This window comes from Aquarana catesbeiana, linkage group LG01 (genome assembly GCF_042186555.1).
Source record: "Aquarana catesbeiana isolate 2022-GZ linkage group LG01, ASM4218655v1, whole genome shotgun sequence".
Lineage (NCBI taxonomy): Eukaryota > Metazoa > Chordata > Amphibia > Anura > Ranidae > Aquarana > Aquarana catesbeiana.
The window spans coordinates 626,715,138-626,859,316 of NC_133324.1; the positions used below are offsets into that span (position 1 = coordinate 626,715,138).

General features: G+C 42.9%; 1 protein-coding gene across 1 annotated transcript; it reads right to left on the reverse strand.

The window, feature by feature from the left end:
- Window positions 1-302: 302 nt before the first annotated feature.
- SPARCL1 (SPARC like 1) lies at window positions 303-74,653 on the reverse strand. The gene is made up of 11 exons (XM_073600787.1): window positions 74,520-74,653; window positions 73,843-73,907; window positions 63,634-63,678; window positions 53,899-54,819; window positions 51,157-51,220; window positions 47,382-47,500; window positions 37,287-37,407; window positions 20,612-20,748; window positions 18,796-18,944; window positions 8,264-8,412; window positions 303-3,600 (listed from the first exon to the last, which is right to left on the reverse strand). Exons 2-11 carry the CDS (start codon window positions 73,894-73,896, stop codon window positions 3,572-3,574), a joined length of 1,788 nt encoding a protein of 595 aa, XP_073456888.1. The 5' UTR covers window positions 73,897-73,907; window positions 74,520-74,653; the 3' UTR covers window positions 303-3,571.
- Window positions 74,654-144,179: the final 69,526 nt, after the last annotated feature.

Here is a 144,179-nt window from a genome sequence, read left to right on the forward strand (position 1 = left end):
GTACATAGGTAGAAAGACTGCACACATCAGTATTTTAATAACAGTCATAACACATGAATTTGTGTAGATTTTTAATAACATTGGTATGATGTAATAAACACAAAGACTCAACTGTCTGAGACCTGGATAGGAGAATAATTATATAGTTACAGGTCTGAATCAAGCACATATTATTACAATTAAAACAGATTTAAAAAGAGTATAGTTTGGTTTCTTTATCACATGTGTCACCATAATATGTTTTTTCTGTAGTCAATGGATAATAACATTTTCTTTTTAATGAAATGTCCAATCTTCTGGCCAATAGATACAATAAATTCAAGTATCACCTGTCATGATCTGGTTATGCAGCAGTTAACAATCAAGCGATTACGAGGAAATGCAGGTTATTGCACACACAAACCCTAAAATAATCTCTGTGCAATTGACCAGCCAAATAAAGTGTTGGCTGAGTCAGGGAGAACAGAGAAAACTATGGCAGCGTCTGATTTGGATGAGGACATATAAATGTAGTAGTCCAGGTAATCTGGTGTTGGATTCAAAACTTGTATATAGCTGAAGAGAAAAAGTTTGCAATGCACAGAATGTCCACATGAATAGCTCCTAAAATATAATCTGGTCGTTATCTAAGTTATAGAAAGGAATACATATGGTCTTCAACACAATTTAAATTGCTATATTATTATAAAACACATGGTTTAAATAGTCAAGACTAATGATGGAAAAGGTGGGTAAACACTTATTTCTGATGATGAGTAGTAACTCTTTTGCAAATAACATTATGATGTTATGCAATATGTTTTTTTTTTGTTTTTTTTAGTAACCTCTTATGAACACAGCCCTTGCTAATGCTCTCCTTATGGTAGATTCATAAACATAGACGCTATCAAAGACGAAAGATGCATTCAGATTCTTTTCTGTCATCTTAGAATTCTTTCTGACCTGTTTTGGGATTTTGTGGTGTGTTCTTGCACTGATCTTTGAAGGATTGGGCAGGCAGCATTGGAACAGAATTTTTGCTTTTTGACTGATGGAGGTCAAAGTCTTTGAAAATGCTTTCACCATTTTTATTGGCTCAAAAGATCTTCTTTGGAGTTTATAGAATTTTTTTTGTAATTTTAGATAATTTTATACTTTCTCAGAATGTCATTGTGAAGAAAAGGTAAACAACGCTATATCTTTTTTTATATGACAGGGTGTAGGTCAAACCCACAACTAAAATGACAATAACACAAAACTCTTCTACAGGTCACATCATCCTAGAGTTTCATATTTTTTGCTATTAATGAATGTAGCTAACCACATTCACTGGACTTGTTCTGTAAATGAAAATGTGAAAGTCCAGTTGAATGTGACTAACTACTGCTTGGATATACAATGACCTGAATAAATAAAAACATTCACACACACATCCATGTTTTTTAAACATTATATAGTAAAAAATATGGTAATTCAAAATGTTGTTTTTTAAATTTTTAGATTCATATTGCTGGTTGGTTGCTTATTATATTTTTAATAATAACAGGAACATCAAGTTGGATTCTAAAGTTAACTACCGTATTTATCGGCGTATAACACGCACCCCAAGTTAAGGAGGGAAGTTTAAGGAAAAGAACTTTTAGGAGGGAAGTTTAAGGAATAAACGTACATTTTAAATGCCCATCATTGCAGCCTTATCAGTGTCCATCTGCAGCCTTGTCCATCATTGCAGAATGATCAGTGTCCATATGCAGCCTTGCCCATCATTGCAGAATGATCAGTGTCCATATGCAGCCTTGCCCATCATTGCAGAATGAACAGTGTCCATCTGCAGCCTTGCCCATCATTGCAGAATGAACAGTGTCCATCTGCAGCCATGCCCATTAGTGTCCATCTGCAGCCTTTTACAAAATTGCAGCATGATCGTTTTTTTAAATTGCGCTGCTGAGATAGACAGAGTCCTCCTGTGTCCTCAGCTCCTCTTGGCTCATCTCACATCCCCGCCCATTCCCGCCCCTTGGCCCAGCTCCTATGATCGACACAGAACCGGTCCAATGGTGGGACGTAAATGCTAGGAGGCAGGACTGGGCATGACTGCGAGCGGAGCCGAGCCTAGCCGAGTACACAGTACACTCGGCTCTGTGTATTTCGGTGGCGCTCGGTCCCTCCCTCCCCTCTGAGGCAACGGTTCAGCGTATAACACGCACCCACGATTTTCCCCTGGTTTTAAGGGGAAAAAAGTGCGCGTTATACGCCGATAAATACGGTATTTGTTACAATGCTATGTTACTGTGGACATCTAGGTGGAAAAGCAAGCGGTTGATAGAACATGTAATTTTATTTATGAGTTCATCCATCTGCTCACTCTGCTCTTTCCTCCTGTCAGATTTTTCTTTTTCAGTATTACATGCAGCTTTCAATGATTGGACTATAAGACACCAAAATTAAATCATTGCTTAGGAAAACATATATAATGATGTATCAATGAATACAGACCTACATTAATGTGTGCTTTTTGTAACTGCCTGAAGTTCAGCTTTAACCACCTGCCAACCACTCACAGTAAATATACTGCAAGCAGGCGGCAGGTATAAGCACAATACCTGTACATCAGACCTTTCTTCCGGGTTCTAGGCGCATATGTACGCACCCCCTTCCTGACCCATGCTGTGATTGGACAGCACAAATTGCCAGCAGATTTCAGCCAATGATTTTGGCTGAGATCAGCTGTGTCCAATCACACACAGTTCTGTGTTTACAATCACACAGAGCTCTGTGTGCATAGGAACATCAATCTGGCTGTTTCTTCTCTGTGAAATCACCACCATTACAGTATAACGTCATAGCTGTGTAAATTCCAGTATATATACCATAGTTTGTAGATGCTTCAACTTTCATATAAACCAATTAATATGCAATTGTTGTTTTTTTTAATTGTTCGTTTATAAGATAAAAATTAAAAATCCAGTGGTGATCAAATGCCACCAAAAGAAAGCTCTAATTGTGTGAAAAAATCATAAAAAGTAAATTTGCGTACTGTTATATGACCGCAATTGCTAGTTAAATAGCACAATGCTGAATAAAAATAAATGCCATAGTCATGAAGAGGGCAAAACGTTCTGGAGGTCAAGTGGTTAAAAAAATGATAATGAGTGAACCATTTAGTTGAATATGGCTTCTGAAAATATCAGTTACCTAGCTCTCTGTAGCTTTGATTCTCTCTGAGACAGAACAAACTCAGAATTCCTGATGTGAACACTTGTTCCAGGCTATAACTTAGCCTGAAGCAATTAGATTAGCATGACAGACAATTAACATTTCCAAAAGTAGAGATCGCCAGTGGCACCCTACATATTTTTATCAGTAGTGATTTCTTGGCTTCAATAATAGAAAAAAATGTATGTTAACATTAGTAAGCACGCAGATATGTCAGTATTAGAATATTAATTGCTATTTTCTAAGATACTCCAGGATTGTGTCAAAGAATCAAATGAAACTTTTGTCCCTAGTTTGTTGTAGATATTATGTTTCTGTTCCATATCTTGTCAAGGAAGTCACATTCTTAGACTGAGCATGGAATAATAGGCTTCATTCAGAACAAAAGGTTTTCATCAATATCACCTATAAAGCAAAATAAAATTATGTAAGTTAAATATTTTAAATGGAAACTAGAAAAAGTTCCCTAAAACAGGTGGTACTCCAGATCATCACCACAGTGTCTACAATGTGTATTTTCCAACCTCAAATGTATGGCCACATATGTATATAGAATAATTGTGCATGTTCTGTCAAAAAGAAGCAGAGAAGGACACTGCCTGTACAAATGTTGCTGCAGCTAACAAATCCAAAAAAAGAGGGGGGCTTGTTTTGGAAACATGTAATAAACATTTTGAACTCCTATAGTGCGCTGTCCTACTGGTAGGACCACCCAGCAAAGGGTAACCTTGGAACTTCAGTTTGGGTTTAAGCTTTGGAATAACAATCCTAGTATGCAAAAAAAACTGTTGTGAATGCCTAAACCAGGAGGGCAAGGTTCTTCATGGGCTGTGATGCTGTGTAGTAAGCAGGGGCGTTGCTAGGTCTACAAAAGATCTGGGGCTAGAGCCCATAGCAGCGTAGTAAAGAAAGTCATATGCTTGGGCAGGCATACACATGTATATACAGTAATATACGTGTGTGTATGTATATTCCCAGAGAGCCCCCCAGTTACATCAGGGTCCCCAGAGAGCCCCCCCTTACATCAGGGTCCCCAGAGAGCCCCCCCTTACATCAGGATCCCCAGAGAGCCTCCTCCTTACATCAGAGTCCCCAGAGAGCCTCCTCCTTACATCAGAGTCCCCAGAGAGCCTCCCCCTTACATCAGGGTCCCCAGAGAGCCCCCCACTTACATAAGGGTCCCCAGAGAGCCCCCCTTACATTAGGGTCCACAGAGAGTCTCCCCCTTAAATCAGAGTCTCAAGAGCCTCCCTCTTAAAATCAGGGTCCCCAGAGAGCCTCCCCCTTGCATCAAGGTCCCCAGAGAACCTCCCCTCCCCTTGGTGACCCCTGCAGAGACTCGGGGCTATGGGCCCCAGATTCGGGGCTATAGCCCCAAAAGCCACCCCCTAGCAACGCCTCTGGTAGTAAGTAAGATTTAGTGTTGTAGCATGGGAACTGGGTTTGTGGATTCTGGTAAAATCATGGGAAGTAATGTCACTCATGCTGATGATGCCGTCCTCAATGCAGCCAGTGGGAAGGGGCAACATTTTGTAGGTAATAGAGACACAAATACAGAGTGCAGGTAGGAGTCAATAAAATAAACACAATAGCAACTTACACAGTATTCTGACGTTATTGGCATAACAACATGAGATAATCAAAAAACACACAGTTCCAGGGAAGGCAGTAGAGTAAAGCCCAGCAGAGATCTGGAGCTTGGCACCAACCAGCTGTCACAGGCAAAGCCAGCACTGGTGTACTTGAATCATTTCACACCCGCAGGAGTGCAAGCCTACACAGGATTTTAAATACCCCCACTATCATTGCAAAACCAGGCTTGAGAAAAGGGCAAATTGATGGGAATGAGTTGCCTGATTATTTTCAGCATCCACGTGTGCTCCTGTGTAGTCTTGTGTAGTGCTCCTGTAGGTGTGTGCTGATCCTAGTATACCATTATCTGTAAAAGCTGAATCTTCTCCCAATATCTGTGATCATGATGCTGTGGTTGATGTGCTGTGTGACCCTGGATGGATGATATTCCCTAGCCAATTGTTTCCTTATACTCCTGTCTACAGATTGCCATTTAGTTTTTATTTTATTTTTATCTTTTTTTATTTATTTACTTTAAATTTACGGCCTGTCTCCTTTACACTTAGTGTGGTTTATTGAGGCTGTGGGGAATGGTTCACTTTTTTATTTGTTTCAGCTTATTGGAGGTACCTTGCAAGATCTTCATGCAGGCAGACCTAGTGGCACTTGGATGCTGGATCCCCCACCTGTTGTAAAGAAGACCTATACACTGCTTAGCTCTACGGTAGGTGATAAGCGAGCAACATTTTTTATAATGCCCTTAACAGCCTCCAGGTTTGTAATATCCAAGTGATGTTGGACAGAGAACACCTCCATCACACTCATCATGGACTTCTGGACATGCACAGGGAATATATGTTTCCCTTCAGCAGCTTAGCAAGAGCACACCTGAAGAGGCAGAGGTGGCAGGGCATGTGATCTGCAGCCAGATGTACAGATTACTTCTCCTATTGCTACCAGAGTACTGCTGTCTGAGCATCATTGTTATCAGTCTTGATATCCTTCCAGCTTTTCACCCATGTCACTCATCCTAACCTGAACTTCACTGTGAAGGACACTGTCTGTGAGGATAACAAAAACAGCTGTTTCTGTACCTTACTCTTTATTGGAATAGTGATTTTTCTCTAGTGTCTATTACTGTGGTGACTGTATGGCTAAAATCCTAGTGGAGAGGAGAATGTGGATTTACCTTGTACCACATAACATCAATAAAACTCATTCTTGGATTTAATAAGGTGAGTGGCTCTTCTTTTGTTTCTGGTGCTATAATTGCCAGTGGGTCATGGACAGCTTAGAACCAGCAACCAATGGGGATGGAAAGCTTGGTGAGGAGTGGTTGAAACTATCGGCAGCTTATAGAGACTATGCTTGTGCTGCCACCGATGCAAAATGAGCAGGAGGAAAACCATGGTGGTCAGTCCCTGCTAAGAGAAAAACAAAACTAGGGGCTTGTTGCTCTTTCACATGTTTTATACAGTAGGTAGCATATATATATATATATATATATATATATATATATATATATACAGTGGGGACGGAAAGTATTCAGACCCCCTTAAATTCTTCACTATTTGGTATATTGCAGCCATTTGCTAAAATCATTTAAGTTGTTTTTTTTTTTCCTCATTAATGTACACACAACATCCCATATTGGCAGAAAAACACAGAATTGTTGACATGTTTGCAGATTTATTAAAAATAAAAACTGGAATATCACATGGTCCTAAGTATTCAGACCCTTTGCTCAGTGTTTAGTAGAAGCACCCTTTTGATCTAATACAGCCATGAGTCTTTTTGGGAAAGATGGAACAAGTTTTTCATACCTGGATTTAGGGATCCTCTGCCATTCCTCCTTGCAGATCCTCTACAGTTCTGTCAGGTTGGATGGTAAACGTTGGTGGACAGCCATTTTTAGGTCTCTCCAGAGATGCTCAATTGGGTTTAAGTCAGGGCTCTGGCTGGGCCATTCAAGAACAGTCACAGAGTTGTTGTGAAGCCACTCCTTCGTTATTTTAGCTGTGTGCTTAGGGTCATTGTCTTGTTGGAAGGTGAACCTTCGGCCCAGTCTGAGGTCCTGAGCACTCTGGAGAAGGTTTTCGTCCAGGATATCCCTGTACTTGGTTGCATTTATCTTTCCCTCAATTGCAACCAGTCGTCCTGTCCCTGCAGCTGAAAAAAACCCCCACAGCATGATGCTTCCACCACCATGCTTCACTGTTGGGACTATATTGGACAGGTGATGAGCAGTGCCTGGTTTTCTCCACACATACAGCTTAGAATTAAGGCCAAAAAGTTCTAACTTGGTCTCATCAGACCAGAGAATCTTATTTCTCACCATCTTGGAGTCCTTCAGGTGTTTTTTAGCAAACTCCATGCAGGCTTTCATGTGTCTTGCACTGAGGAGAGGCTTCCATCAGGCCACTCTGCCATAAAGCCCCAACTGGTGGAGGGCTGCAGTGATGGTTGACTTTCTACAACTTTCTCCCATCTCCCAACTGCATCTCTGGAGCTCAGCCACAGTGATCTTTGGGTTCTTCTTTACCTTTCTCACCATGGCTCTTCTCCCCCGATAGCTCAGTTTGGCCAGATGGCCAGCTCTAGGAAGGGTTCTGGTCGTCCCAAACGTCTTCCATTTAAGAATTATGGAGGCCACTGTGCTCTTAGGAACCTTAAGTGCAGCAGAAATTTTTTGTAACCTTGGCCAGATCTGTGCCTTGCCACAATTCTGTCTCTGAGCTCTTCAGGCAGTTCCTTTGACCTCATGATTCTCATTTGCTCTGACATGCACTGTGAGCTGTAAGGTCTTATATAGGCAGGTGTGTGGCTTTCCTAATCAAGTCCAATCAGTATAATCAAACACAGCTGGACTCAAATGAAGGTATAGAACCATCTCAAGGATGATCAGAAGAAATGGACAGCACCTAAGTTAAATATATGAGTGTCACAGCAAAGGGACTGAATACTTAGGACCATGTGATATTTCAGTTTTTCTTTTTTAATAAATCTGCAAAAATGTCAACAATTCTGTGTTTTTCTGTCAATATAGGGTGCTGTGTGTACATTAATGAGGAAAAAAATGAACTTAAATGATTTTAGCAAATGGCTGCAATATAACAAAGAGTGAAAAATTTAAGGGGGTCTGAATACTTTTCCGTCCTCACTGTATATATATAATTTTATAAATGAGTCGTTATATTCTTTCTATATTCCAATTTAAATTGTTGGTTATTTACCATTATCAGGCACAGGTAAACCACCTACAGTTTACAAACTGATAGTACATACAGTGGCATAATTTACATCTCTATACTCCTGCAATACTTGCAACTTAGGCATAAAGGCATAAAGAAAGATGATCACTGTGGACACCTTTTCCCACATCAGGAGCACTGTGGAAAAACCACTGGCTTGTTTGTTCCACTGGTAATGCACAAGCTGTCCATAATTTGTACATTTCAAGGCAGAAATTATAGAAACCTTTACACGTAAACATTACCATCTTTGATTCCAAAACAGTGGCACCATTCCTGAAGGGAAATGTGTTTATCATCATTTGTATTGCAGCCCTGTAAAAATGCTGTCACACAATGTTCCATTGGGATCAATGGGGCACGCAGTGCAGAAAGTTCTGATCTTGTAAGTAGCCTGCAATACAATACAGAGCAAGAGACAAGAAGAGCTGACAATGATCTTTTGTATCATCTATATGTTTGAGAAGATGTCTAAAAAGAACAAGCAAGCAAGAGTAGCTTTGACAATACTAATAGAATAGTATAACAAAGATGAATAGTCAAATAAAAATGTTTTGTCCTTCGATTTAAATGTTTGTCCACTTGTAGAATGCCAGTTCAGTGTGTTTTAGAGTAAATGAGATTCAGAAGTTATTTACACCATATTATTCAAGTTGTATGCCATAAAAGGTATAAAATGATTCATGATCATGCTACTGAAGTACACAATAGAAAGGGTGGGCACGCAGGAAGTGACGTCATCCCGCTACGTAGATATGAACAGAGGTACACCTGGAAGCCCTGGAGAGTAACCAGACTAGCGCTGTTGATATACATGCTGTGATAGGGGAGCTGATATTTTATACATATTTAAGCGATCAATTCCAGGTACAAGATTGTGCATAATGCAATGTGAGTGGTGACTTTGCTTTATTAAATGTGTTTTAATAAATTAAAGGTTTTACACTATATGAGCTTTTCCTTTTTATGGTAACATCTATCCCTATGTGGAGCATATTGAAAGGTGAGAGAGCAGCAGTGGTCCTTGGACCTCTCCACCCTTAAAGGAGAACAAGTGCTTCCTGACTTGCATATAATAAGAGGGTCAAGGTTGTCCAGGGAGTTTTCCCAGATGAAGGTGATGGCACGTGGGTGATTTCTTCACAATAAAGCATGAATCATTATATGGAGTAATGAAACACAATCTTTATCTGTTTTTTGAACAGATAAGCATGTGACACTTTGGAACTTATTGTTTCTTGAATAGAATTCGGGAATTGTTTCATTGCACTTTCATTCTAAAAATGCTTTATATTAATGTTGCACTTTGATAGATATATAGAGTTATATATGATTTGATTCTGAGTTACACATAATTTTTACAGGCAAAGCGCTGTAATTTATACTGTATTTACATGTTACAGAATTGTTGTGTTGGGCACAGCATTGTCCTTATTTTTATTTTTTATTTTTATCCTTATTTTTGATATTGTGGCACATTTAAAAATTTTGGCAGAGTATATCTTTCCAGGCACTGTTAGCACATGCACATTAGGCTATCCTAGATACATTATATGTGTGTTTTAGGATAAGACCTGGATCTTGTGGTCTCTAGCTCAAGAAGAAATCAGCATAGAATGTATAAAAGTTGCAGAGGTACAGTATCTCACAAAAGTGAGTACACCCCTCACATTTTTGTAAATATTTTATTATATCTTTTTATGTGACAACACTGAAGAAATGACACTTTGTTTTAATGTAAAGTAGTGAGTGTTCAGCTTATATAACGTTGTAAATTTGCTGTCCCCTCAAAATAACTCAACACACAGCCATTAATGTCCAATTCACTGGCAAAAAAGGTGAGTACACCCCTAAGCTAAAATGTCCAAATTGGGCCCCATTAGCCATTTTTCCTCCCCGGTGTCATGTGACTCATTAGTGTTACAAGGTCTCAGGTGTGAATGGGGAGCAGGTGTGTTAAATTTGGTGTTATCACTCTCACTCTCTCATACTGGTCACTGGAATGCCAACATGGCACCTCATGTCAAAGAACTCTCTGAGGATCTGAAAAAAAAGAGTTGTTGCTCTACATAAAGTTGGCCTAGGCTATAAGAAGATTGCCAAGACCCTGCAACTGAGCTGCAGCATGGTGGCCAAGACCATACAGCGACTTAACAGGACAGGTTCCACTCAGAACAGGCATTGCCATGGTCGACCATAGAAGTTGAGTGTACGTGCTCAGCGTCATATCCAGAGGTTGTCTTTGGGAAATAGACGTATGAGTTCTGCCAGCATTGCTGCAGAGGTTGAAGGGGTGGGGGGTCAGCCTGTCAGTGCTCAGACCATATGCCGCACACTGCATCAGATTGGTCTGCATGGCTGTCATCCCAGATGGAAGCCTCTTCTAAAGATGATGCACAAGGAAGCCCGCAAACAATTTGCTGAAGACAAGCAGATTAAGGACATGGATTACTGGAACCATGTCCTGTGGTCTGATAAAACCAAGATAAACGTATTTTTTTTTTTTTTGTCCCCCCCCCCTTTTTCCCTTCATTTCCTATTTTTATTTTTCTTTCTCAAATATGGCATTAGACCAAGGAAGTCACTGGATGGACTTTATGTCCAAAGTACATGATGAATTTGAAAAGAAAGAATCCCTTGATTTTGAACTGTCCACAACTTTTTCCAACTTGAGCCAACTGTTGGAGAAAAAATCTCTGTTGCACTGGCACATTAAATCCTTTAAGGACTATATTGCGGCCAATTTAAATCCCTTTGGACTTAGGGTACAAATCTTCCCCACGTTTGAGCATATAGACCCTAGCTTTAAGGTTGTATGGGAGGAGAATCTAAAAGAGTGTTCAAAAAAGATGATGCTGCTGCTTATTGACGAATATACTAAACGTATAGTTGATATAGATGGCAAATTGGAAAAATTACACAATCAAATGTCATTATTAAGAACCCATGTGTCCTTCTCTGAGTCAGAAGAAAGACTAAAACGACATTTAGAACAGTTTAACAAAGATATATTAATCAAAAAGGATAAAAAATTACAACGTGATAGGAAGGCCTTTGAAGACGGAAGAGCCTACAAATGGCAAACCAATACAAGCAACAATTTTTTTAAAAAACCACAAAAAAATAGACAGAAAAATGCATCTGAAATTTCTGCACACTCATCTGTCTCTTCTTCCTTACAGCCTTCTACCTACAGCAAGGGTCGTCGACAATTCAAACGGCGTCGTCAGGGTAATGAATCATACGATGAGTCTCTACATATGGAGAGCTCCCCTTCACAGGCAGGTAACGGCTCTCACTCGAGTCACCATCCCAACAGTGATACATCAGATGTACAGACTCCGGCTAGTTGCTCCGGATCGTCTTTAAATACATCATCTATTATGCCCACTACGCCACAATCACAATCTATGCTCCCTGGAACTTTTTTAGACCAAATGCGAGGTCGCATGCAAACACACCAGAAACAAATAAAAACACAGTCGTCCAAGGCCCACAAGACCAATCAACATCAACTACGCTAAATGTAGTCAATTTATCATCGCACTCACTCAATGAACACGAATTAGCTGTTCTAGAACGTGGCCTCACTTTCTGCCCAGACACTCGTTTGGACAGATTTGGGGCCATTAAAGATATACATTTGTTCATTCGCAAGGTCCTACTCAAAAGCCTATACGCAAAAAAACCTATGACGGAACAGAGGCTTACAAATCAAGAGATTCAAGCACTAGACAACCTTGTTGCTTTGCTAGATGAGAACGAAACCGAAAATCTCCTGACCCAGGAAAACACCCATGACCCTATTGGGAACATGGATGTCATATCCACCTCACATACGCATGTATACACCTCTGAACCCTCACTTAAAAACAAATCTACTGTATATCCCTCACCCAGCTCCAACCCCAACGCTGCAGCTTTTCTCAAATTGGTATTGACAGATATCAATAAGATGAAAAGCTTCTCACATCCACATCCCAATCTCAGCCGTGATGAACGGTTGGCATTGGAGGCGCTGTCCTGTAACCACGACGTTGTCATCAAACCCTCCGACAAGGGCGACAACGTCGTGGTTATGGACAGTGCACAATACACTGAGATGTGTATGGACATATTACATAATCTCGAGTGGTATCGTCCTATCTCCAAATCAACACTGAATAAATTTACCCAAGATTTTTATACACTTGTTGACACTGCATTTCAATATAATGCAATATCAAAACAACTTTGGGAATTCATTAGGACCAGCCACCCCAAAGAGGCAACTTTTTATGCACTACCGAAGTTGCATAAACAAAAGAAAAAACCACCAGGCAGACCTATCATCTCAGGCTGTGGAAGTCTAACAGAAAATCTCAGTCGTGTAGTTGACAACCACCTAAAGCCCCTAGTCACTTGCCTATCATCGTATGTACGTGACACAATTCATTTTTTACAGATTATTCAGGATATACACATAGAAGAAGGCACCCAATGGGTAGCCATCGATGTGGAATCCCTGTATTGCACTATCCCTCATGCCAAAGGGCTAGCGGCTATACGACACACTTTGCAACAGTACAGTGACTCTGAACCCAAATACACTGAATTCATTATGACCTCTCTTGAATTTATACTCCATCACAACTTTTTTTGCTTTGATGGTTCCCACTACCTCCAGGTGCAGGGCGTGGCGATGGGGACATGCTGTGCCCCATCGTACACCAACCTGTACCTGGGGGAGTGGGAACATTCACTGCTTGTTCAGGAGTCATTGTCTGTGTATATGCGCCATGTTATAACATGGCGACGATACATAGACGATATATTCCTGATTTGGGATGGGCCAATTGAACTACTACATGAATTTCTCGACTGCATTAACAAGAATGATTTTAATTTAAAATTCACGATGACCCACAGTCCGAATGAAATTACGTTCTTAGATGTACTGATCAAAAGATCACCAGATGGCAATCTTTCCAGTAAACTATACCGTAAGCCCACAGCAGGCAATTCCTTGTTTCATGCAAGTAGTTTCCACCCCAAGCCCCTCCTAGCCTCCATACCATATAGCCAGTATTTAAGAGCACGCCGTAATTGTTCCGATGATGCTGGATTTAAAACGGAAGCCAATATTCTAAAAAAGAGACTCCTCGAAAGAGGATACTCGAACGCCTACTTAAAAAAAGCGTACAAACGAGCGCTTAACCAACCCCGTCGTGACTTACTTAATGCACAAAAACAACCTAGTAAAGACGAAACAACTAGAATTATCACGACATACTCATCACAACACAAGCAGGTAAAGCGCATTCTGAATAAATACTGGCACCTACTAACAATGGACCAAACTTTGGCCCCCTTTGTCCCCAGTGCCCCAGCAGTCACCTACAGAAGGCCGCCATCCATAGGAGACAAAGTAGTCAACAGTGAGTACAAAGCCTGTAGAGGCGATCCGTGCAAAACATTGGGAATATATATGTGTGGGGGGTGCCATTATTGCCAATATATGGACAAACGAAAAAATATTATTTTGCCCAATGGCCAGTTGTTTATTCCCAAGCATTATGTTAACTGTAAAACCTCAGCAATAGTATACCTGCTTACCTGCGAATGCGGGTGCTACTATGTTGGCAAGACCATAAATGAGTTCTGGAAACGCATTTACCAACACCTTGGCACTATACGCAAACGCGATCCAGACTTGCCGATTGGTCGTCATATGGCAATGGCCCATCCTTTATTGATTCCCAAAATATACTTTCTGGCCCTTGATCGCATCCACTCCAGTCCGAGGGGAGGAGATTTCAACAAACGCCTTCTCCAGTGCGAACTGAGATGGATACACAACTTACGGGCAAACCATCCACCTGGCCTTAACGGGGCCTTCAACTTTAAACCATTCCTTCCTGGCTTTACATCAGGGGTTTGTGAGCTGGACCTGTAGGGACCTCCAATATAGCTTGCTGTTTTTTTTTTTTTTTTTCCCATCTCCCAATCCAATATAATTTTTTATTTATTTATTCCTTCCCTTGTTTTTACTATATGCCATTTATTATTATACCAGACATTTCTAGATAGATACAGGTACATCTATACTGCTCCTGATCAAAAATTATCACTATACTATCATGTGTCTGTATATTGTATGTACCTGGGTTCTTTACGTTTTTGGATTATTATTTGTTTCAAATTGACCAGTACTCTAACATTCTGTTCTTCTTATTAATATTGTATAGAATTGATTGCTATTTACAATCGTCTATATGTAATCAGAGGCCAACTGCATATTATGCCTTTTTCATCTGTTCTTTCACTGATGCAATTATGTATAGCAGGCTGGTTTTTTGTTTTGTTTGTCTTTTGTTCATTCTTTGTTCACTATTTAATCCATCCACAGGATGGCGCAGTTTCTCGGATGCGGAGTGTGCACGCGCACACGGACACCCGGCGGGTAAGCTCTACACATGCATGGCCATGGGGCAGCACTTACCTGTGTGTCCCCTGGGCCTTTTGCATGTGGATGAGCTCCTGTACGGTTCCCCGTGCGGGCTTCACTGCTCGCATTGGGACCGCATACCCGCCGGTGACGTTGAGGCACGTGACGTCATCACGCCCCTAGGGGCGTGGCCGCGCCGCGCGCCTCGACATCTGGGGGATGCCTGATCTCCACACACAGCTGCTTGTTATGCAGCTGATTAGGTGGAGTGGACACTGATTGGCTGATGTCCAATCAGCTGTCCTATTTGAGACGCAGACACTCCTTGGGCACCTGTCAGTTTTTGAACTGCTGCCTGGAGGTCTGCGTATCAGGAGATTACTGAACCACCACAAGGTAACTTTGATACTGTTTCATATAATGGAATACTAAACCTTATTCTACATGTTTCTTTACTATAGCTGAATGACTGTTTGGCCTTTCAGCGAAGTATTGGCTTAATTATATGCCTTGTACACTCATGACACCTTACTTTAAATACACAGATCTCTATCAGCCATCCCTTGTGAAAGTGTTGCAGTGCCCTGCATTCGCATCCCTGGCTGTCCATCCTGTGTTTTGTGAACTACAAAAACCAGCCTGCTCCCAGTTCTGCTGTTCAACTGCTGTTTCTTGTTATTTCATGTTTGTTTTTATGAATCAGATGATGTAAGTATGACTAGGTTTTACTAGACTTTTTTGTACTCTTTCCCTATATAACCACAAAATCGCATATATCGCAAAATTGCAGTCACATATAATTTATGACGATATAGATATTCTTTACTATTTTTTGAAATTTACATTACAGATAGACTTGAACACCCAATTGTAAATCCCTTGATCAAGGAGTAATACATACCTATTTCCGAAACATGTCGGGTTACGTGCTATATACCTCATCCGCTTGATCCTCTACATATAGGCTGCGGGCTGTAAGCACACGGGTGTCATATCCTCTATATGCAATTGGATGTACAGTGTTTATATGTGCACTTTGTATATTTGCATGTTCTATTGTTACCTTTTATATACAGATATTTTCTATATGTTTAATAAAGATGGCACTACAGTGCACTTTTATATAAAACAATTTATGAGATTCAATACTCATTTTTGGCCAGTACAAATATCCTTTAAGGGCGACCTAATGCACTTATAGTGCATATTTCCTCTTTCAGTAAAACTCCATAGGATATTGGCCCCCTTTGTACATACTTTGCTCTCACCACTCTTTTTATCCTGCAATATAACAAAGAGTGAAAAATTTAAGGGGGTCTGAATACTTTTCCGTCCTCACTGTATATATTTTATACATGATTTTATAAATGAGTCGAAATTTTATAAATGAGTCGTTATATTCTTTCTATATTCCAATTTAAATTGTTGGTTATTTTCCATTATCAGGCACAGGTAAACCACCTACAGTTTACAAACTGATAGTACATACAGTGGCATAATTTACATCTCTATACTCCTGCAATACTTGCAACTTAGGCATAAAGGCATAAAGAAAGATATTTGATTCAGATGGTGTCAAGCATGTGTGGTGGCAGCCAGGTGAGGAGTACAAAGACAATTGTGTCTTGCCTGCAGTCAAGCATGGTAGTGGGAGTGTCATGGTCTAGGGCTGCATGAGTGTTGCAGGCGCTGGGGAGCTAGAGTTCATTGAGGGAACCATGAATGCCAACATGTACTGTGACATACCGAAGCAGAGCATGATCCCCTCCCTTTAGAGACTGGGCCGCAGGGCAACATTCCAACATGATAACGACCCCAAACACACCTCCAAGACGACCACTGCCTTGCTAAAGAAGTTGAGGGTAAAGGTGATGGACTGGCCAAGCATGTCTCCAGACCTAAACCCATTGAGCATCTTTGGGGCATCCTTTAAACAGAAGGTGGAGGAATACAAGGTCTCCAACATCCACCAGCTTTGAGATGTCATCATGGAGGAGTGGAAGAGGACTTCAGTGGCAACCTGTGAAGCTCTTGTGAACTTCATGCCCAAGAAGGTTAAGGCAGTGCTGGAAAATGATGGTTGCCACACAAAATATTGACACTTTGGGCCCAATTTGGACATTTTCACTTAGGGGTGTACTCACTTTTGTTGCCAGCGGTTTAGACATTAATGGCTGTGTGTTGAGTTATTTTGAAGGGACAGCAAATTTACACTGTTATACAAGCTGTACACTCACTACTTTACATTGTAGCAAAGTGTCATGTCACATGAAAAGGTATAATAAAGGATTTCTAAAAATGTGAGGGGTGTACTCACTTTTGTGAGACACTGTTATTCCCCGTACACACGGTCGGATTTTCCAATGGAAAATGTCCGATCGGAGCGTGTTGTCGGACATTCCGACCGTGTGTGGGCTCCATCGGACATTTTCCATCGGATTTTCCGACACACAAAGTTTGAGAGCAGGTTATAAAATTTTCCGACAACAAAATCCGTTGTCGGAAATTCCGATCGCGTGTACACAAATCCGACGCACAAAGTGCCACGCATGTTCAGAATAAATTAAGATAGGAAAGCTATTTGCTACTGCCCCGTTTATAGTCCCGACGTACGTGTTTTACGTCACCGCGTTCAGAACGATCGAACTTTGTGTGACCGTGTGTATGCATAACAAGTTTGAGCCAACATCCGTCGGAAAAAATCCTAGGATTTTGTTGTCGGAATGTCCGATCAATGTCCGAACGTGTGTACGGGGCATAAGTGTTAAAATTAGAAGAGGTAGTCAATGTTAGCAGAAAAATCTTTCAGATGGATAACACATGCATAAAAATTGTAGTAGTTGTATGTTGTACGATGTTTGAGTGCTTTTGAAACACACCTGTACATCGTAAATGCAGAGTTAATAAGTTATGAGGAAATATCTAGATCAGGGGTCTTCAAATTACGGCCCTCCAGTTGTTCAGGAACTACAATTCCCATCATGCCTAGTCATGTCTGTGAATGTCAGCATTTTACAATGCCTCATGGGATGTGTAGTTCCGCAACAGCTGGAGAGCCATAGTTTGAAGAGTCCTGATCTAGATAAAAAGTCTGCTAGGCTGGAATATTTTATACAAATCCAAATGCAGTGGTAGAGTATACAAGGAGTTGTGTTAAATGGAATCTGTTTCATGACACCTATTTGACCAGTCTACTTCCAAGGGTAGGTGCTCTCTCCTGCTCCTCGGCCCCAAATGGTACCATATGAGTCCCATAGCTTAAAGTAGGGGTCATATAATGGTAGCATCTGCAAGAGTCTTTTCTATCAAACAAGAATCATGACAACCGCTCGCCTTTCAAATACATCCTTCATGGAAAAAAAAAAAAGAAAAAAACTTATGGCAAAAGTATAAGGTCTATAGGTTGCTAATACTAATTGAAACCACTTAATAATTAACCTCAGAAGTGACCCAGGGATTTCCCCCCCATATCATAATGGAAGAATGAGCACTACTCTTATGCCCTGTACACACGGTCGGATTTTCCGAAGGAAAAAGTGCGATCGGATTGTGTTGTCGGAAATTCCGATCGTGTGTGGGCTCCATCGGACTTTTTCCGTCAGAATTTCCGACACACAAAGTTTGAGAGCAGGATATACCATTTTCCGACAACAAAATCCGTTGTCGGAATTTCTGATCGTGTGTGCACAAATCCGATGCACAAAGTGCCATGCATGCTCAGAATAAATGAAGAGACAAAAGCTATTGGCTACTGCCCTGTTTATAGTCCCGACGTACGTGTTTTACGTCACCGCGTTCAGAACTATCGGATTTTCCGACAACTTTGTGCGACCGTGTGTATGCAAGACAAGTTTGGCCCAAAATCCGCCGGAAAAAAATCAGACGGATTTTGTGGTCGGAATGTCCGATCAATGTCCGATCGTGTGTACAGGGCATTACTGTGATGGCATCTGGATAGCTTGAAAAAAGTAGAATGTTGCATTGTGGGATGCAGGCTATTCTCCAGCACCTACAAAAAAGGACCTTCCATGGCAATTGCGGTTGGTTACATTTATATGATGCCTATATGTATGCCCTGCGTTTAATTCTCATCAAGGGTTTTCTATAAACTTTCTATCCCATATGAAACATGTAAAAGTAGTAAATATTAGTGTTAGAAATAATTTCATAAATAATTATAAAAGATACTATATTTTTTCTGAAAAGGAACAATGTCAAGAAATACACTTTTAAGCAACATAAGCAATCACAAATGGGCATAAATCTGAAAGGTAGTATTGTATTGATTTAACATCAGGTATTTTTATGGAGTACGTGGATGACATTTATCTCTGTGTTATGAAAACATACCTGTCTATAGAATGTTGATCAAGCTGGTTAAATTGCCAGTGAACAGGATACACATACATGTGATAGTTTTTCTGAAAATCCTTCACCAAGAGTTCAATGTTATGATCACCCTCTTGTAGACGCTTCTCATTCTCATAGATTTTTTTAACCTATTATAAGAAACCATAACTCTACTTATTTCATCACAATACGTTTAAGAATTATAGCGGGTGAAACAGAACTGCATTAAACTTTCAATAAGTACATTATGTATTTATATTCCCTGCAGCCTGTACAAAAATGCCATTATGGCGTACCTTGTGCATCTGACATTCAAAGTGCACCTTTTTTAACACCCACTCTCCTCTATATGACAAACATATTTTCAGTACTAATCAGAAAAAGAATAATAATGGGCAGAAAAGAATGAAAGAGAGTGACAACTGTTTTGTTCAATCACATTTGTGTCAGTTAAGTGACCCGATCACATAGATAGTTTGAGTAATGTCCCCCTAGATTGGTGATCAGTGGAGAAGAACCCCCTTATTGGTGATCTGTGGGATAAGGACACCTTACATTCAGTATAATGGTTGTCTTACACTGGAGTCAGTGCAAAAGTGCATCTTACATTACTGGTCAATATAGTGCCCTCTCACACTGGTGGTCATTGGAGAAAGCCCCCTTACATTGGTGGTCAATGGAGAAGTGCCCCATTTATGATGGTGGGTCAGTAGAGAAAGTCCCCTTTACACTGGTGGTCAGTGGAGAAATACCCCTTACACTGGTGGTCAGTGTGGAAGTGCCACTTACATTGGTGATCAGTGAAGTAATGCCCCCTCACGCTGGTGGTTGGTGGAAGAAGCCTCCCTTTCATTAGTGATCAGAGGAAAAGGACCCTTTACATTGGTGATCAGTGAAGTAGTGCCCCCTCACGCTGGTGGTTGGTGGAAGAAGCCTCCCTTTCATTAGTGATCAGAGGAAAAGGACCCTTTACATTGGTGATCAGTGGAGAAGTGCCCCTCAAACTTGTGGTCAGTGGAGAAAGCCCCCTCCCCTTTTTCAGAGCAAAGAAGGAAGTACTCAAAGCCAGGGGCCTCAATCAGTACTGGTAAAAACAGCAAATTTAATCTAAAGAAGTAACACTCTAAGTGAAAGTGCAGTTATACTTTACATTGGTCCATTAAATAACATGCTGAATTTAAGAGTGTGCATTTTTATGTTGCAACATAACCTTTGCAGAGCCAAAGATTTGTTTTTAGCTGGTATAAAATGGCTCCATTGACACCATCTATGCTCAGTGATATTTAAACTATTTAAACTCTTTGCATATTTAAACTATGCAATGTGCAATACCTGTGTTCTTTATTCATATAACATTTCTAGCTTCCCGTGTCATCGAAAATTTAAAATTTAAAAAAAATTCAGGCATTGTTTGAGTATTTAATGAAACAGGGTTAAAACTCTCCAGAAAATCTATGTTGGGCTTAGATAAGGTAGTGAATCGTATTGTAAGGTGGAAGCACACTGACGTAACCAGTAGCTTAAGAGGGTGCAGAAATGATAGCAGATACTTGGCCCATGCCATTAGAGAACCAAACAGGCTCACCTGCCACCCACTAAAATTGCACTATATTGTATGACGGCTCTAGAATCTTCACCTGACATAATTTTAATTGTGTTTTAATAACAAGCAAAGAAAAATCCAATCATCTTTTATATAGCTAATGAAAGGGAAGTACTATATATTATATTATATTATATGGACACCTTAGCATCTTTTGTTGATTGGGAACATCACAAAATACATCTTATGCTTTTAGAAATAGGATAATCTCACCTTGTTTCTCTGCTTCTCTGAGAGAAGTTCTGGATTTTCCAGACACCTTTCATAAAGTTGCATAAGAACATTTTTCAGCCAGTCTCTCATTCTGAAGGGAAAATGAGCAAGTTCATAGTCTGTACATGGTGGGATATCTATAAAAATGTAGACATAATTTAGACCAAATAAATAGTTTAGTACATATTGACATGCTCAAACTCAAATAAAATTCATAACATTTGGCAGAGCCTTGTAGAATAGCTCTGTCTTATTAAGTTATTTGATTTAGGCTCTTTATTTGTGCTCTGATCATTTCATATTATTAACGTGATATAATTCATGTTTTCTTAAACAATGTCTGCACTCATGTTTTGTAGACTGAAACCAGATGAAAAAAACAACCCTGTCATTATCAATAGAGCCTATAATGGTACAGTAAAATTCCTTTGGCTTGGCTCTATGTGACAATGAAATGTCATGTTTTTCTCCAACCATGTAAACAAAGTATGTTAACAAGCATTGATGCTGTATACACACATGGCTTTCCGAACAAATCTGTTGAAAATAAAACCCAATAACGCTGTGCACCTGTATTCCGTTTAATCCTTTAAAAACTTTAGCAAGATGCTTGCTATTACTTTTTTTTTAGCCAATAAAGCATTTGTGTTTCCCTCTCTGATTTAGTTTTACTTCATTAGTGGGACCTGATTTTCCCTGGCTAAGCTAAACTAGCTTCCCTCCCTCTTTACTAACTGCACTTAACATAGCAATTGCTCTTTGAACAAACATACTAAAAGGTTGAGAGTTCTAGAAAAGATAAAAAATACAAGGAAAAAGACAAAAAGGTAGAAAAACAATAAAACAAAATTTCTGCGAGCCAGAGGCGTAACTAGAATCTTCAGGGCCCCGGTGCAAGAAACCATGAAGGGCCCCCACCAGGGGTGTTGCTGGGTCCCTCGATCTCGGGCTAGAGCCCTTAGCAGTAAAGTAAAGAAAGTTATACACTTGGACGGGCATACACATGTATATAATATACATGTGTGTGTATGTCTATATATATATATATATATATATATATATATATATATATATATAATCATTACATATCTGAGTGCAGATCCCCCACTTACATCAGGGTCCCCAGAGCCCCCCTCATTACATCAGGGTCCTCAGAGAGCCTCCCCTTATATCAGAGTCCCCAGAGAGCCTCCCTACTTACATTAGGGTCCCCAAAACCCCCTCATTACATCAGGGTCCCCAGAGAGCCCCTTCCTTACATCAGGGTCCCCAGAGAGCCCCTTCCTTACATTAGGGTCCCCAGAGAGCCCCTCCTTACAAAAGGGTCCCCATAGAGTCCCTCCTTACATTACGGTCCCCAGAGAGCCTCCCTACTTACATCAGGGTCCCCAAGCCCCTTCCTTACATCAGGGTCCCCAGAGAGCCCCTTCCTTACATTAGGATCCCCAAAGAGCCCCTCCTTACATCAGGGTCCCCATGGAGTCCCTCCTTACATAAGGGTCCCCATAGAGTCCCTCCTTACATTATGGTCCCCAGAGAGCCTCCCTACTTACATCAGGGTCCCCAGAGCCCCTTCCTTACATCAGGGTCCCCAGAGAGCCCCTTCCTTACATTAGGATCCCCAAAGAGTCCCTCCTTACATCAGGGTCCCCATGGAGTCCCTCCTTACATCAGGGTCCCCAGAGAGCCTCCCTATTTACATTAGGGTCCCCAGAGCCCCCCTCATTATATCAGGGTCCACAGAGAGCCCCTTCCTTACATCAGGGTTCCCAGAGAGTCCCCCTTACATTAGAGTCCCCAGAGAGCCCCCACTTTACATCAGGGTCCCCAGAGAGCCCCCCCTTACATCAGGGTCCCAAGAGAGCCCTACCCTTTAAATCAGGGTCCCCAGAGAGCCCCTTCCTTACATCAGGGTCCCCAGAGAGCCTCCACTTTACATCACGGTCCCCAGAGAGCCCCCCCTTACCCCTTACATCAGGGTCCCCAGAGAGCCCCCCCTTACATCAGCATTCCCAAAGAGCCTCCCTACTTACATTAGGGTCCCCAGAGCCCCTTCCTTACATCAAGGTTCCCAGAGAGCCCCTTACTTACATTAGGGTCCCCAGAGAGCCCCTCCTTACATTGGGGTCCCCATAGAGTCCCTCCTCACATCAGGGTCCGCAGAGAGTCTCCCTATTTACATCAGGGTCCCCAGAGAGTCCCTTCCTTACGTCAGGGTCCCCAGAGAGTCCCCCTTACATCAGTGTCCACAGAGAGCCTCCACTTTACATCAGGGTCCCCAGAGAGCCCCCTCTTACATCAGGGTCCCAAGAGAGCCCTCACCTTTATATCAGGGTCCCCAGGAAGCTCCTTCCTTACATTCAGTGTCCCCAGAGAACCCCCTTACATCATGGTCCCCAGAGAGCCCCCCTTACATCAGGGTCCCCAGAGAGCCTCCGTTTTCCTCCATTTGACATCAGGGTCCCCAGAGAGCCCCCCCCTTACATCAGGGTCCCAAGAGAGCACCCCTTTACATCAGGGTCCCCAGAGGGCCCCCCTTACATCAGTATCCCCAGAAAGCCCCCTTACATCAGTATCCCCAGAGGGCACCCCTCACATCAGGGTCCCCCCTTACATCAGTATCCCCAGAGGGCCCCTTCCTTACATCAGGGTCCCCAGAAAGCCCCCCTTACATCAGGGTCCCAAGAAAGCCTCCCTTACATCAGTATGCCCAGAGGGCCCCCCTTACATCAGGGTCCCCCCTTACATCAGTGTCCCCAGAGGGCCCCTTCCTTACATCAGGGTCCCCAGAAAGCCCCCCTTACATCAGGGTCCCCAGAGGGCCCCCTCTTACATCACTGTCTCCAGAGGGCCCCTTCCTTACTCAGTGTCTCCAGGGAGTCCCCCCTTACATCAGGGTCCCCAAACAGCCGCCCCCCCATCAGAGGTTCCTCTGTACATGGCTGGTCTCCGTTGTGCACCTCCAACCCCCAGCACATCTCTGGACCCCCCATCTGGGGGGAGGTGGGAGGCGGCGATCAGCAGCTCTATGGTATCCACAGGTGCCTGGATCTCCCTGGGGCTAGTAGTTCTCCTCCCGAGTGTTTACAGTGGAGAGGGGAGGGGCCTCTGACCCGGGCATGTATCAGCAACAGTGTACAAGCAGAGCCGACTCACTTGTACACTGAAGAGTGAAACTGATACATGCCCCGGGTCAGAGGCCCCTCCCCTCTCCTCTGTATACACTCGGGAGGAGAACTACAAGCCGCAGGGAGATCCTGCCGCCCACAGGCAACATAGAACTGCTGATCGCCGCCTCCCATGTCCCCCAACTACATTCTAAATAGACAGCCAGAGGTACAGGGGGAGATGCCAGGTCCTGGGGCCCCCCTACAGCGGCAGAATGGCAGGCCCAGTCGCAAGTGCGACTGCTGCGACTGTGATAGTTCTCCCACTGCTGCGAGCTGTTTTTATACTTTCAGTTTAAATCAACTATATACATTCAAGGTGCATCAAAAAAGGTGTATAGTTGGTTTTCTGTTCGAAAATTCTAAAAAATCATTTGTCAAAGCATTTTTTTCTTGCCCTCATCAAGTGAACTAATTTAATTTGAAAGCCCTTAAAATTTCAAGAAGCCTGATTTTGATTTATGGAATCCCAGATGTATTAAACGGGTTTGATTATAATATGTACAATTTTTTTCCCAAAGGAAAACCATGTTCACAGTTAGATTTTTATTTATTTAAAAAAAAAAATTAGTCCTGTGCCTTCTAACTTTCCCATCGTTACTTTCAAAACTGAATGTCAATTCAACCCCACTAACCAGAGGATCAAATCGAATGAACCTTCTGAAAATGACAATTTTCTAAGTTCTCTACAGCATGCTGACAGGAACAGGCTTTTCCAATCAGGCTGCTTTCTAACATAAACAAAGACTTTGACCAACACCTTTGGTTTTGCTGCATCTGACAGGTATTTAGCTGAAATACCCACTCAACTAACAGGGCCTTTTTCTTCCTAAAGCCCCATACACGCTATCAGATTTTCTACTGATTTTTTCCTTCAGATTTACCAAAATCATATAATATGAGGTCAAACCTTAGGAGTTTCAATTTGTATGCAATCAGGCAAGCCCTTGCACTACATGGTATTGGTAAATCTGAAGACAAAAATCAGCAGAAAATCTGATAGTGTGTATGGGGCTTTATTCCCCTTAAGTCCCAGAACCTTTTTTTTTAATATAATATAATATAATTTTTTTTTTTTTGAGGACAGATAAGGCTTTCATTTGGTAGCAGATTTTGATACATATATTTTTTTTTTCAGTGCCTTGAAAAGGTATTAATACCCCTTGAAATTTTCCACATTTTGTCATATTACAACCAAAAACGTAAACGTATTTTATCGGGATTTTCTGTGATAGACCAACAAATAATAGATTTGAACCGCTGTGGGAATATGAGGATAGAAATAGACTTCCATCACCGCATCCTTCTTTAGGGAGAGGAAAAGGTTGGCAGAGAAGGGGGTGGGGTTATCCACCTCGCAGAGGGAGACCTTCAACACACCCTCAGCTAACACTTCACTGTAGAGATCTGCAGTGGAAAGAACAACCTTATTGGGAGAGGGACAATGTTCAACAACAAGGTCCAAGGGGATAAGAACCAGGCGATGCAGGGCTGGACGTAGGGTCCAAAAAAAGAAGGAGGGAGAACCAGTAGGAGGAATTTACAATTTAAGTAATGTGACTTTGATGCATAAAGAAACTAATATCCACATCTTTGCCTGAAATGTGATCTTAAAAGACCAATTAGAAAATTTGATGTGTACGTAGACATGCACAAGTACATGAGGAAGCTTAATATCAAAAAATATTTTATAATTATGAACTCTAATCCTGTGGGCAGCAGTGGTAATGCTTCAGTGGCAGTGGATAGTGGTTTGCGGAACAAGTCACTGTTCAATCCACCGAATGTGGCCAATTAACATTTAGAAGTGTTTAAAGGATTGGTCTTGCGTGACTTGGATCAGTTGACTCAGAAAAAGAATGTAAACCCTAGACATATACAGGAAGGCTATGAAATGTTAGAGAAAAGAAAAGATATACCGTAATAATCAGACCAGCGGACAAAGGAGGGGAGTGGTCATCTTATCAAAGGATTTTTAACACAATCAGCTAACAGAAATGAGACCTAAACAACTAAGAAATGGACTTTGAGGGCACACAGGTATGTTGTCTAAAAAGATAAAAAAATTTTATTTGTGTATATCTTCCGTAAAAAATGGGGAAACAATTACCGGTAATACATATAAAACATTACACAGAAACAAACATTTCCAACAGTTGACATTATATATCCCACACAAGACCAAGACACCACTACATACAATATATATACAGAGCAGCACATCCAGCGAACGGGTAGAGAACGAATTCCCATAGGGATGTTCCGATTAAGGATGTGAGTGAACAATAGTGGGTCAGGTTGTGAATCCGAGTATATGTTTTCTTAATAGCTCGACATGTTGCGTGTATGAGAACGCTTCTTGAGGAGCCTAGGAGGTTCGTGTGGTAGTCAAATGCAGCGAAAAAGTTTTTGTATATATATATATATATATATATATATATATATATATATATATATATAGTATCTTTGCTGGTAAGCAACAATATCTGTTGGTTTATGTGAGCGACCAGCAGTATAGATATAACAATGTAGAGGTGCTGTGCGTGGCCCGTACCCCCAAATTGTAATTAGAGGTAGATAGGATCTCATGTAGAAAAGGGGATAAAGATCTTAAGCCTAGTATGAACAGGCTACATATGTGCATAAGCACCTCACATAAGCTGGGCAATGTCAGGATGACTGTCCTTTAACGTGATATAGGGAGGCGCATGCGTGGAGCCCTGGAGATGGCCGCTTAAGCCGAAAGCTCCGCTCCAGCCCCATACAGCGGCGCCCACAGCATCCTGCACGGCTAACGTACAACCCCAAAATTTTCAGGGCTGACACCCCATTAACCCAGGAACACCCCCCAATACTCCACTCTTCATTAAAGAGGATCTTGAAGCCACAATTTGAGTCCGTGGTCACGGACAAAAATTTCAAGATGGCCACCGCAGCACAGCCCTAAGCAGCCAGCGCGCTCTGCCTCACAGAAAACCTGCAAGTATTTTCCTCAGAGGCACTAAATTTTTCCTCAGGGCTTCAGACAGGTCTCCCACAGGCACTCATACCTCCACCAGTTACCACGGAGCTCCTCTCTGGCCACACAATTTCTGAATATACCCTCTCCTCCTTAGGGATCAATTATACAGCTCAGACTGGCTTTATCCCCTTAGAAGCTCTTTCCAGGGAACAAGCCTATTTCAGAAGTTCTCAGAACTCCTAGACAGGGGACTAGCGCAAACAGCAGCTAAAATAACTGGGGACTTTCAAAACCTGGGAACAAGGATAGATGCAATAGAACACAAATTGGCAGAAACGGTGGCTGCATCGAATCAACATGCGAAACATATTTACACAGTTCAGGAACAACTGGACTACTCTATTTCCAGAATTGACGACCTGGAGAATAGGTCCCACAGGTAAAACATCAGGATCAGGGGACTACCTGAAACTGTTCTGGATATACCCTCGGCAGTCCAGGATATGATCAGAACCATACTACCTAATGCTCCCCAGCACCATCTGGAACCCACAGAGCCCTGGGACCTCCCAGGAAAGATGGAAAGCCCAGAGATGTTATTACCAAACCCCATTTCTATTCTGTGAAAGAAGAGGTCATGAAACAGGCCAGATCTGGGCCCCAAGTAATCTGTCAAGGCCACCCGATCCAGCTTTTCGCAGATCTTTCTCCCTCCACGATTTAACGCAGGAGGGCACTGAAACCATTATTACTGGTCCTAACACAGAAGGACATCAAATACAGATGGGTCTTTCCATTTGCAGTCAAGTTTTCTGACAAAGGGAAATCCTACTCCTTTTCCAGCCTCCAGGAAGGGGAACGATTACTGCTACAACTCAAACTCATCTCACAAGAAGCTGAGATGGACACCTATACAGCCAGTACCAGCTTGGCTAAAAGACCCAATCTGACGAGCCCACAATCTCCTCTTTGGAACAAAGGAAAGACGAAGAAAATTAGGGATAATGGTCCCACCTGATTGAGTATTTTTTCTTCCCTGTTTTTCCCACTCTAACACCATGTTTCTCTTTTGGACGTAAAGTCTGACCACAGATGTATCTGTGACCCTTGTTTGGGGATTCTCCCCCCCTTTTTTTTTTCTTTTTTTATCTCCCTTGCCAGTTCCACAGTCCCTCAAAGTTCCATGGGCTTACTATTTTTGGTTTATATGCTACAACTTTACTCTTATGTCTGATAACAGCACATAAACGTGGAGAACGATCACGGTCCAGTTGAAAGACTTGACTCACTGGGGGGTTGTGATATTGCATAATTGCCTAAGAATAACTCGCCGTGCTAATGTTAATGTTAATGATCATTAATGTTAATGATCATTTCTGTTATTGGCACCCTGTGCGGGGGTGGCCCACATGTGCCTCCACCTACCCCTTGGAAACCTGCAGGTCTCTGAAGGTTAGGTTGTCTGAACCCCACGGGTCAGACACTCATTGTTTTTGTCTCGGGTTTTGGGGATTGTCTCCCTCCCCGAACCCTGGTTTTAAATGTTAGGAGACTTCTTTCTAATTTATCTTCTCTTTCTTCTTTCTTCTTCCTATTTCATTCCCCTCTTCATATCCGCGTGTCAAACCATTCCATCTATTACAGAAATCCTAATTCTCAGATTAATGACGGACATGGCCTACCTCACTTGCCTATTAGGTGAAGCCCTTGAAACATTCCCGGTCAGAAGACTACTACAGGTGAGTGAGGACTTAGTTTACGAGTATGCCTCCAATGCTCTCCATGGCTGATAACACACAGACCCACCTTAAAATAGCATCCCACAATGTACAGGGTTTAAATTTCCCAATCAAAAGGAGGAAAATTTTAGACTACTACAAATCTCTCAAAATACATATCCTCCTACTCCAAGAGACGCACTTTCCTGTACAATATATTCACAAATTTATACACCCACACTTCCCTCAATTTCACTTCGTCAGTGCAGAAAATAAAACCAGAGGGGTAGCTGTTGTCTTCTCCAAATCGTGTAAATTTGAGAAGACTTCTGAGTATATTGATCCTGAAGGGAGAATCCTACTGGTACAAGACACAATAAAAGGACAACTTTACTCCCTAGTATCATACTACGCTCCCAATAGGGGCCAGGCTAATTTTTTTAGAAACATGATGGACACATTGGACCCCATGCTAGCGGGCACAGTCATACTTGGGGGAGACTCGAAAGTAGAATTCGATCAGGTATTGGATAAATCCAAATCCATCAAGGACCAAATGACTCGCCCAACCAAAGAAAGCCACAAAATCGCTAGAATAATTTCAGCACATTGTCTAGCCGACACCTGGAGGGAACCAGATCCCGCCAAACGAGATTTTACACACTACTCACACCCTCATAACACATATGCTAGAATAGACCATATTCTGATCCCTACATCCCAACTCCCAGGTATACTCAGCGCTCACAGCAAAGACACAGTTCTCTCAGATCACTCGTTGGTCATTATATCTATATGTTCTGAAGTGCTAGGTAGGAAACGAGGTCAATGGAGACTTAATGGGTCCATTCTCTCTAATCCAACTAGAGTCGAGATAATCGATAAGGCACTTAAAGAACATTTTATTCTTAATGACACGTCCTTTGAAATTCTCTGGGCTGCCCACAAGGCCTTTATCCGGGGTAAATGTATCCAGGACTCACATTAAACGAGAACATAGGACTGACATAGAGCGACTAGAATTGGAGTATGCAGCCCTTCAAGCTCGTCATAAACGAGATCCCTCCTTAGTCCCCATTGCCCTAATAGATAAAGCCAGACTGGATCTCAACCTAGCCCTTACTATGCAGGCATTTGATGGAGTAGCAACAAATTTTATTTACAGATGAACAAAATAGGGTCATTACTCGTGGCTAAACTCTCCCCCCGAATCAGGATTCACACCATGCTGTGGGAACCTCCCACAGCCAATCTCGTTAAAATTCTGGACGCATTCCAAGATTTTTACTCCAACCTTTACAGCTCACCATCCCAACCTGATAAAGACTCTATCTGTAGATACCTAGATGATCTAAACCCTAAACGCCTCACACAAAAATTTACTAGAAGCCCCCTGCACGGTGGAGGAGGTTCAGGAGGTCATTAAAGACCTCAAAAAAGGGTCGGCACCAGGACCTGATGGTCTATCCATCCCTTATTATAAGGCCTTTGTGGGAACTCTAGCACCACATCTAACCAAATTCTTTAATGCTAAAACTCAGAGTGATCCCTTGGATACTCACCTTAACACAGCATATATCACAGTCATCCCCAAACCAGATAAAAGCCCTGAAGATGTAAGCAACTATCGCCCAATCTCCCTTATAAATAATGATGTAAAGATAATGACAAAAATTCTAGCCAACCATTTAGCATCTTTTATCAATGCCTACATACATAAAGATAAGAATAAGAAGAGAAATAAATGTGGTCTCGATTCTGCAATCTAGCTGGGAGGGGGGAGCGAGACAGGAGGGGCTTCTTTTGTCACTAGACCTACAGAAGGCCTTTGACACAATTTTCTGGCCATACATATTTTCCCTCATAGAACGCTGGGGCTTTGGAAGGTGCTTCATAGGTCTTTTACAATCCATATACTCGCATCCTAAGGCACTAATTTGCCTACAAGGACATTATTCTAAACCAATAAATATAGCTCGGGGCACTAGGCAGGGGTGTCCAATCTCCCCTCTCATATTTGCCATTGCCATTGAGACCTTGGCGATAGCCATTCGACAAAATCCAAATATAAAAGGGGTATCCTGTGGAGATCAAACTCATAAATGCGGACTTTTCGCAGATGATATGCTCCTATTTGTGACTTCAGCGTTAACCTATCTCCCCAATATTTGTCAAGTTCTAAATAACTTTTCTAAAATATCAGGCCTAAAGGTCAATTACAAAAAATCACAGGCCCTTAATGTCTTGCTTCCCCTCTCAAGTGTATCCATATTAAAACAGTCGTTCAAATTTGAGTGGAATGAAAGCTCAATCAAATACCTGGGCATCACACTGACAGCCCGCTTCAAGACTTTCTATGCACACAACTACCCTCCACTATACAAGAAATTAGAAAATGACCTTAAGATCTGGTCCAAACATGAACTCTCTTGGATAGGTAGGATCAATTCGATCAAAATGACCTTGCTACCAAGAATTCTATACTATTTTAGATCTCTTTCCATCCCAATTAAGAAAAATCACTTGAAAAAACTACAGAGCAAGATACCTAAATACACCTGAGGTACCTCTGGATACCGATTGCCCCAACACACATTGTTCCTTCATAGAAGCAAGGGAGAACTAGCTCTCCCTGACCTACACAAATATTATACAGCTGCTACACTAGTACAGCTTTCCATGATCTACTCAAAGTCTGAGAAACCAGACTGGATCAATATCGAAAGACAGGCAGTACCTCACTTATCCCTGGAATATCTTCTGTGGTGTCCACCTAAAAAAAGACCATCCATACTGGCCCCATCACTATCACAATCCTGTGCGCTATGGGACAGTCTAAGAAATAATCCAGCCCTTGTCTCCACAGGGCGGCCCCTCATACATCTGTTTAATAACCCGGACTTCCCCCCTGGCTTAGACATAAAAACATTTCAATGGTGGGTGGACAAGGGGCTATACCGTATAGGACACTTCTTTGACTCTGGGGGTCCTATAAACCTTAGTTACTGCGTCAAAAAACTGAAGCTCCCAGACTCTGAAAGACTCCGCTTCAACCAAATATCACTATTTCTACACCAAGTTTGAAAGGACAAGCCACTACCGCCCCAATTTACGAAATATGAAAATTGGTGTGGCCAAGCCATGGAGCATAAGGGAGGTGTCTCTGTGATTTACTCGTGCCTCACTTACCCTACAACAAAATCTACCTACATGGAAGCTTGGGAATCCGATCTCCAATGCAGCTGGGACCTGGACACCTGGTATTCGGCCTGCTCAAGGTCCTTCAAGGGAATTCTTAATGTTTCCCTGATGGAAGCTAACATTAAGGTACTAACCAGGTGGTATTTAACTCCCACTAAACTAGCAGCCATATATCCTACTTGTTTTAGAGGCTGCCAACTTTTAGGATCAATGGCTCATATATGGTGGGACTGCCCTAAGATTCATTCCTTTTGGAACAAAGTCTTCAACATGATTTTCAAGGTGACTAGTTGCCAGCTTCCCAGGTCCCTTCCTGTAGCCCTTATAAATGCCAATATACCACTAGTTTCAAGGTATACACAAAAATTGATTCACTTTATTCTTACAGGAGCTAAGCTCACAATAGCTAAAGCATGGAAGAAACCCAAGCCCTTCCTCTCGGAAGTCAGAAGGAAAGCATCCTGGATAATGACTCAAGAAAAATTAGCCAGTATCCTATCTGACACAACCCTGCAGTTTGAAAGAACCTGGGATCCATGGGCTAAATATGTAGGGATTTCTCTTTCTCACGGTGTCCCACCGACTTCCACCCTCACACAGTCTTAGGTTAAACACATTTCCCCCTTTTCATTCCCCTCCTCCTTTTCTCTTCTCTTTACTATCTCTTCCTCTGTTATTCCCTGTTCTTAGGGTACCTGGAAATGACTCTAGGGAAAATTTATTTCCGTTTAATTTCTCTAATTACAAAAGAAATTTACTAGTTAGCCTTTAGTCTTACCTTTTGAAGGGGTTTTTCCTAATAGGATGTTTTTTTTGAGACCCGGGGGTGGGGTCATAGGGGAAGTGGGAGGATCTCTTTCCCGGTGTAGTGGGTACCGGGGGGCCAGGGATATCACTATCTTTCAAGTGTCCTGCCCCAGGAAGATTTTTCTTTTTGATTGGCCTAGTAGGGATGTATTATCTCTTCTTATTATCTGACTATTTATTTTTTTGTTTGTTTTTTTTTCTTTTCTCAACAAGCTGTCATTTTCCAGGCCTTATTGTTTATGAAATATAACATAATATATTGTATTGTATATCATTTGAAAATAAAATATTTTGAAAGTAAAGTGATATAGGGATTACTCTAAGGCTTGTGATTTACATATGTGTGCGTAACCCCCTTGGGGGGAGTGTAACTCACGTGGTGCGGACCTGGGTGATTGGTGCACGCTTTGATAACAACTATGTCTAATCATATAAATGTGGGTCATAGTCTGATGGACTGACTTAAGCGCTGCTATGGCATTGGATGTACACAGTGCTTAACTGGACTTTATGTGCTATTATAGTTTATTGAGTAAATAGAGTCCACCTGTGTATAAAATAATCTCAGTACAAATACAGCTGTTCTGTGAAGCCCTCAGAGAACCTTAGTGAACAAACAGCATCATGAAGGCCAAGGAACACACCAGACAGGTCAGGGACAAAGTTGTGGAGAAGTTTACAGCAGGGTTCGATTATAAAAAAGATATCCCTAAAATTGAGGATTCTTTTGCCCAGGTACCAATCTCCCACCTACCATGGATCGAACAAAAATTGATCCCTAAAGAAAGCGCCGCTCACCTAATAATAGGTCCTACTCTACTTAACTTCAGGGTAGCATGCAGGAAACTTAATCTAGCCTCATCGCCTGGACCCTTGACCCCTATAGACCAGAACCTTGACTTCCCTCCGGGTCTCTCAGAGCGCAAACCGATTAACCCACACCAAGAACCTTCACTTAGAGCGGAACACTTTTTTTGTAATGATGACCTCCTAATGTATCCAGCCCTCTCCTCTTGATTCCCTGAGCGAGCCATTCCCTTCTTCAAATACTTACAGATTAGACACTTCCTCAATAGCTCCAAGCCCCTTGCCAAGTGGCACAGGGACTACACTCCCTTTGAAGCACTCTGTACCAGCACAGAACCCCAAAGACAGGCTGCGATCCCAAGGCAAACACAATCAGCCAGCATTGGGAAAGAGAAGTTATCTTAGATCTACCTAAGGAAGAATGAGAACGAATCTATGACCACATCCATAAGGGATCCATCAGCATATCAGCACACGAAAATGGATTCAAAATATACTCTAGATGGTACAGGACCCCCGAAAAGATCCACAAATACTACCCCAGTGTCTCCACGCTTTGCTGAAGATGTAATTTAGCCATAGGTTCCCTGATTCACATATGGTGGGACTGCCCAATCATACATCCTTTCTGGAAAGAAGTTAATCGCCTAACCACTCAAATAACAACCTACACTCCTGACTTCACCCCGGCTCAGTACCTGCTTCACCACACATCCATACCCCATTCGGCCTACAAAAAAATCTCCACCTCATCAACGCAGCCAAACAATGCATACCTGTTCACTGGAGAAATACCAACCCCCCTAATATTTCTGAATGGCTCCACCACATAGAGAGAATAGCGGAAATGGAGGCCCTAATCCACCAAGCTAAAGAGACCCCAATAAAATATCAAAAAACCTGGGCCTGTTGGTTACACTTTAAGGAATCTGCAGACTTCCGCAACCTTTTAGTTAACTCATAATTGTTTGACCTGAAGGGACCCACAAGACATTGTTTGCCTACATGTTAAATGCACATACGAGCAGACACCCCACCCCCCCTCCCCTTTTTTCCTCACCCTCCCATGAAAAATGACCAAAGCTCTACAGGCAAACTTAGAACCCTACAAGACTTTCTACATATTGCCATAATATATTAGGTAACCTGGGGATCATCCCTAGCTGTCCGCCCCCCAGGAGGAATTGATTATGAATTGAACCCCAAAGACACGGAGGGACGCAACTAATCCTTTTAGTAAACCAGCACTGATAGCAAAACAAATACCAGCAATCAATGTCCTCACCCACTCACAGTTAGTTCCCAATAGGGGTGTTTGGGTGCCATGGGGGCATATATGGTTTACCTGCATTTTCCATTTAGAGCACAACTGCAAGCCTACCAAGACATGGCTGTCCACCTAAATTGACAGGCCAAGCAAGGAGAGCATTAACTAGAGAAGCAACCTAGAGGCCCATGGTAACTTTGAAGGGTCTGCAGAGATCCACAGCTTAGGTGGGTGAATCTTTCCACAGGACAACTATTAGTCGTGCACTTCACAAATCTGGCCTTTATGGAAGAGTGGCAAGAAGAAAGACATTTTTGAAAGAAAGCCATAAAAAGTTCTATTTGCAGTTTGCAAGAAACGATGTGGGAGACACAGCAAACATGTGGAAGAAGATGCTCATAAGACCAAAATGTAACTTTTTGACCTAAAAGCATAACGTTATGTGTGGAGGAAAACTAACACTGCACAGCTCCCTAAACCCATCCCCCCCCCCGGGAAACATGGTGGTGGCAGCATCATGTCGTGGGGATGCTCTCTTCAGCAGGGACAGGGGAGCTGGTCAGAGTTGATGGGAAGATGGATGCAGTCAAATACAGGCCAATCTTAGAAGAAAACCTGTTAGAGTCAGCAAAAGACTTGAGACTGGGGTGGAGGTTCCCCTTCCAGCGGGACAATGACCCTAAACATACAGCCAGCGCTACAATGGAATGGTTTAGATCAAAGTATATTTATGTGTTAGAGTGGCCCAGTCAAAGTTCAGACCTAAATCCAGTTGAGAATCTGTGGCAAGACTTGAAAATTGCTGTTCATAGACACGCTCCATCCAATCTGACAGAGCTTGAGCTATTTTGCAAAGAAGAATGGGCAAACATGTCACTCTTTAGATGTGCAAAGCTGGTGGAGACATATCCAAAAAGACTTGCAGCTGTAATTGCAGTGAAAAGTGGTTCTCCAAAGTATTGACTCTGGGGGGCTGAATACAAATGCCCGCCACCCTTTTTCAGATATTAATTTGCAAAAAATGTTGAAAACCATTTATCATTTTCCTTCCACTTCAGAATTATGTGCCACTTTTTGTGGTCTATAACATAAAATCCCAATAAAATACATTTAAGTTTTTGGTTGCAACATGACAAAATGTAGAAATATAGGGGTATAAATACTTTTTCAAGGCACTGAAATAATAATATAATAATAAAAAAATAATAAACAAAAGTATAAATAAATTAATTTTTATTTATTGAATTAATAAATGCAAAAATCATATCTAACAACTAGTCCTTGACGTGCAAAGTCCTTAAAGTACAGACATCTTGAATTGAGATAATAAATAGTCTCTGCATAAAACCCCAAAATACTGCTGTATATACCACGACAAGCTTGTTTGTATCATGGGAAACACTGGGCAAAGGAGAAAACTGAACAAAGTTCCAGCTGATAAAAGTAGTTCACCTTATTGTCAAGTCACATGCTGCTATGTGTGGATAGGATCCGGGATGCATGGCTCAACAACAAACTCCTGGCCAGAGAGAAAGGGAGCAGATGTAACAGCTGGGTAAAAACTGGAGGAGCAGCTAGATAAGAGCCGCCTGCAGCAACTGCTGACAACCAGGAAGCCCCCGGACTATGCAGAACGACAGACCCGCTAGTGGCTAGAACACTGCAGCTGGCGGGAGAGAAAAGTGGAGGTGGGGAAGGCACCCGGCAAAGCTGGTGGGATGAAAAGGAGGAGGCAAAGGGCAGAAGTGACAGCAGGCAGGAGGGGAGCAGTATTCGGGGACAGCTGAAACGTCATCAGTTGTTAAGGACGTGGCGGCCCTGCTCCTTAACAACTGATAATTGCCAGCATTCTTTTGTTACATTCCCCCGCATTCCCCTGCTGACAGTTGAAAAAACCAAACCTGAAGGTATCGGTTTCTAGTATCGGAGCATTTACATGAGTACCAATACTCATGCAAATGCTTAGTATCGGCACCGATACCAGTATCGGTATTGGTGCAACCCTAATATTTACCCCAAAATATAACCACCAAAGTCTGTTAATTAAAGTAATGTCACAGAAGTGCTATTTTTATGTAATGTAGCATAATGGTTAAGCTCAATGTAAATGTTTGCAATAGCTTCTTTATATCTCTTTTACACTACATAGGGAAGTACACAGGGAAATAAATCAGTTTGTGTAAATTCTTAGCATAACATTTGGATAAAATCAAGTTAGGTTGGCAAGGGTACAAATTAGCACAACAGTGACCTTTTCACAGGTTTGAGATTGCTAACAATCCAAATGACTTTGGGTTCATGACAACTCTAAAGATCATCTACAGTAGATAATCCAATGTCATTGTTGGGAGTTGAAGATTAAACTGTGGGGGGAAATGCCTTAATTTATTTTGTTATTTTTTTAGGAAAAAAGCTTATGACATTACATCGCTTCCAATGTAATGTGAAAGCATTGTGTTTACAATGATCTGCTACATGCACTCCTATGGTGCAAGATTGGAAACCTAGGAGGTGATTTTATCAGTTTCTTAGCTCAGTGGTGGATTCTGGGTGTCACTGACACCTGTTACAGCCTGCTTTTGGAGCCACCAGAGCCGCCGATTCCCCTTGTCAATTAAAATGGCTCTAGGGCAAATAGTGGTGTTTTAAAACAGCACCTGAGACTCAAGTGGTTAAACTTAAAGTTCAGCTGGGCTTTAAAATGTGTAAATTATTGGGTATATTCAACATTTTTTCATTTCCTCACATTTGCATGGTCCTTGATAATCCAGATGAAGATGGCCTCCCTCCTTTGTTCCATCTAGTTGACACTTTGTTGCAAAGAGATAACAATCACTGCTGTATGTCTTGTTATCTGTGCCACATACCTGAAAAAATTCCAAAAAATTAAGTAAATCACTCATTCATTTTCGTTCTACTTATCCTACTATAATCACGCGGCAGTCAGCCAAGTAGGCTAGCCCAGATTTCACTTTGAATGACAATAGTTCTCACTATTGGATTAAAATGTGGTACTGTACATAAAATATAATGATATCGACATATTCTTGATCCCAGCAGGGATTTGGGGGGGTTGTGCTAGAAGAGGTGATTTGGTTGAGGGGGGGGGGGGGATTTATGCTAGTAAGGTTGATTGGGGAGTATTTTTGTTAGTAAGGGAATTTATGCCTAGGGGTAAGCATGCAAATTTGTGTTACATTTTTGGTTGGGGGGATTTTGCTGATACATGATGCTCATACATCTTGGGGGGGGGGGGGGGGGTGAAGTCTGGCAGGTTCGCCCTGTTCTCTAGATGACCTTGTCCCAGCACTGACTCCAATCCTCCAAGAGTATTCACCGTGGAATGAAACAAGTCGCTTCTTTATAGAGGTAGAGTGGTACTCTCACAAACTGATGTACCTGCCTTACAGCATAAAACACAGTGTTCCACAATATACCACACTTAGCAATAGTATTACTAATAGCATATGTACCTGCCTTTCAGCATAACAATGGGTAAAAGCCTTGTGAGCTGCCACACTAAGCCTAAATTAACCTAAAATAAACACAGGAGATATAACTATAATCAGCTGCCTGCACTTCCCACACTTCCCCAGATGGTGATGATGCAATCTATATAACACACTGTGCAGCGTAACAGTTTGTCCCCAGGTTAGGGCGTTTGTATACAGTAGATAAATATTTTATCACAATGTGCCACACTTTACAGCCAACATACAGCCATAAATAGTTTGAACAGGCTAATATTATGTGCCCCCGAGGGGACATGTATAAATACAAAAAAAAGTTTTAAAAACGGTCGGGAGCAGTGATTTTAAATATCGTGCCTGGGGTGTTCCTTAGTATGCCTGTAAAGTAGCGTATCTTTCCCATGTTTATAACAGTGCCACAGCAAAATTACATTTCTAAAGGAAAAAATATAATTCAAAACTTCTTGCGGCTGTAATGCATTGTCGGATCCCGGCAATACAGATAAAAATATCAAAAATACCAAAAAAAATGGAGTGGATGTCACCCCCCAAACTCCATACCAGGCCCTTCCGGTCTGGTATGGATATTAAGAGGAACCCCGCACCCAAATTTAAAAAAAACTGGCGTGGCCCCCAGACATGTACTCTGAACAGCCATTTTTTTTAAAGAATTTGGCGCAGGGTTCCCCTTAATTTCCATATAAGACCCAAAGGGCCTGGTATGGATTTTAGGGGGACCCCCACGCAATTTTTTTTTCATTTTGGTTCGGGGTTCCCCTTAATATTCATACCAGACCCAAAGGACCTGGTAATGGACTGGGGGGGGGATCCCATGCTCTTTTTTTCAATGAGTTTTATCTATATTGCCGAGACCCGACAATTCATTACAGCCTAGATCAGTTTTAAATGTCAATTTTTCCTTTAGAAATGTAATTTTGCTGTGGTATTCTTCTAAACACGGGAAAAATGCGCCACTTTACAGGCATACTATAGACACCCCCAGACACAATATTTAAAGGAATATTTCATTTTTATTGTTTCTCTTTAAGCATTAAAAAAATCACTGGACCCTAAAAAACGGCTGTTCTCAAAAAAAAAATGTTTTCATTGATACATGTCCCCTGGGGCACGACCCAGGTCCCCATACACTTTTTATGACAATAACTTTCATATAAGCCTTTAAAATGAACACTTTTGATTTTTCATGTTAATGTCCCTTAGACTTTAACGGTGTTCCGGCGGCTTTCGAAATTGCCCCGAACACCGCACATTGTTGGGTTTCTGGGGATTGAAAACCATCCCTTGAAGACTGTTGTTGAGTGTTATCCTCTACATCCATGCTGACACAATCCTCCTCCTCTTCTTCCTGTGTGTTTGGCGAGCCCGCAGGAATGCTATCTGGATAAAGAGGGTCTTGAGAGGTAAGGAAGTCTTCCTCTTCCTCCCGCTGTTCTACCTCAAGTGCCCTGTCCATCATTCCACGAAGCGTGTGCTCCACTAGAGGGACAGTGTCACTGATGCATGCATTGTCGCTGCTCACCATCCTTGTGGCCTCCACAAATGGTCACAGGATAGTGCATGCATCCTTGATCACTGGCATGGCGAAAAGAAACCAAGCTCCCCTGACCCTGTCCTGGTGCCATACTTGCACAGGTACTCATTGATGGCCCTCTGCTGTGTGTGCAGCCGCTGCAGCATTGCCAACATTGAGTTCCACCTGGTGGACATGTCACAAATGAGGCGGTTGGTGGGCAGGTTGCATTCCCTTTGAATGTCAGCCAGCCGAGCACTGGCATTATGACTGGCAGAAATGACCACAGACTTTTCTGGCCTGCCTCAGGAGATCCTGTAAGCCTGGGTACCTACTCAAGAACCGCTGCACCACCAAATTCAGGACGTGTGCCAAACATAGAATATGGGTCAAGTGTCCCTGTCAGAGGGCGGAGAGAAGGTTGGTGCCATTGTCGCATACAACCATTCCTGGCTGAAGCCGGGTGACGTCAACCACCTCTGAGCCTTCCCCTGCAGAGCTGACAGAATCTCTGCCCCAGTGTGGCTCCTGTTCCCTAGGCAGGCCAACTCAAGCACCGTATGGCATCTTTTAGCCTGACTGTTTGCGTAGCCCCTTGAACACTTACAGAGCACCGCTGGTTCAGAGGACAAATCTGCAGAAGAGGCCATAGAGGAAAAAGAAGAGGAGGGGGTGGAGGAGAGAGTTGTGGCAGAATCACCACTAGCATTTTGGAGGCGTGGTGGTGGACAAGCTCCAACAACACTGGACCCTGTCCTGCATCCTTCCCAGCTGCCAGCACAGTTACCCAGCGTGCCGTAAAAGAAAGGTAACATCCCTGCGCATGCCTGCTGGACCATGAGTCAGCGGTAAGATGAACCTTATTGCTGACCGCCCTGTCCAACAAGGCCAAAACATTGCCTTCCACATGCCAGTAGAGAGCCGGAATGGCCTTCTGTGAAAAGAAATGGCATTTTGGAACCTGCCACTGAAGTACAGCACATTACACAAATTCATAAAAGGGGGCAGAGTCTACCAGCTGAAAAGGCAGCAGTTGCAGTGCTAGCAATTTGGCCAAGCTAGCATTTAGACGCTGAGCATGTGAATGGCTAGGGCGGAATTTCTTTTTAAGGTTCAGCAACTGGGGTAGGGAAAATTGCCTGCTAAAATCAGATGGTGGTGTACTGCTAGCAGATTGGTTGCAAGAACTTGAGACACCTATTGCTATACCTTCATTCCTCTCAGTGCAGGTTTTTGAGAGGATTGGAGGTATAGTAGGGTTGGAGATCCCAGATGAGGAGCAAGGAGAAGTCAGCCTTTTTCTTTGATGCAGGTCTTTCAAGTGCTGTTGCCAACGGACTGCATGGCAGGTCGTCATATGTCTAGTCAAGCATGTGGTGCCCAAGAGGCTGCTGTTCTGGCCACGCTTGATCCGCTTCAGACATAGGTTGCAAACAGCAAAGATGTGATCTGCTGCACACGTGTCGAAAAAGGCCCACACCAAGGAACTTTTAAAAGTCAGAAGGGAGTCAGCAGCACCCTGCACCTGCAGAGCTCTATGATGTGATGCAATAGGGTGGATGCCCTTAAGCTGCCCCCTAGAGGACATCCTGCCTTGTTGGAGTTGTGCCTCCTCCTCCTCTCTTCTCTCAGGCACCTACAGTCAGTGACCTCATCACCCCCTCCCTCCTCGTCACTTGAGCAAACTTGGCAGTATGCTGCTGCTGGGAGAACATGACTGCCAGTTTCTTGTCCTTCTTGAGCACCCCCTCTCTCTAGGCTCACGTTACTCCCTTCCTCAACCTGGGAACCAACATCGGAGCCTTCAAATCGCTCCGCATCTTCCAGCAGCATGTAGCCGACACTGTGGTCAAATAATTCTAGGGACTCCTCCGTGCATGATGATGGGGTTATGGAAGGAGTGACTGTGGACAAGAAGCCGGTGGAATAGGCCGATTTGGCAGCTGCGTTGGAAGGCAAACTACTCTGAGCCTGGGTGACAGAGGATGAGAAGGATAAGGACAGTTTTGTTATTCACTCCACCAACTCTTCTGCATGTTCTGGCTCAATAGCAAAAAAAAGGACAAGCTTGCCCCCCCAGCCACCTGCAGAGGATGCACCATGTCCACGACCAGCACTGTTGACTGTAGACACAGAGGCTTGCCTTCCTATAGTGGCCTGTGAGCGTCTGCCTTTCCTTGGTGGCCTTGCAGACATGATGTACAGTGGGGACGGAAAGTATTCAGACCCCCTTAAATTTTTCACTGTTTGTTATATTTCAGCCATTTGCTAAAATCATTTAAGTTCATTTTTTTCCTCATTAATGTACACACAGCACCCCATATTGACAGAAAAACACAGAATTGTTGACATTTTTGCAGATTTATTAAAAAAGAAAAACTGAAATATCACATGGTCCTAAGTATTCAGACCCTTTGCTCAGTATTTAGTAGAAGCACCCTTTTGATCTGATACAGCCATGAGTCTTTTTGGGAAAGATGCAACAAGTTTTTCACACCTGGATTTAGGGATCCTCTGCCATTCCTCCTTGCAGATCCTCTCCAGTTCTGTCAGGTTGGATGGTAAACATTGGTGGACAGCCATTTTTACAGTAGGTCTCTCCAGAAATGCTTAATTGGGTTTAAGTCAGGGCTCTGGCTGGGCCATTCAAGAACAGTCACAGAGTTGTTGTGAAGCCACTCCTTTGTTATTTTAGCTGTGTGCTTAGGGTCATTGTCTTGTTGGAAGGTAAACCTTCGGCCCAGTCTGAGATCCTGAGCACTCTGGAGAAGCTGAAAAACACCACCACAGCATGCTTCACTATTGGGACTGTATTGGACAGGTGATGAGCAGTGCCTGGTTTTCTCCACACATACCGCTTAGAATTACGGCCAAAAAGTTCTATCTTGGTCTCATCAGACCAGAGAATCTTATTTCACATCATCTTGGAGTCCTTCAGGTGTTTTTTAGCAAACTCCATGCGGGCTTTCATGGCTTTCATGTGTCTTGCACTGAGGAGAGGCTGCCATAAAGTCCCGACTGGTGGAGGGCTGCAGTGATGGTTGACTTTCTACATCTCTCTCCCATCTCCCGACTGCATCTATGGAGCTCAGCCACAGTGATTTTTGGGTTCTTCTTTACCTCTCTCACCAAGGCTCTTCTCCCCGATAGCTCAGTTTGGCCGGACGGCCAGCTCTAGGAAGGGTTCTGGTCATCCCGAACGTCTTCCATTTAAGGATTATGGAGGCCACTGTGCTCTTAGGAACCTTAAGCGCAGCAGAAATTTTTTGGAACCTTGGCCAGATCTGTGCCTTGCCACAATTCTGTATCTGAGCTCTTCAGGCAGTTCCTTTGACCTCATGATTCTCATTTGCTCTGACATGCACTGTGAGCTGTAAGGTCTTATATAGACAGGTGTGTGGCTTTCCTAATCAAGTTCAATCAGTATAATCAAACACAGCTGGACTCAAATGAAGGTGTAGAACCATCTCAAGGATGATCAGAAGAAATGGACAGCAACTGAGTTAAATATATGAGTGTCACAGCAAAGGGTCTGAATACTTAGGACCATGTGATATTTCAGTTTTTCTTTTTTAATAAATCTGCAAAAATGTCAACAATTCTATGTTTTTCTGTCAATACGGGGTGCTGTGTGTACATTAATGAGGAAAAAAATTAACTTAAATGATTTTAGCAAATGGCTGCAATATAACAAAGAGTGAAAAATTTAAGGGGGTCTGAATACTTTCCGTCCCCACTGTATTTTTTGTTTTGCAACACCACACTACACTGTATTAGATACTGTGTACACCGCCTGCACTACCGTACTACGGCTACACTGTATTGTGTACTGTGTACACCACCAGAAGTGTAGTAGAAACTGTATACACTGTATTAGATACTGTGTACACCGCCTGCATTGTATTAGAAACTGTACTACGGCTGCACTGTATTGTGTACTGTATTATATACTGTGTACTATTGTGTACTCAGCCTAAACTATGGAAGGATTTTGTTGTTTTATATATTTTTGGGGATATTTATTATAGCAAAAAGTAAAAAATATTGCTTTTTTCTCAAAATTGTTGCTCTTTTTTTGTTTATAGCGCAAAAAATAAAAACTGCAGAGGTGATCAAATACCACTAAAAGCAAGCTCTATTTGTTGGAAAAAAATTATGTCAATTTTGTTTGATGTCAATTGTCAGCTAAAGCAACGCAGTACAGAATCGCAAAAAATACTCTGGTCAGGAAGGGGGTAAATCCTTCCGGGGCTGAAGTGGTTAATCTAAACCAAGCTATCTCTCTGTCCATGCCAACAACACTACTCACGGCCGCCGTTTAAGCAGCCTTATATAGTGTGGGGCATGGACTTAGTCCCCCTGAGCCATGATTGGCCAAAGACACCCTGCTATTGGCCAATTATGGCTCTCTTAGCAGAGCGTGCTGTGATTGGTCAAAGTATGCAGGTCAGGTGCATGCTTTGGTCAATCATCATACAGCAATGCACTGTGATCACGCAGTGCATTATGGGGGAATTCCGCGGCGATCAAATTTGCCACGAACACCTCATAATATTCGCTGTTCGGCGAACGGGCGAACACCCAATGTTCAAGTCGAATTTATGTTCGACCCGAACATCAAGCTCATCCCTACTCAGCAGCAGTAATAAGATCCAAGCACTAGGTGCTGGATCAAACCTGTTAGTACTGCAGGAGTTAAATTTAGCAAGCTGTCAGTCTGGCTGCTTCACTTCAGACTGCACATTTTTTAAATTCTTTTTATTGTGTTGTACATAAAGTACAATGAGTACCATGGCACTTTACAATTACCGTACTTCTGGTCTGGAATTGCAGTCTCTACCTACATAACTCAGGACTTCATGTCCCATACCTCCCAACTTTTTGAGAACGACATCGACAAAATCGACAACATTCGGAAAGCAATTCATCAGAAAATAACAACCAACCTCACCCAACCAATGCAAAAAGAGGATATCGACACGAACATCACTCAACCACCGAAGTTCTTTTTGTCCCCAATCACCACGGACACGACTAAAAACATCATCGGAAGCCTTCGCGACAGCACATCACCGAACGACATCATCCCCACCAAATTGTTCAAAGAATGTTCCGACATCCTGGCCCCCACCCTAACACATCTCATAAATCAATCATTCAAAGAAGGGACTGTGCCAACCTCCCTCAAGCAAGGCATCGTCAAACCCCTGCTAAAGAAACCTAATCTCGACCCTAAAGACCCTAACTGCCGCAGACCAATAACAAGCCTCAACACCATCTCCAAGATTATAGAGAAAGCAGTAGTACAGCAGCTACAACACCACCTGGAGACACACCACCTCCTGGACCCTCTGCAATCAGGCTTCCGCCCAGGCCATGGCACAGAAACAGCACTTCTCAAAATATGGGACGACGCCCTCGAAGCAGCAGATGACGGGGAACCGAGTCTCCTGGTACTGTTAGACCTCAGCGCAGCATTCGATACAGTGGACCACAATACTTTACTTGTCCGCCTCTCAGAAGTTGCAGGAGCCACAGATTCTGCCCTAAAATGGTTTACATCCTTCTTAGAGAATCGCTCTCAGACAGTGAAACTGGGAACATTCACCTCGGAATCTCGGGCAGTCTCCTGTGGAGTCCCTCAGGGCTCACCCTTGTCACCAGTGCTATTTAACATCTACATCCGCCCGCTTCTCAATATCATCAGGAAAACGGACCTCTGCTTCCACTCATACGCAGACGACACCCAACTCTACCTTCGCATTAATGGACAAAAAGATCATCATCAGCAACTACAGAAATGCCTCACTTTAATCAATGACTGGATGACCGCTAGCTCCCTCAAACTTAACGAATCAAAAACAGAACTTCTTCTCCTGCAAGCCAACAAAAATTCCAAAATTAAGACTCCGTGGACACCACCCTCCATCCTCGGACAGACCATCTCCCCCAGCACCAAAGTCAAGAGTCTCGGAGTCATCTTTGACTCAGGAATGACAATGGATGCACAAATAGGATCGGTGGTGAGCGGATCCCACCACCTCCTCCGCCTGCTTCGCAGACTCATCCCCTTCATCCCAGAAGAGGACAAAGCGGCAGTTGTGGGAACGATCATCAATTCCCGACTCGACTACGCAAATTCCCTCTACGTAGGTCTACCCCAATATCAGCTTGCGCGCTTGCAACTCATGCAAAATACGGCGGCAAGACTGTTAACAGGAAAAAAGCCCTGGGAATCCATCTCCCCATCCCTAAAAAGCCTACATTGGCTAACTGTGAAGAATCGGATCATATTCAAGACCCTCTGCCTCACCCATAAATGCATACAAGGAAACGCTCCGCAATATCTCCGGGAAAAAATAAAACACTACACACCGAATCGCAGTCTTCGATCAGCTAACCAAAACCTCCTCCTCATTCCCAAATACCGCTACAAAGCAAAGGGAGAACGTAGATTTGCAGTCCAAGGACCTCGACTATGGAATGCTCTCCCAACCAACCTCCGCATGGAAGAAAACCACCAGGCTTTCAGGAAAAAACTAAAGACCTTCCTTTTCTAGAAGCTGGCTACAGAGAACACATCTGACTTGGGTGCGCTTTCAGCCCTTGTATAGACTCCTAAATAGCTTGCAAGTCAGATAAAGTCGGAAGGAAGTTGCAGAGCTCGCAGGAAAAGTCGTACAACTTTGCTGTCACAGCAGTGTGAACCGAGTCTCAAAAGTAATTCTAAAGTCAAAAAATGTTTCCTTTCAAATAAAAAAGAGGTTATACTTACCTGTTCTGTGCAAGTGTATTGCTCAATGTGGTCCCTTACCTTCTCTTTGGACCCCGCGCTGCCTGTTCCTTCTTCTTCAGCGAGCTGCTTGCTGTGGGGGCACCTGTGTAGGGCTGCGTGCAACCATAGACACAAACAGCGCAGGTAAGCCCTGCCCCCCTGCTCCCTGCTTACAGGAGCACAGGAGTTTGACTGACAGCAGCAGAGTCTCCTGTGAGACCAAAAAGTGGAGGGGAACAGCCAGGGACAGCACTGGAATGGCGAGACAAGCCGGGGAGGTTTTTAGGGATGGGGGGAAGATAGTAAGGCGTGTTTTACCTTAATAATAAAATGCATATTTGTAAAAAAAAAAAGTGACTTTAGAACTACTCATGTGTAGAAGAGTGCAGTTACTGACCTGTCTATGCTGTCTGGTAGTAATGAGATAAGTACAAAGCATCCCATATATATGTATTTCAACTGTTTATTTAGCTCTTTGCCTGATCTGCAACTTTGTCAAGTGTATCTTCTGTACATTATTACATTAATGGAAAGTACAGCTATATTTAAAGGGAAGTTGTGAGAACAGTGTTATAGGAATTGTCAATGTTGACTTTTTGCAGGCTGCAAGGCTCCAACCATTTTCTTTAGTTTATTACTAAATAAAATCACTAGAATAAGCATGCACAACCTGAATTCATACTTCTCTGGCTGCGTGCATGTTCCAGGTCAGTAACTCACTAGGTACTGAAGCCAGAATCCAAATGGCACCCTCAGATAATGCAATTATATCCCCCATGTAGGCATAGTAGCATATAATAAATATAAAAAAAATACTTAAAACCAAACAAATGCTTTGCAAAGTTATATAAAATGTGTCTGTTTGACATCTTTTTTGCCTTATTAAACAAGTCTTAGATGTATGTATTTGATATTATATACTGCTGAAAGGAGACATTAAAAATTCACTATTCATTTCTTCAAACAATGTATTTTTCTGAGTTTATTCACTATAAAATCAGTATATATGTAGATCCTTTCATAATCAGGTCTACTTAAAGCATGAAAAACGTTTTTTCTCCTTACCCGATCATTTAGATTAGTGGGTTGACAGAGGTCTGGGTCTTGGCAAGCACAGAATGGGTTTCCATTTCCATCGGTTTTACATGTCTTCCCTCTTTTACAGTGAAAGTTGAAACATGGCTCTAAAAGAAAAATGTAATGTCACTAAAGCCATGACTCACTTATGGCACCTAGTGGTGGCTTTCTGCACTGTCAATATCTGATTGTTTTCAACTTTTTACGCCTATGGACCATGTTTTTTTTTTTTTTTCTGTTAATCGAGGAATAAATATTGGTGGGATCTCAAACCCTCCATCACCATTTTGAAGAGGTCCAGAGAGTGGAAGTTTTGTTGTGCTTGTACATGCTCTTGAGTGACTGGACATGTTCATGGAGGGCTCATCAAAACTGTAGCAAGGTATATGGCAAGAATCTTCAAAAGTTACCAGGTACACATTCGTAATATGTCTTGGGAGAGAATGTTACAGCCCATGACTTGTGAGAGAGAAGTAGAACATGTTGGTCATTCATTTGTCAGCTTTGTTGTTGTGGAGGAAGTAAGAATGGGCAGGAGGCAGGGGGGATGTTACGCTTACAAAAGGCAGATGTAGGAAAGCACTTATAAAATGTCAGGGACATCTTTTTACACTGATAGTAGACCCAGGGAGCTGTTACTATCATAGACAGCAGGTGAGCAGAGAATGCCATGAAGATCTGACACTTTGCATTATTATTATTTTTTTTGTATGTGAGGAGCCTACTTTTTTGCCTCTTTGTCCCTCCTGAACACACATTTCCTTCATATAGCGATTCCTTTTATTTATTTTTTTCCATCCATTAAAGGTATAGTGTCTCCCTACTGTCCTAACACCAGATTCAATGTCTAGAGCCACCTCTGCTGTACCAGTAAAATCTTAGTAAATTCTATGAGCATGTATACTAATCAGCCATAACTTTATGATCACATACCTAATATTTAGTAGATTTCCATTTTCCTGGCTAAATAGCCCTTACCTATCGAAGCATGGACACCACTAGACCTCTAAACATATGCTGTGGTATCTAGAACCAAGCCATAGGTAGCAGATCCTTTAAGTCCTGTAATTTGGAGGTGGGGCCTCCATGGATTGGACTTGTTTTTCCAGCACATGCCACAGATGTTCGAATGGATTGAGATCTGGAGAATGTTGGTCAAGTCAACACCTCAAACTAATTTTTGCAGTGTGACAGGGTGCAAAATCCTGCTGAAAGAGCCAGCTGCCATCAGGGGCTGCTCAGTGATCGAGTTCTGATGCTCTCTTGCCCATTGTAGGTGCTACTGGCTGTTGAAACGGTTCAGCATGGGCACCCAACCGGTGTACAGCCCCATACATAACAAGCTGCAATGTCCATTTTTTTCTGCTCTCAACACATAAACTTCAAGCGTAACATGTTTACTTGATGCCTAATACAACAAATATCCCACCAACTTTCAGATGCCATTGTAATGAGATAATCAATGTTATTAACTTAAGCTGTCAGTGTTCATAAAGTTATGGCTGATTAGTGTATATGGTAATCATCTTGGTGTACTGTTTTCTTCTCTTCAGGGCCACAAAAGCACCCAGTCAAACAGGCGCTTGCTATAGTGTGACCACCTGGAAATTAAATTGCTGTAAGGATCCACCTTTTCTTCTTATGGTCTCTTTTATTGCTCCCTCTCAAATGGTTATGCATGATTCAAAGTCTCAACAGGATCTACTGCCAGGAGGACCCCTACTTCAGAAGGGCTGTGCCACAGTATTTTACAATGTCCCTATATATATCAGTAGTACAATAGTCATTATGTGTCTTTAGACAAGTGTAGGACTTTGGGTCACACAATCTGGTACCTCACAATGGTAAATATGGTGCAGAAACTCTTGGTCTGATCTGCCCACTTACAGTCAGGTCCATAAATATTTGGACATCGACACAATTCTAATCTTTTTGGTTCTATACACCACCACAATGGATTTGAAATGAAACAAACAAGATGTGCTTTAACTGCAGACTTTCAGCTTTAATTTGAGGGTATTTACATCCAAATCAGGTGAACGGTGTAGGAATTACAACAGTTTGTATATGTGCCTCCCACTTTTTAAGGGACCAAAAGTAATGGCACAGATTAACAATCATCCATCAAACTTTCACTTTTTAATACTTGGTTGCAAATCATTTGCAGTCAATTACAGCCTGAAGTCTGGAATGCATAGACATCTCCAGACGCTGGGTTTCAACCCTGGTGGTGCTCTGCCAGGCCTCTACTGCAACTGTCTTCAGTTCCTTCTTGTTCTTGGGGCATTTTCCCTTCAGTTTTGTCTTCAGCAAGTAAAATGCATGCTTAATCGGATTCAGGTCAGGTGATTAACTTGGCCATTGCATAACATTCCACTTCTTTCCCTTAAAAAACTCTTTGGTTGCTTTCGCAGTATGCTTTGGGTCATTGTCCATCTGCACTGTGAAGCGCCGTCCAATGAGTTCTGAAGCATTTTACTGAATATGAGCAGATAATATTGCCTGAAACACTTTAGAATTCATCCTGCTGCTTTTGTCAGCAGTCACATCATCAATAAATACAAGAGAACCAGTTCCATTGGCAGCCATAAAAGCCCACACCATGACACTACCACTACCATGCTTCACTGATAAGGTGGTATGCTTTGGATCATGAGCAGTTCCTTTCCTTCTACATACTCTTCTCTTCCCATCACTCTGGTACAAGTTGATCTTGGTCTCATCTGTCCATAGGATGTTGTTCCAGAACTGTGAAGGCTTTTGTAGATGTTGTTTGGCAAACTCTAATCTGGCCTTCCTATTTTTGAGGCTCACCAATGGTTTACATCTTGTGGTGAACCCTCTGTATTCACTCTGGTGAAGTCTTCTCTTGATTGTTGACTTTGACACACATACACCTACCTCCTGGAGAGTGTTCTTGATCTGGCCAACTGTTGTGAAGGGTGTTTTCTTCACCAGGGAAAGAATTCTTCTGTCACTACCACAGTTGTTTTCCATGGTCTTCCGGGTCTTTTGGTGTTGTTGAGCTCACCGATGCGTTCTTTCTTTTTAAGGATGTTCCAAACAGTTGATTTGGCCACACCTAATGTTTTTGCTATCTCTCTGATGGGTTTGTTTTGTTTTTTCAGCCTAATGATGGCTTGCTTCACTGATAGTGACAGCTCTTTGGATCTCATATTGAAAATTGACAGCAACAGATTCCAAATGCAAATAGCACACTTAAAATTAACTCTGGACCTTTTATCTGCTCTTTGTAAATGGGATAATGAGGGAATAACACACACCTGGCCATGGAACAGCTGAGCAGCCAATTGTCCCATTACTTTTGGTCCCTTAAAAAGTGGGAGGCACATATACAAACTGTTGTAATTCCTACACCGTTCACCTGATTTGGATGTAAATACCCTCAAATTAAAGCTGAAAGTCTGCAGTTAAAGCACATCTTGTTCGTTTCATCTCAAATCCATTGTGGTGGTGTATAGAGCCAAAAAGAGTTGTGTCGATGTCCCAATATTTATGGACCTGACTGTATGCAGCATCATTAGATTACTGGCCTAGAAGACTCCTGGACTGTCCCACCTCCTATGTTCTCAAATATACACTGATGGGCCAGGAGTCAGAAAATATATACTCTTTTAGGGGTTTTAAATAATCTTCAGGCCTAAAACCTGCACGAAAAATGTAAAAAGCGACTCTGGCAGTGACAGTGCATAACTTTATGTACCCTTTCACAGTTCGTCCCAACTTGGCTAATGTCACTTACCAGGTAGTTTTGTCTTGTTTGTTTCAACAATTTTAATCATTTTCTTCAAAGCAGAATCAATTTCCTGAAAAACATATTAAACCTGTTGAGTTATGCAGACACAAGGATCAATGACTATGATTGGTAAGTATTCACCAGCTAACCAAATAAAAATTCTATACCAATGAAAGGGATAATAATTCCCTGCTGTGGTGTTGCACAGATTAAGGCCCTGCTTCCACCAATATCAAGGTTTTTCCCAATCAGAAGCCGTGGATGACCAGGAGAGTACGTTGTCTTTTGAGAGAATGGGATAGTGCCTTTAGGAATGGGGATAAGGCTAAGTATAGTGTTGCTAGAGCTAATCTGAAGAAGGGCATAAAAGAGGCCAAATTATTTTATAAAAAAAAAAGGAAAGAATATTTTAGAGGGACTGATGCACGTGAAGGTTGGAAAGAGATACAACATATCCTAAATCATAAAGAGAACAATCACCAGGGCATACATTTTAATATTCAAATGGCTGAAAAATTAACCAGCTTTTTTTCACGTTTTGAAGTAGTAGTACCCCAGCAAACACAACTTTTAAGCCCGCATACGGGAGATGCTGCACCTGTGGGGCAGGAACACATGGTGCGTCAGGCATTTAAGTCTGTTAATGTTAGGAAATTGGCTGATCCAGATGGGTTCCCGGGGAGGGTTGTTAAGGCCTGGGCCCACCAACTTGCAGGGGTTTTTACTAATATATTTAATTGATTATTATTATTGCTCACAGTTCCAACCTGCTTAAAATCTACTATTATTACCCCAATACCCAAAAAACAAATATAGATAGTTTGAAGGACTATAGGCCGACTGCACTTACCCCGGTAATAATAAAGTGCTTTGAGGGTCTGGTTTTACAATGTATTAAGGCAACTTTACCAGGTAGTTTTGACCCTCATCAATTTGCTTGCAGAGCCAATAAAAGCACTGAAGACACTATTGCTTTTGCACTACGTGTGGCTTTAAGTCATCTGGAATACTCTGGCAATTATGTCAGAATGTTGTTTATTGACTACAGTTCAGCTTTCAAAGTTGTCCCAGATCTATTGGTGGAGAAGATGTTGAAGCTGAATTTGCCCCCTTCCCTTTGCTCTTGGATAAAGGACTTCCTGGTAGACCGCCCACAGGTAGTCAAACTGGGTAAGCATGTTTCTTCCCATAGTGTAGTCAGCATAGGAGTACCACAGGGTTGTGTACTGAGCCCCCTTCTTTACTCTCTATACACTTGTGATTGTACTCCTTGCTTTTCTACAAATAGCATCATCAAATTCGCAGGTGATATCACCTTAGTAGGTTGCATCACAAGAGGAGATGAGAAACATTATAGGGAAGAGCTGGTTAAACTAGTAGAGTGGTGCGAGGCAAGTAACTTTTCCTTAAACACTGGGAAGACCAAGGAATTAATGATTGATTTTAGGAAGAGTAAGACTGACATGTTTCCACTTACCGCCAGAGGAGACTTGGTAGAGCGGGTATCTGTTTTTAAGTTTTTATGCATTAATATTTCAGAAAATGTATTCTGGTCATCAAACATGACAGCTATCACCAAGAAGTGTCAGCAACGGCTATATTTCCTGAGACCTCTCGGGAAAAATGGCCTAGGGAAAAACATCTTAGAATCCTTCTATCACTTCTCTATTGAGAGCGTGTTGACATATTGTACTTTAGCCTGGTATCCCAACTGCACACTAGCAGAAAAAAATAATAAATTCTGCACATAAGGTTGTGGGCTGTAGTTTAATTTCTAAAAACAAAATGTACAAGTCCTATTGTGTCAGCAGGGCAGGCAAAATAGTGAGTGACCCGTCCCACCCTGGAAACTATCTTTTTGAATTCCTGCCGTCTGGCAGGAGGTTCAGAAATATAAAGGTGAGGACAAACCGATTTAAGGAAAGTTTCATTCCAAGGGCTATCAAGGCCCTAAATGGAAAATTTGGATTATATTATTTAACTGCAGGTGACCTGGTTTTGCTGCGGTGGCGGGGGTTATTTTTTTTAGGCTTTTTATATGGGGGCAAACTGTTTACTTGTGTGTATGTTGAGGATGTTATATGTTTACATATGTGTGGATCTTTTATAGAATTCAATTGTAATTTGCGTTGCAATGACAATAAAGTATTTATCTTATCTTATCTTAAGATGGCTACCTCTACATAGACACAGTGAAGAACAAGGCATGGACTCAACAATGGGAAAAAGATCAGTGGTAGGAAGAACACCTGCAGTACTGGTGACTAGTCCTTTGCCCTCTGCCTGCTTTTTTGGGGTACAGCCTCTAGAGTTCAGCTCCTTATTAAAACTTTCAGAGTCCCTGCCGTAGCACAAGTATGGATATTAGGAAAGTTAGATGGCTTTATATTAGTGTCTTAAAGTATTGAAGAATGAGGGTCAGTATAACAGACACACTAGCATATTTAGAATGAGATGTTAGCAATGACATCTCCATGATTTCTTAAGGAAAATTTAGGTTTTAATTGGAGTAGAAGTGAATCTGAATTACTAGATGGGTTGCAGGAACCTGCAAAATGTAACACTTTGCAATCATGCAAATCATACAAATGTATCACTTTGGTTTTCTACTACTACTACCCAACGCCTGCAGTCACATTCAGGAGAATACAGGTAAATCCCTATCATTCAATGGTGCTAATTTAGAGTTCTCTCTCTAAAAAAGCCATTAAATATTTTTGTTTTACTTCTGTGATCATAATGGCCTACCTGCACATGGCTGTGGTTTAAACCAATTTCTGCATTTTCAGGTGAATGAGTACTAAGAGTTTCATCTATGATATTTTCCTTTTGCCTAAAGTTGTTGTGGTACTCTGGCACACCACCTCCTCTGACAGCGCTCTCCATTGATTGGTCAGTGGTTTCCTCTCCTTCCACTCCTTCTTTCTGTATGAAGTCAATATCATTTAAAAGTGTTGTCATGTTTCTGCCGTTTTTTGCATATATTAAAAAATGATTTTCACTTCCGGCCCTATCATAAGATTCCTTGTTATCATTATTGTCTTTGTTGTTGTTGGTTTCACTTTCTGAGTCTGATAAAGTGCCTTTAGTATTTTTTAAAACTTGATCCTTGGAAGTTTTATTTGAGAGTTCAGCATTCATGTATTGGTCATGTAAAGTACTGTTAAGAACATATTTTAAGTCTTCATCCATCTCTTCCGGAATATTCAAGTACTCTTTACTGCTATCTTTATCCAGTTCCACACTCAAAATATTTGACTCCATTTGCAAATTTGCATGTAGCTCTGGGTCTTCAGCTGAAGTCAATCCATCTCCACTTTGTTGATCTTCACTATCATATGTCTGAATGTTATGTTTTTCCTCAGGATCTCCTGAGATCCAAATAACAGCTGTATCTTCATTGCTGTCTTCTTCACTCGTATCCTCTTTTTCATATCTATTAGTATAATCATTTTGTCCTTGTTTGCCATCCTGGTCAGGTAGACTATTGTTTCTATTTTCTTTGCTATCTAAATTCATTAAGTATTCCTGTGAAAATTCATCTAATTTGAGTTTGCTATGTCCAATAATTTGTGTGTTTTGTCTTCTCTCAATTATTCTTACTGGCTCGCTGATAATTTTCTCCCCAGTGTTGTCTGTAGCTTCTTGCGCTTGCATACTTCTGTTTATCTGTAGAAATGAATAATATAATTAAGGTTATATAACTCATTCATTTAACAAATATTGCACTTACAGTGCCTAGAAAAAGTATTCATACCCCTTGAAATTTTCAACATTTTGTCATGTTACACCAAAAAACGTAAATGTATTTTATTGGGATTTTATGTGATAGACCAACAGAAAGTGGCACATAATTGTGAAGTGTGAGGAAAATGATAAATGGTTTTCAACAATTTTTACAAATAAATATGTGAAAAGTCAATACTTTGTAGAACCACCTTTCACTGCAATTACAGCTGCAAGTTCTTTTGGGTATGTCTCTACCAGCTTTGCACATCTAGAGAGTGACATTTTTGCCCATTCTTCTCCGCAAAATAGCTCAAGCTCTGTCAGATTGGATGGAGAATGTCTGTGAACAGCAATTTTCAAGTCTTGCCACAGATTCTCAATTGGATTTAATGTCTGGACTTTGACTGGGCCATTCTAACATGTGAATATTCTTTGATCTAAACCATTCCATTGTAGCCCTGGCTGTATGTTTATGGTCATTGTCCTGCTGGAAGGTGAACCTCCGCCCCAGTCTTGAAACTTTTGCAAACTCTGTTTTTTTTCTAAGATTGCTCTGTATTTGGCTTAATTCATCTTCCCATCACTTCTGAAAAGCTTCCCTGTCCCTGCTGAAGAAAAGCATCCCCACAACATGATGCTACCACCACCATGTTTCACGGTGGGGATGGTATGTTCAGGGTGATGTGCAGTGTTAGTTTTCCGCCACATGTTTTTCTTTTAGGCCAAAAAGTAAAATTTTGGTCTCATCTGACCAAAGCACATATTCTTCCACATGTTTGCTGTGTCCCCCACATGGCTTCTTGCAAACTGCAAATGGGACATCGTATGGCTTTCTTTCAAAAATGGCTTTCTTTTTGCCACTCTTCCATAAAGGCCAGATTTGTGGAGTGCACGACTAATAGTTGTCCTGTGGACAGATTCTCCCACCTGAGCTGTGGATCTCTGCAGCTCCTCCAAAGTTACCATGGGCCTCTTGGCTGATTCTCTAATTAATGCTTTCCTTGTCCGGCCTGTCAGTTTATGTGGATGGCCATGTCTTGGTAGGTTTGCAGTTTTGCCATACTCTTTCCTTTTTCGGATAATGGATTGAACATTGCTCCATGAGATGTTCAAAGCTTAGGATATTTTTTTTATAACCTAACCCTGCTTTAAACTTTTACACTGGTGTGTTCCTTGGCCTTCATGATGCTGTTTGTTCACTAAGGTTCTATAACAAACCTCTGAGGGCTTCACAGAACAGCTGTATTAATACTGAGATTAAATTACACACAGGTGGACTCTCTTTACTAATTAGGTGACTTCTAAAGACAATTGGTTCCAATAGATTTTAGTTAGGGGTATCAGAGTAAAGGGGGCTGAATTCAAATGCACACCACACTTTTCAGATATTTATTTATAAAAAAAAATTTGAAAACATTTGATCATTTCCCTTCCACTTCACAATTATGTGCGACTTTGTGTTGGTCTATCACATAAAATCCCAATAAAATACATTTACGTTTTTGGTTGTAACATGACAAAACTCTTAACATACTGTACTTGCTAGAATTATTTTCTGTTCTTTTACCGTATGTTATATTTTAATATCTATTTCTGTGGAAGACAATTGGGCCTGTACAGAATGTCCCATCATCTAGAAATACAATTTTATTCCAGTAGGGCAGTCTCATTCCATATTGTATATGCAGATCAGTGTTGCCATTTTTTACTGACACAAATGGACATTTACTGACAGAGCACTTTTTTTTTTTTTTACTGGCAACCTGAAAATTGGCAGAACTCCTACTAAGAACAAAGACAATCAATATTTAAACAATATAAACACAATATAAAAACTCTAACAATACCTATAACAAGTAATTTGTCTGGTTTACACTTAAAATGTCAACACAGCATAACAAATTCTCATATATTTATAAACAGTTGTAAAAAAAATCACTGATTTTTACAAACTGTCCGTAAATTTACTGACTGTTGGCAATCCTGATGCAGGCATACCTGTGATTCTACACATTCTTACATGGTATTAAGCAATGTTTTAAATGTTTCCCTTCTGAAAACAATGTAAACTTTCATAGCCTGTGCAAGGTGCAAGCAAAAGGCAGGTAGAAAGTTTGCATAACATTGTTGTTAGCTAATGAATGATCTGTCAGTATCAAATTTGTTGACAGAGTTGGTTTTGGGATTGGAATTATGAATAACTTGGTAAACCCAGTGTTTGAGAGCTCATTCCTCTGATGGTGAAGGTAAGCAGTAACACTAGGCTTCTCTTAGCAATGGGGGTTATTTACTAAAGGCAAATCCACTTTGCACTACAAGTGCAAACTATAAGTGCAAAGTGCACTTGAAATTGCACTGACCTTGAAGTTCCTCAGTAGGGCTTCATGAGGTACATATATGGCCTATACCTATAGCAAGGGCATTATTCAAATTTAGTCACAGCTGCAAAGCTTGTTTTTATCTACAGATGTCCCTTATTTGTATCGCCTTTTTTTGGGTAAAACCAAGTACACATGGGTCGAATGTCGGGCAACATTGGCCAGTTCAATAAAAAACAGTGTCCGTGTTTATGGCAGCCGGTCCTACAGAAGCCGGCCGTTCAGCCGGCTTCTGTCGGATGAGCATGCTGGAAAATCAGCAGCCGACTGGCTCCTGATAAGCACTCTCAGCCAATTGCTGAGAGTGCTGACCGGAGTGTTCTGGGGGGTGTCCCCCTGTCATCACATAATAGAACAGCAGGGGCTCCGACCGGAGCTGTTCCACTGGGTTGACTGAAAAAAAAAATAGTGGTGTGTGTACTAGGCTTAAAAGTGAACTAACCCTTTAAGCTAAACTATGTCTTCTAGAACTAACTACTTAGTTTTGGAGGAACTGCAGCACAGCTCAATAACCAAACTTTGTTTTTATTTTTCCAAGACCCCAATTGTTGGGGTGTAAGTATGTTCTAAAAGCAAGTGAAAGCTCGTATGATATCCTGCCTAGAGTGTTCCTTCAAACCCATTCAGATCTGGAGACCATTCCGACAAGAAATTAATGACACACATACAAGGCATTAAGTTCAGAATGATCTAGTCTTTTACTTCCGTATTTCACTTATATAACTAAAATGACATCACAACAAAAGTCCAACCCCTTCATTAATATATGGTAAAGTTACAGACATACAGGATGTTTAAAACAAGAAAAAATAGAATATCAACAACTCATATAGAAACTAACAACAGGAAAAGGCTAACAGGAAAGGAATTACATGTCATTTAAAAGAAGTCAGGCCATTTACAAGAAATTGAAACTTAACTTCTCATAAACGTCACATACACATATTATTATTAAAATGGATACACATTTTTATAGCTAAAATGGTGGACAGCAAGCTAAAATATCCCTACACCAATAAGTAGACGAACCCCAGGGAACCCAACTCCAGCCTCTACTACAGGTTTTTTAGATCCCACTCAGGTTAGTGGCTAACCTGTAACATATATAGTCATAAGGTATAGTACAATTACTAGGCCATCAAAAGATTAAAAGAATCTTCTTTAGAATTATGCTATTCTCAAAATATGGCAGCTGAAAAATAAGAATTAGCATCTGTTTAGCAATGGTTGTAATGCATGCTTTGTAAAACAAATATACAGTATAATGAGTAAATACATAGGCTGACAGTACTGCACTCCCTTCCTTGCTATTATGTTGATCCATGGATATTATCTGACTTGCCAACCCAATGCAAATATGGAGAAATTCTGACTTCACTAGCTGCATGCCTGTCTCAGGCCATTGACAGACAGCCAATCGCTTAACATTTTCAGAAGGAAGTTAGCATTGTCAGCTTTTATATTTTTTTCAGTATATTCACATTCATTAAATTGGTTACATTCTATGCATTAAGATAAAAAGCCTTCTGTGTGCAGCAGCCCCCCTCAGCCCCCTAAGACCCCTTTCACACCAAGGGCGTATTGCAGGCGCTATAGCGTTAAAAATAGCGCCTGCAATCGGCCCTCAAACAGCTGCTCCATTGTCTGCAGTGTGAAAGCCCGAGGTGTAAGTAAGAAATAAAGTATTCTCCTCTGTGGGAAAGCAATACCCACACTCATTACAATTAATATGTATTTCTATAAAGCCAAAAAGTTGTTTTTTTTTCATTTTGGATAGTATTTTGACTAGAGCTCACCTGAGGTACAGAGTCTAAGCACCAGACTTTTTTTACTAAAGCTCATATAGGTGGAGATGGGTTTTGCTGTGTGCTGGCACCAGGTCATGGCCACCGGGATCGCCTCACTATATGGTCAGCGGGGGAAAGGTGGCTACGGTGCAGAGACAAGAGATTACAGTGTGGTTGAGATCAAGCAAATGGTCTTGGCAGGCAGCAAGAGGAGAGTAGTCAGAAGTCAGGGTCTGCAATGAATAAGCTGTAAACTCGGGCAAGTGGCAAGCAGAGAGTAGCCAAACAGTCTGGGTCAGCATCAAGTAGGCAGCAGGACAGGAAGTGCTGGAAGGAGACTGGAAATGAACGATGACTGAGTTGAGCTGGACAAAGTTGTAATGAGCAGTGCCTGGACCAGTGGCGGGTTGTGGGGTTTTTTTTTGGGGGGGGGCGGCAAACAACCTTTACCTTCCTGTCGACCTGCGGTGCAGCACTACCACCACTTACCCCATCAAGGTTGTGGGTGGCGGGCTGCAGCTCCGGTGTCCTCTAATCGAGCGGCTTCCTCCACGCCTTCCACCGTGCGTCTCCTCCTCCTACATGCTAGGCATCCAATAGGATCGCCTGACACTTTGGCCAATTAGGAAATGGGTTTTGTGTGAAAATAGCGAATATTCATTCGCTATCGTCACACAACTGCTCCCTGAGCCCACCTTTTTTTGAAGCCTATTAGAGCCTCTGGCTCTAATCACCTGCTTCAAAAAAACATCCCCCCCATTGGAATCTATAGTCTGGCACCCTGTATGTAGTTAAGGGGGCCAGACGCATGGATGGGGGAACAGCCCTGGACAGAGTGGGTGATGCCTGAACAGAGCTGGAAAGAAGCAATGCCTGAACAGACCTGGACAGAGCTGTAGTGGGTGATGCCTGAACAGAACTGGAAACGAGCCAGAAGAGAGCTGGACAGAGCTCTAACAGTAGGGAAGGGTCAAAACTGCCATCAGTTTTAATAGGGGTATTCCCTTCGCTTCCTGTACTGTAGACTTTTTTTTGCTATGTGTCTCAATAGGGGTATTCCCTTCACTTCCTTTACTGTAAACTTAACAGAAAGAAAGAGAATATCTTTCCAATGTGTCATATCCTCTCTTAGACAGTCGTCATGGGCACAAATTACCATGTTGATAGATGTTGATAGATTTTCCCTCTATTCCTGTTCTGGCAGCAACTCATAATTTTGAATTTACCCACAGTAATATTCGTAGTGACATTGGTGATCCAGGCAATTAGAGAGAGCGAATCTCCCTAACAGGAACACAGACAGCAATAAAAACTTGACAGTGGTTCCAACTCCTCATCACGCTAACCAAAACTAAAAAAAAGTTTAGACTTTAATTACACTTTAACCCTCCCCTATCTATACACTTATCCTAGCCCCCATAAATAACCCTAAACATTTCTGACATTTGTCTCCTACATGTAAAAATCATAATTTTTTTGCTACAAAATTACATAGAACCCCCAAACATTATATATTTTTTTTGGCAAAGACCCTAGAGAATACAATGGCGGTTATTGCAACTTTTTATCTCGCACGGTATTTGCACAGCAATTTTTTGAACGTGTTTTTTTAAATTTTTTTCAGAAAAAAAACAGTTTTGTGCTTTAAAAAAAACAAAACAGTAAAGTTAGCCCAATTTTTTTGCATAATGTGAAAGATGAAGTTACGCCAAGTAATTAGATACCTAACATGTCATGCTTCAACATTGCAGACGCTCGAGGAATGGCGCCAAACTTTGGTACTTAAAAATCCCCGTAGGCGAGACTTTAAAATTTTTTACTGATTACATGTTTTGAGTTACAGAGGAGGTCTAAGGCTATAATTATTGCTCTTGCTCTAACCTTCACGGCGATACCTCACATGTGTGGTTTGAACACTGTTTTCATATGTGGGCGGGACTTATGTATGCGTTCGCTTCTGCATGCGAGCACACGGGGACAGGGGTGCTGTAAAAATTTTTTTTTTTATTGTTAATTTCACTTTTTTTTTTTAATTTGACACTTTAAAAAAAAAAAAAATGTGATCACTTTTATTCCTATTACAAGGAATGTAAACATCCCTTGTAATAGGAATATGGCATGATCGATCCTCTTTACAGTGAGATATGGGGTCAATGAAGCATGAAATCTCTATGGTAAACATCCTGGGCCGGCGGATCCTGTCTCCAACTCACCGATGGAAGCGGTGAGTCAGTAGAAGCACCGGAGGTCGGCGGGGGGGGGGAGTCCCCTCTCGCCACCCTTAGGAATGATCAAGCGGCGTAACTTATGGTTCATTCTTATGGTGTAGGGAATCGCCGGCTGAAAAAGCCAATATCTGAATGATGCCTGTAGCTGCAGGAATCATTCAGATACACCGCTCATAGTCAAGGATGTCATATGACGGCCGGTGAGCGGGAAGCGGTTAATGTTCCATCTTCCCTAACCATAACTGTGACAGACCTAGCCGGGACAGAGGCTTTTGGAGAGGACTGAATGCTAGCCCCTTGCCTTTTGATTATGGGCCCTGGATTTTAAGGGAACAATACTCTTTGCAAGGTGAATGAGAAATCCAGTCTGATCTGTACTAATAAGACTAAATCTTGTATATATTGTATGTTGTCTCATTCTGTTGTGGACTCTTTGCTGTGATCATTTGGGATGTGTATCTCTATGGAGGGAGGGGGGAATTCCTCCAGCAGCCCCCCTGCTGATAAGACTGTTTACTGATGAGACGTTGAACACACCTGACCTGTGTGTCTATTGTTATTGGACAGTTTACCCCGTCCTGTTTTCCAAGAGTGGGGGAAAGAGTCTCTGAGTTATTTTATCTGTTGTGTCCATGTGTGATAATAAATCAGTTTGTTGTTTGCCACTTTACAGTGGTGTGGTCTGATGTTTTACCCTACATTGGGTACGACTAGTGAATGGAAAAGCTAAGGGGTCTTGGATTGTGGGGTACCGGACAGAGGAAGCATTTACGGCGGACATCTTGAGTACGGGTCCATCACAATAACATTTACTCAAACCCATAAAGTCAGTCTAAAGCACCTAAGCTGGCCATTCCCTGACAGCTTTTTCATTCAGCCTGCAGGCTGAAATCTACATCTACATCCATGCCAAACAGTACATTAAGGAATCTCCCACTGTATCTGTTGTATTTTGATTGACAGAGCCACGGCCATCAAAATACATGAGCAATAACTGCACATCTGACTGGATGCAACTGCCTATCAGCTGACAATTTCCTGGCTCCTTCGATTCTTCAGTCATGGGTTGTTGGGCAGGAGGTTGCCAACAGGGCCATCAATTGAGAGATTTTCAACAGCATATGGCCAGCTTTAGCTCTATGCTCCTTCACTCGGGGGGTATTTATAACAGAAAAGGTATCATTATTTGCTCTCTGCTATACACTGCAAAGTTACTCCACACTGCAACTTTCAGGAGATGATGATCACATGGCTCTGACAGGTCACATAGATAAGCTCTCTGTCTGTTTTGTTTCCTTTATTCATTTTAATTGTGTAATGCACACTTGTAAAGCACATTCCTGTGCTTCATAACTATGCAATGCTCCTATTTAAGCAGCAGTATGGATCTCGGTAAGACCTTATTGCTACTTTATAAATGGAACTCTTTACCTCAAAAATTAGCCACTTAGCCACCACCACCCTAGCACTTAATGTGAAATGGAATCTAGATCATTCGTCAGCATTCCTCAATAGTCTACCATAAGCAAAAACAAAAAGACCAACGCAATGCAACACAAAATTTTGTCAAGCCTCGGGATCACCATACAGTAAATTCCATATTTATTAGGTACTGCACATACAGTGGCAAGACTGGGTGAAAAAAAGAACTTTGTGTAACTAACTACACTTTGTTAGGGGTTATTAATAAATCCCTATTATGTTGCATACTCACTACCTTCTACTACCAGGATAGCTTGCATTAAAGGCATGCAACATTGATTTCCTAATCATAGAAAATATAGATGCTTCGGGTGGTATATACCACGTGGCGGATTCTTACTAAGAATACACTGAAAATTAATTTAGGTCAGCTGTACCAAGGCTAAAAAACATGTTGCTACAATGGGGGATGAAACATAACTCTCTTTTCCCCAAACACATTTCTTCATGTTGTCAGGAGTCTAAAGCCCCGTACACACAATCGGACTTTCCGACAACAAAATCGTGGAATTTTGTTCGAAGGGTGTTGGCTCCAACTTGTCTTGCATACATACGGTCACACAAATGTTGGCCAACAATTACAAACGTGGTGACATACAAGAGGTACGGGGAGCCGATAAAAAGGAAGTTCAATAGTCATGTGATTTCTCCATTACGAACGCTAGTTTTACAAGACCGAACGCTTCCGGCTCGTCCTTGATTCTGAGCATGCGTGTTGGCGGAAAGTCTGACAACAATTGTCCGATGGAGTATACACACAGTCGGACTTACTGCCAACAAGCTCACATCCAACATTTCCCGTCGGAAAATATAATCGTGTGTATGCGGCATAACATTTTAATACCAGATATGATTGGTTGACAAATAAGTAAAACTTACCCTTTGCTCATGCCTGACTTCATGCTTTACATGAAAAGATGTAGCCTAGAAAAGAATAATATATATATAAATATATATATGTAATTAACAGTTGTACTAGATTTACTGCATATACAGCATAACTAACAATACCTACGAGGTATTATGCAATAAGTATAAAACTGAATCAGTATAATAAGATTCAGACACGGTAATACTGTCTTACCCACGTAAGTGTCTATTCAGAAAGCAGATGCTATGGCCAGCAGCCTGTACAAATCAATAAAAGGCTGAGAGGTGTCACCACATATCAAGCGGTTACATGGGGTTAGGGACAGATGAACAGTCTAGGGCGCAGACAGTTTGCATTCAGGGCTGCTCATCTGTCCTTATGTGCATGTAACAAATCGAGCGGCCACGGAGCCTGCCATTGATTTGCAATGACTAATTGCCTTTCCCTAAACTGTACTGCAGAAATAAATCTGATGTTGGTGGTATATGGCCCTTATGCACCTTCTGAATTATCCCTGATAATCCTGGTTGGAAATTTTTCTGCTGGCTTATCACATAGCGTACTCTATGGCTTTATACCATTTAAAAGTTACTTGTGCTGAAAGAAATATAGAAGCTTCCTCTCCTGGATCTGCTGGTTGCCTTCCAGTCATGCTGATGCTCTAACATTAATATTTTTTTAGTCACTGAGCCAGAACAAACTGGGAGCAACTGAAGTCAGAGTTGTAGCAGAACTAAGGTCTTAAAGAGGAGGAACTGCAGTCTGCTCACATAATTTGTAATAAAAACATCTTTGCCATACTGAAGCTTCCCTCCAACCACTTTGCATATTATTTTATATCTACTGTGATTCTGTACTTGCTAAATATGCTGCAGAAATCTCCCTCCACTAAGTCTGGCTGCAATCATTTTAAATGTGGGCAGCTAAAGCTGCTGCCTGTTCACTTCCTGGATTTACACAGACACACAGAGGCACACCTCCAGCCCTGCAGCTCTCATTGGCCCTCTTTTGACTCCCCCCTCCCTTCCTGGCAAACTCTCATGAGAGTGAGAGAGCTGTGCATGATGTCATAACCTTAGGCTATTTTCCAGACAAGAAACAGGAAGAGGGCTGTATAAGGTATTTACTGGCAGAAAAATTATGTTATACTATCCAAAGTTAAAACAACAAGGGCAGAGGATTTAATAGATGGAAAATTGACTGAAGTTCCACTTTAAGAGCAAAAATTGCAGGGAGGTATGATTTTATTGCAGAGGGGACTTTGTATGTCTTATCTGCAATAGAAAGCTCCTATTCTGTCTGCCAACTATATTTCTTATTTTTATGTATAACAAGCCTCACATGTGCAGCACAGTGTACATGTTCAGCATGCTATGGGTGCTGGGATGGGTTAATCCGCCGGCACATGTGTGGGAGTTATGTCATCCCAGGCCAGACAGTCATAATAGCTGAAGAGGCTGAACCCATGAATAAGACCAGGTGAAGGTGTTATAGGGAGTGACAGAATTATTAGTGCGGTCTTGGCCATCATGGCCATCCCATTATTGAAGTGTGCCACAATGCATAAATAAGCTGTGCATACTTATGGAAAAATCCCTGGGGACCTGCAGTGGACTTTACTTCCACTATAGGTCAGAATTCATAATCTGCCTACCTGTTCTGGAATACTAAAGCCATTAGGCCAGCTTGACAGCTAGACAACCAGCATTTCCTGTTGCATCATGGCAGCATACACGTTGGGTTGTGACTCCGCCTCCATAACCTGATAGGACCACATAGCAATAAATTAGAGAGTAGACACCCGTCCCAGTATTCTCTTATTTTTCCTCACCTGTCAGGACGCACGGATCAGCACCCCCTTACCGCTTCGCCCCAGCCAGGTTCTAGCCTCTCCTGGGTGGAAGTCCTTCTTGTACAGCCTCTAAACAAGCTAAATGGAAGGAGCTCCACTCTGGTGATCTCAGGGGCACTCTCTCATCTCACTCAACTGTCTGCCACGATATAAGCCTTAAACAGGCTTCAGGTGCAGCAGCCCACAAAAGCCTTAAACAGGCTTGCTGGAGGATTGGCCAGAGAAGCTTCAGTATGGCCTCATGAAATAAGCCTTAAACAGGCTTAGTTGTGTGCAGCGGTCTCCATCCCCCCTCTTCCCCCCTCTCCTACCGGTTTTCTGCCTCTCTGCTGGGCTCTGTTGTTCTTCAGCTGCTGCTGTGAGTGCCGAGCGTTCTCGGCATCCTCGCGCATGCTCAGTCCATCACTCTGGGCGCCTCTATGCCGTTTTCCAGCTTCCAAGATGGCGCCGGGTGTCCCGCGGCGCTACTGCGCATGCGCGAGCGTCTGACGCTGAAGGCGGCGGATTTAAAAACCCAGCACTAGCTGATATGCTGCTGCTGGTTGTTTGCATGTGTCAGATCATTTCTCACTGCAAAAGAAAGAGGAAAAATGCTCTACAAAGGTAGGTGGCCTTCTCCTATTTAGCTTCTGTGTCAGAATCCCTGCTCTCTCCTCTCTCTCTGCATTGCTGCTTGTTTTTCTCCCTGCAGGTTTCCAGTCCGCTTTCTCACCATGGAGACCGCTGCCCCAGCAGATCACCGCCAGCCTATTAGATAAGGGGGGGAAGACAAGGGTAAGTAGTGAAGATTGAAAAAGAGAGCATTTCTAACGCTGCCTAAATTGGTCAGCCCTACCAGGACCTCAAGAATGTCTGCGTCAAGACAAAGAGAGTCCTCACGCAGGAGAAGCCGCTCCAGACATAGACGGAGCCGTTCCTACCACAGAAGAAGCCGCTCGAGAGGAAGCCACAGAAGAAGCCGCTCCAGGTCGCATTCTCGGCCTGGTCGATCCCGCCATAGAAGATCGCCCTCACGCAGACATCGTTCCCCTGCACGCCACTCCCGTCCCGCCGGGAACGCATGCTGGATTTGCGGTGCAGCGGCTCTTCCGGATAAACTGGCCTGTCAAAGATGCCTGGAAGAGGCCACAAGAGAGAGATCGCCTCGGAAGTCGGAGACTCAGCTGGGGCCGTAGACCCTCAGGCTTCGATATCAGATGTGGATTTCTCCACCACTACCTCTCCAGCCCGGGCTAGCACATTAAAGGAGCAAGACTCCCTATCTGATAATGAGGGTCTGGAGGTGTCGGCCGGATTCGACTTCTGTCTGATAGAGCCGTTTGTTAAATCGGTTAAGGAAGCAATAGGATGGGAGGAACCCCAGGAAGCCCAGCCAAAGCAAAGGAAGTATTTTCCTCAGCTTAAGAAGGATCCAGAAGCTTTTCCGTTCATTGATGAACTAGAAGACTTAATCAAAGAGGAATGGCAGAGACCAGAGAAAAAGTCTAGTCTGAATAACAGACTCCTGAAGCTATACCCTCTCAAGGAGCCTAAAGTCAACCCTCTGGTGTCCCCTCCGGTAGTGGATGCATCCTTGATGCGCCTTGCCAGGCATGTTACCCTCCCGCTAGAAGACGCGGTAATGTTTAGAGATGTCCTCGACAGAAAGATCGACACGGATCTTAAGCGGGCTTACCTGTCAGCTGGAGACGCCTGCAGGCCGGCGATAGCTCTCGCTGCAGTAGGAAGGGCCATCTCGAGCTGGTCTACAAACACAGAGAAGCTGGTTTCAGAGGGTGCAGACCAAGAGAAAATAGTGAAGGCATTACAAGAGCTAAGCTTGGCTGGTGACTTCGTGGCTGAAGCCTCGGTCGACACCATCAGGTCTGCATCAAAGTCTATGCTGGCCTCAGCAACGGCCAGAAGAGCATTGTGGCTGAAGCCCTGGACGGCGGATCCAGCATCCAAGTCTAACTGGTGCCGTATTCCGTTCGACGGTGAGCACTTCTTCAGAACAAAACTAGACATAGCCATCTCCAAGGTAACTGGTGGCAAGTCCGGGCTCATCCCCTCGGATAGGAGGCCTAAACAGAGACCTCCTCCCTTTAAGCGGAATCTCCCAGAGAGGTATAGGGACGCGAAAGCATACAGACCAGGGAAGGAGTACCGAAGGAGCTGGAAGAACCCTCAAACCTCCTTCATGAAGTTTCAGAAGCCTAAGACTCCTGCTTCCAGTGACCAGAAGCCCTTTTGGAGGTGCGCCCATCCGGCCAGCGGTAGTGGGAGCAAGACTTTCCAGTTTCAAGCTGGTCTGGGCGGAGACCATACACGATACCTGGACCCTGGCCACTGTCAGTTTCGGCCACAGATGGTCCTTCAAGAACCAGCCCCCAAGGGATCAGTTCTGCCCAACCTGTATTCCTCCATCTGGGGAAAAAAGGTTGTCCCTCCTAAACTACGTCCAAGAACTTCTCCAAAAACGAGCGATAATAGAGGTTCCGCCAGCACAACGAGGCAGGGGATTCTATTCTCCACTATTCCTCCTCAAGAAGAAGTCAGGGGACTTTTGACCGGTTCTAGACCTAAAGAACCTCAACAAGTCCATCAGAGTGGAGTCATTCAGGATGGAAAGCTTGCAGTCTATCCTCCAGGCCATAAATCTAGGAGACTGGATGCTCTCCATAGATCTCCAGGACGCCTACCTACACATACCAATCCACGTGGTATTCCAGAAATTCCTGTGATTCTCGGTGGGTCAAGGGCACTTCCAATTTCAAAGCCTTCCTTTCGGGATCTCAACAGCCCCCAGAACGTTTACGAAGGTTCTACTTCCAGCGATAGCCTTTTTGAGGGAGAAAGGTCTAAGGGTGCACCATTACCTGGACGACATTCTCCTCCTCTCAAACAGCCAGGAATCGCTCGTGCAACATCGCGAGGTCCTAGTTTCCACCCTAATGAGTCTGGGTTGGATAATCAACTGGCAAAAGAGCAACACTCAACCTACCCAAAGGATGGTCTTCCTGGGAGCCGAATTAGACACCCGAGCCAACACGGTGGAACTGCCAAGGGAGAAGTTGTCCTTACTAGTTCAAAAGGTGAAGGATGTCATTCCGGCATCATGCCTACCAGCCAGAGCATACCTCAGCCTCCTGGGTTCCCTATCAGCGACCATTCCAATGGTCAGATGGGCACAATGGAACTCCAGACCCCTGCAAGCCTCCTTCTTGCACCAGTGGGACGGATGGTCCATGTCCCAGTTAATTTGCATCTCAGAAGAAGCCAGGTTATCTCTACGGTGGTGGACTCACCCCGACAACCTCAGCAGATGCAAGCAGATAGTCATCCTCCACCAGGAGGTGGTAACTTCGGACGCCAGTCTGGAAGGATGGGGGGCACATTATCTACATTATGCAGCTCAGGGCCGTTGGCACTTCAAAACCAAGGATGTAGTATCAAACGTTCTAGAGATGAAGGCAGCCTTCCAGGCCCTCTTAGCATTCAGTTCACTCCTGAGAGGGAAACAAGTCCTCATTCGAATGGACAACCGAGTGGCTGTAGCCTACATCAACAGGTAGGGGGGTAACAAGAGCATCTCCATGATGCGGGAGGCCGGTCCGATAATGCGTTGGGCCCAACTGAACTTGTGGGATCTGAGGGTGGCCTACATTCCGGGCGTTCAAAATCTCCTGGCGGACTCTCTCAGCAGAACATTCGTTTCCAACAACGAGTGGTGTCTAAGCCCACAAGCATTTGCCCTTATATGCCAGACATGGGGTCATCCAGACATAGACCTTGCAGCGACGCCGGAGAACAAGAAATGTCAGAGATTTCTGTCAAGGAACCCCTTCTCCTCAGCGGAGGGATCAGATTGTCTCCAACACCCCTGGAACTTTCGCCTAGGCTACATTTTCCCACCAACTCCACTGATAGCCAAGTTCCTTCTGAGGCTCAAACATTCAGCGGCTCTAGTACTGGCTGTGATTCCCTTCTGGCCACGGAGGCCTTGGTTCACCACCCTCCTGCAGCTAAGCACAACGGATCCACTTCCGCTCCCGGTGACAACGGATCTGCTAACCCAAGGTCAGCTCCTCCATCCGAACCCGGAGAAATTACACCTAATGGCCTGGAGACTGAAAGGTCTAGGTTCCTAGTCCAGGGCTGCTCTCAAAGGGTAGTCGATACACTGCTCCAAGCTAGGAAACTCTCCACAAACAACACCTACAGGAGAATCTGGGGAAAGTTCTCTTCCTTTGCCCAGGAACAAGGTTGGGACCCTTCTTCCCCATCAGCAGTTCAAGTGCTTGAATTCCTCCAGTCAGGTCTGGACAAAGGCCTTAGGTCCAACACCCTAAAGGTTCAGGTGTCTGCCATCTCCGCTTTGACAGGGGTTAAGTGGGCCCTTAACCCTCTGGTGGTCCAATTTCAGAAAGCCTGCCTGAAGCTGAGGCCTCCTAGAAAGCCCTCGTTTCCAACATGGGACTTATCAACTGTCCTAGAGACCCTATCCGGAGAGCCATTCTTCCCACTCGAAACCATCTCCCTCTGGGACCTGACTCTGAAGGTATCATTTCTAATTGCGATCACATCGGCAAAGAGGGTCTCAGAAATGCAAGCTCTACTGATCAAGGAACCATATCTGATGATTTACCCAGACAGGCTAACCCTGAAGCCTTCAGACAGATTCATCCCAAAGGTCTCCTCCTCGTTCCACTTTAACCAGGAGATTGACCTCCCGGCCTTGGTCACGGATCAGGGTGTTCCCCATCCTTTGGATGTCAAAGGCAACATTCTGCAATACCTCTCTGTAACCAAGCCTTTCAGAAAATGTGAAAACCTTCTAGTCATTCCACATGGGTTCAGGAAGGGCCAGGCAGCTTCTGCCCGTATCATCGCCTCATGGCTCGTGAAAGCCATCAAGAAGGCCTACTCCTTAAGCACCTCGCAAATTCCGGAAGGTTTAAGGGCGCATTCCACCAGGGCAATGGTGACTTCATGGGCAGCTTACTGCAGAGTCTCAATGGAAACCATTTGTAGAGCGGCCACCTGGTCTTCCAGAAACACCTTCGTTTCCCATTATAAAATAGACGCTGCACGTTTAGCAGCAGTTGAATTCAGGAGGGCCGTTATACAGGCCAATTCTTCTGTTTCTTGTCAATAAATTTATTTTGCATTTCCCACCCAGTTTGGCGAGTTACTCCCCAACGTGTATGCTGCCATGATGCGACAGGAAAACGGAAAATTGTATACTCACCTTTCCGTAATTTTCCTTTCCTGTCGCATCTTCATGGCAGCATACAATCACCCACCCTTCTGAGGTGACATGTGTATATATATATATACAGAGAATACTGGGATGGGTGTCTACTCTCTAATTTATAGCTATGTGGTCCTATCAGGTTGTGGAGGCGGAGTCACAACCCAACGTGTATGCTGCCATAAAGATGCGACAGGAAAGGAAAATTACGGAAAGGTGAGTATACAATTTTCCATTTTTTACAATGTAAAGACAGACACATAACTTTTAGCACAGGTTTCCTCTGAAGTCAAAGTTGAAAAAAAAAAAGCAAAATAAGCATTTTACAATACATATATCAGCATACATTGTAAAACCCGGAATTATAACACAATGAAAAAATATTTAAAAAAAGCTATTCCAGCAATAATTCCATATGCTGTGAAATCTTGAAATATGCTGTATAATCTTGTGAAATAGCTGATTGAGTTACATAAGAATGTGCACCCCGCACCATTTTTTTTTCTGCTTTACAATAGGATAGTTAACTGCAGATGTACTCCTTTGCTCAGCCCTTAAAGTAGTATTAAACCAAAAAGAAAACATTTATGATATTGCAGCTTACTAATTCTAATGCCCCGTACACACGGTCGGACATTGATCGGACATTCCGACAACAAAATCCATGGATTTTTTTCCGACAGATGTTGGCTCAAACTTGTCTTGCATACACACGGTCACACAAAGTTGTCGGAAAATCCGATCGTTCTGAACGCGGTGACGTAAAACACGTACGTCGGGACTATAAACGGGGCAGTAGCCAATAGCTTTCGTCTCTTAATTTATTCTGAGCATGCGTGGCACTTTGTGCGTCGGATTTGTGTACACACGATCGGAAATTCCGAAAACAGATTTTGTTGTCGCAAAATTTTATAGCCTGCTCTCAAACTTTGTGTGTCGGAAATTCCGATGGAAAATGTGTGATGGAGCCTACACGCGGTCGGAATTTCTGACAACAAGGTCCTATCACACATTTTCCATCGGAAAATCCTATCGTGTATACAGGGCATAAGATGTGATGGCTGTATTCGTTTTCTTTTTTAGGCTTTCTTTCTTCTATTTTTATCTGAAGATCCAGCCAGTAAGTCTGTTGTTTTTCAAAAGAAGAAGCTCTCCTCCAGATGTAGCAGTTTACAGGGATGAGACAAACCATTTACCACTGACAGAGGTGCTTACAATGAACAGCTTTTATTTATTCATGTAAAACCTTTATCCCAAAAGGAAAAAAAACAGTTTACTGTGACTAATTATAAAGTGTGAGCTGGAGTTTGCCCCCAATGTGTTAGTGTATCTAAATCTGCTAGTACATTTAACACTCCCTTTCCCTTCAGACTGACAATGCTGCTGTCTGCAGTGCCCCTGTGCTCCTTCATTCAGACTGAGTGCACTCTAATACAGGATGTGCTTTACTGACCAGTTAACCAGGTGAAAACAGACGTATGCCAAACAAAATAAAAAATAAGGCAACCACCACATCTAATGATTGGCAAGCTGTAATATATTGCATATTTTAGTTTGGGGTATAATATTGCATTAATCATATTTAATGCCTATAAAGATTTCTGTTTTATTCATTCTATTCTAATGCTGCGTACACACGGTCGGACTTTACGACAGACTTTCTGAATGAACGGACTTGCCTACACACGATCAACCAAAGTCCGACAGATTCGTACTGCCACGTACACACGAGCGAGCTTTACGGCAGACTTGGTCCGGCGGACTTTTCGACGGACTTTACAACGGACTTTCCGAATGAACGGACTTGCCTACACTCGATCAACCAAAGTCCGACGGATTCGTACGTGATGACGTACGACTGGACTAAAACAAGGAAGTTCATAGCCAGTAGCCAATAGCTGCCCTAGCGTCGTTTTTTGTCCGTCAGACTAGCATACAGACGAGCGGACTTGTCGACCGGACTGGAGTTCGTCGGATAGATTTGAAACATGTTTCAAATCTAAGTCCGTCAAACTTTTGAGAAAACAAAGTCCGCTGGAGCCCACACACGATCGAATTGTCCGACGAAATACGGTACGCCGGACCAAGTATGCCGTAAAGTCCGGTCGTGTGTACGCGGCATTATTTGCGTTCTAGGTTTTTTTCTTTTTTTACTGTCTACTGCAGAAAACAAAAAGAAACAAAAAAAAAGAAAACACTGAAAACTAACTGCAGCCTGAAACTGTGTCCAACTTTGTATATAATTCCTATAGGCACAAATACAGCATCGGGAGTTTAAATGAAATATGTAGAATCTGTTTAAAAACAGTAAAACACAAAAAATAATGCCAACATTTGTGTGGATAATCTGATCAATAAAAAAGACCTGTATAGATCAACCAGTTCTTTGCTTTTTTTAAAAGAACAAGAATTAATACAGATTAAAAAAAAAGTAAGATGATAATGCATTACTAACCTAATAAAAAAATGGAAAAGATGAAAAATGGTGAGATGTAAAAACGTTTCAGCTGTTTATACTGAGTCAGTTTGGCAAAGGAAATAAAATTAAAAAATATAACTTTCAAAGAGATTTTCAAGAACTAAAATTTCCTGTTTGATTAGATGTTTGATCGGGATGGGAGGGTCCTAGATCCAACAGCAAAGCTGCAAACATAAGTGAAAGCTCCATCTACCTGTGGCTTACATAAAGTGTCTACAGCCCAGTGAAATACAACGGTTACAGTATAGAAATATTGCTTTTTATAGTCACATAACTGCAAATGTAACCAATAATTAGTAGCTTTCCCACTATGCTGTTTTTTTTTTTTGTACATCCCATATACAAGTTGGATGCACCAGTTTCAAGACAAAAAATTGTGAAATAGCAGGATTTACTTGCTACTTTGCTTCATGTATAAGAGTGTTTCACCTTTTTTAAGATTTTAGGGTTCAGATTGTGCCTTTTACTAACGGCGAACAGATTTGTGCATGTACAGTACCTTTTAAGGCGCATCATAATGGTAACATTGCAAATCTTATTGGTTGCCATAAGTATTGCTGTCAATCCTTTTCCTCCCATTTTAATCAATGAAATCTAGTTTTATGACAGCAAATAAATCATTATTCAAGAAATGAAAGCCAAAAAATACTCACCGATGAGGCAAAATAGATCCCAACAACACATGATACGACAGTGAAAAAATTCATTATTTTTCCTCCTGTTAGGCAAAATAAATTACATTTTGCAAATGTGACATTTTTAGTGTAACTGCAATAGTAAAAGTTATTTCTAAAGCAAACATATTCATATACGCATTGATTTTGGTGATGGCAGACAAATATTTAACACTGAGTTCTATGAATTAAAATCATCAGGCAATAAAAATGGTAATGGAAATAAATATTTTTTCATTAGATTTATATAATATATCTGTTATCAGATCACTTTAAAAGTACCTATTTTATGATAGAAATTTCAAAATGTATTTCATGTGCCACATATTAGGGAGACTATAGGGAGACTAAAGCAGGAGAATCGCCAACTTATCACTAAACAAGTGAATAGACTTGTCTGATCTGCAAAGAATCACACGATTTATCAATTCAAGCATTTATGAGTCATGAGCTATATGATTTTTTGCATTCTGGGAAAATATTCACACATGTATTTAGAAGAATTAAAACGTTTGCGATGTGCCTGCTTTTCAAACTGATTTGCTTATCTATACTGATTATGCCAAAAATAAAATCTGTGCAATATGCAGTAGAGATCTTAAGCCTACTGTACTTCGTGTATAGCATTTAAATATATATAACAAAAAAAATCATACCTCAGTGAGAACCTACAGTATATCCAGGCTGCTCGAGAGAGCAGTACAAACAATAATGCAGGCAGTCAGGATCTCAAACATTTAGGGTAAGACAAGAAAAACCTTCCAAATCCCTTTCTCTTTATGATTGTTCTGTGACTGGAAGCTGATTGAAGCCCACTGAAGTTGAAATTGTGCTGGCCTGTCATACCATGTTTGCAGAGCAAATAGCATTGTCACAGACAAATGCTCCTACTAGAAAGATTGATGGCTACATTTCTGGCAACATTCTTTTAACCTATGAAAGGCTACAAATAAGACCCTGAATTAGAAAAAGCTAAAGCTTCACATGAATAACATTTACAGCCACCCTGTCAGATTTTTAAAAAATTAATTAAAAAAAAGAAGCAGCGAAAATAATAAGTAGCAGGCGAAGAATCAATGTGTAACAGGGTGTTAGTTTTACATTATTTGCCTCTAGTGAACTTTCTGGTGTAGTACTCACTTTCTACCACTAGATATTCCCACACATCCTTAGTTCCCCTATTATAATCATGTTCAATTAATTTCCTTTTGTTCTGTCTTCTAGGGAAGGGATCTCCAAACTATGGCCTCCAGCTGTTGCGGAACTACACGTCCCATAAGGCATTGTAAAACCCTGCCATTCACAGACATGACTAGGCATCTTGGGAATTTTAGTTCCTGAACAACTGGAGGACCATCATGGCACTATTGTGCTCTCTGTCATGGACTTTGGGTGCCATCTTGGGGGGAGCTTATGTCTGATTGGACAGTTTTCCTGAGCTTTGGGAGGCCATCTTTAGAAACAGGGAGGTTTTATATAGCCCCCTGCTGGGTCAGTCTGGGAGTATGGCAGTGTGGGAATAGGCTGAGCCTAGGGACAGATTCCTGTGGTAAAGGGGCAATCTATGGCAGTGGCGGACTCCCACCCCCAAGAAAATATTGCGGGGAACAAGTTGGAGATGGAGAGCCAAGAAAACATCCATATGAGCAGACTTTGGAATTTGCTGAAAGGTAATTACTGCAGACCAGAAAAGGGTCTTCAACATCTTGGTCAGCTGGTAATATACCACATAGAAGCAGACTTACTATTTAAACCAGTCCTTCACACTGTGCAGAGTGCTGGACTAATGGGTGTCTATTAGGTTTATCAATTTTTGAAAAGCATGGGATGTGAGGCTGAGGCTCTGATTGGCTTGTTACAGGTTGTCCTTGGGGCACAGAGCACTGCACCCTGAACCCTCCCACTTTTGATTTTAGCCAATCAATATTTTATTTTATTTTATTTCAGGTACTTATATAGCGCTGTCAATTTACGCAGTGCTTTACATATACATTGTACATTCACATCAGTCCCTACCCTCAAGGAGCTTACAATCTAAGGTCCCTAACTCACATTCATACATACTAGGGACAATTTAGACAGGATCCAATTAACCTACCAGCATGTCTTTGGAGTGTGGGAGGAAACCGGAGTACCCGGAGGAAACCCACGCAGGCACAGGGAGAACATGCAAACTCCAGGCAGGTAGTGTCGTGGTTGGGATTCGAACCAGCGACCCTTCTTACTACTAGGCGAGAGTGCTACCCACTACACCACTGTGCCGCCCTATATTTGTCACTTCCGTTTTCCGGCTTCTTGTCCCATGGAATGCAAGGTGTCCTCTGATGAGTATGGACCTTAAGGGGTGTGTTTGCGCCCCCCCCCCCAAAAAAAAAATTTTCAGCACCAGCCGTCACTGGTCTATGGACACCTTTGCTTTGTACACGGTGATGGAAAAGAGGAACTTCTCTTCATATCATCAGCATACTGGTCTGGTGTGAGCCTGCGCACTAGTGGGACAGTGAAGCATCCCTCCCAGCAGGTCACAGTGACTGGCCACAAGCAAATCTGCTTAAGGAAGAAAGCATAGGATGCCTTTATGCAACATATGTCAACATGCAATGCAATACACCAGGACACCAAGATCCGAATGGACCCTAACAATCCTGCCACCTGCCCCTCATTAATGATGTTTGCAGCCTTCATAGCTTCAATAGGAGCACATCACATTGCCAGCACATTGTTTGTGTTCCTGAGCCCTGCGTTCCTGGTACATGGTTTCATTATGTATTACCGGTTTCTTATTCTTGGACCTTGTGTTTTTTATGACCATGCTTTGGCTTGAGCGACCTTGGTCTGGATTTTATCTTGTATTTCTTGTTCTTACTGTAACTCTTAGCCTGATTGTTGCCAAACTTGAAGTATGTAAAACTTGCCCTCTGCTGGCTGCTGTCCTGCACTACATTTGGCCTCCTGTTGCCTACTAGTTCTCTTCATCAGTGCCACAAGTATACAGCCTACAGTATGTAAAATCCACCAATTACTACCTTTCTACCCGGTGAAGAACATGCCAAGCATACAGGGGAACCATGTAAGGCAGGAAATCTTGTCAATACTTCCTTTAAAATATAGTTCTGTGCATGAAATGTCCAAAACTGGGAGTTCTGATAGAGGCAGCATATGTTATCATCAGAGTGTAAGTGCTCATTTGCACCAGGTGCCTTGAACTACTTATTCGGCACTGATCAACATGGACTCAATGCAAGAACACATAGAAAGCAATTGTTTTCATGTGCCCAGTTCACATCATATACAGGATGTGTGATGATGTGCTTTACATGAAGAAGCAGCCTGTCTGCATTTTTCTAAAGCTCAATTCACAAAAACGGGTGTCAACGCACTGACTTGAACGAGGTGTCATATTGTGACCTTTCAATTTAAAAAAAGGATTAAAACTGCAGTGTTTTGTAAAAACACATCACACGGCTCCTACACACCAGTGCTCATGCCTTTTACCAACCATAAGGTGTGAATGGGCCCTTACTGTTCTGTGTTAGCCATAGAGCTTTGCAGGAAGTTTGGAGTTTAACTCATAATTATAAAGAGGGGAAGTATGGGATTTTACATGAGACATCCTGGGAAGTAGGTGTCTCCATCTCTTTTAATTGCAAATAAAGGGGGGGAGGTTTGGGACTTTAAATGAGGCACATGAATGAAAAACACATTGAATCAAAAGTACAAGTTTATTGAGGATATACATAGCATAACGCATGTACAAGAACAAATGAATGATCGAATGATCGTCATAACCAATAGCCCAGTATTAGGTAATAACATGTGTGGATATGAATCATAGAGAAAGCTATACAAACATCTTTGCCAGTTGGCTCCACATAAAGATATAAGTTACCATTAAAATTGAATGACTCACATCATATGTAATAACATAATGTATCTAGGATGGCCTGTTGGATCAACGCGTATCGGCGACTATATCACCTCATCAGGAGCAAATGCATGTAATGAAGATTGAAAGCAGTCCCAAACCTCCCCCCTTAATTTGCAATTGATAGAGACACCTACTTCCCAGGATGTCTCATGTAAAGTCCGATACTTCCTCCCTTTATAATTATTGAATTAAGGATGGAGGCACATAAGTGGGTATCTCATCAAGGTTTTTTAGAATTTGTATTTACATCTATTTTGAACCTTTTATGTTACATATTTTCTGATATTTAGTTGTTGGTCGGCATTCCTTATCATTTTCTTTGGAGCCAGTAATCCAACACCACCTTCCATCCATATTTACTCCTACCATTCTTTACATCAACATGTTCAGCTTACACTAGGTGGCGCTCTACAGGGTGGGAATGTCTCCTTGTCTCTAAATGCTCAGGAGCTGCAATGCACTCCGGGCACCCTCCCTCTCCCCCCATTGGTTCGGTTGTGGGGGGTGGGCAGGCTTGTCCCGCTGCGCATCGGTGCCATGCATGACATTGTGCATATGGCGTCCACTTGAGCCCCATCATACCAGCGTCTTTTTCCATCCTACCGCCGCTCTGGGCGTGAGTCCTCCTCCCTATTAGTTACACCAGCGTGATGCTGGGGGCGTGTCCCTGGGTTGATTTGGATGCCTACATGCCTACATGTTTCCCCCTTTTTCGTTTGGGCGTCCATGCTGTTCACTGGCTGCGTTTGCTGTGTCCTCCACATATTCCTGTCATTTCAGAGTTTGATAATTGGTAACATACAGGTAAGTTTTGTTAATTTTTGTAAATTTTTGTTGGAGATAGTGGTTCCCTTATAACCACATCCCTCTACTAGGGATGAGCCGAACACCCCTCCCCCCACCCTGGTTCGTTTTGCAGCAGAACATGCGAACAATCAAAAAATTTGTGAGAAAACCTTTAACGTCTAATGTTAATGTGAAAAATCAAACGTGCTATGCAAGTTATTGCCATAAGTGCGCTTGCAATCCAGTGAAAAAATGTGAGTGAAATAACTCAATAAATAGTTGATTCAGTGTATAGTGAGTATACTAATTACCAGTCAATTTCAGAAAAAATGCTTATAAATAAATTGTAAAAATAAGTATAAATGAATGTGCATTCAGTGATCTTACACAAAAAATTATTACTAAATAATAACAAGATTATTTTCAAAATTCATACATAACCAATAAGTCATTGACAGAAAAAGGTGATAAAAGTAAATTGAGTCCATTCAAAAAAAGTTCAAAAAAGGTTTCAAAAAAAGTTCAGTGAAGATACACCAATTACATGGAGGGGGATCACACATCCACAATTCGTTTAAACACAGCCCATATAGGTGAAGAGGGAGTAAAGAAGTATGAAGAAGAATCCCAGCAACCGGTGACTTCAGAGGACAATAAGGATGGACCCTTACCAGACAAGGTGGACCTCCTTAATAGCAAGGTCTTATAGGCATGCAGATACAGCCCCCCCAAATCCATACCAGGCCCTTCAGGGGCTCAAAAGGGTTTAGGTCTGGAGACATGCTTGGCCAGTCCATCACCTTTACCCTCAGCTTCTTTAGCAAGGCAGTGGTCGTCTTGGAGGTGTGTTCGGGGTCGTTATCATGTTGGAATACTGCCCTGCGGCCCAGTCTCTGAAGGGAGGGGATCATGCTCTGCTTCAGTATGTCACAGTAAATGTTGGCCTTCATGGTTCCCTCAATGAACTGTAGCTCCCCAGTGCAGGCAGCACTCATGCAGCCCAAGACCATGACACTCCCACCACTATGCTTGACTGTAGGCAAGACACGCTTGTCTTTGTACTCCTCACCTGGTTGCCGCCACACACGCTTCACACCATCTGAACCAAATACGTTTATGTTGGTCTCATCAGACCACAGGACATGGTTCCAGTAATCCATATCCTTAGTCTGTTTGTCTTCAGTAAACTGTTTGTGGGCTTTCTTGTCCATCATCTTTAGAAGAGGCATCTTTCTGGGATGACAGCCATGCAGACCAGTTTGATGCAGTGTGCGGCGTATGGTCTGAACACTGATAGGCTGACCCCCCCACCCCTTCATCCTCTGCAGCATTGCTGGCAGCACTCATGCATCTATTTCCCAAAGACAACCTCTGGATATGACGCTGAGCACATACACTCAATTTCTTTGGTCGACCATGGCGAGGCCTGTTCTGAGTGGAACCTGTCCTATTAAACCGCTGTATGGTCTTGACCACCATGCTGCAGTTAAGTTTCAGGGTCTTGGCAATCTTCTTATAGCCTAGGCCATCTTTATGTAGAGCAACAATTCTTTTTTTCAGATCCTCAGAGAGTTCTTTGCCATGAGATGCCATGTTGAACCTCCAGTGACTAGTATGAGAGAGTGAGAGCAATAACACCAAATTTAACACAGCTGCTCCCCATTCACACCTGAGACCTTGTAACAGTAACGAGTCAGATGACACTGGGGAGGGAAAATGGCTAATTGGGCCCAATTTGGACATTTTCACTTAGGGGTGTACTCACTTTTGTTGCCAGTGATTTAGACATTAATGGTTGTGTGTTGAGTTATTTTGAGGGGACAGCAAGTTTACACTGTTATACAAGCTGTACACTCACTACTTTACATTGTAGCAAAGTGTTGTTTCTTCAGTGTTGTCACATGAGAATATATAATAGAATATTTACAAAAATGTGAGGGATGTACTCACTTTTGTGAGATACTGTATATATATATATATATATATATATATATATATATATATATATATTTATTATATATATATATATACACTAGACCAGTGTTTCTCAACCTTTTTTCAGTCAAAGCACCCTTTAAAAATGATGGACAATCTCGAGGCACCCTTTAAAAATTATGGACAGCCTCGAGGCACCCCATTCTAAAATGTAAAAGTTATTCTCGTAGTTTTACACAGTGCAGCAACACTCACAAGTCCAAGTAGGACACCCAATGTTAGAAGTGATTTATTCTTTCAAAACAAATATACTTTTGCAAATGTTTCTCTTCTGCCTCAGATTTTCTCCATCACTCAACTAATGTGATCCCAACGTTGATGGAGAGGGGCAGGGGAGAGTCAAACAAGGATGCTATGCAAGCATCTGACCTCCATCTTATCAACTGATGATTCCATTGGTTGTTAGGACACCGGCAGTCAGATGGTTGTAATGGTGCACAATAAAAACCTGTGAATTAGCGTAACTAAAAAGGTAGCCTTCATCCACACGCTGGCTAGTATGTATCCAATTTTAGGGCATTTTGCCAAAGCACCCCTGAAGAAACCTCAAGGCACCCTAGTTGAAAAAGGCTGAACTAGACTGTTTATTTTTATATATATATATATATATAATCAAATACACTGCCACTAACTGAATAACCTGCCTGCTTAATCTATCTCTCTGTCAACGCCAACAACACTACACACAACCACCGTGTACGCAGCCTTATATAGTGTGGGACATGGACTTAGTCCCCCTGAGCCATGATTAGCCAAGGGCACCCTGCCTTTGGCCAATTATGGCTCTCTCAGCAGAGCGCGCTGTGATTGGCCAAAGCATGCAGGTCAGGTGCATTATGCGATCTTGCAGTGCATTATGGGGCATTCCACGGCGCTCGATTTTCCCGCGAATGCCCCAAAATTTTGCTGTTCTGTGAACGGGCGAATATCTGATGTTCGAGTCGAACTTATGTTCGAACCAAACATCGAGCTCATCCCTACCCTCTACTACACATTCCCTACTCACCTTCTGGCACACTACAATGTTGGTCCCTTACCAAGACCCTATCACACACCTCAATTCCATCTATACTCGATATCATGGCAAATATATTGTCATTTTACTTACATTTACTTTATTGTTTTGGCACTTATTGTCATGAGCCTACACCCCTGTTTACATTCCCTAATCCCACATTCCAGCCCAATCTCTCTGTTTTTTCAGACACATCCTTGGTCATTCCATGGCATCACCAGCAGTGTCAGCATGGGTGTTACCATCCCATTGGGGGTTGTGTGCCGGTGTCCGGTTTCCTCGGGGGCCCGCGCCCCCTCTGCTCCCGAGAGAGCTACATGAAGGCAACCACCACTAGAGTGCCCCTTGCACATACTGTGTACCAACATGTAAGTAGGGGGTTGGACAATTTCCTTCCTCCGCACCCCAATTTGTGCGGAGGAAGAAACCCTTCTGCTCTGTTTTCAATCTTCATTAGGGGAGCTATGAATAGTTCATTGATCATACTGGTCCTCATACATATATACAATGTTTTTACAGATTACATGCATTTTCTCCTGATGAGGCGATATAGTTGCCGAAACGTGTTGAGACAACAGGCCATCCTATATGCATTATGTTATTGCATATGATGTGATTCATTCAATTTTAATGTTAACTTATATCTTTATATGGAGCCAACTGGCCAAGATGTTTGTATAACTTTCTCTATGATTCATATCCACAGGTTATTACCTAATACTGGGCTATTGGTTAAGACGATCATTCAATCATTTAACTCATAATGTTTACTAGCTAACTAGAGTTGATTTAAACCCAGTCATAAAATTCTGATATATCCAATATTGTCAGGGCTGGGCTCTCAGCCTTTCATTCTCTGTGCTCAGGTTGCCCACCTGTTGATCATCTCCTGCTCATCAGTCAAGCCCACAGCCAGCCCCTTCTGGCTATTTAAACTGCCTGGTTCATATCATCAATTGGCTTCGCCTTGGTCAACATATCTAGAGATTCTCTGTTGTGTTCCTGTTGAAGACTTGCCTGGCTGACGTCCCTTCTGGTTCCTGATCCTGTCTGTTGCCTCTAACTATGCCTCTCCCTTCTGGCTTCCTGATTTCCTGGCTTGTTCTGACTACCCGATTTGGCTACCAAACCCTGGCTATGTTTTGACTACGTTTACCAGTTGTACCATTTTTACCATTTTATTAAAAGGTGTGATCTTTACTGCATTTTCTGTCTCCGTCTGTTTCGTGGTTCCTTACAGTAGGCGAAGGACATGAATTCAGAAGATGCAGGCAATCCACCTAGTGGTAATATTTTTTCCATGTTGAATGAGCAGGATCCCGGCTTTGATCAGTTTGCCATAGCATTACAGACACTGATTTACACTGCTCACCTGGATCTTCCCACTGTGGCTGTTCCGGTACAATCTGTGTTGCAGGCCATCCCTGCTGCTGCTCCAGTTTCTGTGCAGGCACCTGCCTCAAATATTACCTCTATAAGAGGCATGTCTGGTTCCACTCTGCTTCCCCAGAGATTTGGGGGGATCTAGTTCAATGCAGAGGGTTTCTGAACCAGGTTGGAATATACTTTGAGATGCTGCTCATCATTTCTTTGCTTTCTGATAGAGCCTTGGCCTGGGCAAACCCTCTATGGGAGACACAAAAACCCATTGTCCTGAGTTACCCAGAGTTTCTGGCTACCTTTAAAAGGGTATTTGACGTTCCCGCATGCTCCACTTCCGCTGCCAAGAACCTCATGTCCATCAAACAAAGTACGAGAACTGTTGCCGATTACGCCATTGAATTCCGTAATCTGGCAGCAGAGGTCGCTTGGAACAATGAGGCCCTCATAGCTGCTTTTTTTCATGGTCTCTCACATAACATCAGAGATGAGATAGCAGCCCAAGACATACCTACAGATCTGGAGAAGTTGATCATGTTTGCCATTCTCATTGACTCCAGACTCCAAGAGAGACCTTCCTTTAAGAAGTGCTTGCGGAAGCCTCCTGTACGTTTGGCTCTGAGCTTTGAAGTCCCACCCTTGCCTCCCTCACCTCCCATGCCTCCTGGTACCGAGTCTGCAAGTGAAGTAGAACAACCCATGCAGTTGGGCTTCATACGTCTCTCTGCGGGTGAGAGGGCCTTTAGGTGGAGGAAGAGATTGTGCCTTTATTTTGGCCAGGCAAGTCACTTCTTGAAATCTTGTACTACCTCTCCAGGAAACGCTTGCACCTGAGGTCCTATAGGGGACAGACTTTAGGTGGCATTGTTATGTCCCCAGTTACCCTGAAAGATAATCCAATTTCAAGTTATTTCCTCTCCTCATTATCTGGTGGTTATTGGTTATCCTTGGTTACAAAGGCATAACCCCTCTTTTGATTGGCTTTGTGCTAAGGTTCTTTCCTGGTCGCCACAATGCAGTAAGACATGTTTTCGGACAGTGGCTAAGATCTTGTGAACTTCTTCCCTCTCCTCCTTGCCAGAGGAGTACCGAGAATTTAGCGATGTCTTTGACAAGGGTCAAGTTGGTAGTTTGCCTTCACACCGGTCGTATGATTGCGCAATTGACCTTTAACCTTGTGCTATGCCTCCCTGTGGCCGGGTTTACGCTTTGTTGGAGGACTATGTTGCTGACGCACTTTCTCGAGGGTTTAGCCACAAATCCTCGTCTCCTGCTGGTGCTGGTTACTTCTTTGTGAAAAAGAAGAGTGATGAACTGAGACCTTGTATTGATTATACGGAATTATTCCGCCTCAAGGGAGCAATGGTTTTCATGAAGCCTGATCTGAGAGGGGCATACAATCTTGTGAGGATCAAGGAGGGCGACGAATGGAAAATTGCGTTTAACACCAGGACAGGACATTATGAATACCTAGTAATGGCATTTGATTTTTGCAACGGTCCTGCAGTCTTTCAGGAGTTCATCAACGACATCATCTGAGATATGTTGCAGCAATGTGTGGTGGTTTATCTCAACGATATTGTCATATATTCTAAATCCCTAGAAAGCCACCACACAGATGTCTTCTGTGTGCTACAGAGGCTGAGCAATAATAACCTGTATTGTAAGTTGGAGAAGTGCGAGTTCCATTGCTAACAGGTTAAATTTCTGGGTTATGACATTTCTACTGCTGATTTTTCGATGGACCCAGAGAAATTATCTGCAGTTCTATAGTGGCCTCGACCCGTAGGTCTACGTCCGTTACAACGTTTTTTTTGACTTAGCCAATTATGTGAAATGTAATCATAACTTCTCTTCTCTGGTCAAACCCCTGACTGATATGACCAGAAAGGACAGTAACCCACAGAATTGATCTCCGGATTCCATTAAAGACTTTGAGTCTCTCAAGGATGCCTTTGTTTCATCTCCTGTGTTGGCACATCCTGATCCTACGCTACCCTTCATTCTTGAGGTTGATGCATCTGAGACTGGAGTGGGCACCCCTCTGTCTCAGTGTCCTACCTCTGAGTGTGCTATGGATCCTTGTGGCTACTTTTGTCTCCTGCAGAATGCAATTATGAGATTGGGGACAGAGAATTGTTAGCTATCCTTTTAGCTCTTAAAGAATGGAGGCATCTCCTCGAAGGTACCACTGTGCCTGTGCCAGTCCTCATTTTGACTGACCATAAGAATTTCACATTCTTATCTGAGGCTAATAGCGAATCTCCCAGAAGAGCACAGTGGGCTCTTTTTCTGTCAAGCTTCAATTACATAGTCTCATTCTTACCCGGTACTAAGAATGTAAGAACTGATGCATTGTCGCGATAGTTTTCCTCCACTTTCAAGATTGAGTCTGTGCCTAATCTTGTAATACCTCCTGATCAAATTCTGGCTACTGTACGCACCAGTCTCACCTCACCTTTGGGTGACAGAATTCGTGACGCTCAGATCCAGTCTCCCCCTGAGAAACCTGGTGACCGCTGCTTTGTCCCTGAGAATCTCTGCACTGCTTTGCTCCAGACTTACCATTCTCCCAAGGTGGCTGGCCACCCAGGGAAGAATCAACTCATTTGGGATATTTCTGAACCAACTCCCAGGGCAACACAGTTATTCTTATAGCGGTTGACCGGTTCTTGAAAATATCACATTGTATTCTACTAAAGAAGTTGCCCACATCCAAAGAACTGGCATCCATTTTGGCTCGGGAGATCTTTTGTTTACATGGACTACCCTAGGTTATCATCTTTGACAGGGGTACCCAGTTTAATTCCAGGTTTTGGCAAGCCTTTTATGCACAGTTAGGAATTCAGCTTTCCTTTACCTTTACCTGCATATCACCCGCAGTCCAATGGGGCAGCAAAACGAGCCAACCAAGCCTTGGAGCAGTTTCTACGCTGCTATATTTCTGACCACCATAACAACTGGTCAGACCTCCTACCTTGGGTGGAGTTTGCTCACAATAGTGCCGTCAATACTGCTTCCCGATTGTCTCTGTTTATGGAGAATCATGGTTTCCAACCATCCATGTTGCCTGACTCGTTTGTTCCTCAAAGAATTCCTGAATTAGGGGAGCATCTCCGCGATCTTCGTTCCAACTGGGTACAGGTCCAGGAGTCCTTGTGACATGCCAGTGAGAGGTACAGACTCCATGCTGACCGCCGATGCCTACCTGCGCCTTCCTACCAGGTTGGGGAGAAGGTCTGGCTGTCATCTCGTAACCTCGGACTCCGTGTTCCCTCACTGCAACTGGCACCACAATTTATTGGGCCTTTCCGTATTCTGCGTAGGATCAACCCAGTGGCTTACGCATTAGACCTTCCTTCTAACATGTGTATTTTGAATGTTTTTCAAGTGTCCTTATTAAAACCTTTGGTGTGCAACCGCTTCACCACCTCAGTACCACATCCTCAGTTACAGGTCGAGAACCATGAGGAGTATGAGATACAATTGATCATTGACACCCGTAGGTTCCATGGGCGCATACAGTACCTGGTTCATTGGAGAGAGTACGGTCCGGAGGAACGCTCTTGGGTCTCATCCTCAAACGTACATGCTCCTGTCCTCCTCCATGCTTTCAATAGATGTTTTACACTCAAACCTGGTAGTCCTCCAAGGGGGAGGGGTCGTCGAGGAGGGGGTACTGTCAGGGCTGGGCTCCTTCTCTGTGCTCAGGTTGCTCAGCTGTCGGTTAATTGCCAGTACTCACCGTTCCACAGTGGCTCACCTGTTGAATATTTCTTGTTCGTCAGTCAAGCCCGCAGCCAGCCCCTTCTGGCTATTAAAACTGCCTATTTCATTTTATCAATTGTCTTTGCCTTGGTCGACATATCTAGAGGCTCTCTGCTGTGTTCCTGTGAAAGACTTGCCTGGCTGACGTCCCTTCTGGTTCGTGATCCTGTCTGCTGCCTCTAACTACGCTGATCTCTGGCTTCCTGATTTCCTGGCTTGTTCTGACTATCTGATTTGGCTACCGAACCCTGGTTATGTTTTGACTACGTTTACCAGTTGTACCATTTTTACCATTTTATTAAAAGGTGTGATTTTTACTACATTTTCTGTCTCCGTCTGTTTCATGGTTCCTGACAAATATGTCATATACTAAATGACTTACTTAGCCTTTATCCTCATTGTCTATTCTTCAATCCAGGTTGGTCCTCTGCTAAACAAGCACTAAATTAGGTTTAAAAAAGCCCACACTAATTTCTATAGATCCATGCACTGTACAGAAATTCATCTTCAAAGTTCACAGCAGAAGCACTGAAGTAAATTAAAAAGGTTGTAAAACCTCAGTCATGGAATCTGAGCAAAGCCTATATATCTGTAGTGTTTACTTGTTTCTCTCCAAAGCTCTAAGTGCCGTTTTTCTCTGATGCTTCGATCCACTGTTATCAGCATGAGTCACTTCCTAAAAGTTTTCCTGACACGTGAGATAAATTTGTGGGGGGGGAGCTCAGCAGACAGCTTGTCTATTCAGAACACAGTTCTTCTGCTGAATAAAGGGGTGTGTGCGCCTTTCCTCCAATCAGCTCTCACACACTGTTACTGCAGCCACTCCACCCCTCCTCTGTGTTCCTGACAGATGGAGAAGGACTTTTCTGCCCTTTTGAAGGGGTGTAGGCGAGAGAAGACTGCAGATAGACAAGTAAAACCTATGCAGGAGGATTTGTTTCATCTCTGTGTATCATCCAAGGCTGTTCACTTCACTGGGTATAGGTGAGGGTTTACAACCACTAATCATTCTCTTAGCAGCTTAGCTCACCTTGCTTCCTCGTCCTCCCAGTGCACCTGCAATGTGTTTCAATTAGAGATTAAGAGGCTGGAAAGCTGTAGAACCACTACAGAGAGGGTGGAGGGAGACAGAGAGAGTTAAGTTACTGAAAGAATTACTTCCATTATTCTGCTGCTAAAATTGAGTATGAATCGCTCCATGGTGCCTGCAGCTACAGAGTTCGGAAAGAGCTTGTTTAAGAATACATTTACTACTTGACATTAACTACACTAAAATAGGCTCTAGTGAAAGGGTAAATTGACCTCAAACAATCAATAAATGTCTAAAATAATTATACTTTTTTTTTTTACAAATGTCTGCAACAGATACACAATTTTTTTAAAGTCTTTATCATAGCCAAGCATTACGATTTTTTACAACAGTTTTTGTGGGAAAAGTAGCTATCATTTTACAGGGCTTTGTAGTTTACATATATTATTTTATTATATGCCCTGCCCTGTGCTAAGCAAGACATCCATTATAACAAAATATATTGCCAATCTTTTTTCTGAAATTGCAAACTCCCTGAGCTAAAGAAATAGCTATGTGCCTAGCTGAGTCATGCAAGCTTGTACTGTTTAGGTCAGTGACTGAGCAAATATTAAAGACTAAGGAAACTAGGCAGCCAATATTTTCAGAATAAGGCCTGCAATGGCAGCTTCCAATTTTATCTCATGACAGGCAATTCACTGGATGTTATGCTGACCCTCTGGGTTCATTTCTTTCTGAGGCACTGACCTGGAACAAATATGCAGATCAGAATGTAAGAAGTCCCTATTTGCATACTTGTTCTGGAATAGTGACTCCCAGTATTGAAGCAAGAAGGCCGGCATGACAACAAGGCACTTAATATTTTCAGGTGAGTTCAATATTAGCAGTCTCAATGTTTCCTTAAAGACAAATTTGCTGGCTTGATTTGAACTCTGCAAGTACACAAAATGACCTCAAGAGGTCACTGTTGTAACACCCTCTAATTTTTCAGCATTTATATCTTATCACTGGATGTAAACATCACAAAAGAAGATGTGCTAATGCAAAATCCATTAATACATATTCTGTAATAAAAAAGACATATATGTTATTATGGGGAGCATTCAGACTTTTACAGTTTCTTGTAAAATAAAATCTCTTCCAACAGTCTCATAGCTATCCTGTTGCTGGCAAGTTGTCACCTGAAACAGGCTCAATAGCGTGCCATAGACCCTTTACTGCAACAGCATTATCTGTCTAGGGAACCATGTTCTATTTGTTGTACTGGAAATTTATAGTTTATGTATGGTACATGTTTATTAAGATATACTGTATCTAACAAAAGTGAGTACACCCCTGACATTTTTGTAAATATTTTTTTATATCTTTTCATGTGACAACACTGAAGAAATGACACTTTGCTATAATGTAAAGTAGTGAGTTTACAGCTTGTATAACAGCATAAATGTTCTGTCCCCTCAAAATAACTCAACACACAGCCATTAATGCCTAAACTACTGGCAACAAAAGTGAGTAGACCTCTTCCACTTCTCCATATTGACATCATGGAGCTGGTGGATGTTAGAGACCTTGCGCTCCTCCACCTTCCATTTGAGGATGCCCCACAGATGCTCAATAGGGTTTAGGTCTGGAGACATGCTTGGCCAGTTTATCACCTTTACCCTCAGCTTCTTTAGCAAGGCAGTGGTCGTCTTGGAGGTGTGTTTGGGGTCGTTATCATGTTGGAATACTGCCCTGCAGCCCAGTCTCTGAAGGGAGGGGATCATGCTCTGCTTCAGTATGTCACAGTACATGTTGGCATTCAGGGTTCCCTTAATGAATTGTAGCTACCCAGTGCCGGCAGCACTCATGCAGCCCCAGACCATGACACTCCCACCATCATGCGCGACTGTAGACAAGACACACTTGTCTTTGTACTCTTAACCTGGTTGCTGCCACACACGCTTGACACCATCTGAACCATATAAGTTTATCTTGGTCTCATCAGACCACAGGACATGGCTCCAGTAATCCATTTCTTTAGTCTGCTTGGCTTCAGCAAACTGTTTGCGGGCTCTTGTGCATCATCTTTAAAAAGGCTACCTTCTGGGATGCATACAAATTTGATGCAGTGTGCGGCGTATGGTCTGAGCACTGACAGGCTGACCCCCCACCCTTTCAACCTCTGCAGCAATGCTGGCAGCACTCATACGTCTGTTTCCCAACGAAAACTTCTGGATATGACTCTGAGCACGTGCACTCAACTTCTTTGATCGACCATGGTAAGGTCTGTTCTGAGTGGAACCTGTTTTGTTAAACCGCTCTATGGTCTTGGCCACCGTGCTGCAGCTTAGTTTCAGGGTCTTGACAATCTTCTTCTTTTCAGATCCTCAGAGAGTTCTTTCCCATGAGGTGCCACGTTGAACTTTCGGTGACCAGTATGAGAGAGTGAGAGCAATAACACCAAATTTAACACAGCTGCTCCCCATTCACACCTGAGACCTTGTAACACTAACGAGTCACATGAGACCGGAGAGGGAAAACTACTAATTGGGCCTAATTTGGACATTTTCACTTAGGGTGTACTCACTTTTGTTGCCAGTGGTTAAGACATTAATGGCTGTGTATTGAGTTATTTTGAGAGGACAGCAAATTTACACAGTTATACAAGCTGTACACTCACTACTTTACATTGTAGCAAAGTGTCATTTCCTCAGTGTTGTCACATGAAAAGATATAATAAAATACTTACAAAAATGTCAGGGGTGTACTCACTTTTGTGAGATACTGTATGTTTAACTATGATATTTCACCCATAATCCCTATGTAAAACAATAATTATACCCACATTCCTATCAGAAATAGGTTAAATATGTTCCTACATATGTTTAACTATGATATTCCACCCATAATCCCCATGCAGAAAAATAATTAATCCCATATTCCTATCAGAAATAGGTTAAATATGTTCCTTTGTATGTTTAACTTTGATATTGCTCCCATAATCCCCATGTAGAAAAATAATTATGTGGATATTCTTATTAGAAATAGGTTAAATATGTTCCTTGTTAGGTGTAAACATGATATTCCACCCATAATCCCCATGTAGAAAATAATTATATGCATATTCATATTAGAAATAGGTTATATATGTACCTATGTATGTTTAACTATAATATTCCACCCCTAATCCCCATGTAGAAAAATAATTATACCCATATTCTTATCAGAAATAGGTTAAATATGTTCCTAGATGTGTTTAATATAATATTCTACCCATAATCCCCATGTAGAAAAATAACTATGTGTATATTCTTATCAGAAATAGGTTAAATATGTTCCATGTTAGGTGTAAACATGATATTCCACCCATAATCCCCATAGTGAAAAATAATTTTACCCATAGTCTTACCAGAAATAGGTTAAATATGTTCCTACGTATGTTTAACTATGATATTCCACCCATAATCCCCATGCAGAAAAATAATTATACCCATATTCCTATCAGAAATAGGTTAAATATGTTCCTATGTATGTTTAACTATGATATTCCACCCATAATGCCCACGTAGAAAAATAATATTACCCATGTTCTTATCAGAAATAGGTTAAATATGTTCCCGTGTTAGGTGTAAACATGATATTCCACCCATAATCCCCATGTAGAAACATAATTATATGCATATTCTTATCAGAAATAGGTTACATATGCTCCTAGGTATGTTTAACCACTTCAATACTGGGCACTTTGAATGACAATTGTGCAGTCACAAAACACTGTACCCAAACTAAATTTTTATAAATTTTCTTCCCACAAATAGAGCTTTCTTTTGGAGGTATTTGATAACCTCTGGGGTTTTTATTTGTTGCTAAACAAACTAAAAAACATTTAAAAAAAAAGTTTTTCTTCGTTTTTGTTATGAAATTTTGTTTTCTCCTTCACTAATGGGCACTGATGAGGCTGCATTAATGGGCACTGATGAGGCAGCACTGATGGGCACTGATGAGGAGGTACTGATAAGGTGGCACTGATGGGGACTGATGAGGAGGCACTGATATGTAGATCTGATGGGCACTGATAGGCGGCACTGATATGCAGCACTGATGGGCACCAATAGGCTACACTGATATGCAGCACTGATGGGTACTGATAGGTGGAACTGATAGGCAGGACTGATGAGCAATGATAGGCAGCACTGATGGGCACTAAAAGGTGGCACTGATAGGTGGCACAGATGGGCACTGATAGGCGGCACTGATAGGTGGCACTGATGGGAACTGATAGATGGCACTGGATAGGCAGCACTGATGAGGAGCAACTGACAGACATTACTGATTGGCATCTGAAGGGCACTGACAGGCATTACTGATGGGGCACTGATTGGCACATTTATGGGCACTGATTTGTACATTTCTGGGCACTGATTGGCACTTTGATGGGCACTGAAAGGCATTACTGATGGGGCACAGACTGGCTCCTTACCACGATCGGAGATGCAGTGTGTCAGAGTGGGCTTGCGCCGGCATGTTATCCTGAAAGATGTCCTATGAGTCAGGATAACAGAACTACCGGGCGGGAAGCGGTTAACTATGATATTCCACCCATAATCCCCATGTAGAACAATAATTTTACCCAAATTCTTATCAGAAAAAGGTTAAATATGTTCATTGTTAGGTGTAAACCCATAATCCCCTTGAAAAGCAATAATTCTACCCATATTCCCATCAAAACATTTCAAACGTATTACATAGGATGTGTGTCTATGATATTCCACCCATAATCCCCAAAAAGAACAATAATTATGTGCATATTCTTATAAGAAACAGGTTAAATATGTTCCTAGGTAAAATCCTTTTGATTGTTTCATTTCTTTTTTTCGTTTTTCTCCAACCGTGAAAGTGCTTCGTTTGGAATGTTGAAAAAGTGTGTTTCACCAAGTGCCACTACTTATAGCCGTGAGGGATACAGCATAGCATATGTGATTTTTAATTGCTGCTGTTTTTTTCTTAATCTCCACAAACTTGACTCTTTTCTTGTGCAGTTCTGGGTAGAAATCCGGAAAAAATAAAACTTTAACTCCATTATAATATATGTCCCTCTTCTCCCTTGCCTTCTGAAGTATGGATCTTGATCCTTAAAGTAGAGCAATTTCACTAGAAATGATCTAGGCTGACCCCCTGGCAGTGGCACTCTATATGGCACTCTATGTGCTCTCTCTATTGCAAAGAAAGGGGAAAAAAATCCCAACCAAAAATGTACACAAGCCATTTCTCCACAAAGCCCACAGGGTTAGAACCCTTGCAGCGTTTGGGAAGTCCCAAAATTCTCACATTATTCCTACACAGTCTATTCTTCATGTCATCCATTTTAAAAGCATATGTGTTAACCTTTTCACTAATTATTCTCATTTCCTGCTTTAATGGATTCAATTCATCCTCCACCGAACTCATCCTCCCTTCCAAACCAGTTGTCCATTCCCCAACTTTCTGTACATCATGTCTTAGAAAATTAATCTCTTCTCTTATCCCTCTAAATTGCTCAGTCATTTCAAATAAGGAGGATTTACAAGAATTCACCACCTGTAGTACTTCTTTCAAAGAGGATTCTTCCTCACCTACAACGCCTGCTTCCGGGGGAAACATTGGATTTTCCGTTATCACTGCTACTTCTGTTCCTATATCAATCTTCTGTTGTCCCTGACTTTTCCTTTCTGCTGAGGCCCCCACCTGGTTTTTAGCTTGTGAAGCACTTTGGCTACTTTTAACCGGTGTGAGCAAACATTTCTAATTTAGCTGCTGCTTGACTTCCTTTATTCTTTGCTGAGCATTGCGTTTGGGGATTTGCACCCTCTTGCAGCAAGGCCTCCTCACCCTTCTTCTTTGTCATATTTTCTATTGCTCATATTACTGATATAAATGTCCAGTTAATTTAAGTAGAACATCAAAAGGACAAAAGAAAAAGGAGAATGTCCCCAGGGTATCTGTTACAGGGGGGCTTATCAGGTCACCTAAAAGAATAAGCAGCCCTTCAGCCTCCCCTGATCTGTTCTCACCTCCTCTTGCAGGCCATCATCAATGTCACTGTCTCCACGACTCCTTTTAAAAATGAATTCCTCTTTCCAACTTCAGCTCCAAGTTTTCAGCTCCCTGCCAGCCTCTCACGCTGACCTTGGGCTAACTCTATATTGAATGTATGCAGCGGATGCCTCTCACCCATCCACTGCTAATCAGCCAAGCCAGCACTGAATCAAAGAGTAAGGGAAAAGAAAAATAGGACCTTCACTTGCCACACGGTGCTGCAGTGGTGAATCTTTCAGGTCTCCAGTATTTGGTGTGTACAACGGATGCCTCTCACCCTCCACCAACACTCAGCCAAGCCAGCACTGGTTCAAGAAAGACAGAGCTAAGAGAAGGGGACTTTCACTTCACTCTGCGCCACGGGAGTTAATTTTCCAGGTCACAGCTCTCTGCTCACTGCTCTTGGCTCCCTGCCAGACACTCACGCTGACACTGGAGCTGTTCTTCCCACTGATAAGCGTGGCAGGAGTTTCTCACACTACCGCCGCTGCTTAGACAGACCAGCTGTTAATCTGAGGGCTCCAGTGCTATGAAGCGAGGAGACCACCACCCTCATCAGTGTCTCAAAGTCTGTAACGAAGCGAGAGAGGGAGAGCTGCCATGTACGTCCTCTCACATCCTCATCCGGTCATGCCCCTGCTTGAGGGAATTTGCCATGATTGTCCTACCAAAAAAAGGAAAAGATCCACTTAATCCTGCTTCATATAGGCCAATAGCATTGTTGTTCACAGATGTTAAAATCCTGTCAAAGATACTGGCTGTTAGACTAAAAAAATAATCCAGAATCTTGTCCATTTGGACCAGACAGGGTTTATACCAAACAGGTTAACTAGTAGTAATATAAGGAGAGTATATCTTAATTTGCAGGTTCTGATGATTAATGAGGGATCAAGAGCAATATTGTCTTTAGACGCAGCCAAGGCCTTCGACAGCCTTGAATGGCATTATTTGTGGCAGACCTTGGCTGCTTTCAGTTTGGCCCAAACTATGTCAACTGGGTAAGGCGTCTATACAAAATACCCAAGGCGAAAGTGAGGATAAATAATGCATGCTCTGAGATGTTTCCTCTGACCTGCGGGGCGAGGCAGGGGTGTCCTTTGTCACCCCTGTTTTTTGCCTTAGCAATGGAGCCATTAGCTACAGCCATAAGGTCATCTGCTAATATACAGGGATTTCAGAGGGCATCAGGGGTGGGAAAAATAGCATTATTTGCTGATGACGTGTTACCGTTCTTGGGGGATACCCAGGCATCCCTGATGGCAGCAATGGACATAATTACAGACTTTGGATGAATAGCTGGCCTAAATATAAATTGGGATAATTCAATGTTGCTCCCGGTTGATCCATTGAAGATAGATTTGCCATATATATATATATATATATATATATATATATATATATATATATATATATATATATATCTTTAAATCCTAAATTGTCCCCATTGTTGGATAACTTTAAATGTAAGGGAAAGATATGGCGAGGGTTACCCTTATCGGTGGCAGGAAGGTGCAACCTAATAGAAATGACTTGGATGGCTCAAATATTGTATTCATTACAAAATTCCCCAATCTGGATAAATAAGCAATGGTTTCAGAAGATAGACATTATATTTAGAGAGTTAATTTGGAAGAAAAAACAGTCAAGGATACGGTAAAGTACATTACAATTGCCAAAGGACAAGGGGGTCTGGCAGTTCCACATCCATGGTGTTACTTTTTGGCAGCACAATTGCAACATTTAAAAGGCTGTAACGATCTATCAAAGGAGAATCCGGGTAGGGGAATTATGTTACTGGGCACGAGTCATGGTACACTGATGGAGGCCTTGGAGGCTGACTCTCTCTCATTTAAATCTCCTACATTTCTATTAGGGTTGTTCCGATACTAGTATCGCTATCGGCACCGATACCGAGCATTTGCCCAAGTACTTGTACTCGGGCAAATGCTCCCGATGCTTCCCCCGATACCTTGACTGTCAGTGGTAATCGGCGCATGGGGGAGTTACAAGCTTCTCCCCCCACGGCTTTCAGCTGCTTTAGTGACATACAGCGGTGATCGGTGCTTGTAACTCCCCCACACGCGATCACTGCTGACTGTCACCGCATCTTCCATGCCCCCTCCGTTCTGCCGTTCCGCTGTCCCTATCTCTTCCTCTGTCCCCCTCCGTTCCGCCGTTCCGCTGTCCCTCCCTCTTCCTCTGTCCCCCTCCGCTGTCCCTCTCCTTTCTGCTGTCCCCCTCCGTTGTGCTGTCCCCCTCCATATCCTCCTCCTTCCTTTGTGTATGGACAGAGCCAGCTGACTCTGTCCATTCACATAACTGAAACATTGTAATCTCCTGTGATTACGATGTCTCAGTTTATGAATGGAGAGGAGCCGCTGTCTTCTCTCCATTCATTTTCAGTGCAGCTGAGGCTGCAGAGAAAGGGACTGGGGAATCTCTATCCTCGGTCTCTTTCTCTGTGTCAAGGGGGAGATATCAGAGGTCTGTTAAGACTCCTGATATCTCACCAAAGCCCCCCAACAGGGCTAATTAAAAAAAAAAAAAAACACATATTGCAATAAATAATAAAAATATTATTGTAAAAAAAATAAAAATGTAAATAAAAAAAACACACAGACACCGTTCACCCCCTCCCCCCCTAAAAAAAAAAAAGAAAGCATTGTTAAAAAAAAAAAAAAAAAAGAAAAACACTGTCACGTGGCATTAAAAAAAAAAGTATCGGTAATCGGTATCGGCGAGTACTTGAAAAAAAGTATCGGTGCTTGTACCTAAAAAAGTGGTATCGGGACAACCCTAGTTTCTATTAACCACTTCAGCCCCGGAAGATTTGGCTGCTCAATGACCAGGCCATTTTTTTGCGATTTGGCACTGCGTCGATTTAACTGACAATTGCGCGGTCGTGCGACACTGTACCCAAATAAAATTAATGTCCTTTTTTTCCCACAAATAGAACTTTCTTTTGGTGGTATTTGATCATCTCTGCGGTTTTTATATTTTGCACTATAAACAAAAGAAGAGTGACAATTTTGAAAAAAACACAATATTTTGCCCTTTTTTTTTCATCCCCTGATGAAGTCACGTGGTGTGACAATACGTGTCGGGATTGGAGCACTGGGTTCTGTCACAATCTGACTGTAGGATACGAGCTTGACGCTCGTGGTTTGCTGCATTATCCGTGCCATTTCAAATGTGAGTTTTTATGGTTTATATTACTAATAAATTTGTTTTAAAAAACAGGATTATGCTATGGGCACGTCTCTATTTATATTTAAAAAACACCATCTATTGAGCCTATTGGAAGCGACTTGGAGCAAGAGCAGACCCAGGACCATATACAGGGGCTTACGAACTCGGCGTTCGTGGATTGATGCCTACGCTCTCTTTTTAAAAAGTGAGCATTATCACTTGTGGATCTGCTTCTGTCCCATTCCCTTCCATTTACCTTGAGGAATTATGCTATGAACCTTATGTTTGTGTTTCTTCATATGCTTTAAACCTGGCATTGAGACCATTCAAGCAATCAAACACAGCCTTGAGGGGACTGTTATGCCTTGCATCTGCCATTCCATGTAACATCTGCGACCGAATTATGCTGTACACCTTACGGCAGTAAGGTGAGCTGCTTGCACAACCACAGGTGTCATCACTGAAGCTTTGCCGTTTTTACAGCACTCCTGCTATATTGGTGGAGGGACTTATCAATTACAGTTCACATTGCCTCTTGGTGGAGGCCTCTTGGTCACCACACACCATCATTTCTTCACCAGCCGATCAAGTTGTATTATTCAGTCACGTGTCTTTATTCATAGACTCTGTAGCAGAGCGTCCCAGAGAGAGCTAGGAAAAGTCCTGTTCGGGGTTTCTACATCTCCCAGGCTCCTCTCATACAGGTTCAGGGATCTCTGATCCATGGTCCAGTTCAGGTCTTGGTCCTCTCCCCCAGGCTAATTTAAGCTCACCTGAGCAGACAGCCCTTGCTCTTGGCCTGGGATACTCAGACATCTTCTGTGTAGGAGAGCAAAAAGGTATGTGGAGGCTGACAAGCTGTAGGCTTGCTCAGCCTGGTAGTTAGGATCTGTAAATATTGTCTAGTTAGTGCCGAGACATGGCTAGGTTTTGTTTTGGCTATTTTTGTTCCTATTTGTTTTTTTGGAACACTGTACAGTACCTGTATATAGACTTTATACTATATATATCACAAATAAACACCGCACTGTTTGTCATTATTTCACTGGATTTGGTATCTGTGCCTGAAAGACTGCTCATCCCAGGGAGCTTTGTACCTGCTACCTGTCCTCCAGGTTACATATGGTGGAGACTGCGACCAGCTGTAGTAAGTTACTACTTAAAAGGCCAGTACCTAGAGTGACTAAACATGGAGGAAATCCTAAAACAATTGGTGATATCCAATGCTGCTCAGCAACAATCCAATGCTGCACAGCAACAAGCAAACGCTGCACTGCATCAAGCAAACGCTACACAGCAGTAAACAAACACTATCGCACAGGAGCAAACCAAGGCGCTGTGCAGGAGCTATCGCAGAGGCTGTTTGAACAGCTAGCCACTGATGCAAAAGAGGATAGGAAAACCCTGGCTGCGGTGGTGGAGACGCTAGCACAGTGGTCACCTGCTAAAGTTAATGTTGTTGGAGACAAGCCCTCAGCCATCCATGTGGGTCGCTTTCTTTCTAAGATGACTGCAGATGATGATCCAGAGGCCTTTCTCTTAACGATTGAACGGACCGCTGAAAGGGAAGGTTGGCCCAAAACCCAGTGGGCAGGACTGGTCGCCCCCCTGTCTGGAGAATCGCAGAAGGCCTACTATGATTTGGAGTCAGCAGGTCAAGCGGGAAATCCTGGCGCGACTTGGTGTCACCTTGGCAGTTCGAGCACAGCGGGTCCACAGCTGGTTCTTCCAAGACGAGAGGCCCCCAAGATCGCAGATGTTCGACCTAATTCACTTGGTGAGGAAATGGCTACAGCCGGAGTCCCTGTCTGGGCCACAAATAGTGGAGCGTATGGTCATGGACCGGTTCCTGAGGTCACTACCAGTTCCCCTGCAGAAGTGGGTGAGTCAAGGAGACCCCAACTCGGCGGACAACCTTGTGGAACTCATTGAAAGGTACTTTGCTGCAGAGAGCCTGGTCACCACCCCTACAGCCGCACGGACTTTCCACCCAAAGCCACGGTCTCCCCAGGCAACCGGTAAGACTGTTCCAGGGGAAGTGGGTGGTAAGCATGGCAAGGAAATAGGGGGGAGGATTTTTGGTGCCAGGACTGAAGTTTGGCGTCCCAAACAAGGGAAGTTACTGCCTGTCAGCAAACCAAACTGGGGAAACATCAGGTGTTTTCGTTGCCAGGAACTTGGACATGTTGCAGCAAACTGTCCATTGACAGATGAACCAATGCAGTGTGATCTATCTATTAGAAGGCAGTCTATGTTTGCTGCTGTTTCATGCGCTGCAGCACCAAGTATGGGAAAACACATGTGCCAAATGACTGTTAATAATAAGCCTATTACGGCCTTGCTGGACTCTGGAAGTCTAGTGACTTTGGTTACAGCTGAGATGGTTGAAACTGTGAATATGCATGCTAAAAAAGTTGCTGTGATCTGTGTACATGGGGATACCCGCGAGTATCCTATAGCCACTGTTCAGTTTAAAACTGGCTTAGGTACAGTAACCCATCCAGTCGGACTTGTGCCCCACTTGGTGCACGAGGCCATCGTTGGTAGGGACTTCCCTAAGTTTTGGGAACTGTGGGATCGTCCCGACCCGGTCGCAGTAGCTGACTCAGTGACAGAGCCAGAACTCCTGGCCGCTACTGACAATGTGGGTTCAGGGGACTCTTCTCAGGGCTCCCCGGGTTTTCCTTTCTCAGTTATGGCAGGAGAGCTGGAGGAGCCTGAGGAACTGGACCACGACCAGTGGGTTTTCCTTTCTCAGTTATGGCAGGAGAGCTGGAGGAGCCTGAGGAGCTGGACCACAACCAGTGGAGCTGGACAGCCATCTGTTGAATCTGAGCCTACGTTGGAGTTTGCTGACCTTAATGTACACAAGGAAAATTTTGGTACCGAGCAGAGAAAAGACCCAACCCTTGCCAGGGCCTGGGAAAATGTAATGGTGATTAATGATGTACCTGTCGAATCAGGGGACAGGCTCTGTTTTCCTTATTTTAGCAGCAATGAGGATTTACTGTATCGTGTATGTAAAAAAAAAATGATGAAGTGGTTGAACAGTTGGTGGTCCCTAAGCCATACAGACGGGTGGTGCTGGAACTTGCCCATGGGCACTTGCTAGAAGGTCATTTAGGGGTTGAGAAAACTACTGAAAGGGTGTTGCGCAGGTTTTATTGGCCCGGGATACAGAAGGATATTGAGAATTATTGTCAATCCTGTCCTGTGTGTCAGATGTCAGCCCCACTACAACACTTCCAAAGTCCTTTAGTGCCCTTGCCCATTATTGAAGTGCCCTTTGAGAGGATTGCCATGGACCTTGTGAGTCCACTCCCCAAGTCTGCCGAGGTCATCAGCATATCCTTGTAATCATGGATTATGCTACCCGTTACCCCGAGGCCATTACCTTACGCACCGCGTCTGCTAAAAACATTGCCAAAGAGCTGTTTATGGTGTTCAGTCGTGTTGGAATCCCTAAAGAAGTCCTTACAGACCAGGGCATCCCATTTATGTCACGAATAACTAGAGAGCTGTGCAAGTTATTTAAGGTGTCGCAATTGCAAACCTCGGTGTACCATCCTCAAACGGATGGCTTGGTGGAACGCTTCAATAAGACATTAAAGAGCATGTTAAAAAAGGTTGTTGACAAGGATGGGAAAAACTGAGACTTCCTGATACCATACTTGATGTTTGCCATCAGGGAGGTTCCCCAGTCCTCCACGGGGTACTCTCCATTTGAGTTGCTTTATGGGAGACACCCTCGGGGACTCTTAGACATAGCCAAAGAAACTTGGGAGGGGGAGCAGACACCCCATAAAAGTGTCATTGAGCATATCGCTCAAATGCAGGACAGGATTGCAGCAATCATGCCGATGGTAAAAGGACACTTACTGCAGGCCCAAGCAGCCCAACAGAGGATATAAAACAGGGGGGGCCCAACTCCGTGTTTTCTTACCTGGTGACAGGGTCCTGGTGTTAGTTCCCACTGTTGAGAGTTCCTGGCTAAGTGGCAGGGTCCCTTTGAAGTAATTGAAAGAGTTGGGGAGGTCAATTACAAAATATATCAACCAGGAAAAAGGAAGCCCGAACAGATTTACCACATAAACCTGTTAAAGCCCTGGAAGGATAGACTGGCGTTAACTGCGAGGTCCTTCCCGGTAACGCCTAAGGGTACTGAGTCCCCTCTGATCCCTGAGGTCACGATTCCAGACACCCTGTCATATTCCCAAAAGCAGGAAACTAGAGAATTCCTGATAAGAAATAGAGAGAAATTTTCAGAGTTACCTGGCACGATTTCAGCAGTTCAGCATGATATTGTTACTGAACCTGGGGTCCGTGTCAAGCTCAAACCATACCGAATTCCTGAAGCAAGGAGAAAGGACATCAGCGAGGAAGTTAAAAGAATGTTGGCGCTAGATGTCATTGAGGAATCCAATAGTGACTGGTCTTGCCCCATCGTGTTAGTCCCAAAACCGGAAGGCACTTGGAGGTTCTGTAATGACTTCAGGAAGCTTAATGCAGTGACAAAGTTTGACACGTACCCAATGCCCCGAGTGGACGAACTTATAGACCGACTTGGCAAGGCTCGCTATCTGACAACTTTGGACTTGACAAAAGGTTATTGGCAAATACCCCTGACTGGTAGTGCCAAAGAGAAGACTGCATTTGTGACCCCGGAGGGTTCCTTTCAATATAAAAAAATGCCTTTTGGGTTGCAAAATGCCCCCGCGACATTTCAGAGGGCCATGGACAGGACTCTAAGACCCCACCGACAATATGCAGCAGCATATCTAGATGACATAGTGGTACATAGCACTGACTGGGAGTCTCACTTGCCCCGTGTCCAGGCTGTCCTTGATTCCCTCTTTAAAGAAGGTTTTACAGCAAATCCAAAAAAAGTGCCATTGGTCTAGAGGAAGCCAAGTATTTGGGCTACACTATTGGGCGTGGTGTCATAAAACCTCAAGTAAATAAAATAGAAGCCATCCAGGAATGGCCACGTCATGCAAACAAGAAGCAGGTCAGGGCCTTTCTTGGCATTGTGGGGTATTATAGAAGATTTATCCCAAATTTTGCAACTATAGCTGCCCCACTGACAGACCTTATGAAAGGGAAAGACTCTGTAATGGTGAAATGGTCCTCAGTAGCAGAGGAATCTTTCCAAGTCCTGAAGAAGGCTCTTTGTGCACAACCAGTACTGTACTCCCCCGATTTCTCCAAAGATTTTTTGGTTCAGACGGATGCATCTGATGTTGGTATCGGGGCAGTACTATCACAGGTACACAATGGGGAAGAACACCCTGTGGTGTACCTAAGCAGAAAGCTCAATGACCATGAGCAAAGGTATGCAGTCATTGAAAAGGAGTGTTTAGCCATAAAGTGGGCCGTGGACGCACTCAGGTACTATTTGTTAGGACGCCAGTTTGAGTTAATAACTGACCATGCTCCTCTGAAATGGATGGCCCAAAAGAAGGAGACTAATAGACGGGTGAACCGGTGGTTTTTGGCTCTACAGGATTACTCATTCACTGTAAAACACAGGCCAGGTGTTGAGATGGGGAATGTAGATGCCCTGTCCCGTGTTCACTCCTGTTGGGCTACAGGTGTTCCAACCCTGGGGTTGAAACAAGGGGGGAGGATATGTAGCAGAGCATCCCAGAGAGAGCCAGGAAAAGTCCTGTTCGGGGTTTATACAGGTTCAGGGATCTCTGATCCATTGTCCAGTTCAGGTCTTGGTCCTCTCCCCCAGGCTAATTTAAGCTCACCTGAGCAGACAGCCCTTGCTCTTGGCCTGGGATACTCAGACAACTTCTGTGTAGGAGAGCAAAAAGGTATGTGGAAGCTGACAAGCTGTAGGCTTGCTCAGCCTGGTAGTTAGGATCTGTAAATATTGTCTAGTTAGTGCCGAGACACGGCTAAGTTTTGTTTTGGCTATTTTTGTTGCTATTTGTTTTTTTGGAACACTGTACAGCACCTGTATATAGACTTGTATATATCACAAATAAACACCGCACTGTTTGTCACTATTTCACTGGCATTGGTATCTGTGCCTGAAAGACTGCTCATCCCAGGGAGCTTTGTACCTGCTACCTGTCCTCCAGGTTACAACTCATATTGCTTCAAAAAAGGATTCATCGCTGGGGCGTGGCTCGGACATGGACGGGTGAGGACATGTTTGGATAGAGCTCCGGGGCTCGTATCTCCGCTCAGATAAAACTTATGGACTAGAGGCTGACAGTGCGGGATGAATACAGGCAACAGGTATCAGACACGCTCCGCAAAAGAGAGAGTACATCCCCGTATTGTCCAGGGGGATATTCAACAGTATTTCACTATACCTCCACGTACTCCCCCTGGGGCTGTGTCAGACGCGCTGCGAGATCGAGATCAGCGTGACAGTTTGAAGACGCCGGCAGCGTCGGCAGTCTTGTCTCGTGTAACAGGTTTGGAGACAGACCCGGTGATGGAGAACCCGGCGTCTCTGCTTGCGAACCCCGCCTGTGAGCCTGCATGTGAAATGGCTTTTGCTGGATTGCCGAGAGAGGAAGGAGGTCTAGAGGGAGACATCCGCGGCATCCGAGCATTGTTAAGTACTCTACCTACCTGCCGAGATATTGAAGCTCTGATAATCAGGGTAGAGGAGACACACCGTCAAGACATCCAAGCGGTAAGATCTGAATTAACCACTTTGACAGAGAGAACTAAAGTGGGAGAGGAAACGGTATCCCTAGTGGAACAAAGAGTGGAGACACTAGAAAAAACGTTGACCACCCAGACATCTATGATGGTGGACCTGCAGCTCCACACTGAGGAACTTGAAGACAGAAGTCGCAGGAACAATCTGCGGCTTCGGGGTCTTCCAGAGACACAGGGAACTGAAGATCTCCAGGCAACAGTCATTGCGGTATTTCAGATAATATTGAAATCTCCTGAAAAGGTGGTAGATATAGACAGAGTACATAGAGCTGCGGGCCCTAGACCAAAAGACTCAGAGAAACCGAGAGACATTGTTTGTCGGATCCACAGCTACCAAGAGAAGGAGAAAATACTTAGAGCAGCGTGGGGGGCAGGAGACATTGATTTCAACGGGACCCCTATTAAGATCTTACCAGATGTATGCCGAGCAACCCTTCAGCGTAGAGCCTGTTTACGCCCTATCCTGGCTTTAGCTAAAAAACGGGGGTGCACCTATAGATGGGGTTACCCGTTGGCGGTGAGATTCCGTAGAGAAGCAGCTTCATTTTCTGTCTATGCACCTGAAGACCTCCAGGGACTTTTTACTTTCTTAGATGTCGCCCCTATTCAGATTCCCAATTGGCTTTCATATATCCCTCATATGGGGGGGCGGTTAGATCCCTTGAATAGACAAAGACAGCGGATAGACTCCCAAAGAAACCAACGATTACCTCAAGGGGGACCTTAAAAGGATGAGGGGGACTACTGATAAAAATTGCATAAATTGAAGGGGAGAGGGGGGTGGATGAGATAGATTTGAGATAAAGTAGATCAAGAGGTAAAAGGTAAAGGGAATCAATGGATCCTAATTGAATTTAAGTGTATGATCGAATATAATAACAGCCACATTTACTTAGAGAGATAGGGGATTAGATTTTTGTTTTCAAATTTTTCTTTTTTTTTTTTTTAATATAAGAGTACTTACGTATTATAGAATATAGATCTGTTTGGCTTGGGCTGTATCTTCAGGTTTATGGCTTTGGGGGGAGGGAAGTGGGAAGGGAAGGGGACAGAAGGGTGTGGGGAGGGAAGGAAAACGACTCTTTGAGGGTTGGCATTTTTGGATTGTGTGTTGTTTTTTTTTTTTTTTTTTTGGTGGTTTTTACTGTTTATTTTTCCTCACTGAGATTTGGTTGAGATTGTATAGACATATAGCACATGACACTTGATTGACAATTATACTAGCACAGGCACGTTGAGAATGGTAGAAGGAGGGAAGGTAAATGACCTTTGAGGGCCTACGTCTGGGCTATGTGTCTTATTTTTACCTATCAATTTATCTAACTTTTTTTTTTTTTTTTTTTTTAAGAATGGTTGTGAATGTTCAGAGACATAGTAGGTGATATTTGACTGATAATTAAATCAGCACAATTAAAAAGGTTGGTTGCCATATGGAACTTCTTACTTCTCCCTTTGATTACCACCATAAACAAAATTTTTTATATATATATATATATATATATATATATATATATATATATATATATATATATGTGTGTGTGTGTGTGTGTGTGTGTGTGTGTGTGTGTGTGTGTGTGTATATATATATATATCTTTTCCTTTCCTAGTAGGAGTTTTATATATATGAGCAGAATTGTATGGTTTAAAGTGAAGTGCTTAAATACGGACCCTTCCCCTTGTGCCCCCCCCCCCCCCCCCCCCTTTATGATATTTTTTTTTGTTTTGTTTTGTTCGGTATATCTAGAGTTATATCTCTAGGATAGGCTGAAACAGAATAGGCAGCAAAATTAGCTTAGTCCTTAAAAACGCCCGACTTCTAAGAGGAGAGATGGCCCCGGAGCTCTTAATCCGACCATCTCTGGCCACAACCCCAGATAAGTTGACGCTCAGATACCGAATTTAAGCGGTGAGCGTTTATTTAGCAATATATTGCTATTTATTTTTTTTTTTTTTGTCGTGGTTTTTTTTTTTTTTTTTCTTTTTTAGAGCCATTCCATGTAGACATTAAAAATCATATCATTGAATACCAAGGGCCTGAACACACCAGAAAAAAGGCGGATACTTTTACATGACTTGCAGCGTTATGGATCAGACGTGGTATTTATACAGGAGACCCACTTTAGACAGGATAAAGTACCTACTTTAAAAAGTCGGGCATTTCCGTCAGTCTATCATGCTGCAAATCAAAATGCAAAATCGAAGGGAGTCTCTATTCTCCTTTCAAATAGACTACCTTGGTCCTTTACGGATATGATTAACGATCCTGAAGGTCGTTTCTTGTTTGTAAAGGGCAGGGTAGGTGATGTTTGTATCACATTGGCAAAGTTGTATGCCCCCAATGAACACCAAGAGATTTTCTTGGGTAAGGCGCTGAAGCAACTGATTAAATTTACAGAGGGTCAGCTGATCATTGGGGGAGACTTAAATGTTTCATTGAACCCAGCCGAAGATACCTCCTCTGGAGTATCATCAATTCCTTATAACGCTCGTAATCGCATAGCTAAAATTTTACACAAATGTCAATTGATTGATATATGGCGCTTATTCCACCCCACAGAAAAAGATTACACCTTTTTTTCATCACCCCATAAATCTTATTCTCGCATAGATTATTTTCTCGTCCCACATGCCCAACTCCACTCAGTACGTGAGGTTAATATTGGCTTGATTACTTGGTCAGACCACGCACCTATTTTTATGACATATGATTTACAGGATACTCGGAAAAGGAGATCAACTCAGTGGAGACTGAATGAAAGTCTCTTACAGGACCAAGAAGTTTTAAAAGATGTAATCAAAGAACTAGATTTCTATTTTTCTACTAACGACACCCCAGATTGCGATCCAGGAATTATATGGGAGGCGCATAAAGCAGTCATTAGAGGAGTATTAATCAAACATGGGGCTAGAATTAAACAAAAGCGGGGGGAACAATTAAAACTATTACTAGAAGAATTAGCTAAGCTAGAAACCTGTCATAAACGGACCTTGTCACCATCGGTGGGGAGGGAGCTCCATCTCAGGAGAACACAAATTTCAGACCTTTTGTATTACAGGGCCAAAGTGGCATTACAGGTTTGCAGGAAATTCTCGTATGAGTCTGGCGTCAAATGCGGAAGCTTCCTAGCTAAAACACTACGAGAACAGAAACGGATGAATTATATACCTCATCTTCTCTCAGCTAATAAGGATAGGATCACAAAGCCATATGACATAGTGGGGGAATTCCAGGAATATTATAAGTCATTATATAACCTACAGACTAGGTCACCTTCCCAAGCCCAAATAGATATGTATCTGTCTCGGTCATTAATGCCTCGGCTGGCAGAGACAGAGATAACATGGAAAAACCTATTACAATGGAAGAACTTCAGAGAGCAGTAAAGATAACTAAATTGAATAAGGCTCCGGGCCCTGATGGGCTGACAGCCCAATATTACAAAATCTTGCTCCCCTCATTAGCCCCATATATGCTCAAATTATTTAACGCTCTTGGATCATCAGCAACATTTATAAGGGATACAATGTTAGCACACATTTCGGTAATACCGAAAGAGGGAAAAGATCCGACTTCCAGTAGAAGCTACCGCCCAATCTCTTTACTTAATGTAGATTTTAAGCTTTTCACAAAAATTTTGGCTAATAGAATTCAACAATACATTCCAAATTTGATACATCTGGACCAAGTGGGATTCGTTCCAACACGCGAAGCAAAAGATAATACAACAAAAGTTCTTAATCTTCTTCATGTAGTAAAAAATTCTCAGATTCAATGTGTGTTTTTGAACACAGATGCGGAGAAGGCCTTCGACAGGGTAAATTGGAATTTTATGTTATCAGTTTTGCGATATGGAGGTTTTGGGAATAAAATGCTGCAATGGATTGCTTCTATCTATTCTTGCCCGACAGCTCGTGTCCGGGCAAATGGAGTACTATCAGAAACCTTCCAGATCGCAAATAGGACACGCCAGGGATGCCCCCTTTCACCACTCCTTTTTGCCCTGTCGTTGGAACCACTTCTCTGCACTATACGTTTAAATCAAGATATTACAGGAGTAAAGGTGGGAGATGCACAATACAAGATCTCGGCCTACGCGGATGATATGATGTTTTCCTTGACGAACCCCTTAGTTACGATCCCTAACTTAATGAAGGAGTTTGAGAAATACAGCCAATTATCCAATCTTCGTATTAATTTTACTAAATCAGAGGCAATGGGGGTTAATTTCCCTCAAACGTCAATTGAACAATTAAAAAAAAATTTTAAATTCAAGTGGACGGATAATGAACTTACATATTTGGGCACGCTGTTGGTGCCCAATATTGATAAGATCTTTGGGTTAAATTTCCCCCCATTGCTGCAAAGAGTGAAGATATTGCCAGATAAATGGAAATTGGGCTTACACTCATGGATAGGACACTGTAACATTGTTAAGATGAGTGTTCTCCCCAAATTTCTTTATCTTTTACAAGCACTACAAATACGGATCCCAGCTACTTATTTTAAACAGTGCCAGAAGTTGATTTTTGATTTCATATGGGTGGGTAAGCAACCACGATTATGTCGCAATCAATTAACTCTCCCGAAGAAACAGGGGGGACTGGCTGTGCCAGACATACGCAGATATCATCGGGCTATACATCTTAGCAGAGTAGATGACTGGAACAGACATGGAGATTTTAAACTTTGGGTACAGATTAAATATGCCCAGTCACCTGTCTTATTAGGAAGAGTTCCCTGGTGTTTGGCATATGCCCCCAAAGAGCTTATTAAACATCCCCTGATAGGAAATACTCTTAAAATCTGTGCGACTAAGTTTCCTACTGTTGGCGTAATACCCGAGACCTCCCCCTTATACCCAATAATTGGGAACCCCCTGTTTCCCCCTAGGAACGAAGATAAAGCTTTTAAACATTTAACAAATATGGGGGGGTACACAAGTGTCTACTTATATAAAAGGAGGGACTTGGTTAACAGTTACAGAGATGATGGAGTTATTTAGACTTAGATTCTGGAGTGCTCTCCAGATTACTCACTTTCTTGGTTCCCTCTCAGACCCAAGGAAGTTTGAAAGGCCTCTTGGTGGTTTTGAGAAGATGTGTTCAGATAGGGGAGCAAAATCGCATATTCTATCAGCGAATTATGAGATATTAAATGTAGCGAGAGAAACCGACTCCTTGAAATGTGTCCGGGATTTGGAACGAGAGTTGGGAAGGAACTTTAGTATAAAGGAGTTGCGACAAATTATTAGGTTTACACACAAATCTTCTATTTGTGTGAAAACCCAGGAGACTAATTTTAAAATCTTGACTCGATGGTACAGGACACCAGAGAGATTGAAGAAGTTTTTTCCCAACTCTTCAGACCTTTGCTGGAGATGTCACGTGGATAGAGGCACGATGTTGCATATTTTTTGGGATTGTCCTAAGTTGAAGAATTTTTGGGCAGAGATCAGACATATTCTCCAGACTGTCACTAACTATAGGATACCAGAAGACCCAGTCTTTTTCCTTCTTCATGGGTCTCAGATATCAGAAAAGGTATATAAGAAATCCATGATACGACATCTATTAGATGCCGCTAAGGCTTGTGTTCCCTTGGCGTCGAGATCGACGTCACCACCGACGATAGAGATGTGGCTGCGTAAAGTGAGAGAGATTAACAAATTGGAAGAGCTGGTTCTCTCTGTGCGAAATCAACAGGAAAGATATTCCGAGACATGGTCTCATTGGAACTCTTTCCTGGCCTCGGAAGAGGGAAGGACCCTCCATGAGGGTAACCAAAATGGTTAAAGTAGTTATTTAAGGAAGATACCCGGATCTACCTGTATTCTCTTTTGCGGGATGCAAAGGCCCTTGAGAGATATTTCCATAGATTGGCTCCTTCTTCTTTTTTTTTTTTTGGGGTGTGTTTGTTTTGTCTTATATAGGGGTATAAAAATGACTGGGACCGGCTCGAGACTATAAAGGAGGCAGGGTAATGGTTGAGTAGGAGTTATTATTGACATAGACTCAACTTACTATAAGATGATATGAAATTGTGTTTTAAGTATGCCTAAAAATGTTAATGTTTGAGATTCTTTTATTGTTTTTTGTGTTCTCGAGCATGTCCTATGTTTAAAAATAAAATGAATAAAAAAAAAAGGATTCATCACTATCGTTTATCACGTGTTCACCTATACACATTTTTAATCAGGATTTATTACAGTTTACGGGATTGTTGTTCAATTTACTTATTTCATTTGTATTTTATTCCATATTGCGTTCATTTTGTCCTTTTATTAGGACTTATGCCCTAAAGGGATTGTATTTGGTATACTACATATCACCTCCTTTCACACAGCAGAGACACCACCATTCTTTCATTTATTACTTTTGTCTGTTTGGATCAGATTCACAGGTGTCTGCAGCAGTGTCCCTTAGTTTAGCTTAATAAGACAGCACGGGAGTCATCTATTTACACATTTTGCACTTTTTGCTATAATAAATATCCCAATTTTTTTTTTAAAAAAGAAAATATTTTTCCTCAATTTAGGCCGATATGTATTCTTCTACATATTTTTGGTAATAAAAATCGCTATAGGCTTATATAGATTGGTTTGTGCAAAAGTTATAGCGTCTACAAAATAGGGGATAGATTTATGGCATTTTTATTATTATATTTTTTTTTTTTTACTAGTAATGGCGGCGATCTGCGATTTTTATCAGGACTGCAACATTATGGTGGACACATCGGATACTTTTGACATTTTTTAAACCATTGACATTTATACAGCTATCAGTGCAATAAAAATTCACTGATTACTGTGTAAATGTCACTGGCAGGAAAGGGGCTAACACTAGGGGCGATCAAGGGGTTAACTGTGTTCCCTGACTGTGTGTTCTAACTGTGGGGGGAGGGGACTGACTATAGGAGATGACAGATCGTGGTTCCTAGCTATTAGGAACTCACAATCTGCTTCTCCTCACAGAACAGGGATTTGTGTGTTTTCACACACACGTCCCTATTCTGTCTCTCGTGTCCGCAATTGCAACCGCCGGCCACGAGCATCAGCACCCCGCAATGCAGCGAGCGGAGCACGTGCACCTGCTATCCCTCTGAAAGGAGCCGACGTACAGCTACAACGGTTCGCGGGATCGTGCCGACCTGCCACCGTATAATGGCAGCTGGTTGGCAAGTGGTTAATAAAGAAACTGTGGAAAGTGGTTAAAAAGATATTAGAATATCGGAAATTTACAGATTTCTCACCAGTGGCGGTGCGTCCATCAAGGGCGCACAGGCACCGCCCCCTCTCTCCAGCCACCCCCCTCTATGTATCAAGGATAGATTCATGCATCGCATGAATCTATCCATGGCCGCCACCGCCTCCCCCTATTCAGGCATCTGGGCCTTTTTGGGCACCGGGGGCCCGAATTCCAGCGGCGGAGGTGTATTTTTGAAACACCTGATTAGAGTCTTAGGCTCTAATAGGCTTCAAAAATGGTGAACTGCGAGCACAGAGCATTGCGCTCGCAGTTCACCCAGGTGTGTTAGAACAGCGAATGAATATTTGCTGTTCTAACACTGAACCGCCTCTCCACCGATCAGGAAGCGTGGGTGTTTTACCCATCACCTGATTGGCTGAAACAACAGGCGCTGTGATTGGACGCCTATCAGGAGGAGGGGAGGAGACGCATGGAGGACACAACTCACCACAGTCATCCACTGTCCCACCGAGATAGGGTACGTGCCGGGCAGACAGCGAGCGGGCGGGGGGGTCACAGTGATAACTTTTAAATGAGAAAAGGGGCAGCATTTGATGGGCACAGTGGTGGAATTTGATGGGCACAGTGGGAGCATTTGAAGGGCACAGTGGCAGCATTTTATGGGGCACAGTGGTGGTATTTAATGGGCACAGTGGCTGCGTTTGATGGGCACAGTGGCTGCGTTTGATGGGCACAGTGGCTGCGTTTGATGGGTACAGTGGCTGTGTTTGATGGGTACAGTGGCTGCGTTTGATGGGCATAGTGGCTGTGTTTGATGGCACCGTGGCTGCAATTGATGGGTTTTTTTCAGAATTTTTCAGTTTGTTTGCACCCCCCCAAAAAATTTTGACCACCAGCCACCACTGTTTGTCAACATTGTGGGACAACAAACTTTTTCAAGAACTATTTTTAAAATAGTGAAAAGCATGGGTTGGGAGAGATGTGGCCTTGTTCATCTTGCTCAGCTATACAGGGCGGATGTAATTAAATCATTTCAAGAACTTAAGAAGGCATATGATATACCAAATCAGTCCTTTTTCAAATATTTGCAAGTTAGACATGCTCTGGGGACACAATTTAAAGGGGATCAGTGGAGTGGAGTGAGGTAAGTATTCTCCGGAAAATAATTAACACAGATAATTCTAAGGGTCTGATCTCATTTATATATGACAGTATATGTGACAGGGTTATAAGGGGGAATGAGGAGCTTCCCTGTAGGAGGAGATGGGTGGAAAACCTGGGGGACATATCAGACAAACAGTTGAAATGAATCTTGGAAACAGATCCATTAAGCACCCTATCACCATCACAGACAGTGTGATATTTAATGTTGCGGCATAAAGCATCTAAGACACCTCATAAATTATTTCTATATGGGTGGAGGTTGGATGCTAAATGCCCAAGATGTAAGGACATAAAAGGAGACCGAATTCATATGATGTGGAGGTGTCCAAAGTTAAACAGATATTGGAGAGAAATCATCGGAAAAATAAACATGGTTTTTGGAACAACTTTTTATTTAGACCCCAAGATTTGTATACTAGGTTATATGGAAGAGGATAATAATATATGGGGTAGACAAACAGCAATAATTAGATGCCTTTTCTTGGCACGGAAATTGATAGCGAGGAAGTGGCTGGCGCTAAATCCACCAACCTGTGCAGAATGGTTAATAAAACAATAACAAAGAAAAAATTTGTGTACAACAAAAGTCGAAATGCCAGATGTTTAAAAAAACATGGGAATGCTGGACTCGTAGATAAGGGTAGGGTGTGATGTACAAATAAAGATAAAATTAAGGCTGATAGGGCCTTCTCTCAGATTCCAGGAACGTTCTCTCTTTTTTTTTTTTTTTTAAGTATAGAATGATTTAGTTGATAAATAAAGATAGGATATTATTTTGATAGACAGGAAAAATTAACTGTAGTGTTTTGTATAAATAAATTGTTAAATGTTGGGGTGGAGGGTTAAATGTGGATGTGAAAGATGTATGAAAAACTTTTTTCTGAATAAAAGTTACTTGATTGAAAAAAAAAAACTATGAAATTCCACCCAATATCTCAATGTAGAAAAATAATTATATGCATATTCTTATCCGAAATAGGTTAAAAATGTTCTGTGTTAAGTGTTAACATGATATTCCACCCATAATCCCCATGGAAAACAATAATTATACCCATATTCCCATCAAAAACAGGTCAATTGTAATGTTTCCATTACTTCTGTATAATTTACTATGATCCTGTTGTACAACTGCATATATATCAGAAACATTAGCAACTGATCTTGCAACATTGTATCAAGTACTGCAGGAAAGAATAACATATTTTGAGAAACAACAGAGTCATTACCATATATGTGTGCATAAAGTACGCTGACATAGCTCAGCGAAGCTGGACCCCCTACAATCAGCACAAATAAAAACTCAAGTGTATTTCTTTAATGCTACGTTTGTGCTGTTTTGTGCCGTAAAAATTTACATTTGTGCTGCTTTTATTTTGAAGATGTTAGCAATTGTTTTTTACAGACTATGACATCACCTAGCCCCCCTACAACAGCCAAATGGCACAAAACTGGTCTTGTTGGTTAGTGCTACATTTGTGCTGTTTACATTTCTGTTCTATCTCTTATCGTTTTTGCGTTATTAATAATTTATTAAAGGTCACCTAAGGTCACTCAGCCCCCCTACTACACCCAAATGACACAAAACTGGTCTTGTTGGTTAGTGCTACGTTTGCGCTGCTAAAATTTCCATGCTATCTTTTATCATTTTTGCGTTATTAATGATTTATTAAAGGTCACCAAAGGTCACTTAGCCCCCCTACAACACCCAAATGACATGAAACTGGTCTCGTTGGTTAGTGCTACGTTTGTGTTTTGTGCTGCTAAAATTTCCGTTCTATCTATTATCGTTTTTGCGTTATTAATGATTTATTAAAGGTCACCAAAGGTCTCTCAGCCCCTTACAAGACCCAAATGACACGAAACTGGTTTGTGCTGCTAAAATTTTTATTTATGCTGTGGTGGTTTTTAAGTTATAACAGTTTTTTTTTCAAACAACACTTACTTTGCTCCCCCTACATTCAGCACAAATAAAAACTCAAGTGTGTTTCTTTAGTGCTACTTTTGTGCTGCTAAAATTTCTGTTCTATCTTTTTTATCATTTTTGCGTTATTGATTATTTATTAAAGGTCACCAAAGGTCACTCAGCCCCCCTACAACACCCAAATGACACAAAACTGGTCTTGTTGGTTAGTGCTATGTTTGTGCTGCTAAAATTTTTATTTGTGCTGATTTGGTTTTTAAGTTATAACTGTTTTTTTTAAACCCCACCCACTTTGCCCCCCTACAATCAGCACAAATGAAAACTCAAGTGTGTTTCTTTAGTGCGATGTTTGTGCTGTTTAAATTTTCATTCTATCTTTTATCTTTTATTTTACGTTATTAATAATTTATTAAAGGTCACCGAGCCCCCCTACAACACCCAAAAGACACAAAATTGGGCTGCTTGGTTAGTGCCTCATTTGTGCTGGTTTGTGCTGCTAACATTTTTATTTGTGCTGTTATGGTTTTTTTAGTTATAACAGCTTGTTTATTTTTGATAACACCCCACCCACTTTGCACCCTATGTTATTAAATCTTAAAAACAAACATACTATTTGTTAATGCTACCTTTGTGCTTTTTTGTGTCATAAAAATAAAAATTTGTGCTTCTTTTATTTTTAAGATAATAGCAATTTGTTTTTTCCAGACGATGACATCACCCTGCCCTCCTGTCACGTACCTGGTTAGTGAGCTCCTGGTTAGACAGCAGCCATGGGAGCACAGCGAGGTATGAGTGCCTGTGATCAGTCCAGTAGACTGCGTGGTGGCAGCAGTCAGCAGGTGGATGTGGCAGCAGAACCGGCTGGTGGCAGATGAGCTGGTACTAGCTGTGTGCCACTTTGGTTTCAGAGATATTGTGCGTTATATATGCTGAAACCCCACCCACTTTGCATCCCATGTTGCTGAATCTTAAAAACAAACACGCCATTAGTTTGTGCGGCGTTTGTGCTGGTTTGTGCCGCAAAAATAAACTTTTGTGCCGCTTTGGTTTCAGAGATATTGTGCGTTATAGTTGCTGAAACCGCACATCAAGAGGATCTCACAGCATGGGTAGCAACTTGGATCCCCTGCGGTTGCTGGACGAGATGGCAGATGTGGACAGGCTGCTTTCCCAGCTCAGGGTGGAGTGGCTGCAGCAACAGCTCTCATCTGTCTTGCGAGATCGAGCCTCTGGGTCAGGGACAGGGGGGCAGGAGTCCGTACAAGCTCGGAGGTCTCGGCCCCTGGAGGAGTCCCATGTGGACCCCTTCAGGACTACCTTCAAAGCGATCAGCTGCGCCCACGTTTGGTGCTCCTGGAAGGAATCCCCTTCATCGTTGGGGGGCAGGGCTTCCGGGGTGTCTGTGTCTCTCCCCGGCCTGCCCGGCATCAGGATCAGGAACAGGCGGCTCCTCCCCAGGCGATGAGTCAGCGGGGGCAGAGCCTCGGCGGGGGAATCATGCTTCTACAGCCCCCAGGCCCTTTACCTCTATGGACTGTGCCTCTCCCAGGACCAGCCAGCACCAGGTGATGTCAGAGGTGCGGAGGAGCGGTGGTGCAGAGGAGCAGCGGTGTGAGACCAGCGGTGAGCGCCCAGGGCTCTGGGCGCTCCGGTAAGGTGACCCAGGAATCGGTGGGTGGAGCTGGTGCAAGCAGGCGGGGCCAGCAGCCGCACGGATCCTCGGCATCCAGGGCCACTACTCCTGGGGTGCTGCTGGAGAGAGGAGACGTGGAGATAGATGAGAGATCGGAGGGCAAGTTGTCCGCTTCAGAGGCGGAGGAGTCGCATGGACGCCCTGCATCGATGGAGTCGGGATCCTTCCTAGGCAGCCTGGTAAGTTTACTACTTCTTCTAAAATGTCTGTGTTTTCTGCTGTTGATGATAATGTGTGTCTAGGGGGAGGGCCTTCTCTCGCACGGAGTTGGTGGCTCTGCGGGCTGGTTTGCCCACGCTTTCTGCACCTTCTTGTGCGGGCTGTGGTCACGCCACATCTAGGTCAGATGAGGGGTTGCAGGGGTTCCTTTTGGTTTTGAGGGAGCTGGTTTGAACCAGAAACGAGTGCCCAAGCCATGCCGTGGGTGGGTCAGAGGAGACGAGGCTGGCTTCATTGTCCCCCTGCGGTGGCGGTGCCTGCCGCAGTGGCAATCACGGCATCAGGCCAGTCTGCGGCGGGGCACAAGTTGGCATTGAGGGACAAGGCTGAGTCATCGGGGGAGGCCGTTACCAAACAGGATTCAGTCAGATTGGCTGACTCTGTGAAATGTGAGGTTTATGTTTGTTTTGAGGGGCCTCTGGGTGCGCACCTGAAGCCGGAATTCCGCAAAAAAATTTGGAAGGGTGAGTATGTGGGGATATTCTCTCTGAAACCTGGAAACATTTTATCTGGATGGAGTCAAGCCAGAGGAGAGCAAAAAAAGGAGGATCAAGAACAACGGCTGTACAGGCTTATCCAGCGGACTTTCCCTAATTGGCTGTAGGCTTTTGCCATTATGGCAAGTGTAGTTGGGGAGAAGAATCCGGAACACTGTTCGGTGCTCTACTGTTATCTTGACACCATCAGGGAGGCCTACAGGGAATCCGCATGGTTGAGGTATGACAAGCAGTTCCGGCAGCAGAGATCTATCTGCCCGTCCTTGCGGTGGAACCACAAGGACATTAGTTTGTGGATGCGACTTATGACTGGCACGGGCCCCTAATCATTTTTTTCTGGGGGGGGGGGGGTGGTGGCACATCTACCCCCGGACAACCAGCCGCAAAGATAAGGGGTGTCTATAATGAGGGTTCCTGCAAGTTTGGGGGGGGGCTTGCCGTTACCAGCATGAGTGCTCCGGCTGCTGAAGTTTGCATCCCTTGCTTCAAACAGGGAAAGGGCCGTGTCGGCGAGTCTGCTAACAAAAGGGATGGTGTTAGTGAGGGTGGAAAGGATGCGGCCTTTCCTCGATAGATATCTGGATCGGGAGGCTGCTCAGTTGTTAGGGGTGGGTTTCCTCGAAGGCTTTCACATACCTTGTTCTCTGGCCTCTGTTCCACCAGTGTCCCAGAACTTGCGTTCGGCCTTGCAACATCCTGCAGTGGTTTCTGAGAAATTGCGGAAGGAACTTGCGTTGGGCCGCATGGGTGGCCCTTTCCCCTCACAGCCTTTAGCGGATTTGGTGATCTCGCCCCTGGGGGACGTGCCTAAGAAGGACCTTAAAGTGCGTTTTCACAGTGACAATCTTGGGGTGGTACAGGTCATCAACTGTGTCACAGCCTCGTCGCCACCCGTGGTCTGACTTCTTCAGCACCTAGTGTTACGTTGTCTACAGTTAAATGTTTTTCTTTATGCTGTTCACCTCCCAGGAGTTGAGAACGGCTTAGCTGACGCATTGTCTCGCTTTCAGTGGGGCAGGTTCCAGGAGTTGGCACCGGCAGTGGAGCAACGCAGGGTCCCTTGCCCCGAATGGCTGTGGAGGATTGCCTTGGGGTCGTCTCTGGATGGATCAGACTGTCAGTGCGTGACATGATGTGGGCAGCCTATAATAAATTATGGCAAGAGTGGTTGTCTTTGCTGCAGCAGGCTGTGGTGGAGCAAGAGGGCCCGGAGGTGAGGTTGCTGGTCCTTTACTTAGTTTCACGGAACTTTGAGGAGTGGGTGTTGGTGTCAGTCGTGGAGTGGAAATTGGCAGGATTAGCATTTTTCTTCAAATTGCAGGGCTGTCGTGATTTCACAAAAGATTTTTGGGTCCGACAGGCTCTAAAGGGGTATCATAGAAGCGCAGGGATTCCAGGCGCCCTGTTTTGTTTGATATTCTACAAAATGTTTTAGCCCAGTTGGTTTCCCTGTGTTCCTCAGCCTATGAGGTCTCTTTATTTAAAACAGCCTTCTCGCTGGCTTTTTTTGTAGCTTTTTGGATTAGCGAACTAGTCAGCCCTTCCAAGAGGGTCCATGGGGGTATGTTGGATCAGGAGGTCACCTGTGGGGAGGACAGGGTATCCCTGCTTTTGCAATGGTCCAAAACGGATCAGACTGGCAGGGGGCAGAAGGGTTCAGATTTTTGTTGTGCCGGCTTTGCCCTTGTGTCCGGCGGGTGCTGTCAGAGTTTCTCACAGTGCGCCCGGATTTGCCTGGGTCCTTTTTGTTACATGCAGACGGGTCTCCCTGGTCCAGATTTCAATTCATATCCATTTTCCATAAATGTTTAAGGGCATTGGGTTTGGAGGAGAAACAATTAATCTCGCACTCATTCCGAATTGGGGCGGCCACAGAAGCCGCCAGGTGTGGGTTGGATGACGAAGCGGCTAAGCGTATTGGTAGGTGGAAATCAAAAAGGTTCCAGCTATATGTTCATCCTCATCTGTTGTCTGATTGGGGGGGGGTCATTTTGTGAGTGTTCTGTGTTGGTAAGCCTGTGTTTGCGTGCTTGTTTGGTGTTATTTGTGGTGTTGTTTCTTTTCTTTCAGGTGGTGTGATGGACCTTGTCTGGATACTGGGCCACTCCTATGTGTTTTGAGGGGGCCAGGTGAGCAGACGTTAGTGCATCGCTGCACGACTGGATAGACCGCCAAACGTTCTGGTGCTACACGTCGGCGGCAATGATTTAGGACTGAGATCCATGTTGGACATCATTTGTGATGTCAAGTTTGATTTCCTGCGGCACCGCATGGCCTTCCCAGATATGCTCGTCATGTGGTCCAACATCATTGCTCAGATGACTTGGCATTTGGCTAGATCGGTGGAGCGGCTCAATAAGGCCCGCAGGAAGGTCAACAGGGAGGTAGGCAGATTTGTAGTTAGGAATGGGAGCCTGGTTATCTGGCATTTGGAACTGGAAACAGATACTTGGGAATACCTTTGGGGTGACGGGGTACACCTCAGTGTGGTGGGAATTGATTTGTGGGCCCTGGGGTTGCAGGATGGTAGTCAGAGCTTTGAGGGTGTGGAGGGGCACAAAAGGTACCGCAGTGCATTCTTTAACATATGATAGTTTGGGGTTCCTGCAAAGACCAACGCGATTAGTGACTGATGGGTTTTTGGTTTAATAAATGTTTTTTACAGTTTATGTTCATTTAAGTTTATTTGTTAATAAAGAGGCTCCTATGGCCAATGTTTTACTCCATTTATGGTGTGGTCTCCATTAATGGGATTTAATGGTACGAGTGGGATGGAGTATGGGGTTGGTCTGGCAGTTATCGGCTAAAGATGGAACATCTGTTCTACAATGGTCATGCCTTTTCCAGGGTACAGTATGAAGTGCAGTGCCCATTACAGTGGGAGGAGCATTACATTAAGGAAACCCAAGCTGAGTATAGGTTCTGTAAGTTCTGTATGTAAGATTTGATAACGAGGTGTAAAGTCAGTGTGGTTTGGCAACATATAACGCACAATATCTCCGAAACCAAAGCGGCACAAAAGTTTACTTTTGCGGCACAAACCAGCACAAACGAATGGTGTGTTTTTAAAATTCAACATGGGTTGCAAAGTGGGCGGGGTTTAAGCAACTATAACGCACAATATCTCCGAAATCAAAGGGGCACAAAAATTTATTTTTACAGCTCAAACCAGCACAAACGCGGCACAAACGGATGGCGTGTTTGTTTTTAAAATTCAACAACATGGGTTCGAAAGTGGGCGGGGTTTAAGCAACTATAACGCACAATATCTTTGAAACCAAAGCGGCACAAACATTTATTTTTGCGGCACAAACCAGCACAAATGCGGCACAAATGAATGGCGTGTTTGTTTTTAAAATTCAGCAGAAACTCAGAATCTCAGAAACTGAACCGGCACAAAACGCTCATTTTTGCGGCACAAATCAGCACAAACACGTCACAAACGAATAGTATATTTTTATTCAGGTTTTACAAACATGGGGTGCCAGCTCATCTGCCACCAGCCGGTTCTGCTGCCACATCCACCTGCTGACTGCTGCCACCACGCAGTCTACTGGACTGATCACAGGCACTCATACCTCGCTGTGCTCCCATGGCTGCTGTCTAACCAGGAGCTCACTAACCAGGTACGTGACAGGAGGGCGGGGTGATGTCATCGTCTGGAAAAAAACAAATTGCTATTTTAAAAATAAAAACAGCACAAATTTTTGACACAAAAAAGCACAAAGGTAGCACTAACAAATAGTATGTTTGTTTTTAAGATTTAATAACATAGGGTGCAAAGTGGGTGGGGTGTTATCAAAAATAAACAAGCTGTTATAACTAAAAAAACCATAACAGCACAAATAAAAATGTTAGCAGCACAAAACAGCACAAATGAGGCACTAACCAACCAGCCCAATTTCGTGTCTTTTGGGTGTTGTAGGGGGGCTCAGTGATCTTTGGTGACCTTTAATAAATGATTAATAATGCAAAAAGGATTAAAGATAGAATGAAAATTTAAACAGCACAAACGTAGCACTAAAGAAACACACTTCAGTTTTAATTTGTGCTGATTGTAGGGGGGGGCAAAGTGGGTGGGGTTTAAAAAAAAACAGTTATAACTTAAAAGCCATAAAAGCACAAATAAAAATTTTAAGAGCACAAACCAGCACAAACGTAGCACTAAAGAAACACACTTGAGTTTTTATTTGTGCTGATTGTAGGAGGCGCAAAGTGAGTGGGGTTTGAAAAAAAAAAAAAAAACTGTTATATAAAAATTTTTTGCAGCACAAACCAGCACAAAGGTAGCACTAACCAACGAGACCAGTTTTGTATCATTTGGGTGTTGTAGGGGGGCTAAGTGACCTTTGATAAATCATTAATAACACAAAACGATAAAGGATAGAACGGAAATTTTAGCAGCACAAAACAGCAGAAATGTAGCACTAACCAACGAGACCAGTTTTGTGTCATTTGGGTGTTGTAGGGGGGCTAAGTGACCTTTGATAAATCATTAATAACACAAAACGATAAAGGATAGAACGGAAATTTTAGCAGCACAAAACAGCAGAAATGTAGCACTAACCAACGAGACCAGTTTTGTGTCATTTGGGCGTTGTAGGGGGGCTGAGTGACCTTTGGTGACCTTTAATAAATAATTAATAACTCAAAAATGATAAAAGATAGAACGGAAATTTTAGCAGCACAAAACAGCACAATTGTAGCACTAAAGAAACACACTTGAGTTTTTATTTGTGCTGATTGTAGGCGGGGGCAAAGTGAGTGGTGTTTGAAAAAAAAAAAACTGTCTGGAAAAAACAATTGCTAATATCTTAAAAATAAAAGCAGCACAAATGTAAATTTTTAGCAGCACAAAACAGCACAAACGTAGCACTAAAGAAACACACTTGAGTTTTTATTTGTACTGATTGTAGGGGGGCCAGCTTCGCTGATCTCACTGACATCTAGCGAGAGTTCTGAGTATTGCAGCCAATAATCCAATCATTCCATCGTCCCAATATGCAGTTTAGTACGTCCCCTTAAAGAGGAAGTAAACCCTGATGGGTTTTACTTCCACATTTGTTCCCTGCAAAGTAAAAGCATAATGGGCTAGTATGCATAGGATTATGTACTTACCTGCAAACGAAGCCTGCAACATGAATGTATCCGCTGTCCCCGCTGGTGGCCGCGTCCATCTTCACCCCTCTCCCTTCCGGGGCTGTGGACTCTGGCTCTGTGACTGGCCAGAGTCGTGTGATGTCACTCCCGCACATCCGCGTGGGATTGTGCCCTTTCTTCAGTGCGCATGCGCCAATGACGTCAGCGCAAGCGTATATGGTAAATATCTCCTAAACCATGCAGGTTTGGGAAATATTTCCAGTACCTACAGGTAAGCCTTATTATAGGCTTATCTGTAGGTAAAAGTGGTGTGTATGGGTTTAAAACAGTAGCATGCCTGTCACTATTTGCATTTTGTAATGTAATGTTAAATGCTAATGCATATTTTTATAATTTGTGTTTTGTAGTTTTTCGAATTTCCAGTAAAGATTACAACTGTTAGCCCTTCCTCCCGTGTCTTTATTGGGAAGCTGTTAGTTGTCTGCCAAGTCTTGTACTTCAAACACATAGTGAGGGCAGAACAATGTTGATGACTTTTTTTAAAAAGAACCTTTTCCGTTTTCATTACATATTTTGTTTTCATCACTTTTTTTAGACCCAGTGACATCATCACTGGCTCTCTGTGCTTCTCTATGCAGACCACGGCTGGTGGGAGGGACCAGCAGGGTCCTCTCATAGCAAATCAAACAGAATTTTATTTATTTTCCATGACTGACTTTTTTTTTTGCAGGAAAGAGAGTGTCAAGCTATTTTACAGTGGCTAAAGAAAGTGGCAACACAACCTGGCAATGATAGAGAAAAGAAAGGAGATAAAATACAGTCACATGACCACACAACTTCAATTTAGTCAAGGAAAAACCACTGATAAAAAAAAGGGGACTGTATTGTGTGAATAATAAGGCACGTGCCCTGGAAGGGAACAAGAATTGTCCAACATTTTGTATTATGAGCAAAAAAAAAAAAAAAAATCGCAATTGTGTTTTGTGGTCTGGTTCAGACTAGAAATTGCACAAGAACGTTAAGTGGGTTCCTGCGCAATTCACATGTGGTTCAGTGCAGTGCCATTTGAGCCCATTCGTTTTGAATGGGCTCAAATGGCACTGCACCGAACCAAAAGTAGTGCATGCATTACTTTTGGAAAAGCACTGCAACCGGATTGCATGGTACTTCTTTACTTTTGACGTCTGGATATGTTTAGCCTTGAATATGAATTTCCATTAAACACATGTATCTTTTTTTCAGCAAAATGCATAGAATATATATTCAGAAAAACAGAAAATAGTTGTTTTTTTATTGTTTAATCCACTGTCTCAAAAATAATTTTCCTAATTATTTGTGATGAGATTGAATTAAATGTATTGCAATTCAAGCAGAAGGCTGTATATAAAAACTATATGAAGCCAGATGTGGATGTTTGCTGTTGAGGTCACTTTGGCATATCCTGCATCTCATGGCCGTAAGAAAAATAACCATTCAGCGGCTAGCTGCATAAAAAGTTATTTTTACTTTCAGACCGAGGGTGGCCTACTGGCCTATGTTTATACTTGTACTAGACAGACTTGGTGGATATATTTTTGGATTAGGACTTGTTCTACTCTTGGATACAATAATCATTCTGCATGTCTCCTCCTCTGCTCTACATTATTTTTATTTATTAGATGGGCAACAGTTTAGATCTCTGATTATCTGTAAAAAAAAAAAAAAAATATGTAACACCAAGTACAGCCAAGATTTCAAGGGTCGATTTACTAAAGGCAAATAGGCTGTTCATGTTGCAATTGAATTTTCCCCAGAGCTAAGTGAATGTGGTAAAGTTTCACTTTGAAAAGAATAGCCAATCATGTGCAAGGAAAAAAAATAAACTGCATTTTTACTTGCACATGAATGGATGATGGAAGTCAGCAGAGCTTGACCTCATTCATTAAGCTCCAGGGAAAGTTCCCTTGCAAAAAGAAATTTCACTTGCAAAGAGAACAGTCTATTTATCTTTAATAAATCAACCAATTGAGTAAAACATGTAGCTGATATTTACATTGTAATGTTTATCACTTTAGCTTGCAGACATAATGAGAATAAAAAGTTGCCTTAAAGCAGTATTAAACCCAAAACCAAAAAGGTATTCAGTTGCAGCTTACCAATCCTTAGATGTGGTGGCTGCATCAGTCTTGTTTTCTTTTCTTTTATTACCCTCTGTTTCCATCTGGTGATCTGGCCAGTAATAAACTTTGTGCATTATTGAGACAGAACTCTGGAGGAATGAGAACAGGAGGCACAGGAGGGTAGTGTTTAATGTATTAGCAGATTTAGATACACTAACAAATGAAGCCAAACCCCAGCTCACACTTTATAACCAGTTACAGCAAACATTTTTTTTTCATTTGGGATAAAGGTTTTGAATGAATAAATAAAAGCTGGTTATTTTATTCACCTCTGCCAGTGTTAAGTGGTTTGTCTCATCCATGTAAACTGATACATTCTGTTGGAGACCGTGTGTTTTTGAAACACAACAGACTTGCTGGCTGAATCACCATATGAAAATAAAAGAAAGAAAGCCTAAAAAAGAAAACTAATACAGCTATCACATCTAAGCATTTGTAAGCTGCAATATAATAAATGTTTTTGGATTTAATACATTTGTAACTTTAATAAAGCAATTTTTCAATTAGATATTCTGTGATTGATCCTCCATTTTTGCTCCTTTTGGGACATCTCCTTGTTCCACCACCATCAATTTTTTATGTGATATATTTGAGCTTAGGAAGTATCCCGAACTGGTAATGATTAATACTATTGTTGCCATTTGCAACCTATGATAAGTGGATTCCATGTTTGTTTTTATTTATTTAGACTGCTTTAATGTAACCCTCCACAGCAGCATATACTCATTGTTATAGTTACACTAAACAATGCCGTTATTCTCCAAAAATAATTCATACACATCCACTTCAAGGTGCCCCAGGACAACGTCAATTGTGACGAAACGCGTAGGTAGGAAGCGATGTGCTGACATCACCACCACTTCCATGTCCAGGCAGACTGCTGTCTTTGGTGTGTACGGCCGACACACTAGACTTTAAGCATTTTACTTCATATTTATGCTGTGAGCTATGGATTTTATATAATAAACCTCCAAAAGGATTTTACTCTATATGGAGCATCTCGGTCTCTTGTACCCCACTCCATTCTTATGTGATGGGTGACACTGGAAGTGCGGAGCAGTGCCGAGACGTGGAGAAAGGCCCCGGCTGGTTGTTAAGCCACAGGCGTACTTTGATCCCCTATAACAAGGGGTCAATAGGAGCTGGTAAGCAGTTCATACAGCTGGTGGTGGATTCACATTAGTTTGGTGATGGAGGATGGATCATGACACCAATTAGATCGATTTATTTTATCACATCACTACTGTGGACACTTTTACATTTGCATTTTCAGATTATTTAAATTTTTCTGGTTTCTGGTTCACTTATCAATTAAGTGTATTTCCAATATATAATTTTTTAATGGCTTTTATGTTATTTGCACCGATTTATTAAGTATATATATATATTTTTCACTCATTACTAATTTAGCGCAATTTTTTACTTATTTTTATTTTTACATCCACTTCATGGCCATGCAATCTTTCTTTCATGAAATTATTTCTTACTGCATTTTTGCCTCCTTGTAACATCCTCTGTGAGCTTCTGAACCTCTTCCTTTCCCTCTCAATTTTTGTTTGTTTGGAACGAGCAGTGCACATTAGTTGTGCACACTACAAATCCCATAATCAATAGTAAGTATTACATCTCAGGAGCAAGCAAGACCCTCTGACACAGGGGGAGGGAGTTAACTCTCCCAAAGTGCCAAATGAAAAACTGGAACTAGAGGACCGAACTTAATGTTGTTCTAAAATCTGTTTTGTTTTTTGTTTTTATTTACCTTAATGTATTCCCTTTAATGGCTTTAATTCTTCTTGTTCTGCTTCAGCAAACTAAGCACCGAAAGTGCAATCTCTATAACTGATCAAGTTGTGGTGAGAAAACGTAACTTACAGTTTAGTAGCTTGGAAGGCAGTGACTAGTTCCTAATGATATTATCCAGATCACAATAAGCTTTAACCCAGAAACTTGTGAAGGTAATAACAGATGAACATGAGATAGGTCAAAAATCATAGTGTGTCTAGCCCCAGCAGAAAAAAGGACATGAAGAGACTGGAGACCAAACATGAAGAAGAAGGGTAGGACTAACTACATAGAGAGGGCCGCATCAGCAGTGTAGTTGCCCTCAAAGGACCGGGTTGTATCTGGGTCGCACTACATACAGGGTGCAGAGTTCAGGAGTGTGCTACGTACAGAGGGCAGGGATTCAGGGGTGCGCTATGTACAGAGTGCAGGAATTCAGGGGTGTGCTACGTACAGAGTGCAGGAATTCAGGGGTATGCTACGTACAGAGTGCAGGGATTCAAGAGTGCGCTACCTACAGAGTGCAGGGGTTTTAAGTAGGGCTGCTGAAATTAACGATTAATTCCTCGATTAATCGTTAATTCGTTAAATTCTTTTGATCGGTACTCACCTCTCCGCCAGCTTCCAGGTCTTCAGGGAGTTCCGTTGGAGACTCCTCCCCCCTTCTCTAAGTGCCTCCGTCTGCTAACAGAGGGAACGGGGGAGGAGTCCAGTGACGTCGATGTCCGTGACGTCACCGGACAGCCTGGACAGTGATGGTAAATATGGATGTGGTTAACTATAAAGTGACTGACAGTCAATATACTAGATAAGTTTTATAATTAAAGTTAAACTAACTTTCTACGTTTTTCTTAAAGTTTAAAAAATATTACTTACGTCAATGCTACAGTTTGGTTTTAAAACGTATTTGTGTGAACTGTGAAGTTAAGTCATGGTTTGTGGAAACTAACTAGTATCGGGTGATTGTATATAGTGTATACCATATTCACCACAGACTAATGCAGAGTTGCAATGCAAGGAGATCAGCTAAAAGTAGTTGGATCTGTATGTGCGTTATAATTAATCGAAAGTAGTAATCTATTTAAAAAAAAACTATTAATCAAACACAAAAATTTTAATCAGTAACAGACTTAGTTTTAAGGGGTGCGCTACATACATAGTGAAGGGAGTCAGAGGTGAACTACATACAGAGTGCAGGTAATCAGAGGTGCGCTACATACAGAGTGCAGGGAGTCAGGGGTGCGCTACGTACTGAGTGCAGGGAGTCAGGGGTGCACTACATACAGAGTGCAGGGAGTGAGTGTTGCGCTACGTACAGAGGGCAAGGATTCAGGGGTGCGCTACATATAGAGGGCAGGGATTCAGGGGTGCCATATGTACAAAGGGCAGGGACTCAGGGGTGCGCTATGTACAGAGGGCAGGGATTTAGGGGTGCGCTACATACAGAGGGCAGGGATTTAGGGGGGAGCTACTTACAGAGGGCAGGGTTCAGTGGTGCACTAAGTACAAAGGGCAGGGTTCAGGGGTGCATGACATACAGAGGGCAGGGTTCAGGGGTGCGCGACGTACAGAGGGCAGGGAGTCAGAGGTGAACTACATACAGAGTGCAGGTAATCAGAGGTGCGCTACGTACAGAGTGCAGGGAGTCAGGGGTGCGCTATGTACTGAGTGCAGGGAGTCAGGGGCGCACTACATACAGAGTGCAGGGAGTGAGTGTTGCGCTATGTACAGAGGGCAAGGATTCAGGGGTGCGCTACATATAGAGGGCAGGGATTCAGGGGTGCAATATGTACAAAGGGCAGGGACTCAGGGGTGCGCTATGTACAGAGGGCAGGGATTTATGGGTGCACTACATACAGAGGGCAGGGATTTAGGGGTGAGCTACTTACAGAGGGCAGGGTTCAGGGGTGCATGACGTATAGAAGGCAAGGTTCAGGGGTGCGCTGTGCCCAATGTGCAACATCTCACTTCCACCCCTCCTCCTGGGTTCTGGCCCCTGCCGTCAGGTACCTCTGCCAATGACAGGCTATGCCGGATTGACAGTGCATGCGCTCAGCCACACACAACCGGCATCGCTGGGGAGACTGAGGAGTGTCTGAGGAAGTGTTTACTGAATATTATTTGGTAGTTTATTTCTTGAGACATGAAATGGTGGTTGTGCCACCCAGCTGTAATTGTCCTGATAGAACTCCTTAAGGCTGGTACACACAGGCTGAATATTTAACAGAAACCAGCTGACATTTGGCCAGTGTGTACAGGACCTGTTTGACAGAAGCCAGTCTAATGACCGGCTTCTGCTGAATGGGCATGCTGGAAAACCAGCATCCAATCAGAGCAGGCCGCCAATGACTGCGAGTGCTAATTAGTGTGTTGAGGTAGGGGGGCAGTCCTCCTATCAGAACACAATAGCACAGTGGGGAGATCGCTGCACTAACATCGCTTGTGTTAGTCTGGCAATCTCAAGTTTTTTTTTTTTGTTCAGCCCACTGGGTTGAACGAAAAAAAAATCCCATGTGTACCAGGCTTTACTCATACTTTTTAGGAACTCCTTGACTTCAATGGCTGCCATTTCATTGTCTTTAGTTGTTGAATTGAATACTATGGTGCTGACATTATTATGTAAGAAGGATTGTTGTTTGCTTTTACTGCAAATACTTTCTTTGACTTGGTCAAAGACCTTCTGACATTACCCAGACAGACGTTGACTATGATGACCCAGCCTTGGTCTAGGCTTTGAGCATATGGTGCATCGTGTCCCCAAATATTTGTCGGCTAGCCTTGTATACCCCTGGAATGTCTCTGCCAAGAAGCAGGAGAATATAGGCATGAATATAGCAGGAGTAGGGATCTGCTCTCTGTTGGTTGGAATCTGGTTGCACTTGATGAGAGTAGGCAATGGTATTTCTATGCTACCATTCAGGGGAGCTATTACAAGACCAGTGGCTCTCCTGTAAGGTATCTCCTGTTATGTTTAACAGGTCAAAAAGCTTTGATCTTGCAAGAGACCTGTCACTCTGATTATCTAGAATAGTATACAGTCTTACAACCTTTTCAAGTTGACCCTTGGGACATACTCAAGCTAAGCATGTTTTGCCACAGGATTTGTCACAGAGTTCTTCTCCACAGACATCTGGAGTATGAGGTACTGTTTAGTATGCTTTGCCATAGAAGGAATACCTGTAGACAGAGTGGAACTGTCTTGAAATGGATGAAGCACTTGTACATGATCATCACTGTTGCATTCTATGTACTTAATAGTAGCCTTACAGTCTTTAGCTTGGTGTTTCGTGGAAGCACAACATTTGAAGGAAACCACACATTTCTTTAAAAGCTCTTTGCATTTTTGTAAGGGTTTCTTTCTGAATCAAATGCATTTACAAAGTAGGTATGGTTTGTTGTATGGGGCATTGACGATTTGGTTTCTCGATTTTTTTTGTTCTGATCAGTTTTTTAGGGGCTGTAGGAGGTATGGATAGAATATCAGTCCTTTTCACAGACACTGAACCTCTGAGCTCTTGAAACTTTAGATTGTCTCTACTAGATATTTTTTGGAAAGGTTTTCAACCCTTTAAATAAATCATCCTCAATGGATTTCTGTGCTGCTGAAGCTATTCTCAAGCCTGTCCCGAACAGCTTTAAGACCTGCAGCAAGGTTGTCAATGTGAACAGCTTTGAGCCTTTTGATACGTTTAGCAGATTGAGGGCCTAGCCACCTTATAAGCAGATATAGTTCTTCTGTAGTTATGACATCTAGTTCACTGATTGTGGCTTTTAAGGTAGATTTCCTGCCTCTGTAGTTTTCAGGTTTGTCATCGAACTCAGTGAAACCTGTCTTGGTGAACACTTTGCAAAGGATTTATTTTGCAACCTATGACATGTCTGTGTTTTCAGACTTTGCACAGCTGTATGTGTAACAAGGTCAGTTACATTGGCTGTTGTGCTGAGATTGAGCAACTTTGGGAGGAATGGTGCTGCAAAGGCATTCATACCCAACACTGACTCAGAGTTGAGTGCCATGTTGGGTTGCAGCTGTGGAGCAGAGTATTTGGTAGGAGAGAATTGACTAGCCTGCTAGTAATTTGCACTGCCTATTACTGCATACCAGTATCTACAGTTTGCTGCAATGCAAAAACTTGGTGTAGTGAGAGACGAGTAGGCAGATTTTCTTTAGAGGTGGTGAACATGGTGTGCTGACCTTGGTGGAGGGATACAGCTGCTGTGACTGGGAGCTGAAGTTTTGGGAGAGAGTGTGAGGAATATGATGCATTTGAGGGTCTGCAGTTGTTATCTTTTGCTAGCAGCTTGCCTAGAAACCTTTACCTTGCCATGGCTGTGGCATGCTCACAGTGTTTCTCCAAAGCCTAAATCTCTGCTCTCTCCATCCTCTCTCTGCTTCCACCAGTGTTTTACTGCATGCTGTTTCTGCACCTCTTGCTTCTTACTGAATTGACCCCAGGTCTTTAAAATTTTGTTGACACTATAATATTCGCATGTGCCATCCTTACCCTGCCTACACTGTTGTTCTACTATTTTAGTAAACGTAATATTCTCTGTCAAAAACACTCACCTCAGCAACCTGGAAGGCATTGCTGAATAAAGCTCTCCCCTTCTATAAAGCCACATACTCAGATAAGTACCCCTTAAGTTTGATAAGGTGTGGGGTGGGTGGATCAATTCCGCTCTAACTGCCTCAGATTGATAACTCTTACTACCTTTTTTTCTGTTGGATTACCAAAATTTGTTATGGTGTATGTCCTTCTTCAGATCCTTTCCGGTTTCTTGCTACTTAGAGATAAAGTGTGTACTGTTAAATCTTCCAGTGTTGAGCAAACTCAACTTCCAGCAAACTACATACAGTGTATATATATATATATATATATATATATATACACAGTATATAAAAGAGATATGAAATGGTGGCTAAGAATCAAATAACTTCATATCCAAGACAATTATCAAAACACCTACAAAACAAGATCAAGAATAACAAGTCCACATTGAGACCAAATAGTTGTATAGTATGTAAATGCGATATCCATTTAACTCCCCTTTTATTTAACATAAGCTTGGAATTACACAACCCCTTCTTAGTTAAGGAATATAATCCACTGCAATTTATTCAATCTGAGAAACAATGTATATTTAATATATTTTCTTGGATAGAATATTTATGTCTAACAATATGTTCCTTTTTTGTGCATGGCCTCTCCAATGTAGTTTAACCCACATGGACATTTAATGAAGTACAGTACATATTAAATCTGACAGGTCAAACAATGTTTAACCACTTCAATACCGGGCACTTTCCCCCCTTCCTGCCCAAGCCAATTTAGAGCTTTCTTTTGGTGGTATTTGATCACCACTGGAGGAGTTTTTATTTTTTGCTAAACAAATTAAAAAATGCCTTCAAAAAAGTAAAATTTTGGGACTTTAAATGAGGCTAGCACCAAAGGAATGCTCGCCTCCATCCCGGTCATTGGTTAAAAAGAAAAAGAGAGAGAAGTGGGACTTTAAATGAAGCACACAGCAGCACAACGCAGGTCAAGTGACCAAAATTAATTTATTTGGTATAATCCATGGTATGTAAAAAACATTTTGGGCATGCTATAAAATGCTGTGGGCATCAAGCCTCTATATAATAAACCATGGATTGATTATACATAAAATACACATAAATTACACAATAAGTCATGATCCATTGTCACACAGAGAGCAAAGATAACAATCAATATGCATATGTACATTTGTTACTATGATTAGACCCAAAAAGAGCCATGAAAATTAGGACAAATAATTATAATAATAAAAGAGATTTAATGCCATGACAGATATTTATGGAGGTAAGTGGAATCATTGAAATCTTGGTATTCCATGATATGGGAAGATTGGTAATAATCAAAGCTCTACGTGTTTCGCTGTAGAGCAACCGCTCATCAGGAGCATACATCATGGAATGATTCTAAAAAATATTTTTTATTTTTAAAGAAAAAATAAATAGATAAATAAATACAAATTTTCAGTAAATAAGCAGGAAATGAAAAAAAGGTTTTGTATACAAATATTTTACTTGTATAGAATGAATTAAAGGTTGTGCGTCCAAACTCACGTCTGCATCAGCGATCCAGTGAAACAGCATCCAGAATCACAGAGAGCTGCAAAGCAAAGCCGCCCAACGCCAGGGTGATCTGCGGGAATGGGAACAACGGCCATAGGCAAAACCATTGCTGGTGGGTGCAATGAGTGTAGGATGCGGACCTCCACGTGGGAAACCTATATGAAACAAATCATAGTGATATGTGTTGATGTGTAAGTATGAGAAAATGTGAAAAGAGAAATGTGGTGACGACGTGGAAGTAAGGAGAGAGAGTGGGATAGGAAGAAGTGGAAGCAATGGCTCCCACTGCTATCAATCTGCCCTGTGAGGAAGGAGAACAGAGAGAGCACAACGCTGCATCCAGGCTCAAGTAAGCATTTAGGGGGGATCATGATTACAAAAGGTTTTTTTTTTACCTTAAAGTAGTTGTTAACCCAGTACAATAAAAAGCTCCCATCCCATCTGTAACATATTGTTATGTGTCCCTGTGTTATATAAAAAAGCTGGCGATCTGTACCTACATCAGAATGGCTCCCGGCACTCACGTGACTCCTCGGCTCTCTCCTCTGCCTGGCTGACAGCTATAGTGGGCGGGGGGAACACTCCCGCTTATGTCAGCTAGGAAGGAGGGAAGGAGAGAGAGCAGAGGAGTCAAGTGAGTGCTGGGAGACGCTCTGATGTAGGTACAGATCGGCAGCTTTTTTATATAACACAGGCACAGGGACACATAACGTTATGTTACAGAGGGGATGGGAGTTTTTTTTTGTAGTTATGATAGCAGCAGAAGGGGAGGGGTGGGCACTGACACAGAACAGACAGGCAGATTAGAGGAGAGAGGAGGACAGAGAAGGACAGAGCAGGGCTGCGGATGACAGAGGCAGGTAAACTGACCACGGTGTCAGGGCTCAGCTGCCATGATATACCAGGGTCAGTCTACAGAGGGGAGGGTATAGCCAGGCAGGATCAGCCTTTTTTTTTAGGGATAAAATTTAAATATTTTATAAGGGGCAAAATTACACAGCACAAGCACTGTGCTGTATAACATACTTTAAAGGGAACAGGATCTGTTTTTTTTTGTTTTGTTTTTTAGGGCAACAAACACTTTAATGCAGAGCATTTAAGTAAAAAACCTTAACCCTTTAGAACCACTTTAATGCATGCTGTGTATTATGTCTCAAGTGCAGGTAACTTCAAGATTTACCTCTACTCATAACAGGCATGTACTGGCCATTGGGACTACCGGGAGTTTCCTGGTGGGCCAATGGCTCAGTGGACTGGTTTCAGTGATAGACAGCCTGTCAAAGTAATGGCTGTGCGGCTTGCGCAGCCAGTCATTTGAGCACCGCTGTACTGCCCAGGGCCGGCCCTACCTGGGGACCCAGGCGGCAATTCAGGGGTAGACTGGGCCGGGATGGTGGGAGCGTGCTGGAAGCTTCAGTGTTTCAGTGCTTCTTATCATTGCCGGCCCACCCACCACCTGTAGCACAGAGCCGACAGGCTTTTGGAGCACTTCTTTTGGCTCTGCCGCTGCGATAGGTGTCTGAAAGGTCATGCTGGTGGGAGGAGACAGAAGTCCTCCGACAGCCGCTGATGCTCCATCCTCCGGATCATCCCTGGTGTCAGTGTGTGGTCAGTGGGTGACAGCCGGCTTGGTGCAGCTGCCCTAGAAGAGGGGATCCTCACACTGCTTTGTCCAGCATGCCTGAGCCAGCTTGTGACACACTGCTTCTCCTGGCCCTCTCTCCCTGCCCATGTGCTGCAGCTATGAAGAGGAAGAGGGGGTGGGAAGATTAAACAAGCAGCCTACAGCCACATTAAAGCTGCTGACTGTGAGCCCCCCCTGGACCATCCAAGTGAGTGAGCTAAGCACCGTCACTGACCAGACCCTGACCCCTCTTTCTGCCCCCCTCCCTGTCCACCATCTCTCTGCCCCCTCCCCCTCTCTCTCTCCCTGTCCCACCTCTCTCTGCTCCCCTCCCTGCCCCCCCACTCTCTGCCTCCTCCCACCCTCTCTCTCCCTGTCCCCCCTCTCTCTCCCCCTGTCCCCCCTCCCTCTGCTCCCTCCCCCCTCTCTCTCCACACTGCATCTGGTGGCAAGTGACAAGCTGCATCTTGTGGCATGAGACAGTGGCAAGTGACACACTGCATCTGGTGGCAGGCGATGGTGGCAAGTGACACGCTGCATCTGGTGGCAGGTGACAAGCTCAGGGTTCCCACTGATTCTGCATTATGGGGAGTTGAACTATTTCATTATATATTACAATAAAGTAATAATAAAGACAATAATAAACAATAATAAAGAAATAATGTCATTTGATCATTCTGACACCATATTAAGCATAATCACCCCCACCGCTGAATTTCCCCTTAACCCCAAGACTGCATTCCCCCCCTGGTCCCTGGCAAAATTGTCCCTGAATGCCAGTTTGGAAATGTGGCCATCCTACCGGGGGAAAGGGTGGCAATTTTCCCCCAGGCCGCTTTGATGCCCCATAAAAAGTCTGCACCGCATCCATGTATCCACATCGCGCAATTGCGTATAGTTTCTATACTGTTTTTGTGCGTGTTTGCAAAATTAAAGTGGGCTGGTCTGGGTATTTTTGTCCCAGTCCAGCCCTGACTCATAATATTACAGTGTGTGAACAATAAGCATGAGAAAGACACAGTTCTTTTTAGACCTAAAAATGTTACAACTGGAGAAAGAACTTGGGTCTGAAAATCCTATTTCACAACATAGCTTTAAATACTGCTGCTCCTTTTAAATGAATGTGTGGAAGAGAAAACAGAAAATTGTATACTTACCTAGCGGTAATTTTCCTTTCCTTCCCCAAAGCATGACTGAAGTCAACTCCCCTGGTTCCAATGTTGCTTAATTGACTTTGCAATAAGCAAAAAAATGGTTTGTAGTATATTAACCTGGTAGGTATCCTGTAAAATTCTGGACCTCTGAATTTTGCCCATGAGCACACCACCCATCTGATAAAGTGAGCTCTGCACTATATTGATTAATTTATCTTCGTCCTATAAGCCCCTTAGGCTACTTTGACCCGAGATAATGTTATTGTCCTAGTGGACAGTCTTCTTCTGATACTGCCAGGCCTGAAGAGGCCACTGTTTGACCTTCTAGAGAAGGGCCACTTTCATGCATTTCTTCCACATAGAGTCCATTGCTCCAGCTTGTGGTGATGCAGACATTTCAGTTTGGACATGCCGGAAGGGTGATGTCTTGACCCAGAAGCAAGGATGCAGACCCTTGTCTGGTGCTGAAGAGGAAAATACCAGAGCTATTTTGTTTGATTATGGGAGCAATGAGGTAGTTTATCACTTGACGCTTTGGATCTCTGAAATAATTCTCCCAGATGTGATATCCTTAAGAAATACTGCTTTAGTGTCACTGAACCTATTGAAGTAGTCTTGTTCAGAAGAATAGAGGAGTGGGACAACCTTCCCAACACCAGTTGCACTGCAAGATCTAAGGGGAAAGAACGATCTGTACCGGCCTTTCGGAATTGGTTCCCCCAGATGTGCAGGGGTCACTGGATCTCAAGAATTGAGGACCTGACCAAGACTTGACTACTGCTCAATCCCTTATCTTATATTACTTGCAGCCATCTTAATCTTTGCAGCCGGGAACAGAGGATTCTATCCTTAAATTCTGTGAGATTTCCCATGTTCTAGTAAACCTGGAGTTTGCCGTAGGTTCCCCTGGTTTCCACAAGGTTTCAAATAATAGTGGTGAGACCCCTCCATGAGCCTTCCTAACGCTGTCTCCCAGTTGCTAGATCCAACATGGCTGAATTTGGATACACTTGGCCCTGTTGTGTAAGGTCTGAGATCTCAGGCAGAATAGGAGGTTCTTGGGCCAAAGACTGTACTTTGAGGACACCACAGCCTGTAAGGCCACTGGATCATTATTGCCCTTATCCCAGCTGTATGACTACATATCCTGGTTGAACTAGATGGACTTGTGTCTTTTCAACCTGTCTAAGTATGTACTATGATCCTGATGAGGAGCTTGGAGATCACCGAGTCTGGTGGCTATATAGGCTAACCTGCCGACCCAGCTGGGTTTTAGTAGATCCACTGCTTCCACTTCAGGAAAGCTCCTCTTGCAGGAATAACTTCCCTTCCTGACCATTGACTTTACTGCCAAGTTGAGATTCATTGAACCGCTTGCTGGTCTAGGGACTCACCCTTGACATCCAAGGCTTCGTATTTACCGTATCTGACAGGAAGTTCTGGGAAGCCAGAACACAGAGCAATGAGATGAGACAGGTTTTACTGTTGGCAGATCTGAATGGGAGATACCTCGTCATGATGATAGGAGATTACCTATTGCCATCTATTTGGGGCATAACTGAGGCCTCCTAGGCTGTGTTGCCCAAATGACTTCCCCACTTGGGAGTCACTGTACCCCTGATGTTAGACACTTCGTCCTCCATTGGCCTATGTCATTGACCTTGAGCTAAGAGGTCACTGAGGCGAATACTAAGAAAGTGAATAGACATTGATGATTGGTATGCCTGGAAGTTGATAAGATTAACTATCCTTTGCCACCATCAATGGGACTAGTCCCATATGTGGGGTAATCTTCCCTGGAATAGGAAGCAAGTCTTTCATTACCTTAGAAGGCCAGTTTATGATGTTCTCAATCTTTCAGTGCGTCCAACCGACTGCATGGATTACTGCAGACTGCTTCTCGATCATTTGAGACCATGGGATGCAAACAGATGGGATAGAGATAGGACTTGCCTCTACTTAAGACCCAATACTGTCACCCTCCATGAGGGCAACCCTACAGTATTCTCCTGAACATCTAAAATGTCATTATTATAACGAGATTAGTTGGCCTTCCCTCTGAATCAGGGTTTTTCCAGGACCTGGAGGATGTTGAGTCACCCGCAGCTGTTGTTCGCATAAGGAACCTGCAGCCCTTGCCTCTGCAAGATGGCCACTGCTGGAAGCAACGTTCCAGAAAAAATGTCTATGTGGAAAGGTCAAAAGGTTGTTGAACAAACCCAAAGTGAAACTCTCAGAAGCCTGGGCGTACCAAAGTGCGTATGTACACATCAGCTAGACCTAGAGAAACTGTAGCTGCTTTATCTGATGGTTTGAGTGATTGTTCTCAATGACTCCATATGACTTTTTTTTTTTTTTTATCTTGATACTTCGTTCCATATCTTGCCTAAACCTGCTTTCCGACTAAGAACAATAGACTAATGGTTCCTGTTGGACAAGATTTGGTAACATTTGCTTAAAGAGTTGATGTCTCTAAAGAACCAAAGTGGTAATTAGAGGAGTTGGAAGAGTGGAAAGAAATTCCATTGACTTTCTTACTGCACAAAGTACAACTTGCCAGCTCTCCAGGAATCTTCCTTTGTTGTCCCAAGGTTTTGTTGCAGACAGATCACATCACAAAGACAAATGCTGCACAGGCCCCACGGATTCTGCAATATAACACCTACTGGGCACATTTGCGTGAAAAGGAACTTTGCTGCTCCTCGAGAGGAGCAGACTTGGGCTTAGGCAATTATGGATCTTCCAATCTCTTCCTTAGCTCTTCTCAGGCCCTGTCAGCACTCTTTGTTCTGGGCCTAAGTGACTAGCCTAAGGGATTAGTCCCTGATCTGAACATCACTGATTCAATCTTAAATTACATTCCATTCGACTTAGAAGAGGTATACGCAGTCAGTGGGTTAAGCCATAGAGCTTGACCACCCTCATAGAATAGGAGGAGGGACAGCCTGCTGCCTCCATAGTGGTTGTACTGCCTCACTGGTCACACCAATATTACTCATGGATCAAGCACCACAGAGCCATATTACTGGCCAAGTTTCCCTTCAACTCGTCTGCTGAGAATCAAATAGCCTTGGCTACTGAAGTGAACCCCAACGCAGGCCACACCATATTTCTTAATGATAGTATAAATCTTCATTTCCAAATCCATATAGCTGTTCCCATGCCTCTGCGAAGGCTATTGCATCATCCGCTGGCACTTCTGGGTAGTCTGATGAAGATTACTTGGCTTGGCTAACTGCCTCTGCAGTAAAAGTTGGGCTTTATAGAGGGGATCTTGCAACCTCTGTTGAAGACACATCTGGCCAATCTGATGAACGCTCATTGGCCTGCTGTTTTTGAGGCAGGAGGTACCCTTTAAACAAACTCAGCTGTTTGATTAGCTTAGTACCCGAGTGTTAGCGACTAGATATCCACCCAGTCAGTTTGCACTTGAGTGAACACATCTGCCTTTGTGTTTACTGCCGCCTGATATGCAACTTGGCATAGTATATTGGCGGGTATGTCAGTTAACCAAACTCCCCATTCTGCCCAGGATGGTCCTTATTGTGATTTCCTTTAGTCTGCCCCTTCTGGCAGTACTTTGAATGTATGGCAGTTTTTTTAGAGCCAAACAGGACCTGTCACTGTTGGAAGAACAAGTTGCCACTTTTCCTTTGGGGAGTGGTGCTGATATTTAAGGGCTGGGAGAGTTTTACAATCCATACTGCCCACGCACTCTTTATTTTTTTTTATGATAGCATACCTACCTGATCCTCACCTTATTGATCGTGGCTGGTCTCTGGAAAGCCTATGGCTCAATATATGAGCTGCAGGTTTGTGCTTATAATAAATACCTGGAAGTACTGGCTAGGACATAGCCTTAATACAATTTCAGTGGCCATCCACACACCCATTTGCAGACATTGAAGCAGCAAACGGACCTCTATGCTTGTGAGCAAGGGTTAAACCCTTAGACAGGAGCAATTACAGATAGTAGGGTAATAAACTAATTACTTAAAGCGCTGTAACTTAAGCAGAACATAATAGGTTAATGCATAACAATCAATAAACACATTGCACCCAAAAGCAAACCTTAAATGCATAGCAGCTACATAAATGCATAGCAGTGGCATCCATACTGAAGTACACTCTGCCATAAGCAGTGCAATGAAGGGTTAATATACCTGGCACTAGGCGACTGCCCTGTAAAAGGTTAAAAACAGCAAATCCAAGCATTAGAACATTGACACAGTGATCCCAAATCTGCAAAGCCAGGCATTGCTGAGTTAATAGGAAAGATTCAACTTTGTAGCAAACACCTGTATATCAGTTCATGCATTAGTAGTCCTACAGACAGACAAACAAAACCTGTGAAGCAAATGAAACAGACAGAACTATACAACCTACTTTGGCAGCTTGTATATTAACAGCATAATGATTTAGACATACCATGACAGCCCATGGAAAGCTTACCTGCTCTATGCAGCACCCCTCCCTGACTCACTCTAAGGGGGATGGGAGAGGCTCCATTCCTGAACAGTCCATTCCAAGGCAGCCGCCCAGGGCTCCTGGCCGCTACTACAGCAGGCCAGCAGTTACCCCAACATCATCTTGCTGCTCCCTGCCGACTGAAAGCGCAGTCCAGCCACAGGAAGCAGACAAGGAGCCATCCTGGAAAGGGGCAGCCCTGACAACAACATTCCAACAACTTTGCAAGGGGGACCAACATACGCAAAGCCAGACTAACAAAAATGTGTGTGTGGGGGCCACAACTCACCAGGAAGGAGAGAATGGATCAGTCCCAACCCAACCACAAGGCAGAACAGTTTAAGCTGCATCCAGAGACCAGTATCCCAGCCCCCCAGTATCTGGACCTGGGGGGGTCTCCCTCGTATGGAAGTTTTACAACCGAACAGAGGGCTTCGTCACAGGAAGGAGGCTGAACCTGTACAGCTGGCCAGATGAATCCGGCTAGATGAGTGCAAAAATAAAAAATCTTCTTTGATTCATAGCTATAACCAGTTGAGCATTTGAGGAACAAAGAGAGAATGCCGCCTGGGGGGAGGAGAATCATTTATATATAGTAAAACCAGCCCTGATTGGGTGAGAGGCAGAGCCTATTCCATTTGTGTATGCTGTCATGCTTGTGTCAGGAAAGCAAATTCCTCTACATTCAGAACACCATGTAGAGTAACTAATGGGATCTGTTTAGTCTGAATACTCCTACCTGGTCTATGCGAAGTAGCCAGAACATTTAACTTAGCTGGCTAACCTCTTTCTAATAACTTGTACTTCATCTTTTGTGAACATTTTTCATGTATCCCTTTCTCAGTTACTATCCTGGCAACTCTTTTAAATTGTGTTTGTGGAATAACCCTAAAAACCATAGGTGGAAGAAAGCTAATGTAATGTAGTACTTTGTTTCTTTTAGTGGATTTCAGATATAAATCACTATTAAGCTTTCCACTGCAGACTAAAATTTTTTGTAACTAAAAAAAGTATTTACTGTTGGTGTGACAAAAATGTGATCCCATGAAACCCAAGCTGAGTAAAAAAACAGGGAGTCTTATCGAATATAGGGTCACCTTTATTTTTCCAAAATTCTCAAACCAGGACTTTTCCTTAATCCTTAGACTAACCAATCAGCTTGAGACACAAAGCAGGCAATCATAAATTCTGTTTAGCTGGGATCTTTAAAGTGATTGTAAAGTCTGTTTTTTTTTTTTTTGTATAACAAACATGTAATACATACCTCCTCTATGCAGTTGGTTTTACACAGAACAGCCTGGATCCTCTTCATCTTGGGTGCCTCTTCGGCTCTCCTGGCCCATCCCTCCTGTCGAGTGCCCCCACAGCAATCAGCTTACTATGGGGGCACCTGAGCTGAGTCACAGCTCCGTGTGTCCATTCAGACACGAAGCCCTGACCTGCCCCCCGCCCTCTCTCTCCCCTAATTGGCTAACTGACATTGATTGATAGGTGTGGAAGCCAATGGTGCCGCTGCTGTGTCTCAGCCAGTCAGGAGGAGAGTCCCAGATGGCTAAGACACACATGGACATCACTGGAGAGAGATGGCTCTCATGTAAGCAATTAGGGGGTGCTGGCGAGGCTGCTACACACAGAAGGTTTTTTATCTTAATGCATAGAATGCATTAAGATAAAAAAACCTTCTGCCTTTACAACTCCTTTAAGCCTGAAATGACTTTCAATATAAAAGATGTATATACAGAAAATTTACTGTACAACAAGGTAACAGTCGGTTCAAGACCAAACACCCCTATATTACAAGGTGAAGAAAGCTGATGATACACATTAACCCTTCTCATAAGATTACTATCATATCTGATCTCTATTAAATCAAATCCTGATTATATTGTGTGCAAAAATATGTTGATTGTCAAACTGTATAACGCAGTCACCCAGAAATATGAAAATACTTGGAAAAGTGACATTAAAAGAGTGTCCACTGAAGTATAATTAAACAGGCCGCCTAACCCACAACCCCGCCACCCTTTTAATAGGGTGGGATTGGCTTTGTAGCACCTATTTATTTTACTGCTGATATTGTCAGCAATATGTCTGTTTTTTGCAATTTTTTTCTAGAAATATTTTCTTGCACCATTTCTCTTTTCCCTCCATTATAACTCTATTTCAAAATTGTTAAACTGATTCTTCCATTGATGTAATCAGAATTCTTGCTTCTTGAAGAAAGCCACCATTTTTTAACTCTGCATTACAGTTGGTGTTGAAAATGTCTTAATTTTTCAGGTCAGAATTGCTATAACAGATAGTGTGAACAGTGCACGTTTTTGCTAAAACACATGGTGGAAGCTACTGTTTGTGTGTGTGAAGGGTTAACTGTGGAATTGACTGGCCCAGTGACAATTGCTCTCAGTCAGCTGGTACTTAGATTGTTTACATGCAAGCTGGTAAAACTCCATGCAGAGTGCTGAGAGTGCCATTGTCACAATTGGCAAAGAAGAAAACATTTGGAGGACTCCATCTTGGACATGTGGAGCATTCAAATGCATGAACCAGTAACGGTACACAATTTCTTCTAATTCTTTAAGTATGAACAAAAGGTGTTAAATAAAGGACTTTATTTTCCTAGAAGCAGGCTTGATTTATTTGTTTTGAAACAAGACTTCTATGGGCAACTCCGCCTAAAAGTTCTGTTTAGCCTCAGACTGTCCACTCTAGTAGTTGCACATAGCAACACGTTCACTTTGAAAGGTCTAGTTTTGAGATTTAAGTCAGCCATAAGTGGTTCAAATCTTGGCTGGTTCAGCAGGGACTGGCCAAGATATGATCCATCCATCGATCGTCTTGGGTACAAGCAGGATGTTGGATTTCTAGCATGCATTTATTGCCAGTGGCTTAGGCCACTGTCAATAATGACTGTGTTTTCCCAGCAGGGACAGCTCCTCGCTCCCTAGGAGAACACAATAGCACCATGGGAGTAAGGATGAGTTCTGGCATGTTCGCATAGCCCACGTGCAGAGCCCGCCAGGAAGTCGTCACTGCTCTAACCACAGGCAGTGAGACATTGTCCCGATGCGCGGCTGCAGAGATCGGAAATGTCTCACTGCCTGTGATTAGTGCAGCGCAGTGCCGACTTCCTGGCGGGATCTGTACATGGCCTGTGCGAACATGCCAGAGCTCATCCTTACATGGGAGGGACTCAGTGTTGGGTGAATCAAGCGATTTTCTTTTCTGCAACCTGTGGTGGCAGGAAAGAAATTTGCATCATCTATCGCCTGCTAAGACTACATGCACACATAAAATATGATTAGTATGAAAACATAGCATTTTCCCAGGGACTAGAAACCACAGGTTGGGCGTACAACCAGCCACAAAAGTGAACAATTGTATGCCCCTGTATTCATGTATACTTCAATGCTTCTTTGCAGTAGCGTTTACCTGCACATGCACATATGAGGTATGTACCTAAATGCTGAAGTTTTGCACTGGGAAAATACATTCCCATACAGATGCACAGAAACAGTAGTGTTTAAAGGAGTACAGGAGTGTACAGCCATTCACTTCTATGACTAGCTGTATGCTCCACCTGCGGCTCCCAAAATGCAGGAAACACTGTGTTTTTAAATTGTATCCGTATTTTATACCTGCAAACATCCAGATGCATTAGGCCTATAAAGCAAGGTGGAGGTTCCTACTGTACATTAGTTGCCTCTATTGAAACTTTTATTTAAAAAGGAGATAGCGATATTAATACAATGGGGTTTAAGCTATAGCAAAGGATTCTAATTCCTCGTACACACAAGCGGACTTTTCGACCAGACTGGTCCGACGGACTGAATCCGGCGGACAATCCGACCATGTGTGGGCTTCATCGGACTTCCGACGGACTTTAGATTGGAAACTTGTTTCAAATCTACCCGCCGGAACTCCACCGAACCCAGTTCCTATCGGGAAGCCCGTTCATTTGTATGCTGGTCCGACGGACCAAATGCGACGCAAGGGCAGCTACAGCACCTGCCCGCAAGAATGTTTCCAGCGTGATCCTATCGCGCTGGTTCTCAGCGGCAGGGTACTGTACATCTCGCGCTTGCTGCAATAGGAAAAACACATTTTCCTATTGCAGCGAGCGTGAGAGGGAGGCGACGATGTCCCCTGCGGCCCCGTCCTCACCCCATAGCACCTTGTACCCGTGTTGATGAGGACAAGGGCCTCTTCTCGACAACCCTGGCCATTGATTGTCGGGGTCTGAGGGCGGGGGGCTTATCAGAATCCGGGAGGCCCCTTTAATAAGGGGCCCCCAGATCCCGGCCCCCCACCCTATGTGAATGAGTATGGGGTACATCGTACCCCTACCCATTCACCTAGGGAAAAAAGTGTCAATAAAAAAACACACTACACAGGTTTTTAAAGTAATTTATTAGGCAACTCCGGGGGTCTTCTTCCGACTTCGGGGGTCTTCTTCGACTTCTCCGCTCTCTCCGGCCTCTTCTCCCGGTGTCCGGTTCTTCTCCCGGTGTCCGGTTCTTCTGCCGGGCTCCTCTGCTATCTTCTGCTCTTTTGCCGCTCTCTTGCTAGCGCTGGCCTGATCTTCTCCGTCGTCTTGTTCCCTCTTCTCTTCTTCCGATGTTGACACGGCGCTCTCTCCCGCTGTAATGCTGTGTGAGCGGTGCGCAATGACTTATATAGGCATGGGGCGTGGTCACCGGGTGATGTCATCTGGTGACCCCACCCCCTTATGACGTCACAGTCCCAGCATGCATTATCATATTTGTTACACAGTATAGTGTTCAAGTAGGATTTCTTTGTGTATAAAGAAACAATGGCAGATTTTGAGAAATACATTTCTGAATGTGGTAGAATTTACTTCCCCTCTGATACAGTCAAATAGAAAGGGTAGTAGTATTTACAATTATGTTGTAAAATCAGAAATCTGAGGAACGGAGTTTTCCGCGCTCACGGACCTGAAAGCTTGCAGCCTCCCCTTAGACTTACCCCCGAAGGGGTGAGTTGAAAGGTAGAAGTAATGTTATTTAGGGGTGAGTGGCGCTACCTTCCCAGGGTACCTTAATTAATATATAAACCCCAAAAAATAAGTGTAAATAAAATAAAATAGAATGAATTTGTGTACTTAGTGCAAACCCTTTAGCACTCAAATTCATTGGACAGTGAATGTGAGTGTCCAACAATATACAGAGTGGACTGTGCTAACGTGTCAGTCTCATAACCTGCATATAAGTGTACATCATGTGGCTAACCATCACAGATTTAAAAGTGACAATTTGTAGAAAATAATAAATGACAATAAAAATGGCAATAAGATTAAAATTAAAACATCACAGTCTGTGTTATGGAGAGGAATCAGTCCAAAGGAATCCCCCTTCTAAAAAAT

Coding starts and splice junctions, on each gene's coding strand:
- SPARCL1 (XM_073600787.1), bottom strand. CDS start 73,896: ATGAATTTTTTCACTGTCGTATCATGTGTTGTTGGGATCTATTTTGCC. Junction 37,408..47,381: donor CCACTAATCTAAATGATCGG/GTAAGGAGAAAA, acceptor GAATTTTTTCAG/GTATGTGGCACAGATAACAA. Junction 8,413..18,795: donor GATCAACATTCTATAGACAG/GTATGTTTTCAT, acceptor ATTGTATTGCAG/GCTACTTACAAGATCAGAAC.